This window comes from Castor canadensis, chromosome 6, assembly GCF_047511655.1.
Source record: "Castor canadensis chromosome 6, mCasCan1.hap1v2, whole genome shotgun sequence".
Classification (NCBI taxonomy): Eukaryota; Metazoa; Chordata; class Mammalia; order Rodentia; family Castoridae; genus Castor; species Castor canadensis.
Window position 1 is genome coordinate 21,565,542 of NC_133391.1, and position 140,738 is coordinate 21,706,279.

Here is a 140,738-nt window from a genome sequence, read left to right on the forward strand (position 1 = left end):
AATTCAAGGGCAGCCCAAGCAAAAATGCAAGACCCACCCTGAAAAAAATAACTGAAGAGAAAAGGGCTGGAGTGTGGGTCATGTGGCAGAGGGTGAGGGGCAAAGCCAGGAGTTCAAACCCTAGTACCACAAATTATATATATAAATTCTTTCTCCCTTAAGTTGTTATGTGAAGCATTTTGTCACAGTGACAAAGCCTGACTAATATACTGGATAAAAGGTCCACAGAAACTGCCCAGGTGGGTCACATAGCTCAGGAGTTTAAGGTCAGTCTGAGCAAGATAGTAAGACACCATTTCAAAAAGAGGGGAAGGGTGTCCATGAGATCTGTCTGTATTATTACCTATGACTGCATGTGGGGCTACAAATTTCACGTCAAAATTGGAATTTACAACTGTAATTCCAGCAGTAGGGATGATGAGGCAGAAAGATTGCACATTCAAGGACAATCTGGGCTGGGTGCTGGTGGCTCACGCCTGTAATCTTAGCTTCTTGGGAGGCAGAGATCAGAAGGATCACGGTTTGAGGCCAAACCAGGAAAATAGTTTCCTATCTCAAAAATATTCAAAACAATAAAGGGCTGGTGGAGTGGCTCAAGTGATAGAGCACCTATCAACGCAGTGTGAGGCCCTGAGTTCAAACCTCAGTACCACGAAAAAAAATTGTAATTTAATTTTAAAATATGCATCTGTTTGGTGGCACATTACATATAGGTGGTACATGTCAGATGTCTGGAATCTAGGCAATAGTTTTGTTCCTAAAAAAAAAACCATGGAGCTGGAGGTATAGTTCTGTGGTAGAGCACTTGCCTAGCATGCCCAAGGCCCTGGGTTTGATTCCTTAGCACTGCAAAAAAAAAAAACAACCCACAAACAAAAACAAACAAATCCATAAATGAAATCAGGAGAGAATTGAAATCTTAAGGGATATGGAGAGTGTTTGGAATACCCTAAGTGAGTAATTCCCTAAGAGCTCAATGAGAGGGGAGCAAAAACTCTAGAAAAGTTGTTACTGAGCTGATTTCATCTAGTGGGTGAACTGGCTATTTGTATGTTAGAATTTGTGCCTTGTTTAGAATCTCAGAAATCCAAAGCTTTTAAGAAGTTTCCATTATATTATGCAGAGACTATATGTTTTAAGAAAAAAGCACTGTGACTTTTGTAACCACTTAAAAGAGAATGATTACAATAGCTCCGAGGAGCAAGACATGTATTTCCGCTCCTGTGATTCCTGTCACCAGGGTGTGACTACAAAAGCCCATCAGTGTGAAGACAGGTGAGAAGAGAACTGAAACAAGCACTTGGTTCAGTTGATTGTGGCTTCGGCTACACAAAGTATTTAGGGCTGGTGATGGAATTCAGAGATAGAACACTCACTCGATTAGCAAGCATAAGGCCAGAGTTCAATCTCCATCCCTGAAAGAAAATTAAAGTAGTTATCATATTTCATCTTACCATATCATGAAATTTCTAACAAAAGCACCGTATTCTCATTGCTTGCTTACTTGTGTTTGACACCAAGTCAAAACTTTCTAGGCAGGGTCCAGATGCCATCTGTCAGCTATTTTTGCCTAGTCTTAGTTATTAAATATTCAGATCCTGTTAGTGTAAGACTGTAATAGTTGAGCTCATTGACAAAGATGTCCACATTCTCCTAATTACTGCATTTTTCAAAATCTTCAGGGAACATTTCAAACCATCATTTCTATTATGAGTCAGAAAAACAAAAGACAGGACAAGTTGTGGATGAGAGTTAAACTTGAGCATGTACAATGTGACAATCTCTCTTCCCCCTGGAAAGATTTGATGTGCTATCATTAGAACTCCAAGGCACCTCAAAGCTAGAACATTTTAATTTCTAATGCATAACTAAAACCTTTGGCTGGAGGTATAGCTCAGTGGTAGAATACTAGACTACCATGTGCAAGGCCCTGGGTTTGATCCGCAGCACCACCACACACACACACACACACACACACACACACACAAACACACAACTAGGGGGAAAAGAATGAAGGGCATCCTTGTCTTTTTATTTTACTTTATTCTATGAGATTTTTTGCATATGTATAATATTTCCATTAGAAATTAAAGAAAGCCTATCTTTTTTTTTTTGTGGTACTGGGGCTTGAACTCAGGGCCTCATGCTTACTAAGCAGGCACTCCATCACTTGAGCCACTCCACCAGCCCAAGCCTACCTCTTAAGGCCTGAAATAAACCATACAAAACATTTAATTGGAAGTTATTTTAGACACTGAGAAAGAAGGTGCTTTGCAAGGAAAAGAGTGACTAAGCCATGACTGTGAATCTTGACCATGGATGAACTTCTCAACTTTGTAAGCAATCAAGGCAAGAAATTTCACCAGCAGACAACCTTCCCTGTACTGAAATGCTGCCTGAGACCTTCATATATGAGTAAATCTGTCCCACCATATGTTGACAGGACATGCAGAGACCTGAAACCCCTAGTGACTGACAGGGCCAAAGCAGCAGACGTGTAAGGTAATCTTCCAGCCTGTTTAACCCTCTCCCTATACATGCAGTTACACAAATGGGCAAATACTGCAGAACCACTGCCCAACCAACCCACAGAACTGTAAGCATAAAAAATCCCCAGTCACTATGTTTTAGAGTGACCCAAATAGGTTAGAATAGTTGGGGAGGACTTTATGGAATTCAAGATGTACAAAATTAGGCTGGGAGTGGTGACTCATACTTGTAATTCCAGCTACTTGGGAGGCAGAGATCAGGAGGATAGTGGTTCAAAGCCATGCAGGCAAAACATTAGCAAGATTCCTATCTCAACCAATAAACCTACCGTGGGGGCACATGCCTGCCACACCAACTATTTGGTAGGATTTTTCTTGGTCCAGCCAGCCTGGGTAAAAATGTGAGACTCTATTTGAAAAGTAACTAAAGAAAAGAGGGCTGGGGGTGTGGCTCAAGTGAAAGCCCTGAGTTCAAATTCCAATACTGTCAAAAAAAAGATAAATATATGATTTTTTAAAGCCATGTACAAAACTAGGCTCGTTTTTTTGACAGTCAGATGTTTTCTAATAATGCCAGCATTTCTTCTTCAGTCTCTTTTGAGAGAGGCATGTGGTCTTCATCAGTTCCTCCTCAATGATTTCCTTCTTGATTCTCCTTTCCACAAACACTGCTACCACATTTGTGTTCACTGATTAACTAAAGTACAACAATCATTTTTTGCTTTCGGTTTTCAGTATTTCAAATTATGTTGAATTCTTGTGTAACTGTCATTCATTGCAGTGAGATATTGCTACAATTAGACTTCTTTCTACTGTGAAATCCTTCTATGGCTTCTTTTACTATACAATAATGTCTTCACTCTTCAGCCTTGGCTAGTGAAGTCACTTCCTTCCCACTTCTGGATGCCATTCCTATTTCTAGGCACAACCTGGATCACTTTCATCCAAGTGATCACTTTTCTTCACCAACTCCAACTCCAGCCAAATTAGATTTATTGTTTCTAGACTATGCCATAAATATTCATTTTAAAAATACTTTTTGCTATTGATTTTTTCCAGATAAACCCCCATTGTCCAGATTTTCCAAATCCCAAAGTGTCCAACTCAAGTTCTAACTCGTTTTCTCTTCCTCCTTCTTTTTCTCTTCCTCCTCTTCTTCTTCTCCTTCTCCTCCTCCTTTCTCCTCCTCCTCCTCTTCCTTCTTCCTTCTTCTCCTCTCCTCCTCCTCCTCCTTCTCATTCACCTTCTTCTTTTTCCAGTGCTGGAGATCAGAACTAAAGCCTCATGCATGCTAGGTGAGCATTCTACCACTAAGCAACACCTCTAGTTCTCAAATTTCATCTTCCGTGTGAGGCTTCTTCCCTGATAATTCCAGATTACTTCCTGAGGTTCTTTAGTATTTGTCATCCAAACAATTCAGTTGACCCTTACTCTATAGGCTTTTATTCTAGTTACCTTTTGCATGTGTAGATATTTTACCTATGCACCTAAATCACAACTTTCTGGAGAGAAAAGTGCGTATCTTATAGCTTACCTCTTGTAAAAAGGCTCTATCAGAAAATATTAATGTTGAGTATGTGAAAGAAGAAGCCCTCTAAACAGGAAAACAAGAACAATAATGAGAAAAATACAAGGTTTGTTCAGAGATGAGAAAGGTAATATCAAATAATATTTAATTCCTTAACAACAAGAACAAAAGAAGCATTCAGCTATCATTCTTCCTTTTACATATTTGTCTCCAAGACACAATCATACTCATTTTTTTGCCTCAGGACTTTTGCACTTGTAGAAATTATGATCACTGAAATAGGATTTTAAAATGAAACTTTATTTACATGCTACAGGAAGGAAGGAGGGGGGTGTTCACAAACTAGACAAATTAGTGGTATAACCTACTTTCTTAAAATATAAAATTAAAGGATCTATTTCATACATGAGGTCCTCCTGCTACAGTTGCTTTGTGGTTAGCAGAAGAGGAAATGCCTCAGAATACCCAGCAGTGTAGGTGTGGGGGAAGGCAGAGCCCTGTATTCAAACACTCTTAAAAGGTCTTTAAAAGCGGGTGAATGAGGGCATGTTGATGCATGCCTATAATCCCAACACTTGGTAGGCTGTGGAAGGAGGAGCTTGGGTTTGAGGACAGCCTGGGCTTCATAGTAAGACACTGTCTTACTATGGGTCAGGGGAAATGGCCCAAGTGGCAGAGTGCCTACCTAGCAAGCTCAAGATCCTGAGTTCAAATCCCAGTACTGCAAAAACAAACGAGCAAACAAAAATAAAACAAAAGGGGTGAGTGTATTAGAAAGTGTCAAAAGTTGGCTAAGAGAAGTGTGGAGAAATTACCATTTAGGTGACAATTTTCCTCTTCCTACCAACTGTTGTCTTCATTCACAGATTCATTTATTCAATAACATTGATTCCAATAAACAAAAATTATAAACACAAAAGTTGTAAAAAAGGATATGAAAAACACAAACCACAGGAATAATGCCCCAAAGAAAACTGATCTAGCTGTATGAATACAAATGAAACACACTAGCAGTTCACTTGATGATGTTGACCATTATTACCAGGTATAACCCTTCAAAGCACAACCCCAGTGACCTACTTCTTCCAGGTACACACCCCTTCTATATTTCCACCACCTCCCGACAGAGTGCCACCAGCTGGGAAACAAGAGCTCAAGCCTGTGGGGACGCTTCATATTTGAACCATAACAAGAACTTAATTTCTTCACCATTTCCTCCCTACATCTTTTCACTGCTTGTTCCTTTGTTTTTCCCCATGGCACTGGGGTTTGAACTCAGGACCTCACACTTGCTAGGCAGGCATTCTACCACTTGAACCACTCTGCCATTCCTTTTTGTATTGAGTATTTTTGAGATAGGGTCTTACAAACTATTGGCTTTGAACCAGCAATCTCCTGACCTCTGCCTCCTAAGCAGCTAGGATTACAGGTACCTGGTAGCTAGGAGCCACGAGGGCCTGATCTGTTTGTCCGCCTTTTTTAGGTTTCACCTCCTTAGAGAGTTGTTTTCAAGTGATTCTATTTAAAATAGTGTTTTTCTATTATTCTTTATAGGAGATATGTATGCACATATATGTATATTTACATATACCTATAGATACAATTGTTTATTTAATTTTTCTCCCTACTAAAATGCAACCCATGAGGGAATGGGTGTCATTTATCTCATACCCCAAGCAATCTCTGGATCCCTGACAATTTTCTGCCACATGAAAACATTTGATGAATAAATAACTAACAGTAAAGAATTATTGGACTTCCATGTGCCCAAAACTGAAAATTCATTATCTCAATCAAGTCTTCCAGCAATCCTTCATTTTACAGAAAGAAGTAAATAGCTTGTTTTATTTCACTTTACAATTGTGTAAATCATTTACATGGTTCCAGAGTTGATGCTGTAGAGTGAAGTACATTCAGAAAATTCTCCAAACTTTTGTGTGGCTCAACTGGTAGAGTACTTGCCTAGCAAGGTTGAGTTCAAACCCCAGCAGTGCAAAAACGAAACAAAGTAAAACAAGAACCGCCCCCCCCCCCCAAAAAAAGCCCAGAAAAGTTTACCTTCATTCCTAACTTACCCACTCTGTCTTCTTGATCTCCCCAATAGGTAATCATTTTTATTAGTTTTTGTTTATCCTTCATTCTATAACATGTGCTCATATATTTTGCTGTATTATTTTTCCCCTTTCTTAGATAAAAGATGCTTTCATTTTTTTTAAACATGCTTATTTTCTGAGCTTGCACAATGTCTTGAGTTCAATCCTAAGTATAATACACAAACAAAAAACTTGTTTCTAAAACATGCTTGGTTTTGAATGCTTAGCCAGTATATCCTGTGATTGCTCAACAGTTAGGTGTAAGTATTATCATTATTAATATTAAAGGTGCATATTAGTTGAAAATGCAAAATAGCAATTTATTCAAGCAGTCTTTTTGTGGTAGGCTTATGCATTGTTCCTAGTCCTTTGCCACTACAGTGTCGCCATGAAGAGCCTCTGCACACCACTTTCTGGGTTTTTGCTGGTAATTTTTGGATGTGGAATTGTGGGTGAAGTACAATTGTGTTAGATATTGTCAAATTCTCTGTCATGGGAGTTGTATCATTTTGCATTCCAGCAGTAATATATCAGGGTATTTATTTTCCCAGCACCTTGACAACAGAATCTGCCATCAAACCTTTAAAGTTTCTCCGAATACATAAGAAATGACAACTCATTATGGCATCAGTTTGCGTTTACCCTATTGTGTTATCTCCTTATGGAAGGCAAAAGGCTGTTTGATTTTCTTTTTCAGTGACCCATCTGTTTATATTTCTTGTCTATTTTTCTTTCTTTCTTTTCTTTTTCTTGTTTTATCGGGGAGCTGAAGATTAAGTCCACAGCCATGACAGACTGAAGCACACGCTCTACTGCTGAGCTATATTCCCAGCCCCTCCTTGTCTACTTTTTCAAAAAATATTTTAGCTCTTTAGAAGCTCTAGCCAAGAAATTCTTTTTATGTATAAGTTCCAAGGATTGCAAGGAATGCATTGTATTTTTGCATATGGCCATCCAGTTATCCTAACATCAATTACTAAGGAACATGGCATTTTTATGCAGTTGAAAGAACACCAAGGTAGCTGGAATATGGCAGTAGGAAAGCTGTGGAAATAAAGCTGAGAAAGAAGGTAGGGGCCAGGACATATAGAATTTTCTGGTGTACGTTAGAAATTTTAGTTTTGTCTTGGTAGCATTAGACAGACACTGGGAAGTTTTCTACCGGTAGTATGTATAAAGGAGGGGATGTGTGAGGAATATTCTCTTAGCTGGGGATAGTGATGGTGGTTTCTTGGCTCAAATGGGAAATAAGACACAAGTTCTGGTATAAGCTGAACTTTACATTTGGGATATTTATTCAAGCCTTAACATCTTTAGTATTAAAGACATGGAGCTGGGTGCCAGTGGTTCACACCTGTAATCCTAGCTACTCAGGAGGCAGAAATCAGGAAGATAGCGGCCAGCTCAGGCAAATAGTTCTCGAGATAGAAACCCATCACAAAAAAGGGTTGGTGGAGTGGCTTAACGACTTAAGGTGCAGGCCCTGGGTTCAAGCCCCAATATCAAACAAACAAACAAAAAAGAGACATGGAATTATCTTTTCTGATTCTAATATGGTCCCCATAAGTATTGCTCCTTAAGGCTAAAATTTCAGCCTTATCTGAAATGTAGCAGCTGCATGCATGGTACAAGTAATATGTGAAGCTACTTCTTCTCTGAGAAGTTTAGAAACCTCTTTTGTAGCTGTGTGGGACAGACTGAAAAGGAACTGTGTCACGTGTGCTGTGTAGAGGTGCTGACCATGGACAACCCTCACTCTGTTCTTCCCATTGCTTGCCGTGCATCTTCTCAGCACTTCTTTAACTAAAGCTAGTGCATAGTGAGTTCAGCTTGGCACCATAATTTCCTACTTATTATAAATTTAGCAAATGTATCTAGCTTTGCTTTCCTGGGACATTTGGTAGGTGATTAGACTGTTCCTCTAACAATAGGAACAGTTTGGAAGTTAACAAATGAATTGGGAAATGATGTGTCAATTTAATTAATCTAATTAATGTTGAAGTTAGTGCCTGTGTGAAGATAATGGCTACAGAACTATAAAAACTCTCATTATTAGTGCTACCTAATGGGCAAAGGAAAAATGGTGAGCAGAAGAGGAAATATAGTGTGGGTTAAAAAATTATTTTTGAGAGAGGGAAAGGAAAAGAGAATGATACAGCATCAGAAATATCACATACCTTAAGATGTGAAGGTAGAGGATATAAGGATGTGTACTGAAAACTGTTGAAAAACGGGGGGTAGGAGGTAAAGGGGTAAGGAAGAATAATGGAAGGGGTTGAACAGACCAAAGTAAAGCACACACACAATGAGCATACATTGAAACACCTTTTTGAATGTCAACTTAAATATTAATAACAAAAATCAGGACTGAAAAATAGGTACAGTGTGTGCATGGGAGGCACTAGTGGGAGGGGGAGGGTGAAGGAAGGGGATTAAGGTGACAGAATATGGTTGATGGACTTCTATGAAGTATACCTATAGGAAACTGAACTAAAAACCTCTTGCAATTGCTTTAAGTGGGGTGGGGAGGGGGCTGAGGAGAGAGATGGTGAGGGCAATGTAAATAATATACAATTTAAATCTAATTGGAATTGTCACTACAAATCTTCCCATAATGAATATATCCTAATAAAAATTTATAATAAAAAATAAAGCAAAAATTATTTTTGAGACAGCGTTCTGCTATATAGTCCAGGATAGACTTGAACGTGACTTTCTGCCTCTGTCTCCAGAGTGCTCAGATTATAGGTAGGCACCACTTGTCCAGCTTTGAAATTTTAAGAGCCAGGAATATCCATTGAAAACCATAAACTGAGGTGAACTGAGAACTATTCGGTTTATAGATGTTAAAATGAAATGGGACAATGTAGCACTAGGTGCCCAGTTCGCACAGGTAGAGAAGCCACAAATTGGGTTCAAACAAACCCCCAAAAAGCAAAGATAAAAAAAAAATCTACTTCTGTCTGATGTTTGGCTCCTGAAGTTCTCAATCTTCTTTTTGTATTTTCTTATAAGGAAAAGGTTTGAGAAGAAAAAAGGAAGTATCCCCTTGTCTTTTGCTGAAAAAATCTGAAAGTGAGTGATACACATTTGCTATTTAAAAAGATCCTAAACTGGGCATGGTGGTTGGTACCTATAATCCCAATACTCCGGAAGCGGGAGCAGGAGGATCATGAGCTCAAGGTGAACAGATAAGAGGAAAGCAACAGTTTTAGTGGGGTACCAGTCTTCTGGATGATAGATGATGGTGGAAAGTAGATGAATCTGAGAGGTCTTTAGGAATTTTAAACAGTTGTACTTGGTGATTAATTGGGTGTCAGGTGTGAGGAAGAGGAAAAATCCAACATAACTGTTACCATGCTTGGAGTTTTCCCAAAGACCTATGCAGACGTAAGTGGAAAACCTCTTCTATAATTTGACAGATGTGCGCCACCAGTGCCTGGCTAGCAATAATGACATTAATCATCTTTAATAATCCTCCAATCTGGAGTATATTTTTCTATGTGTTTCTTATGCCCATTGTACATTAGGCATGCCTTCAGGACATAGCTGTCTACTTACCTCATTTTAGGTTGATATGCTGCTTTAAGAGTAAATCAAAGCAAAAGTAACTGACATGGGGAGTGTGGCCCAGTGGTACAGTGCTTGCCTGTATGCACAATGCCCTGTGTTTGATTCCCAGCACCCCTGCCAAAAAAAAAAAAAAAACTGAACGGAGTTGAAGTTGCTGTTTGTTCCCACCATTAAACTACTGGCTGGAACAACTAACTAGCCAGATGACTTTGCTAGTGTTTGAGGTGGAGAATACAGAGCAAGACCAAGCCTGTTGTAGTTGAGGGGAAGGGTAGGTTCCTTCTAAACTTCTTGACTTTGAGGTCACTTTAGAGTGTCTAAAGGATCAAGATGCCTCAAGAGACCTTTACGCTAAAGATAAAAATTTGAGAGTCCTTAGCTAAGTGGACGGAAGTCATAATTATGTGCGTGGATGAGCTCACCTAGAGAGTCTATTTAGAAGAGAATAGGCCAGGAACCGAACCAGAGAAAAACATGTTCAACAGGTAAGGATAGTGAGTAGGTTGAAAAGACAGATGTGTATACCAGAATAAGTAAGAGGAGAGCATCTGAACACCAACAGAAAGAGTTATTTTAAGGAGAGCGTGGTTAACAGGGTGAAATACTACTGAGAGTTATGTAAAATGAAAACTGAAAAGTGTCCTTTGGATTTAGCAACTAGAGGTTATTGATGGCATTAGAGCTGTTTTGGTCAAGTGTGGGTGGTTAACCCTGAATACAAATAGTTTAGGTGTGTCTGAGAGGTGATGGAAGGGTGCCAAGTAAAGACAATTTTTGAGAAGTTCAACCTTGAAGGGATAGAGAGAGATTAAAAGCAACATTTTAGGAAGACAGAAAAGGGAACAAAAATATTACTAGTACGTGTGTTGTTAATTTAATTCCACCAGCATTTGCAGATTACATGAAGGATGCAGGGCAAAGAAGTGAGAGTTGAGATGAGTAAGAACTGTTCCTTGCCTTCAAGATGCTTGAAGTTTACTGGGGGGGGGAGGGTGGAGAGGAAGACAGATAACTGCTGTGTAGAAAGTGCCACAATCGATTCAGTAGTAGCACAGGTGAGGTAGAAAGTGTTTATCAGAAAGTCTGAGAAGTCGTAGAAATGACTATGAGAAAGTTACTCCAGGCAGAGGGAAAGCTGAATTTGTTGGTAACTCCACATAGCCCTGAGAGAGCATGGGTTCTTGGAATCATTGCCTGGATATAAATATTGCCTCCTTTATTAGCAGATCTGTGGTCATGGGTAATTAGTATAGCTTTGCAAAGCTACAATTTACTCATCTATAAAATGAAGCCTTGATCCCTAGCACTGAAAAAAAAAAAAAAGAAAAAAGGAAGAAAGACAAGGAGCGGGCAGTGGAGAAGGAGGCAGCGGATAATTGTCAGGATTTTATTGAAGCCTGGAATGCAAAATCTGGCACACAGTGAACACTCAATACATATTTACTTTCATTACTTTAAGATCTAAAATGCAAAAAGGACAAGATGTGAAGCCAAAGAAGGTAACCAGGAGTGAGATCATGATAGATTTGTCAGGAAAATCAGCACTGTTCCCAGCATTAATTAAAGTAAACTAGTGTAATTATTAGGAAACAGTTAAACTGAAGCCAGGCTTAATTCCACTTAAAAAAAAGTCTTCAGGAAGCATCTTAATTATAATCTCCGGTTGATGAGGCCTAGGGCAGCAGGTATGCACAAGTACCTGATAGTCTACTAATTAGGAGGCAGGGGTTACTAACCTCTAATTGTGCAATTTGCAAATAGTTTTTTACATTACAAAATCTTGTAATAGGATGAATTATTTTCCATTAAAGATTATTGCTAAATTTGGGTTTTCTAGAATTTTTTTTCTATATGTATGTATTTCTGATCTTTCTTTTTTTTCTTTTGCAGTGTTGGGGATGGAACCCAGGGCCCTGTGCATACTAGGCACATGCTCTTCTGAGACAGATCACAGGACCCCACCGCTCCCCTAGGGAACTGTTAAACACTGTTAATGATAGGCCTTTGTTGTAAGCACCCCTTTTAATGTTTATTTTTCCTTTAAATTTGCTAAGACTTTGGGGGTAGGGCAATTTGACTGTAATTGACAGCTATTAGACCCTTCCCTCCCGCCCCAGCTGCATGAATGGAGGACCATCAGCCAAGCAGCCAATTGAATGGCCCTCAATCCAGCCTGGCTGCTTTGAACTCTCCATGGACGCCTGGATGAAGCTACACTGAAACCACAGCTGCTTGCTGTTGAAGCACACCTTGGCCTCCCAGCCACAACAGCTTCTGCCAGACCATTTGGCATCACAAGCCTTGGTGAGCTCCAGCAGCCATTTTTACCCAGCGTAGAAGGGAGCACTCCCTGTCCTCTGGTGGCCCTGTAGAAGGCCTGTGATTGGTGCAAAACTGTTCTTTATTTGCATGAAGGACTATGCTATGATTGGTGCAAACATCTTTGCCATGCCCCTTTTTTGGCTATATAAGCAGACTGGCTCATTTGCCAGTAAGCCAGGAGCTACACTCCAGTGCTGCGCTGCCCCCTGGTGTTAAAACATTAGGCCCAAATAAAAGGCCTTTGGAGTTGGAGTGATCTTTTCTTGCTTACTTTTGATCTCTATCATTAGTACACCAGGTTGAGCTGGTAACAGGAAGCGATGGCAGAAGCAGCAGAGGAGCTGTAGAGGCAGTGAGGGTTACAGTGGCAGCAGCAGCAGCAACAGTACTGATGGGAGGTTGGCTGAACAGCTCCAGAAGGAGGGGAGACTATGGAAGCTATGCAGAGCTGAAGACAAACTATGGGCACTGGTTGCTAAAAAGTTCCAGGTTGCTGCCAAGTCTTAAGGGCTGAGGGTCCTGACACCTGAGACCCACTCAGGAGGTGTGATACTAGCAAGTGCTAACTGTTGTGGCCACCCATTCCTGCTAAAAGCCAACGATTACAATAGCTGCCAAGTGCCAGGGCCTCTGGTAGGTTAAATCCCAGAGCAACAAGCTTCTACTGAGTGCTTGGAGCCTTAACTCTCTGGCTTCTAAAGCCTGCAGCAATAGTTTTCTAGCTCTCAGGGCCTGGAGCAGTCAGCCTCTGGGCCTGTCAGTACAGCCCCCAAAGCACTTAAGGATCAGACATGGAAGTGCTGGAAAAAGGGCTTGTCTACTCACAATTTCTATCTGGGTAAAGCAAAAGGACCCCAGCTACTGGTTGACAGTAGTACCACTGAGCTATATCCCAGCCTGTTTCTGTATTTTAAAAAATAAACTGGTAAGCCGGGCCTGGTGGTTCATGCTTGTAACTCCAGCACTCAGGAGGCTGAGGCAGAAGGATCTGAAGTTCAAAGTCAGAGTGGACTACATGGTAAGACTTTGTTTCCAAAAATAAATAGATAAATAAATAAAATAAAAAAACCTCTGCTAATATGGTAATACTTTGATTTCATTAAAAAAGTTATTTCAATCCTAGCACCAAAACAACAGCAACACCCACTGATCACGTGGTGTAGCTGACTTTTAGAATTCTGCACAGGTACTTTGATGGCAGTTACACTCCAGAAACAATCTGCAGGTGGGCGTAAGGAAAATTGCATGGGAACTGTGGTCTTTATCTTTTCCTCATAGTTTGAATGGATAGAGTTCTCTGGTCCAAAAAGTCAGCCATTTGCCATTCAGATGTTTTTTTGAGCAAGTCCTTTCTTTTTCTCTTTGGAAGAGTTCAACTTCTCACAGAAACAGGACCTTTTCTGTAGGAGGAATTTTTGCTTTAAAAAGATATTTCTGGGTTGGAGTAATTATTACCCCCTGTTGAATATTTTTGAAACTCAAAAGATCATGCTGCTTGTCTTCATTTAGGAATTTTCCATTCCTGATGAATCCAGGGATATAATCTCTCCACTGGCGTTTGAAACACTGATTTTGATATTTGTTATGCAATATATTAAGGCTGGTTCTGATATTTGATATGGGGTGGCTTTTGTTATGTCCTGTGAGAGTGTGCCTCAATTTCCCTAAATCTTTTCCTGATTGTCTGACGCTATAGGCAATCTGTCTAAAGCTTGACTTTAGCAGGTTCATTCCTCCTGGTTGAATCTACTTTCCCGAGGTAGGAGGTCCCCAGCTTCTGCCAGCCCTGCGGATCTTCTCGCTGGGACTGTAAATGCTTAATAACCCCCACGCAAGAGGGAGTGCTCCATGCAAGCAGGGACTTCGGGTTTGAACGTATCCCTCCTCCCGCTACCCGCCCCAGTAAACGTGGTCCAGTCGGTGCACTGCACAAGTGCACAGGGCTGAACCAAATCTTTTAGGAAATGCCACTTACTCACTATCCGAGATGTCCCTGTTGTGTCTCAGTCTATTTCATAGAAAACTACATGCTCTGTACCCCTTCCTGGTAGAAGTCATCTAGATTAGCTTTGCGAACCACTAAGGGGCGCAGGAAGCAGACACCTCCAGCAGTCTGGGTTGCAAACAGGAGCGCTCGCAGCTCGGAAGGCCGGGCGGGGTGTCGCCTCCCTGCTGGAGCTCGAAGCGCTTTCCTCCGCTGAGCAGCGCAGCCCAACATACAGGGGCGAGGGGTGGATGATGCCGGACTCGACGCAGCTCCCTGAACTTCAGCTCGTGGACGGCAGCCCCGCCCCTTTCGAGAGCCGAATCGTCGATGCTACCTCCCGGTCCGGGAGCCGCCATGTTGGAGGGGTGGGTGGAGAAACACACATGGGGCAGCCAAGGCTGCATGAGATGGGGACTCGGCTTTCCTTCTCTTTCCAGCCCTCTATGGTTAGGCAAGACGAATTCGCCAAAACTCTTCCTCTGGCTGACTCTCCAAAATGAGGTACCGGTATTCGCGCGGGACAGCCCCCCCCCACCCCCCCGCGCTCGGAGCATGAGTGTGCCCGCCCGCGCGCGCGCGCCTCCGCGCCGTCAGTTGCCCGCGCGCCCGCGTCCGGCGCGCGCCGCACCCCGCGCGCTCCCGCCTAGCGCCCGGAGCGCGGCGGCGTAGACTCTCTGGTGTACCTGCAGGAGTCAAAACCTACACGATGCCGGGGAAGCTGAAGGTGAAAATCGTGGCCGGGCGCCATTTGCCTGTGATGGACCGCGCCAGTGACCTGACGGATGCCTTCGTGGAGGTGGGTGCAAGGGCCTGCCCTTCCCTCGAAGCGCCGTGAAGAGGTCTCCGCCTCGCGCCCGGGTTCCCGGTCCCCTGCACCGCGGGGCGACCCCGACCGAGTCTCAAGGTAGCGGGGCGCGGACGGCTCCGCACGCTGGGGACGCGGTGCCAGCAGGCGCCAGCCACCTGCCGGTCGCGCATCCCAGGCAGGGCCGCGCGCGCCTCACGCGCACGCGCGTCCCACGACGCGCGCAGAGCTTGAGGGGCGTCGCAGCCCCGAGGCCCGGGCGTCACCCGCTCCTGAGTCATGAGTGTTCCCTGCAAATGCTCTTCGTCTCTGCTGCTGCTGCTGTTGCTGCTGCTGCTGCTGCTCCTGCATAGTGCAGACCGCTGGTCTGCTGAGCTGCTTCCCTGTAATTTAGTGCCTGCAGCTAGGAAGTCAATTAAGTGCCACGGATTTAAATTGCAAAATTGCTTTTAAATCTTAATGATTAGTTGAAGAGTCATGCAAATTAGCACAGGCCTACGGGCTCCAGAAGGTAATAACTCAGAGTCTGAAAGAAGCCAAGGAAAAATTGTCATAAAAGTGGACCTGATGAGCCCAGCGCATCCTTTAATAATCGTTTGGGAGGTTAATGCTTTGGGTTGAGGGATACCCGGTGCTCTGTAGCCTGATTTCATTCATCTCGGTATCAATAATATTAGTTTCTCTAACTGAATAAATGCAGCTCACCTCATTGTTATGGTATTTCTCAATCCCAGCATCGTTTTCATTGAAAGAAATTCCTCCTGCTCATGGGCCACAAGTTAGGTAATAGTGAGCCACAGAAAACCCAAGCATAGTATTCACTTTTAGGTAGCTCAGAGAATGACCCGCACTGCTTATTTTAATAACCAATAGCTAATTTAGTTATTGCCATATCCGTGCTAGGTACTTTTTAATTCTTACGCCTCACATTCAGCCTGCTATGAAAGTATTGTAGAACCCCACATTACAGGCGATACCAGGGAGTTCTACCGGTGGTAATAATGTACCCGAGGTCTCTTAGTTGTAGATGTCCACAGCCTGGCAGTCTGTTTCCCCCAACCACTGTGCTAGGACTGCCCCTCCAGGCAGGTGATGAACATTAAATTGGAATGAGAAAGCTTAACTCTTGTCTCTAAAGGTTTAGAAAGACGTCTAAGAAGGTGACAGTTGAGTTGGGCCTTAAGGGAAAACCTTATTTTCTGCAGGGCGCCCCTGGCTCACACCTGTCATCTTAGCTACTTGGGAGCTGAGAGCAGGAGGATAACGGTTGAGGCCAGCCTGAGTAAATAGTTCCTGAGAGACCCCCATCTCCAATAAAATAACCAGAGGTTAATATTATTATTATTATTATGGACTGGAGGTGTGGCTCAAACAGTAGAGCACTTTGCAAGCACAAACCCTTGAGTTCAAACCCAAGTCCTGCCAAAAACAACAAAAAGAAACCAAACCACCTGATTATTATTGTTATTTTTTCTTTTAAGCAGGGTTTAGCCCGGGGAGGTTTCTGAGCAGAAATAAAATAAGAGCATATTTGTATTAGGTTGTTTCTTTACAGGGGGACTGGAGTGGGTGTGTTCTTGACATACTGCACAGATGAGGGGTGAGGTGGAGAGGTCAGTTAAGAAGGTGGTAAAATCATCTAGACTTCGTGTGGCAGTGGGAGTAGATCAGAAAGATTTGAGGAAGATTTCTTAGGTTAAAATAATTAGGCCTTGATAGCTAAGTGGATTTTGTTGGTGAGGTGAAGGCTGGGGTGGGTTCAAGAGTGACTCATTAATTCCTTTTTTTCTTTTTCAGATTTTTTTTTTTTCTATTTGAGATTGACATTTTACTAAGTTGTCCAGGCTGACCTCAAACTCACGATCCTCCTAACTTAGCCTCCTGAGTAGCCAATATTACAAGCATGTGCCCCCAAGCCTGGCCCTTGTTTCAACAACTAATTACTGAGTGCCTGTTATTGCCAGGCCTTGTACTAGTACTGGTGTAGCCAGTGTATAAATGATGTGTATATGGTGAACAGGAAAGACTTGGTTCCTGCTTTTAAGGAGCCTATATTTTGGTGACAGACACTGACATTTAAAGGGTAAAGAAAACAATAGAAAGAGAATAGTAGGGGACATCCACTTTAGGTTCAGTGACAATAGCAAAGACTTTTTAGGTGAGGAGCCAACAGCAGCTCAGGGAGGGTTTTAGTGTGTATGAGAGAAGGCGAAGGGCAGGAGGGAAGTGGGGGCTGGGAGGCTCAGCAGAGGGAAGATGCTGAGAAGACCCGTGTGTGTTTAGGAAGGGCAGGAACAGTGTGGCTGTCATGCAGAGAAGAGGGAGAGAGTGTGTGAGGAGAATTAGTTGAGTAGCCAGTTGTGGAAGGCTTTCTTTACAGGCCATGATTAAGAGCTGGAATTTTATTCTAAAGTCAGTGGCAAACAGTTGTCAAATGAGCGCTTCTGTTGCTGTGTGTAGAATCCATGTAAGAGGGGAGAATGGAAGTAGGCATCTAGTGCACACAGTGTGCTGGTTTTGGTAATGGAGAGAAGTGGGTTAATTCCTAATCTATTTTAAAAGAGCACTAGAGGAATTGGTAGAAAGTCTCCCAGGAAAGGGAGACTTCTGGAGTCAGCAGGGTGATTTTTATGAAACCCCGTAGGGATGTCTGAGGATCGACTGGGGAGGATCAGTTGCCATTGGGCCTGTTTGGCCTGAGATGTCTTTAGGACCATGGAGACAATTGGATTTGTGGTCGTGGTGTTCAAGAAAGAGGTCAGAGTTAAAAGTGGGTTCATACAGGACAGTGTTTCTCAACTCTTAGACTCAGAGTATCCTTTATTTTTTGATGGTGCTGGGGATTGAACTCAGGGCCTCACTCTTACTACTAGTATGCTTTTCATGTAACAGATACTCTGAAGTCTACTCTTTACTCTCTTGACATGATAGTCACTGTAAAAATAAATCAATACAATGATCTAAGGATAATATGATGGAGAAATGAAGATTTTTTTTTCATTTCTGTATGGAAGTACTTATTAATAACCACAGTAAAAATGGCAAGCTGTCAAACTGAGTCAGGGATATTAGTGAGCCCTGGTAGCTTCAGCCTGTAGTAGGCAGTGGGGTACAACCATGATAAAGCACACATTTCTTTAGTCATGGAATTTACCTTTTAGTGAGAGGAGGTAGTTCATTAAAAAGCTAAGTGAAAGATATAGTGTGCCAGCTGGCAAGCAGTGTCCCTTGTGGAGGACATAAAGCTGGGACATGGGTAGAGAGTGTCTCACCACTGTGTAAAGCCACATCACTGTCACGGCCCTTCATACAAAGTAGTCAGCTGTATAGTTTTGGCATTGGCTACCTGATTTTCCAAAATAGTCAGCTCATGGTAAAAAGCAGAGTTGCTTTTTGGTGTACACAATAGCTGTAGTTCTTGACATCTTGACACTCACTTGGATCTATAAAAGTGAGTTAGGTTCTAGTAAGTTGTTTTTTTTTTTTTGAGATAGGGTCTCATGTTGTAGCCTAGGCTATAGGAACTCATAATCCTCCTGGCTCGTCTTCCTGAGTGCTAGGATGAGGGGTGTGTACTTCCACACCCGGGTTTAGCTTTTTCACTTGTGATGACTATATGGTGAAATGTTTGAAAGTCATGACATGGGACAAATTTTAATTCTTGGGACTCTTGTATTGCAGGACACCTAGTATCTGGCCCTTCCTGACTAAATGTTGCTACTACTTCCCCCAAAAAACCCAGCTAGATGTTTCTCCCTAGGAGTAGGGTCCATTCCTTTTGCAAACCTCTAACTTAAGAGACAGAAGTGGAAGGGATCCTTGGAAAAGCTTGACATTAAGATACTGACATGGGAGGGAGGGGGCTAGAGGAAGAAACAGATTTCTGGCCAGTGGGTGGGGGAAAAATAAGCAAAGTAACATCTTAGAAGGCCAGAGAGGAAGTTTCTAGAAAGAGAAAACCCTCAGCTGTCCATGGAGTGGCACTGAGAGGAGAGGTGGAGTTAGGGACATGGAATCCCTGGGTTGGACGTTGAAAGTCATTACTGATCCTGACTAGAAGCTCGGTGAGGGAGCAGCCTGTCCTGTAGTGAGCTAGAGATTAAAGGGCTGTGCAGGGGAATGAGAAGTAGAACCAGAAGAAAAGGCCACTGTTTCTTTGAAGGGAGAGGGAAGAAAAGTGTGGAACTTGAAGAATATAGGGCTTTTAGTATTCAAAAGTGAAGTTAGCAGATAATAAAACTTATTTGTGTGCTAAAAGGAATAATCCAGCAGGAAGGGAAAACTAAAGTGGGCAAAGGAATAATGAAGCAGGCAAAGGGATTACAGTTAGGAAGGGCTCAGTGGCTCCCTATAGATATTGAGTTCACCAAGCTCACAGGCAGGACATGAAATAGGCTGTTTATGAGGAATCCCTTTAACTTTGTTCTTCTCCAAGGGAGGGGGCCCCTCTGTGTTCCCAGGCTGGTCTTGAACTCTTGGGCTCAAGTGAGAGTGGGCCTCAGCCTCCCAAGTGCTGGGACTACAGGGATGCAGCATGAGGCCTAGCTAGTTATGAGAACTTTTTTTGCTGGGCCTGGAGTATGGTAAAATTTTCACAGGTAGAAAGAAAAAGCATTTTTCAGGTAGATAGGACAAAGTTGGTAAAAGCAAAAGTAGGAAGGAAGCATATGTAATTGAAGGGTGCTTTCATGATGAATATAAGTAGAAAATAAGCCTGCCTAGGGAAGCGGGATACAGATTGCTGAAGTGTTTGAAAATTAGGGCAAGATGTCTGTCTAATAGGCTCCTCAGTCCATCCATAAAGCCCAGACCTCTCAGTCTGTCCACGGAGCCTGGGCCTCCTCAGGCTGTAAACTGAGCGTATTCTCCAGTGTGCCTGAGTCTTTCCTCACTTGCTGAGGCAGTTTACTAAGAGACAGTTCTGTTTATTTCTAAATCTGTTTTTCTCACCTGAATTTGCTACTGTAATTCACTTAACCTTTATATAAATTGGGGAAATGAATACGAAAAGATAATTGTTGCTATATGAAGATTTATGGAAATAGTCACTAAACATTGCTCTTGAATTAGAAGCAGAAAAGATTGTAAAAAAAATAGTAGGATCATTGGTTCACAGTTTTTTGAAGCAATTTTAGATCATGCTACCACATAAATCCAAGCCCCAAATCACAGATGATACATTATGAATGTGCTTGCTGCAAAGAAAAAAAATGATAATATCTAGCTCTAAACCGTGGACCTGTCCTCCAGGAAGAGGCCTTTGTCTTCCATTCAAAGGCAGGAGTGGATTTTCAAGTTTCATTTTTAAATGTGTGCAGCTGTGATATTTCTACTGCTTCTCTGATTTAGCCAAGTTGTTTAAATAACTGCTGAAGTGCTGACCAGGTTGTACTGGCTGTATGAGAGTGAGGTTGAGGGAGCCCTGAAGACCAAGCCTTACTCAAAGATGGTTCTCTTGCAGCGTCTCTGAGATGAGCAGCTGGGGCTCTGTGCAAAGGAAGAATTGAGGATCTATCCCAGTATTAATGTTCATGTTGCACACTGGCTAAACCATGTGGTCATTTTGTGTTTATCCAGGAACCTTTGAGGAAACAGACAGAGGAAAGAAATGAATGTTGTGCTTTCTTAGCTCTCTCTCCTTGCATAGCACCTCAGTTCTCAGAGGAACGATCAGGTTACACAACAGGTTCGGTAACTTTCTCAAGTGGACCAGGTCAGGAGTGGGGAAGTGGAATGCTGCTTCACTCTGCTGGGGGCTTGTCCTTAACATCCCTGGAGTTCTCTAATGAGGTGTAAGGCTGACATAAAGTCTCCTTGGAGCTAAATAAGGCTGAATGAGCTGCACTACTCCTTTGCTTGGAGGAGAATCGTCCCAAGATTGGCAGAATCCACACTAGCCTTTGTCCTTGTCTCTGAAATCTTGCTTTTTATTTGTTTAATACAGTTTGAGGACTTTGAGCTCTTTATTGTACCTAGCATGATCAGTTGGCCCTCCCTCCCTCTCTCCTTCCTTCTCTTCCTTCCTTGGAAATCTTTAGAAATTAGTCTTGAAGCTAAATTCTTAGATTCCTCTTCTTTGGGGCATTGCCACTCTGCTCCAAGGGGCATCTTGTGGATGCACCAGTGGTAGGAGGAGTCAAAAAGGCTCTCAGAGCCAGGCATGGTGGTGAATACCTGTAATCCCAGAGAACTGGAGGCTGAGGCAGAGGATTGCAAATTTGAGGCCAGCCTGGGCTGCATAACAAGACTCCATGTCTAAAAAAAGATAAAATAAAAAATACAAAAAAAGACTCAGAGACAAGGCACATGTACAATACTCCCAAGATTTCCCAGATAAAAGCAGTAATTGATTTTGAAATTTTCTGTATTTAGGATCAAAATAAGACAAAAGTCAGGTTTGCTTCTTCAGACACATACATCTGTGTAATTTAATGGAATGTCTCCCATATTTTGGGCTCTCTGTAACACATGATTTGTTCATAAAGGAGGTGTAAAAAATTAATTTTTTTTTTTTTTTGGAGATAGGATATCATTCTGTAGCTTAGGCAGGTCTCACATTCACTCTGTAGGTCAGGCTGGCCTTGACCCCTCAATCTTTCTGCCTCTGCCTCGCAAGTACCTGGGATTATGGGTTTGTGTCAACATACCCAACAACTGAATTTCTTTTCTTCGAAGTTGCTTATTCTCTACTAAAGAAAAGTCCTAAATGGATCAAGGACCTTCATATCAGACCCCAAACTCTAAAGTTGGTACAGGAAAGAGTAGGAAATACTCTGGAATTAATAGGTATAGGTTCAGTGGAACCCCAGCAGCACAGCAACTAAGAGATAGCATAGATAAATGGGACTTCATAAAACTAAAAAGCTTCTGCTCAACAAAAGAAATGGTCTCCAAACTGAAGAGAGCACCCACAGAGTGGGAGAAAATATTTGCCAGCTACACATCAGACAAAGGACTAATCACCAGAATATATCGGGAACTCAAAAAACTAAATTCTCCCAAAATTAATGAACCAATAAAGAAATGGGCAAATGAACTAAACAGAACTTTCTCAAAAGAAGAAATTCAAATGTCCAAAAAACACATGAAAAAATGCTCACTATCCCTACCAATAAAGGAAATGCAAATTAAAACCGCACTAAGATTCCACCTCACCCCTGTTAGAATAGCCATCATTAGCAACACCACTAACAACAGGTGTTGGCGAGGATGTAGGGAAAAAGGAACCCTCTTACACTGCTGGTGGGAGTGTAAACTAGTACAACCACTCTGGAAAAAAATTTGGAGGCTACTTAAAAAGCTAGACATTGATCTACCATTTGATCCAGTAATACCACTCTTGGAGATAAACCCAAAAGAAAGTGACACATGTTACTCCAGAGGCACCTGCACACCCATGTTTATTGCAGCACTATTCACAATAGCCAAGTTACGGAAACAGCTAAGATGCCCCACTACTGATGAATGGATTAAGAAAATGTGGTATCTATACACAATGGAATTTTATGTAGCCATGAAGAAGAATGAAATGTTATCATTCGCAGATAAATGGATGGAATTGGAGAACATCATTCTGAGTGAGGTTAGCCTGGCCCAAAAGACCAAAAATCATACGTTCTTCCTCATATGCAGACATTAGATCAAGGGCAAACACAACAAGGGAATTGGTCTTTGATTAGATGATAAAGCAAGAACACACAAGGAAGATAAGAGGATAGGTAAGACACCTAAAAAACTAGCTAGCATTTGTTGCCCTCAACGCAGAGAAACTAAAGCAGATACTTTAAAGCAACTGAGGCCAATAGGAGAAGGGGACCAGGAACTAGAGAAAAGATTAGTTTGAGAAGAATTAACTTAGAAGGTAATACACATGTACAGGAAATCAGTGCATGTCAACTCCCTGTATAACTATCCTTATCTCAACTAGCAAAAACCCTTGGTCCTTCCTATTATTGCTTATACTCTCTCTTCAACAAAATTAGAGATAAGGGCAGAATAGTTTCTGCCTGGTCTCGAGGGGAAAGGTGGGGGAAGGGAGGGGGTGGTCAGGGAGGGGTTGGGGGGGGGAAGAGGGGAGAAATGACCCAAACAATGTATGCGCATATGAATAAAATAAAAATTAAAAAAAAAGAATACTTAAAAAAAATAAATACTTTCAAATATTGAAACATTAAAAAAAAAAAAAAAAGAAGAAAAGTCCTGTCACTGTATTTAGATGCTGTTAGTAGAAAGGGAACCGACTGCTTTTCCTGGGCTGTTTTGACCAAAGCAAAGTAAAATAATCTAATATTTTGTTGGTAGCTACTTCAACAAATCTTATTTTGGACCTCCTTTTTTTGTATGTAAACATATTTATGGAAAAAGCAATTGGGGACTTAGTTCTGTATGACTTATTTGGCCAAGGCTTTTTCTCAGTTTCTTACTTATCTTTGACTTTATGATATTCTAGTACCATGCAAGAAGTTTCTGTTATGTAGTTTAAAATTTTTTTTAAATAAATTTTTTATTATGTATTTCACAGAGATAATTCTGTTTAGTTTTTCTTTTTTTGGTGGGGTTGGGGTTTGAACTCAGGGCTTTGTGCTTGCAAAGCAGGTGCTCTGTGACTTAAGCCACTCCTCCTGTCAAAAATCTTTTCTACTGTTTAATCTATCTCCTCTTAGGTACCAAAAGGTTGGTACCATACCTGATAATTCAAAGTGAATGGTGAGGTAGCTAGAAAAATATACAGAAGAGAAGAGTAATTGCAGTTTTGGAGATTTGCTTTTAGAAATTTCTTGGCCGGCCTAGTTAATAATATCAGCAGGTATCAGAGCTATTGCCTGATTGAACCGGTGTGTACCAGGCATCTGCAGAGGTATTGTGAGAAGTACGTGCAGAAACTGTGGTGCGTTTTGAGGTCCTTGACTGCTTGGTGGAGGTCACTGGAGGAACGGGGAAGAGTTCAAAGGTTAGGTGGATGTAGGAAAGGTGAGGCTGGTGAGGAGGCAGCCGGGCTGTTTTCCTCCTAGCCTGCTGACTACTGGACTTGCAGCCTGGGGCCTCACTGCTCCTTCTCCTTCTTTTCCTCAGTTATCTGTTTTTGGTCTTTGCGATGACTGCTAACCAAGACTGGCTGTGAAGTAAGGGGGTCCTTATGCAACTCCTGTCATTGTCCCTGGCCGTAGAACATGAAATATAATTACTGTGTGCACACAGATAAAGGATTAAAAACTAGTAAGTGTGAGGCAGTTGGAGCGTGCAGGGAAATATCACTAAGTCATAATAGCGGGCTGTGGCTCTAGATCTCATTGTGGAGACAGTAAGAGGACAGTTAGCTGGTCTTTTAAATTTCTTTTGCTTTTTTGAGAGAGGGTCTCCCTATGTAACCCTGGCTAGCCTCCTGCCTCAGCTTCCCAAGGCTGACATTACAGATGTGCACTACCACTCCCAGCCCAGCTGGTCTTCTTTGCCTTTTGATTTTGTTTCTGCTCTTCTACCCCCTCAAGATCGTTGCCTTTCATCTATGCTCACATCTACCTGCCTACTGTGATTCCCTTCCTCTGTGCTGAGACAAGGACCCACACAGGAAGCCTGCCTTGCTTGCAGATTTATTACACAGATTTATAACTGTGGCCAAAAGAATAACAAAAAAAATGAAAATCAATTTCAGAATCCAAATTTCTACGTTGACATGTTTCCGCAGTTCAGCTGATGTGGAGAGGCACTTAGTTAGCCCTGTGTTATCTTCAGTTATGTTCAGACTGTTGTGCAATCGGCTGTTTCCCCGCCCTTCATTTTGTGAAAATCTGCCTCCCAAAAAGCAAATGATGCCCCCAAAGCAAGGTCCAAGTGAATATGCTTAACTTAAGTGATAAAGTGAATATTTGAAATCTGTTGGAAGGCGCATGTCTCTAGTGGAAGTTGGGTGGCATTACGGAAAAATGACCCAAGGGTGCGCAGTGGAGCGCTGAGCTCTGCCCTCTGAGCAGGATGTTTCCTTGGAGTACATCCAATGCCCAGGCCTTGGGGAGCTGGTCAGCAAAGTGTGGGTGACCCCTGCACAGGGCCACACCTCTTCCTTTGTCTTTTCTACCCGTCTGGGGTTCCGCCGCCTCTCACTGCTTGGCTAACATGAACTTTTATTTATATTTTTGATATTTATATTTGAACAGTTTCTTACTTGTTTTTAGGTGAAATTTGGTAATACCACCTTTAAAACAGACGTGTTTCTCAAGTCACTCAATCCTCAGTGGAACTCAGAGTGGTTTAAATTTGAGGTAAGTTTTTAAATGTCAACATTTTTTGAGTGTGACTCCTCTTCTCCAGGAGTGATGAGTACCTTCTATTTCAAGAATAATAGTAGTTTTTCCACACCCTAAAATACCTCCTTCTTGGGGGATTGCATAGTGTCTCAAGTGGTAGAACACCTGTCTAGAAAGCATGAGGCCCTGAGTTCAAACCCAGTACCACTAAAAAAAAAAAGTTAAAAAAATTTTTTTTGCTTACCTGAGATTATTGAGTTATTAAAAAATTACATTAAGAAAATATAGTATATTGTAATGCAGCTAAGAATAGGAATCTGAATATATTACATCATTATTACAGTTTTCTTTGGGTGTTAGCATATGCCAGAGACCAGGCTTTTCCCACTGTCTGGGCTTGGCACCCTTGGCAGAAATCAATGGAAGGGACCATGTGGGAAGCACGGACCAGCCCTCTAGCCTGGGTGGCTGTGGGTTAGCAGTGATTGAGTTGGGGGGCTCGGTAGCGATGAGGGGTCAGAGCTGAGCAGAAGTGGGTAAGAGTTGGAGTGATGGTATGGAAAGTCTGGCTGGGCGGAGGGTGTTGAGGTGGGAGGTGGTTACGTTCAAATGACCTACCCTTGGAGATCTTCTCTGAGAGAGGGCTTTCCGTCTCCTCACCCAGGTCCAGTTTCCTTCTTCCCCTCCCACAGCTTGCATGCACTTCCTTCTCTGTCCATCAGTGATCTTCCTTCCAGACACAATGGTGTCCTTCCTGGTTACCTGGAGGATCCCTGCTACATCTCTCCCCCACCCCCATTCCATGCCTTTCCCAGTGATGGGGCCTTTCCAGCACCCTGGGTTCTCCCCAGCTGCATTCTGTTCCACTGATTTGTCTGTCCTCATGCTATTACTGTATCATTTTGATGAGTTTTGAAATCAGAAAGCTTGTTTCAAGTTGGCACTTTTTTTGTGTGTTCAATTGATTTTTTTTCATGAACTCTTTTGACTCTCAGTTTTGTTTTATGTGTATGTACTGATTTTAAAAAGCTATTTCCAAATACCATTGTATATTTTGCATATTTTCAATCTGTAGTGTTATTTTTAACTACATTATCAAGGTAAAAATATGGACCTAGTCAGAGAAAGCAGAATAGTTTGACTGAATGATTTCAGGTGAAATCAGATTGCATAGTACATCTTCATTGTCCTACAAAAACATTTGAATGCTTGTTTAGCTCTTTATTTAAATTTTTTTGGTTGCTTTTGAGGCAGGGACTCACTGTATTGCTTAGACTGTCCTCCAACTTTCAATCCTCTTCCCTCAGTTTCCCTAGTGCTGGGATTGAGGCAGGTACCACCACACCCAGCATAGCTTTGTTTTGATGGCTCCTCCTCCATAATCTAGAAATGGTTAAATAGTAATAATAATTGTTACTTGAGTGGAAGGAGGAGGCAGGCTTTGTGATAGACTAATTTTTATGATACTAAGGAAATGAATATTTTAGGAAATGACATGTCCTTTTTCTGATGATACAGTACTGATAATTTTTAAGGATAAGGAACACCCAAGCAACTAATTTTAAAAAACATAAAAAATTATATATTTGTACTTTTCTGAAGTAAGGGGTTTTATACTGTTAGTGAGTTTTAGAAACTAAAGTCTCCAGTCTTTTCCTTTAAGATGTTGTGAATCACTGTTTTGATTAGTGCTTCTGGTAATAGTATCAAGGGTATAAAAAGTGCTTAGACTTTGTGTTTATAGTTGGCATTACTTATCAAGTTCTTTTAAAACCATTTTCAGTTGTGAATTACATTCATATATGTTTGAACACTCAAATAGAGGTCTTAAACCAAATAGATGTTTTTCTCTCATGTAGAAGAAATGTTGTACCAGGCATGTCAAGTTACATGGTAGCTCCCGTACTACTTCTCTCTCTCTTCATCCTCCATACATGGGAAGAAAGTAACTCCAGGTGACTTTAGGTTCCAAGTTAGCAGCTGGAGTGCCAGGGATTACATCAGTGTCCAGCTGCAGAACAAGCTCGAATGAAGGGGCATACAGACGGGAGCAGTGTTAGCATACACTTCTCAGCCTAGCAAGCCTTCCTGAAGAAGGCTCTCCCCACCCCACCAAGCTCTCTGTAACGGTTATATTTACATCTTCCCAGTTGCAAGAAAGGCCAGGAAATGTAGTGTCTTACTGGGGCATTTTGCTATGCAGTTAAGAAATTTAAACATTTAAAACCTTTCTGAGAAAGTTTTCATTTTCCTCCGTGATAGGGATTGGAGCCGGGGCCTTGTGTATGCTAGGTGGGGTGCATCCTGAGCTGCAGACTCACCCTGCTCATGTTCTCATGGTGGTCATCTCTGCCTTTGTGCTCACAGATTAATCTGTCCATAGGATTTCTTTTTCAGTTCAGTTGTCTTTTTCATTTGTATATATGTACATTTAAGCAAGATTTTAAACGTGTAAGATTTAATTTCAGGTGGACGATGAAGATTTGCAAGATGAACCTCTACAGATCACTGTTCTTGATCATGACACTTACAGTGCCAATGATGCCATTGGCAAAGTCTACATCGACATCGACCCCCTGCTGTACAGTGAGGCTGCGACTGTCATCTCAGGGTGGTTCCCGATTTACGACACCATACATGGTAAGGAGTAATGTTTTAAGAAAATAGACTGATACTAGTAATGAATTGTGTGCTATACTTTATCTTTTTAAAATGTATGTATTTAAAAGATGCCTTTAAAAAAATAGATCTGTAGTAGTTAAAAATACTGCCTGAGTGATTTCTCTGAACATTAATTAAAATGCCTGCTAAATTTGTATAGTAGAGTTAATAAATCTTTATTTAAAAATTATACTGAGGGCCTACGATATAGCTCACCTAGCATTTGTGAGGTCCTGGCATTAATTCCCAGTAACACAAAAATACCGATTCTACAGCACATTTTTTTAGCTGATTGATACAGATGTTTGCTTGACAGTTCTTCAAAGCCTTTTTGTTATTTAAAGCAGGGTTCTTAGCCAGGCATGGTGCACCCCAGCACTCAGGAGGTTGAGGCAGGAGGAACATGAATTCCAAATTCACACTTTCGGTGGAAGAGCTTCTAAGAAAGTGATTTACTAATTCATCTACTGAAATAACAAGAGAGCATATTTCTAACAGAGACCCCCCATAGACACATTAAACTAAGTGTAAACAATGTTAGTATAAATGATGGGAAACCCTTTTATCCACATAGCTACTCCTTGCCTTTACCCTACACCCAGCTGAGTGCTCCAGCATCTTTTTTACTGTTGCTATTTCCTTTCTGAGCAAGGATGTCACCATCTCTTCCAGGCTGGCCTCAGGTGCCTGCCTACATCTCCTGAGGAGCTGGAACATAAACTTGTGCCACTGACCCTGGCAGTACATTTTTATAAAATTGGTAACATAACATTTGACTGAATTTTATTTCCTGAGTACAGAGATAATACGTGTACACTATAGAAAACAATGAAAAAGGCAAAGAAAAAAAATCAAGGTAGAAAAGCAATTATAATCCAGAAAAGAAACTATCCAAGGAGAAGCATCCTGTCACATGTTCTACCAGAATTTACCTTCTTGGTTGATGTGCTCACAGTGAGGTACTGCACAGTGTGTTTAGTACATTGTCTTGTCAGTCCACTACCATCGATGTCATCATCGATTTAAATGGAACTCCTTTCCAGTTGTTTTGGCCAGATAAGCGGAGGCTGTACTTCCCCAGTGCATCCATGTTCTGCTTCAGAATATGTAATGAGGAAACAAAGTTTATATTACTGTTGCAATTGTTACATTATTTTAAAATCATTAATTGTCATCTCTTTGCTTTATTATTTAATAGTATGTTATTTTCTTAAGGTAACATTTGATTCTTCCTTTTGAATATGTAGGTATCCGTGGAGAGATCAATGTAGTTGTCAAAGTAGACCTCTTCAATGATTTGAATCGATTTAGACAGTCATCTTGTGGAGTCAAATTTTTTTGCAGTAAGTAAATGCAGTGTCTTACTTAGTAGGAAATATAGAAAACCAAATTACTATTTCAAAAGATTAATAAAAAAGTATTATGCTTTGGTTTCAAAGCCAAAGAGAAAATTTTTAGTGTTTTAGAAACAGTTACTGTTTTCTGTGCTACTTACTTGATTTGACAGTCAGTGATGACTAATTTTTGTTAGAAACATCCAGTGGTATTTTACTGTAATATTGGGCACTGAAAGACAGGAACAGAACATTGTAACCAAGCTCTGTGGTACTGCCCTGTAATGCATAGACTTGTACAGAACTCTGGGATATGTGGGTGTGAGTTGGGCAGATTTGGGCAGTTGACGGCTGACCTGCATCAGTAGAGTTGAAAATCCTGAGTAGTAAAGCTGTCTTCAGTGCATGTAGCCTTGGGTGTTAGAAGGTGGTCTGGCGTAGATCTTCTCAAGTTCTCTCCTGTTTAAATCTGCCCAGTTCATTTAAATCCAGTGACATTTTGATTGAAGTGAGTCTTAAGTGAGCAAAATGGGTCTGTCAGACCTGTTGGCTGCATGGCCAGTTCAGTAGAGACTAAGACCTGTGTGACTCCAGCTTCTGTGAAAAAGTGGTGGTCTTTCTTCTGAGATGCAGTATGTGGTGGGCAGAAGAACTTTTCAAAGGGCTTTGAATAATTACAGATTTTAAAAGTTAGTATTGCTTTTTATTATGTAATAATTAGTTGGCTGACTTTAATTTTGATTTTTTAACTTAAATTTGTTACTTAACTGACACATAAAAGTGTAAAAAGTGTACACATTTATGGGGAATTATGTGATATTTTAATTTTGATTTTTTAAGCTTTGTATTGAATGCTATTTAAGGTGTATATCTATTTTCCTTAATTATAAAAAATACGATTTACTATGCTTACATAGAAAAGTGAGAGGCCTCATAAAAGAAAATTATTTGTAAGGATAAAATGAATCTTAGAAGACTTTGATAGATGTATTACAATTACATTGAGTTTATCACAGTAAAAGATGTTATTGTATTATGTATCCAAAAGGTAAGAACTTAGATATACATTTTTTAAAAATTGAATTCTATCTTGCAATAAGCAGAAGCATAATAGATAATTTGTTTTAATAGCAACATCTATTCCAAAGTGCTATAGAGCTGTAATAATTCATGGATTTGTAGAAGAACTTGTGGTCAATGAAGACCCAGAATATCAATGGATTGATCGAATTCGGACACCCAGGGCATCAAATGAGGCCAGACAGAGACTCATTTCTTTAATGTCAGGTATTTAAATAAAGTACTTTCATTATCACTTAACACTCTAAAATGTTTATTTTCTTTTGATATGCTACTTGGAATTTTACAGTGAAGGCTGTGAAGTATAGATTCCCCACCCCTGCTCATCTAGCTCAATACTGTAACCAAGAGGAAATACAAATCCAAAGCTAGAGTTTCCTTTTTCACTAGATAGTGCAGGACATGTTCACAAAGTGCTGTATGAGGAGAGCCTGAGTGACGAGGTCAGTAAAGATCCCTGAGCAGAAATTGTCCTGGTCATCCTCTCTGGTGTTTGTTGTCAGAACCACTTAGCTCTCGCTAACATTCGGTGCATGCGTTACTTTTGCAAAATTCTTTCCTGAGAACTGCCTCTCCTGCCACTTTCCTTGCTGTTCTTGCCCCATCGTCTTTCAAAATTTTTCTTTAGGGAATTTATTTACCACCTAAAATTTGAATTTGTGTATATGTGTGAATATACAGTCATGTAACACAAACAAGTCACATACACAAACAAGTAGAAATATGTTATGTTTACTAAATATGTATTAGATCTGTATTTTCATATTTGTGCTGTGTCATACAATATATATGTTTACATTATAATAGTATATCAGAATTCTATGTATTATATTACATGTACATATTCCCTCTGTGTGCAGTATTTATTAAGTTTCTTGTTTTATCGTCTTTGTATCCCACCAGTGTGTAGACTTAGATTAGAGCTGTGTCTTTCTTGGTCACCCATGTGTTTCCAGCACTTCATATGTATGTGGTAGAACCACAGTGTTTGTTGTCAGAGGTAAATGGGGTATATGGTGTGCTAGCCTTACTTGCCACATAATGAAATGCAGCTGGTGACCTCACTCCCTGAAAGCAGGAGGCTGGACGCATAATCCTTTAAATTCCAATTAAACTGTAAAAATCCAAGATTTTTAAAACTGTCTTTTGATCACTGCCATATCCAGCTTTGTAGTATGTGGAAACAAGAGACAAAGAATAAGTTTTCTTTTTTGTGTAGGTGAACTGCAGAGGAAGATTGGCTTGAAAGTACTTGAAATGAGGGGCAATGCGGTTGTGGGGTACCTGCAGTGCTTTGACCTGGAGGGCGAGTCTGGGCTGGTGGTGCGAGCCATCGGGACAGCATGCACTCTGGATAAACTAAGCAGCCCAGCAGCATTCCTTCCCGCATGCAGTTCCCCATCCAAAGAAATGAAGGAGTAAGTATGAGCTAGGAAAGTTGTTCTTTTGCATATTGCTACCTCTTCCCTGTACATTTTCATTTGATTTACAGCTTTTCAGTGGCAGTGTTCAACATATGTTTTTTTTTCTTTCTGTGATTTTTGCTATCAAATTACTGCCAATATTTAAAACTTAAAAATATTTAGATGTATTTTTTATTTGTATTTTCTTAATATGAAATGCAAATTAAGTAATATAATATTAAACTAGTCCAGATCTTTAGATATTATATATCTACAGCATAAAATGAATATTCGTGCACTGTGCATTTTAGTTATTTTCTAGGAATGCTTAAAACCCTGTGTGTGATAATGCAGTTGTGTTTATTATTGGTAGAATGTATGGAGGAGCAATGACAGACTTGTGTGAGTCTCAAACTCAAATGTCTACCAAGACCAGGCAGTTTATGAAAATAAAATAATTGGGTGTAATTAAATAGGAATATTTAATCCTTTGGAAAGCCAAGGCAGTTGACCTTCCTCTCTCCCTGTCTCCTTTCCTCCCTCAGTCCCCTGTCTCTCCTTTTTTTTTTTCTTGTTTTGAGGCAGGGTCTCGCTTTGTTGCTCCAGCTGGCCTGGAACTCCTGAGCTCAGTGATCCTCCTGAGCGTCTCAAGGGGCTGAGACTTCAGGCACACATCATTGCACCTGGCTTGGCAAACTTTTCTTTGAAAGGCCAGGTAGTAAGTTTTTCAGGCAATGGCCACATTAATCTCTGTACTTATTTACCAAAACAAACAAAAATGAACCAAACTAAACAACAAAAGCCCATATGCCTTCAGAAGAACTAATTTAGATTTGCACATTTTTTAAAAAAGTCTGGTGTGATCCAGCAGAACACTTCTGTTAGTGGATTTGGCCTGCATATCATTTGTGTCTAAGCAGAGATTCTCAGTATGGGTGGAGTTGCAGGTTGAGCTTTATTTTTTCCCCAGTAGTCTAGGGTTTGAACTCAGGGCTTCATTCTGCTAGGAAGGTGGTCTACCACTTGAGCTGCACCTCCAGCCTTTTTGTTTGTTTTTGCTCTGGTTATTTTGGACATACTATTCCACTTTTTTCCCTGGCTGGCCTAGACTCAATGCTTCCTGCCATAACTGGGATGACAGGGGCACACCACTATGCCCAGCTGTTTTTCCATTGAGATGGGGTCTGTGATGTAATTTTTGCTGATACTGCATAATCTTTGCCATTGTCATGTGAGCCATTGTCATGTGAGTGCAGTCATAGACAAGTATACAAACTACAAGTGTGGCTGTGTTCCAATAAAACTTTATTTACAGAGCAGATGGCACATGGATTTGGTCTATAGCTGTAGATTGCTGCCATCTGTTCTAGATCATGAGGGTGGGGTTAGAATTTTCTAGTTAAAGAGCCTGAAATACTTTCTAGTTCAGCAACAGTCAGAAGTTAGTGAAAAAGTGATAGCCATTAAAAGAAATTTTGAGGGGTATTTTTCTAAATGAAATTTTCCTTTTAAGCCTATTCTTTCTGTTAAACATTTCCTTTCTGCTTGCTGTTAGTTATTTGGATGAAATTTTATGTACAAGAAGAAGTACAGTGTTGCTTATTGCCTAATTTTATTTGGAAACACATTTACAAGTGAGTGATTTTAAAAAATAAATTATAAGTGGATTTGCTTTATAGTCCTTTGGAAATATGCCCTAGGAAATTATGAATTACCAGCTGAGAGGCAGGTGTAATTTTTTGAAGGATTCAGATTTTTTCTCCCATTTCCATACCAAATTTGATTAGAAATCTGCATTTTACAGCCAGCTGTGGTGGTATATGTGTGTTGTTCTAGCACTTGGGAACCTGAGGCAGGAGGAGCTGGAGTTTAAGTCCAGCCTGGGAGACTTGGTGAGCTCTTGTCACAAAAACAAATATATAAACAAACAAAACAAACTTGGGTCTCTCCACTTGCCACCCTCTTGTCTCACTGACACTGCCTTGAAGAGGCAGGCTTTTGCAGCTACGATGTCTGAATGTTGTCTTTACTTAGTAGAAAGGAAAAGCTGTGTTACCTGTTGCTGCTTTAGACTGAGATACGAATTCCAGGGTGTTAGGGTTCACGTGCATTCAGGAAGGGATTGTGTAAGTTTTCTTCTCTTATTCTTTTGTCGCAGCTTTTTGCTTTAAACTGTGAAGCTTTCTTACAATGAAGTACTATGTTGCTTCATTAGGATTTTCTGAAAGGCATCTTACTACATAGGTCATCTATGAAAACCCTTGGTACTCAGGCTACTTTATTTCAACTAGCTTCATTGTCTTTTTGATAATGAATTAGTAAGAGGGATATTCCAAAATTTAGTTTATGACTTGGCTGATTATAACTATTCTAATGTTTAATAATTATGTAATGTTGATTTTAGATAGGAATTGGAGAAATGGTAGTATAGATTGGATTAAACGGATTACCTGGATGGATTAGGTACTAGATTGGATGGACTGGATTTAGTACTGGAAATATCAGAAGGGTGATATTGTGAGACAGTTGTGTTACTGTTTTCATGCAAAGAGGCTGGTAGAATGTAGATTCCAAGAAAACATTATGGTAGTGCTCCGCTGCATTTGGATTTTTGTTTAATGTCATAATTTGAACATTTTACAATATTCATTTTATTTTACCTGTATTTATGTTGTGCTCTGCTTGGTAAGGTTCTTTTTTCCTTTTAGATGCTTAATGCACAGTGGAACTCCCCTGATGCTTCCTAGCAGAACTCTCCCAGTGGTAAAAGTGCATTAAGTGGGATTTATCATGTCTCTACTTTAAAATGCTTACCAAGAGCATTAGATGTAATTTCTGCTGTGCACAGTACTGCTTCTTAGACCTTTCAAGTCTAAATATTTTTAGACTTTTTCTTACTTTAGCAGAAGATAAAAAAGGAAAACAAAACCTCACTCAGTTGATTGTGTAAAACTAGGTTACCTAAGGTGTTTGACTTTTATCAGTTATGCTGAACATGTTTTTATTTTATATGAGCAACAGAGCAGAAACATTTGTCCTGTTGTACGTCAGTAGTATTTTCAGAAAGCAGTCAATAGGCCCTAGGAAAAAATTTCATGGGCATGGCCAATTAGTGATACCTCATGAACCTTGACCAATTGTGGGAGTATTCTCTGGGCAGTTAATAAAAGATCAGGAGAAGGTGGGCTCCAGCCTGTCTTTAATTTGAATTCTGCAATATGGGTATATTATAGTTTATACATATCACCACCCCTATTGTGCTAAGCAAAGGCATTGCACAATGAGATAATTGTTAATGTGAAGTCTAGGATTCTTATTTATGTAATATACCTTTTTATACCATTTGATGCAATTCTTTTAACCAAATTTCTTCTTGAAAAGTTTGAATGTTATATAAGAATATACATTTGCATGTCTGAATGTGTCTTCACACATGGAGGTCTTATCTACTGCAGGATTTAAGTTGGAATCTTACAAAAACTTTCAATTCAGCATTCAGTACGTGTAACACATTCTGTATAAGAGCTAGCCAATTATTTACACTGCTTTATGAGTGTATTTTATTTCCAGTGTAGTCTGGTTTTTAACTACATATTTGGTATGTTAAAATACTGGAATATGTACATCTGTTTATGTCTGTTCAGTTCAGTCACTTGTTATGCTATCATTTTTCATAATTGTAAATACCCCATCTTGAAATCTAGATAGTTGTTCAATTTTCTTCATACGAAATTATAATTACTTATATTAGCAATTCATACCTCAGTTTCAAAGATAATATGAGAACTTTATATTTGACTTTTCACTGTATAGATTCATTATATATACAGTGCAATGTAAGTATAGAACTTACACAGTATTTATGGAGCAAATACCCATAAACAAGCAGTATATTAAAGTAACTTAAAAATCTAGATCTCAGTATTTTTTCTTATTTAATTCCATTGGCTATTAGGCTTGCTATTTTTCTTATCCTTAGTTCTAATTTATTAATCTTATCCTTGAGACTGTAACTATACCCTAACAAATTAATACATGGCTATTCTTCTTGAATTTCACCTTACTTTTTGCATGCTAGGGATTAAAAAATAAGCTGTCTCCCTTAACTAAAACTCCTTCGAGGTTCTTTTAATGTAACTTTGCAATCTGTTGTATGTATTGTTTTCTTTTCTTCCACTTTGATCACAAATTCCTTCAGGTCTCCGCTGGTCCATCCTGCAAGCCATGGATGCCGCTCGACTCACAACAGCCCAATTCACACTGCTACTGGCTCACGACTTACTCAGAACTTCTCTGTGTCTGTTCCCACTCTCATCTACACTGGTACGAGACTGCTCAGACTCCAGAGCTGGGGAGAGAGGCAGGCCACGGGCAGAGTGGCTGCAGAGCAGGCAGGCAGGCAGCATAGGCAGGTACCCCAAGCCTTTGCTCTCTCCTTTTCTTACTCGAGGTCCAGCCACAGTGAAGAACTGTATTTAGCCACCACAGAGGCTCAAAGTATGTGAATGGAAGATGTCCATCCAGCTCCCGATATCTCTTCCACAGTCCTCTCATAACCCTGTCTTTTACATACATGTGTGCCCTGATTTGAAGGAGAGTCCGCCAGTGTGTTGTTGTGGCCGTTTCTTATATTTGTTCAGAAATAAAATTGATAAGATTCTAAATGAAATAGATGCCAAAGCCTCAAATTTGCTTATTTTGTTCATATATAAAACCTGTAGGGTTTTGAAACAGTAGAGTCTGTTTCGTTCTGTGGAAGAGAGTTGTTGGGAAACAGGTAAGCAGTTATTTTGCATTAAATGCAATGTTTCTGTGCAGCTAAACTTATTTCCCTCTTTGCTGAGTTTTTAGCTGTGGCACTCTTGATGCTATAGGATAAGGAAACACTTTTTTCTTTTGAAATACCTGTGTGTGTGCAAATATGAAAACAATTTAATGTATTTCCACACACCATTTGTGACCATCATTTTTCTTTTGTAACTTAAAAAATTTATTTAAATACTTTGTCATGTATTTATTCTTTTTGTTTATTTCTCCTTTTAATATTTTTTACCCTTTCGTCTTTCATTTCATGCTTTTTTGCTTTTTCACTTGGCTTATTAACTGTTTCAATGCAGATAATTTTTGTCTGGAGAATGGAGAATGGGTGAGCAGCAGTTGGTTGTCTGGCCTCACTCCCAGCTCCACACTAAGCAATGGCTGTGGCCGCCCCACTTCTTTCCTGGTGCTTGGACGGTGCTGCCCGCTGCCACGCCCCTCGGCACATGATGGCTTAATGTCTCTCCACCTTCTTCTGGCAGGATTCCCTTCAGTGAAGACCCCAACCCCAATCCTCACTCATCAGGACCCTCAACCCCTCTGAAAAACCAAACTTATTCCTTTTCACCTTCCAAGTCGTACAGTCGGCAGTCCTCCTCTTCTGACACAGACTTGAGTTTGACACCCAAAACTGGTAAGGCCTTCCACCCACCTTCCTGTTTTTCCTTTTTTTAAAATTTGTTTCTGTTTTTTATTAGCTTTTCATCCAGATTTTCCTTTCTGTTTTTGCATTTAAGTTGAGATAATAATGTATATACGAATCTTTTCAGTCACTACAACTAACTTGAAATTTTTTTTATTGTTTAGAAATTATCTTGTCTAGAGATTGACATAATTAATTTAATAATCATTGATATCAAATCCAAATTTTATTTTTGTGTGTTGACATTTTTCATTTCACGCTCAGATTTAGAGGAATAACATCTTAAAGTATTTGAATAAAAAGTAACTCTAGGAGCTTGCAGTCAGAGTCCTTGAAATATAAGCATTATTTAATTCCTTGTTTCTGTCTATTTCAGAATTTAGTTTTAGAAATTTATTATGAAAAAGAGTGTTCAGAACTGAAATGGTTACATTGGCGCACAGATAATCTGGTCATCTGTTTGTTGGACTGAAAGTTGAGCTCAGTGGTAGAGCGCCCGCTTGGCACTTGGGAAGCCCTGGCAGGGAGGAGAGGGGAATAATGATAACTACTTATTAACATACTTTTTGGTTTTGCTAGTCTTAACTATCTGGGTTAGAAAACAGCATTTTTACTTTATTTATTATCGAATATTTCTGTTTATTTAATTTCTGATTTTTCCCCTTTCCTATTTGAATAATCTCTAGTTTTTTATGAATCTGTTTTATAAAAAGTTGATAAAAGATTAAATAAGTTTCTTATGTCCTGAAATAGAATTAACTTATTTAAATCATTGAATTGTTATTTTTGGGAAAAGTTAAAAAAATAAAAATTTTAGAGTTTATGATTGACAGTATTTTAACTGTATTTTATATGCCAATTTTGCCAGTAGTGTGAGTAAAGCATAGTTCCTATTCATGCTAATTTCAGTTTCACATCCTTAATAAACTTTAGTGTTATTTTATTTTAGCATTAGAAAAGAAATTTAGGAAGTGATTCCAGATTTTGTGAAAGCAGTGAAAAAAAAAATGTAATACCAAACCAGTGCTAGTTCTAGAGAAGGGGCATTTAAAAGGCCTCTAGGTTTAATTTCTAGTCTCTATAAAATGTAGTCACAAAATGTAAGGAAGATAATTATGAATTATGAATTGTGTATAACTTTATTTTTACGTATATAATCAGCCCTCCATATTTGTGGGTTCTGCATTGGGACTTAACTAAACACATGCAGTTTTTTTCTTTTGAGGCATTAGTCCACTGACTGTGCCAGGTCACTTTTCAGTATTCTGTATATCTCTGTTTTTTCTCTTTTGAATGTACTGGGCTTTGAACTCAGGGCTTTAAGCTTGCAAGGCAAGTACTCTACCATTTGAGCCACCCTCAAGCCCTTCAGTACTCTTATCATTTTTTTTTTTTTTTGCCATACTGCAGATAAAGTTTTGAAAGTCTTTCCTTAGTGTTTCTGTTTCTTAATTCACCAAAAAGGCTAACCTGAAAGAAGATTGTCAAGTAATAAACAATGAACCCAGACCTCTCATCCCTTACCCCTCTATAGACAATCAATTGTATTAGTAATGAATTTTTTCATATTATCAGTCTTGCAAATTCATTTACAAATGATTATTATTATTCTCACATTTTTATTTAGAAGCTTCTTCTAAATACATTAATTTGTTTGACTATAGTTTATTTACCCCCTCAGTAGCTTCTTATAGGATATTAGCATTTTGGCCTTATCATGAGTCATTAGATAGATCTTTGAACAATCCTGAGGAACATTCCTACTTTATATGGAGATATAAAATGGCAAAATTAAGTTTTAAAATGTTCTGAAACTGTGATTCAGCATGTATGTCATGATTCTCTGCCTCCCGATTTACCCACGTGCAAAGTCAGCATCCTGATAGTTGTGGGGTGAGATAGGTCTGTTTTAATTAATTCATCATTTACAAATTGGGAGGTCAAAAATACAGTAAAGGTAATAAAACTTAGCCTGAGAATGTTCTTTTTTTCTGCTTATAGTTAATGCTATCGCCTGTTTTTCTGGTGGGTTTGCTGTTAAAATATTTCCCATTTCTGTAGCTTCTAATTTTTGACATTTTTTTCCAAGTACTAAACTAATAGGAGTGAGAGTTTTGAATATTAGTTTTGTGGTAGTGATTTGACACTTGAGCTCAATTTTTGTTTTTTAGTTAAGCTGTAGTTATATGTAGCTTTTGTGATCCAGAGTGTATGTCACCCTGTGCTCAAATATCTGCTTGTAAACAGCATTTGATAAGATTAAGTATGAAGAATCTTAGAGGAAAAAGAAAATACTGACATTTCTCAAACATGGACACACAGAAGTTATTATTACATTAAATTAATAATGAAAACTGTCTACCTAATTAATTTAGTTTTTTAAAAAACTTGCATTCAGTCAAAATACCAATATAGGGTCTTTTAGCTGGTAATGTTTGGCAGTTCAGTACTTTATCTCTTTAAATAAGAATTTGTATTTGAGGCAATGAGTTCCAGGCTGTAACACTTTAAAATGTGGTACATTTCAACCTTAAAATTACTAAGCAGAAAAAGGGAGATAATTTCAATATTTTGAAGTCATTTACAAATGATTAAAATGGCATAGGATGTAAGAAATCAGTGATTTAAGAAATTTTAATGATTACCGAGTTTGCAAGGTTTTTGTCAAGTTTTAGGCAAAGCCTTCGGTTTGCATTATGCTTGATGGATGGTCTTGCTGGTGACTTTCATATGCTTAGTGTAATTTGTCTGTACATTTACAGTTCATTTTGCTGTTATGTTTGCTTCATCATTGCATTCCTTACCTGCATTTTCTGATCATCTTCTGAACTGCATCTTTGCTACTTTCCTCCACAGCACCTTACCCACAGCACCTGTGTCCCAGCTCCCCCCTTCTTTCTTGTGGTTCCCTTCACCTTAAAAAGTCCTGTCTCCTCCTCCCGGAATCTAGCCTTAGCCCTCATCATTCTAGCCTTGTCAGCCCCGTTCTGAGGAAAAGTGTTTCTTTCAGTGAAGAGCTGTTCCTGGCGGCTGCTGGTAGGATCACATTACGTCAGCTTTTTAATCCCTTTATTTTAAGTCATCTTAGAAAAAATAATAATAATTTTACACTATAAGGAAATACTGCATATTTTACAAAGAATGTATTTCTATTAATTTTCTTGCTGGTAGAGAGAGTTAAACATATATCATACAGATGTAACTGAGCATTACTTGATGGATACATATGAATATTTATTAACTTGTTTTATATATTAAAATATCTAATATGTCTAAGGACATAGATTTGGATATTTTCAGTAATTATGCAGGTTCCTATTACTAGTGTTTCTGTTTTAGATACCTGACTTTCTTTCCCTTTATACCAACTCCATTCACATTAGACCTGTACCATCTTGTTGTGAAGCAAATTACTCTGTTTGAATCAGTTTAAGTCTCATTTTGATGGTATTCTTTGATTATCCATTTTTTTTTCTGTCCACTGCATTAATCAGATTATTCTGGTGTATTTTCTGGTTTTTTTTACTTCTCACTACAAATTCACATTTTATTTTGTGGCTTTTAAACTGCTTCATCTAAAGATCCTAGTTTTATTTCTGTTTAGCATTGTATAGTCTCCAAAATAACACTTAATTACTATAAGAAAATTGTCTTTTTTAAAGAATAGAATGGGACTATACACATGCTAACATTTGTTTCCTTATCCAAGAACAGCTAAAAATTTAAAGTTAAATTAGTTCCTTTTTAAGTCATTGTAGAAACTTGTCTGTATGCACTTTCAGTGTTGGATGGGTGGGATTCATTCTAGTTTGTAGAACACTGGTTTCTTACCCATTCCTGTTTTCTATAATTCTTGGTCATAGTTGGTCTAGGGATACTATCAAAAACAATAGAACAAGATAGGGAAATTTAAAAATTAAGTCTTAAAATACATCTAAGAGCATGGGAACTATAATGCTTTCATCCATAATTATGTACATTTGTGATGTGTCTGTTATTTCTGTGATTTTTAGTTTTTTTTAAATTTTTTTGTTGGTTAATGAGTGCTCACAAGTATGAAATTAATACTGCTTTTGTCATGATGTTATGTTTAAAAATTGGAAGTTATCAGAAAATAAATCTAGTATGTTTCAAAATTATATTCCAAATTTCATGCTCTTTAAAGAATTTTGGGATTTTTAAGTGAGCACAGTCAGGGCTTTTTTTTATATTTACTTTCAATGAAACATTTAATATTTCTCATTTCTGTTAGTGTTCTTAGACTTAGTATAATAATAGCTATTTTGATTAAGCTTAACATTTTAAAATGCAATGTTATACAAAGATTCATTATTTTACCATAATTTTTCTTACAATTCTTAGAACAAATTGATTCTAAAGCTAACTGTGATCAGTAGAACTTTGACATTGCTTCTGAAGAATACTAATATATTAGTGTAAAATATGTTCTTTCATTGCCATCTCAACTATGTTAGTGTGTGAATTACTTTATCACATGCTGACTCATGCTATTTATGAAGATGAATGCAAGTAAACTGTTCCAATAGTTTTGTTTTGGTTGTTATTTATGTGCTGTATTCTGTAGGAATGGGAAGTGGTAGTGCTGGAAAAGAAGGAGGGCCATTTAAAGCTCTCTTAAGACAACAGACTCAGTCGGCGTTGGAACAGAGGGTAAGATTCGCTTGACATTCTTTGTTCTTATGCACTTAATGTGACTTTATGGTCTATTCTTCTGAGTATTTAGCTGCCTTCATAAATTGATTTTGTTCCTATCTGGAATATTGCAGTTTTGAAGTCCAAGATGCATTGAAGATACCAAAGTAATTTGTTCATGAATATTTACTTTTGGCTTGGACTAATTCTCTGTTTTTGTTTTATCCTCTAATATTTTATGAGAGTTGTTCTTTTTGGAAATACCCATTGAATGCTGGCATCACTTAAAATTTTTTTATTAAAGTTATGAAGAAGAAAATGATTAATATTTTTGCAGGAAAAATACAAGTAACATTTTATTATATTAAAAACAGTTCTTCAATATATCAATGTATTTATTTACAGAGGTTATTTTTGTCAGTGCCATTCTCTTACACATAAGAAATGCACATATTCTGTACTCTACATATTAAATAGTGTGGTTCTTTATGTAATGCATCTGTTTTAATTATATGGCTAACATGTAGTTACATCTTGCATGGGAAACTGAGTGGTTATAGTTTTGGATGATTTTTCTTTCTTTCTTTCTTTTTTTTAACTTCATTGCTAAGGGAGGATCACCTCATAGGTTCTGTAGAAGGCGGGTATGTTTCTAAACCTGTGTGAGAGTATTTCTTGTATTAGAAGCTTTTGTAGTTTTAATCTTGGCCATTTAAGTTTTATTTAAGCTTTGAAAAAATGTTGCCAGCTTTTGTACTTTCACAATGCAATGTTTTTACTTTAACAGCACTATGAGGCTCGTGTTTTGTTTTTTCTGCTAATACAGTGCATGGTTTTATGTGTCCTGACATTTATTTTAAGATATAATTCTATACCTTTCCTTGTGTCTGATTTGAAAGCTATAAGCATTTAGAGAATTTTAGTATGTTCTGTTTTTGCACCAACATTTGGGAGGGGAGAAAAGGTGAAATTTTAAGTATGTTTGTATTTAAAATATAAAGGATACATTTTGGCTGGGCATAGTGACACACCTGAAATCCCAGCTACATGGCTGGAGTCCATAGGTAGGAAAGTCTCAGCATGAGGCCAGCCATGGGCAAAAAAATGCCACACTATCTGAAAAACAAGTAAAGCAAAGAAAGGGGAGGTGAGGCTGGGAATGTGGCTCAGTGTTAGAATGTGAGGCCAGCATTTAACACCAGTACTGCCAAAAAAAAAAAAAAAACCAAAAACAAACAAAAAAACCCCAGACCCAAAGGATGTATTTTTATAAAGCAAAGATATTTCTTTTCTTGAGTTTGGCTCTTGAGAACAGTTTTTTTTTTTTTTTAAAGATTTATTAGTACAATTAATACAATTTATTTTCCTTGGTTTCTTTTCCTTATGCTGCCAGTAGCAATGTGTGCACTGTTTACCTTTTAGACAAGGCTGTAGAGAGCAGAGCTGATGCAGGCAGGGCCATCAACAGGCTGTACCTTGCTTTTTGTTTTATGTCCTGTTGAGCACCTTTCAGCTACACTTTCACACTGTGAGCATACCTAGTCTTAACCCTAAATGGCTCCTATCTGTTAAACCAAAAATAGTCAAGGACCAAAAACATGGGTGAGAAGAAGGTCAGGGAAGGGCACGTGTGTTCCTTTATCATGTTTTAAACCAGAGTGAAGGCTCTGATATGTCACTCTTGTTTCTGTGTTCTCAGCAGAGTCCCTCACATTAGGAATATGATTTCCTGTGCCCTAATTACCATTCTAGAATTCACATCAACAGGAAAACTAGACGTGACTGGAAGTCGAACATAATGGAATTTTAGCTGTGTGATGTTCCTGTGACTTTACAGTCTGTACTAAGGACCTTTAAACCCATTTTACTTCATAGAAAAAAAATTAATGAAAATTATGTTTGATTGACTTTATTAGAAATTTGTGCTCTCAAATATGCTTTTAAACATTCTTAAAATCCTGGAAGGGCTGAAGTGGTAGAGCACCTTCCTAGCCAGCCCAAGACCCTTAGTTCAAGCCCCAGTACTACCTAAAACCAAACAACAAAAAATCCCCCCAAATCTCAGCTCTATTGGCACATTGGACATGCATTACAAGGCATTCTTCATGGAATTAAAAGCAAAAGTGTCACGAGAGATATTTTTCATTTGTAATTTTGTAAACCTGGGTTTGTTACTCTTACGTCAAAGGCCTACGTCAGCTGTCCGTGCAGTAGCAGTTACTTGAGTTTGTGACACTACTTCTGTGTCCTGTATTCATAACAGATAGCGAAGGTATTGTAACCTTTGCTTTTCCATTCAGCTTTGTTCAGGAAAAGTTCTTCCCATGTGGGTAGGATCTGCCCTAATCCTGCCAACCCCAACACTGATCATGTCACTGACACTAGCTACTTTTGTCATTTTTAATATATGTGTTTTATAAATACTCATTTCTATCCTTGGTTAAACCACTGTAAATAAATTGTGTGTGTGTGTGTTTCCTTTGAGGAAAGAGAAACTTTTAATTGTCTAAACTCTTATTCAATGGATTATTCAAGTTAGCAAGTAAAAGTGTTATTTTTTTTTCCTCTTTCACAGAAGCATTAAGAAATAAATCCACATGTTCTTGCTAATAGGTGCCAGATGATTGGGAGATGAAATGAGAAATAGCTTTGAAAGTTTTAAAGTTCAGAAAAGAAAAATTAAGTTACTTTTCAGATTCTGGAGTGTGTGCTTTTCTTCAGTAAAGAAACCTCATAGGGCTGGGTCACACAGTAGAACACCTGCCCTGGCAAGTGTGAAGCCCTGAGTTCAAACCCCAGCACCGTCACGAAAAAAGGAAGCCTAGTAAGCTTGATTTAGCCTAGTATTTCCCAAGTATATTGTACCTTCCCTCTGAAACACTTGCTCATGAGGAACATACTTCAGGAAACACTGACAAAAAAGCAAACTCTTGGTGATTATGATCTTTTTAGAAGTAGGTCAGAGGTTTACAATAAATCATTGCAGGAATTTGGCATGCAGTTTGTTTATATTCTCAGGATAATAGAGTGTTTCATTTGGAAATGAAACTATTTAAAATGCCTTAAAAATCCTACTTACATCTCTTGAAAATAAAGCTTCCTGTATACTGTATTATGTTTTCATTACGCCGTCTTTAAGGACACACATTAAATATTTTCATGCTTCATGTGTTTGGCTTATGTCAAGCATGCACAAGTAAAGCCCATCCAGGGAAGGATCCTTCCAGTGTAAGGCGTTTTAGAGAAATGCCTCCCACAGTTCCTACGTTCACATCCAGACATGGAGAGCAAGGTGTGCTTGGGATGTTCTCAGGGGAGACAAAAATGCACACATGAGGGGGACTTAGCATCCCATTGTCCGTAGCAGCAGACAGTACTACAAAGATGAAGTCTTGCTTAAGTAGCAGTGACATTTTTGTCTATTGTAGGTAAATTTTGTGTTTTAAAGTGAATTGGTGTGCTATATAGGTGATCTGGGGACGTGCAAGGGAGTCTCAGTCAGCAGAGTGAGCCTTTGTCTCTTGGGGCAGCCATTGCTGTTTATTCATTGTCTCTGTCTAAATATTTCAAAGACTCAAATACAGATGTGAAACGTAAAGTATTTTTTATTCTATGGGACCACCACATGCCTCAGACACTATGAGGAAGATTTCGAATTCAAAGTCTTCCTAAAATCGAGAAACAAAACTTCTTGGGCTGGAGTCATGGCTCAAGGCGTAGTGTGCCTGCCTAGCAAGTGTGAGGCCCTGAGTTCAAACCCCAGTACTGCAAACAAACAAACAAGAAAATAAAGTAAACTTAAAGACCCCACTTATTAGGTCTCCCATTTTTAATAATGTAAACATTTCTCTTTTGAAACATACATTTAGAAAGTTTGGGTGGAAATATGAGTACATTTTGATGAAATATTTTTAATATGTTTAAGTTAGGTATTTCCCTTACATCCTCTTCCTTCTCTGTTCCGTTTGCTACTTCTCAGCTGGGCCAACACTAGTGTTTTACTCTTTTCTTACATAGATCTTTCTTGCCCTTGCCACTTTAAAATTACTTCTAAATTTAACTGAGCTTATTTTAACCGTGTGTGTGTGTGTGTGTGTGTGTGTGTGTGTGTGTGCGCCGCACAGCAACACACATGCTTGTGCTCTGCCCTCGAGGGCCTGCAGTGGCAGAACACTCACTTTTCTGGGTGATTCTAGTCGCTGCGCTCTGAGAACCAAGCTTTCCTGTTTGTCTTTCCATGCTTCAAGCAGCCACTCAGCAATCTTGCTGCTTCACGTCTGCCTGTTTCTAGCAGTGTCTCTTTTGCTCCTAGCTTTTATTTGTTGCATTTGATCTGTTCTGGTCTAGAAAATAAGATAATGAAAAATTTGAGAACTGTATTAATATTTATAACTACTATATATCATGACATGCATATCCTCTGTGCAGATGTCTTCTGAATACAATGTATGAACTTTGGTATTTGCAGTCCTGCTAGGTTTTTGACCTTTGGGGTCTATTTACTTATTTTCCAGCTTTCAGTTATAGTCAGTAGTTGAGGGTACTTGTAAGTGGACTTCTGGTTAAGGGAACTACGTTAATCTTGTAGCCAGACAGGTAGCAAATTCCACTTCCTTGCATCCATTTCACATGCAGGGTCTGTTGGTTTGGGTAACCCCAGGTGTTCCCCTTTCTTCCTGCATGCTATTGCAATGAATTGCTTTTCTTTACTTTCTCATTTCTCTTTGAGTTCTTCTTGTCTCTTCAGTTGACAGGTTTTATGTCTTAAGAGAGAAGGGGAAAACAAAGCCTGGAAGAGCAGGTAGAAGAATTCTGTGGCTTCCTTGTCTCACTATGTATTTCCATGTCCTTGAATTTCTCCTGCTGCCCCGGTGTTGACAGAGAAGAGTACCTAGCCCCATGCAGTGCCCTCACCAGCCTCCCCTTGGTGTTTGCCCTTCTTCTCTCTTGATCACCTGCTCTTCCTTGTACTCCCTCCTGTGGTCCCACTTTGTGTCAGAGTTGTGCCCCAGCTTCTGGAGTCTTTACCAATAAATGGCTTGTATTGGGTGTGGGTGCGAGGGCTTCTATACCAAGGAGTACATGTGGGTAAGAGAGGCCGGCCATTCTCCCCTCACTGAGAAATTGCATCTAGTAGGGATTGACAGGAAGAAAGAGCGTGTTCCAGCTGTCTCAGATTAGAGCTCTTAACATTTTGTCTCAATAGAATTGATGAAACACTCCTGTGGATTTTGTATAACATTGTGTCTAGAGTAAGATACGTTTGGAGCTCTGATAAAGTATGGGTACTGTGTAATGAGTAGCCTTTCATTTCATGTGTAGAATAATTTCCTATGACAGGCTTTTCAAGGAGCAGGTTTTTCATAGTTATACACAGTCAGTTGTATTTTTCCCTTTCTGTCCACTAGGAATTTCCATTTTTCACCTTGACGGCATTTCCTCCTGGATTTCTTGTGCACGTTGGCGGTGTTGTCAGTGCACGCTCTGTGAAGCTTTTGGACCGTATCCACAATCCTGGTATGTTTCCTAAAAGTTTGGTTTTGCTGATTTCTCTTATTTAAATTATGATTATTAATGTTAATTTTTATAATTTTTTAAAGCCAAACCTGTCTAAAAAGAGAAATGAAAGTATAAACTGGCACATGTTACTTTAAAATATTTTCAGTAACCTCAGTTAAACATCTTAAATAGAAGCATATTTCAGTTATTTTCCTCTGCAAAACACAGAGACCTTGATTTCTTATTGGCTAAGGTATCACTTGGAGAGGATCCTTAAATAATTTGTGAGTCAGCAGTTTCTTTCAATCCAGGGAGATAAAAATTTTTACAATTTGACCATTATGCCACAAAATTAAGATGTTTGTTCTTTTCACTAGCAAACAGCTCTTTATAAATTACTTGATTTCCGTGCTCCTAAAAGAGGTATTCTTTTACATTATAATTGTGAACAAGTTTTTAAAAGCCCAACAAAGTAACAAGTGGTCCCTTGGTTTCTTGTCTGTAGTATTTGTTCTATAGGAGTAAACAAGTCATGGTAGCAGCTTGCTTCTTTAAAGCCTGGGCCACTGACATGAAAGAAGATAGGAATCAAGTCCCAGTAATTTTAAGCCCTTGGATTAGAAGTACACTGGTGACTTCCAAATCTAAAATCAGCAGGGTCAATGGTAGGAACTTTTTGCAAAGCTCATTGACTGAATAGATACTTAAAAATTTGCTCAGGTTACATATTTTGATGATAGGCCTTAAACTTGAAGTTATATTTTTATATAGTTTGGTTCCTATACATCTATATATTTAAATTTTTAATTCGTCACTTCCAGTAACCTCTTATATTGACAGTTATGAAGATTAGAATGCTTTGAAATTACTTGGTAGAAAACATGCAAGTAGTGATTTTGAGGACAGAGCATTACTATCTTTAAGATTTTTAAAAAAATCTTAAGATTTTAAAAAAATATTTAATCTGTGCTTTGTGGTTTGATTTCCATGTATTAATAACCAAGAAGCAGAATGGATTTTTCTCTGGACTCTGAATGAGACTCTAACTAACCCTGCTGTCCAGGGTTAGTTAACTCAAAAGCTTAGCAAATACAGCACCAGTTTTTTTCTCCTTTGTTTTGTTTTCCCTCATTTCTTATCTTCTGGTCAATTTAGGATCTTTTATTTTATGGTTCTTAGAGGAGAATCCAGACTGGTGTCAGTTTAATATATTAAGACCTTGAAGGCTATATCATCTTCTGTATCTTTGTGTTTAGAAATTCAAAGTGTAAGGAAATATTGAGTAAAGAAACCTGACATTAACATAGTGACTCAAGACCAGTTACCTGTGTTTCTGTGATTGACTCAAATGTTTTATTGGCTGGCAACCCCTGGCATGATACCTTCAAAAACGGTTTCAGAGTATGTTCAGTTGCTGGTGATATCTTGTGTTTACTGAAAACATTTTGGATTCATTTTATTGTTTCCACGTGCTCTGAGTAAGCTATAGAGTCTGGGAGAAGAAGAGAAGGTCAATTAGGAAGTTTAGGTGGGAGTTGTATTTATAATGTCACTTCTTTTTACAAAAACCTGCTTTTAGGACTTGAGCATGCCTGATAGTTGACGCTCGCTGTGTAAGAAATGTAAAGATCCAGGCCAGGGAAGAAAACAGGAATCCCCATATAGACTGTTTTGTGTGTTGTAATTACCAGCTCACCAATTTTCTCCTTTCATTCTCCTGTCTGGATAGTTTTTCAGTTCACATGTAGGCATTCTCAGTTATTCATGGACTGTTCCCAGACAGTTACAGGCATATATATATATATATGTGTGTGTGTGTGTGTGTGTGTGTGTGTCTATATATACACATACACACATATATATATTTACACAAATGCTTTTAATGACGCATGACTTGTATTTTAATTAGCTTTGTTTTCAGTTAAATCCACATCAATTACATATTTCTCGTGACTTTGATATCTTATTTTGATGGAAAGTGTCGTCACGTTTTCTGAACTGTTTTATGTGTATATTATATACTGAAAAGTGTATAATTCACTTAAGATTTGTTAATTCCAAACCCTAATTACACCTAAGTGTAAAATTTACCTAAGATTTGTTAATCTCCAAACCCAAATATCTTTTTGAGAAAACTGTAATTAATTGAGAAAAGCTGAATGCTAACACAGAATGAAACCTCTGGATTAGCATCTACCATAATGATGATGTGGTAATTTTGTAACACTGAGTTACTCTACTGAGAAAATTAATGATGGGTTGAGCGTGTTCCCGTGTTAAAATGCTGTTTGCACTCTGAAATTAATCTCGCAACTATTTTTGACTTGTGAATATGGGACATTTTATTTTCATCCTCAGTATAAAAGGAAAAGGTTTTCTTTTAAAACCACTACCACCTGCTATAACTACGGATTATTATTTTGGAGTTTTTATCTTTTAGAACTTCCTCTTCTGTTAAATATTAAGCAAACAGGAGCATAAACAAGGGAAAGAATGGGGTGGTTTTAAGAACCAAGGTAATTTAAACAACTAGACTAGTTAATATTAGATTACTGTAGCATGCTCCTTTCTGTTTCTACTTCTTATTAACTCTGCTGTCTGTGTCTTTCCAGTTCCTGTCAAGTGGTGTTGTCAATTGTGTCTTGTTTGTAGTTTTTTGTTTTATCTCTACTATTCTGCACCTAAAACTGATCTACTAATTTGCTGTTTTGAACTCAGCCTTTGTCGGAATTATGGGTAACACAAGATCTTACAAACTGCTAGACTGGAATAGTTTCAATTCAGGTATTTTAATGGTCATTCAGTACTACATACGCTGACAGAAATTATGGCAGCTCAGTGAAGATTTTAGAAATATTCTAGAATAAATAGGTTTAATCTCAATTCAGTTACACAGCTATATCTTCAATATGTATGTAGTAACTCATAATTTCCATGGAAATGCAAATATAAAAATGTAATAACTAAAATGAATCAAAACCATAGAAGTACCACAAATTATAATGACTTTTCTTAGATAATTAACTTTCAGGATGATGATTATACTTATACATTTTGGACAGTTTTTTCACTTCAGGTAAATGGCACAGGCATTAGCTTTATGATTAAGGAAATATTCATTAAATATAACTATTAAATGACTAGTTTGATAAATCTTAAAGTATATTTAAACTGCAATTTAGATTTGGATAAAATATATTAATGTTCTAAAAATACTATAAAATGTGACTGTTAGCATCTTTATTGATCATGGTAGAAGTGTTCCAAAACTTGGTAACCAAGACCAGATTCTGGGGAGATTCACTGCTCCATAGCTTTCTTCCTTTTCCTTCCATGAGAGTATACTTTTTAAGTAATGTAAAATTCACTTAGCTTGTAGCTTTTAAAGAAAGCAAACTAATAGACATTTACAGCTGATGATGTGGTTTAGAATCAATGCCAATTTTTGTTTTTGATAAAAGCATATTCTTTCACTAATATAAATTCTGTTTTTCATATTATCAGTTTTTTAGAATTAAATAATAGAACTATTTTATTTCAGTATCAAAGCTGGTATTTTACTTAAAGAAAAAATTCAGTTGGTTGTATCAGAAAGTGTGTCTTACAGAAAAGCAAACACACCTCAGAGGGCTGAGCATTTTAGGTAATATGACCTATTTTGTTCTGAAGAATCCAAAGTTAAGTTCTGATGTCAGGAGCTTCGTCTGAGCGCATGGCCTTTGTCCATCATGCAGACTGTCTAACTTCAGCCCGGTAGGCAGTCTTACTAGGTCCAACCTGTGCAGATACAGAGCGGTGTCAACTGGACCATGCTCAGGGATGTTACTTCTGTTTCCTACTCACGTTTTTCCCATTATGCTGACATTGGTGAGAATTAAAATGATCATTTATAGTGGGAAATTTAAAAATGCCCTTTTAAATATATTGCCTGAAAATAAGAATATATTTCTGAAATGTGGTCAGCTCAGTACAATGGTAAGAAAAAAGACTTTGTACAAAAAGATAACCAGAAAAAATGATCATTAATAATTTAAGGAGGTGAAATCTTGTCAGAGCAAAGGAATTTAGGGCAGGTGATACATCAGTCTTGGAAAGTGGACAGGATGACAGGTAGATGTTGCAGACATGAGGATGTTGTCCCATCTAAGCAGAGCTGCAGTTTGGCAAGGAGAAACGTGGTTGAGGAAGCAGTAAAAGGTGCCATCATTTCGTGTAATGTCAGGTGGGAGTGTGACGAGCAGACACGGGTCTGAAGCACTCCAGAGACTGAGGCCGGAGGACAGCGAAATCTAGGGCAGCCTAGACTGCCACGTGAGACCGTGTCTTAAATAAACAAACAAACAAAACCCAAAAGAAACCCAGGGTGGGAATGTCATACACGAGGAGTGAGGCTTACGGCTCAGCACTCTCGTTCTAATGTGCTTTGCTGGAGGCAAACAGTTCACCTTCAGAAAGAAGCCTGATTCTGATGTTAGCTTAGGGAAACTAACCTGATAATTCAGGTCATAGATTTGGTAAATTTACCCTGTGTAATGGGAATATTTAACCATTGCTACCTTATAATATCAGAGAAAGTGAAGAATTGCCCACCTTAGTAAGAAAAATAATTGTTGACATTGCTTTTATTAATTCTAGAATTGTTCATATTGTATTTCCTGGATTCTCTGACACCTTGTTTTGTGTGCTGCATCATCAATTTAGTAATAGCCTTAGAAGAGAGAGGAAAAAGAAAAAATACCATATTAAATACACTTATTAATTGCTGGACATTCTTATTTCAGAACTTTGGCAAGATATAAGAAGATAGATCACGCAACACTGTTTTGTAAAGTATAGATATCTCACACAAGCATGTGCATCGTGTGCTGTAGAGTCACTTTTTGGTCAATGGCAGATCATATCTATATGGTGGCAGTCCCATAAGCTGTGCTAGTTCTGTGAGTACATGATGTTTGCACAGTGATAAAAATGGGCCAGTGAGACATTTCTCAGAAAATACACGTCTCCAAATGGAGCGACACATGCCTATATTGGAATTTACTTTAAGCCATGCACTTTGCACTACAGGGCAAGGATTGCAATCGCCCTGCCTTCATGAAACTCATGCTTTTGGAGGCTAGACAAACATGAGATTGTGTACTGTGTGGTGTGGTGTGTGATTCAAGAGGCAGTTGAAGGAGGCTTGGTTAACTGTGTCAGGAGCCTATGGAGGTGGTACTTGAGCTCAGATTTGAAAGATCCATAGGAGACTCAGATTTTCCTTTCAGACATTGTATTTAAACCCATGCTAGTATATGCTTTGTGGTTCTAAAAGTTGCAGCATTTGCAAAACTGTGTCCTAGTCAGTGCTCCTTTGATGATGTTTACATAATTACTTTATACTGGCTACTTTGTTTGCCACAAATCAAAATGTCTTGGTTGATTTAGCTTTTGTTTTCCTATCTCCTTTCTCCTGCTTTGCTATCTTAGGTTTGATGTTAACTATAGTGATTGAACATTTTTTTAGAGCAGGAAGAAGTGAACCTTTCTCACATCTGAGAATTTATTCTGTTTTTCTCTATCTTGCTTATCTTTCTATCCTGATGAATTTTGCTGCTAGGAAAGAGGTTGAAGCATTTAGAAATCTTACATGTGACATGCCAGGACCAGGATTGCTTAGATAAAAGACAGGGTAGTCCACAGACAGGTTCGCTCATTGGTTCTCTGCAGTAAGACTATAAACAGGAGGCCCAGTGAGAGAGACTTGAAGCAGTCCTGTTGAGTAGTGGCTCACAGTTTGGTGGTGATGGAGCGCTAACTTTGTTGAACACTTGCACATCCAGGCACATCTTCATGCAAGTAGGCCATTTAATTCTCAAAACAGATCTCTGAGGCAGGTACTAATCCCATTTCGTGAGAGCAAAAAGAAACAGTTTTCTTAAGGTATACATATTAGGAAGTGGCTGAGGCACAATTTGAGCCTGAAGCCTACACTCTTAATCTCAAATTAGTAAAATATTTAGAGTGCACAGTCAGCAGGGCTTAGGAATTAGTGGAGTGTGGCAAGTGAAGCAGGCTCTTGTCAGCTTTCAGCTGGAGGGGGAGAGAGGGAGGCAGAGAGAGAGAGAGAGAGAGGAAGAGAGAGGGAGAGAGAGAAAGAAGAGATCCTGCATACTTACTACAGTTCTAAAATTGGAGTGAGCAATTGAGTCCTGCCCTTTGGAGACCCAAGCTTATTAGAAAGTTGCATTATAAAAATCTTTAAAGAGGCAATATTAATGGTTCTAGCTCATTGTTTCTGAAATGTGTGACCTTTCCATTTAATCACTTTGGTCATTATTAAGAATAATAGCTCTGAATAGCTCCAATACACTTTTTAGTCACTGGTGGTCTCAGTATAGTTGAGGAAAGTATGTTGGTCTTCCTCCATGTAGGATGCATGTCAGTTTAGGTATTTTTTTTTCAGAAAGTAGAAAAAGGAGATATACAATTGTTAGATAATGTGGTTAGAAAATAAAGTTGTATATTAGTTTAAAATAATTTCCAAACGTGTACATTTTTGTGTTGATGTATTATGTCTTGAATTAGTAAAGCAGATTGTCTAAAACTACGTAACTTCTTGTGTTTGTGAGGATATTTTTAAAGCTTTAAAAATATGTTTTAGAGAAATCATAGATTTTAGGACATTACACCTAGGATTTTTTTTTTCAATCATTATAATAAACTTTTAGTGCTGTCAAGGCAAACTTTAGATAAGTGGTTTGAAATTAGAAAATACTACTTTTTGTTAACTATCAGAATTATGTTTGTTTAGAATATTCATCTTATTTGGGGAGCAAAAATTAAGAAAAATAAGTGTAATTATTACTTTAGAAAATATTTAATTTTCACAAGATGTGAGTCAGCTGATATGTAAGGAAGTATTTATAGAACATACGTATTAGTCTGATCATTTAAACTTATTACTTACTTACTATTTTCTGTAAAAACCCTACGCTTACCCCAAAGCATTTGGTGGATGTCTGTGAAGGGGCCACCATGTGTGGAGTACTGTGTTAGGTCCTGGGAGTGCATTGTTAAGTACAGGCAGACATCTTGCTCACACACCAACTCAGAATAATTCTCTTACAGTTTTGGGGTGTGTGTGCACGTGTATGAGATAAATGGAGACAGGTGAATTCTAATGATGGTCTCAGCAGTGATTCCTTGTACTTTGTCTCAGAAGTAGTCCTAAGCAGATGTGCAAAAACTAAACCTAAAGTAGGTAAACAACTTTTGATTCTCAATTTTGATAAATTTTCAGAAAGTAGATAGATTTCAAGAAGGCATAAATACAGCATGTATGAAATGTATGCTTTTCTATGATACCAGTAATATGGAGTAATGGATATCCATGTATATTTCACAGTAGGAGTAGGTTACATATCTGACTTTTTCATTTCTTTATAAAAGAGACAAAGACTTCAGTTTGGTCTAAGGTGGATGTATGCCAGCTACTATCTCAGTGTTCCAAATTACTAGGTCTTGATGTTTGCTCTGTATTTGCACACACTTCCTCTACAATGGAACTCTTTTTTCTTAGTCTGGCATTAATCTCCAGCTAGTTTGAGAGTGTATACCCCCTTGAACTCTTTAATTTCTGTTTCATTATGAGAAATCTTTGAGTTATGGTTTGGAATATGACTTTTAGGAATTTGGGGTTATAGATTTTTATGCTCTCCTTAACAAGGTAGATTTTCATTGTATTGGCCTCTTACTTGGTCCAACCTAATGCACTGTTGCCTCTTCTTCGTTTAAAAATTAGGTTAAATCAGGCTTGGTGGACCATACCTGCAGTCCCAGCAGTTGGGAGGCTAAGACAGGAAGATAGTGAGTTAAGGCCAGCCTGGACTATGTAGTGAAACCCTGTCTCAAAAAAAAACCAAACAAACAAAAAATGAGATATATTAGCTGTTTGTTTCCTTTCTTTTTTCAAGAAGATTATTAAAAGATTCTCTAGGGCAGTCGTTCTCTACCAGAGCTATGTAAAAATAGAAATGAATTTAGCACAGGAGGTAGTCAGTGTTTCTTAGTTACAAGTTTGTTACAGCCTAAACTCTCCAAGGGATTCAGTTTAATAAAGGCATATTATGCTGAATTGACCCTGTCTGTACTTCCTGAGATATAAATCGCCATTTTAAGGATCCTTAACCAGTTTCACCTACATGTCCAACACATAAAATAACAAAAAGATGGCAGGATTCGAGGTATGGCCATTCTCTAGAAAAGTAACATAGTCAAGTGAACTAATCCCAATGTGTTCTATCTCTAAAAGAAGCATTGGCGAGGTATTTAAAACTCAGTTCAGCTAAAAGGATATATTCAATCAGACCCCAAACTCTTAAGTTGATACAGGAAAGAGTAGGAAATACTCTGGAGTTAGTAGGTATAGGTAAGAACTTTCTCAATGAAACCCCAGCAGCACAGCAACTAAGAGATAGCATAGATAAATGGGACCTCATAAAACTAAAAAGCTTCTGTTCATCAAAAGAAATGGTCTCTAAACTGAAGAGAACACCCGCAGAGTGGGAGAAAATATTTGCCAACTATACATCAGACAAAGGACTGATAACCAGAATATATAGGGAACTTAAAAAACTAAATTCTCCCAAAACTAATGAACCAATAAAGAAATGGGCAAGTGAACTAAACAGAACTTTCTCAAAAGAAGAAATTCAACTGGCCAGAAAACACATGAAAAAATGCTCACCATCTCTAGCAATAAAGGGAATGCAAATTAAAACCACGCTAAGATTCCACCTCACCCCTGTTAGAATAGCCATCATCAGCAACACCACCAACAACAGGTGTTGGCGAGGATGCGGGGAAAAAGGAACCCTCTTACACTGTTGGTGGGAATGTAGACTAGTACAACCACTCTGGAAAAAAATTTGGAGGCTACTTAAAAAGCTAGACATTGATCTACCATTTGATCCAGTAATACCCTGATATACCCAAAAGATTGTTACTCCAGAGGCATCTGCACACCCATGTTTATTGCAGCACTATTCACAATAGCCAAGTTATGGAAACAGCCAAGATGCCCCACCACTGACGAATGGATTAAGAAAATGTATCTATACACAATGGAATTCTATGCAGTCATGAAGAAGAACGAAATGTTATCATTCGCTGGTAAATGGATGGAATTGGAGAACATCATTCTGAGTGAGGTTAGCCTGGCCCAAAAGACCAAAAATCGTATGTTCTCCCTCATATGTGGACATTAGATCAAGGGTAAACACAACAAGGGGATTGGACTATGAGCACATGATAAAAGCGAGAGCACACAAGGGAGGGGTGAGGATAGGTAAGACACCTAAAAAATTAGCTAGCATTTGTTGCCCTCAACACAGAGAAACTAAAGCAGATACCTTAAAAGAACTGAGGCCAATAGGAATAGGGGAACAGGTACTAGAGAAAAGGTTAGTTCAAGAAGAATTAGCCTAGAAGGTAACACCCATGTACAGGAAATCAATGTGAGTCAATGCCCTATATAGCTATCCTTATCTCAACCAGCAAAACCCCTTGTTCCTTCCTATTATTGCTTATACTCTCTCTACAACAAAATTAGAAATAAGGGCAAAATAGTTTCTGCTGGGTATTGAGCGGGGAGTAGGGGGGAGGTGGAGTGGGTGGTAAGGGAGGGGATGGGGGCAGGGGGGAGAAATGAACCAAGCCTTGTATGCACATATGAATAATAAAAGAAAAAGGAACAAAAAACAAAACTTAAAATCTCCAAAAGAAAAAAATATATATATATATTCAGAGATTTGTGACATACCCATAGAAGAAAACCTAACAATAGTATGAAATACAATTTATATAATTAAATTTTAATTTTCCCTACAATGATATCTTTCTATAATTATAAATAATTGTACAGATTATTGGGAGCTGTGTGGTTTTGAAAGTGAAGAGAGTTCTTACTGTCTTTGAAATGTTTATTAAATCTGAGCTCACATCACAGCTGTAGTCAGGCACTCTACATCTTAAGCCCAGCCCCCAGCCGACATCACATCAAATAATGTAATCCAGGCTCGTATGTGGCATTGCCATAATTTTTTTAACTAGACTCTATTTTGCCTTTCATGTAAACATGGTAGAATCTCAATTTTTTATTTTTGTAGGGTGAATAAAGCAATTCAGATTCTTAGTGTTTCTTATAAAAATGTAATTAGTAGTTTCAAACCTTAAAAATTCTATTGCAGAGATTAAATACTATGAAATTTCTGAGTTTTTATTGGTGATAAATTAGTCTTAATCATAATTTCTCCTTGAAGATTCTATGGCTCATCTCTGGCCTGATTATAATGTCAGCTTTGAAGATAAACATAGATTTTCTTTAATAATAAATAACTTGATTAATCTTAATTTTATTGTAAGTAAATACCCCCTAAATTTATTAACCATAAAATCCATCTTTGGCTTTGTGCTTACAGTTGTAGATTATTACTGTAATACAATGACTAGTTTGTGATCAAGTGCTCCCTACTGTATGCCTGCCTTGCTTTCACCGAGAACCTAGGGCCATTACTTTCTGTCCCCATTTCAGTGAGCTGCCATAGTTTTTGGTCTGTACGTCACCTGATCCAAGCATGCGCCAAAATATCACTGTTTCTGGCTCCTGTATGCTGAATCTGCTTTGCAAACCCTTTGTTCCTTAAGCTTTTGCTTCAGCCCAAAACCAAATTAACAAACTCTTGGAGTATGGACATATGCTATTGCTGCCTTCGCTCCATGTTATGTAACTCCTTAGCTTTGTATTAACTTGTAAACACTATTAAATACAGTAATAGCATCTCGTGCAATTGTGTGGCTCATGTGTCATAATAAAGGCTGCTTGTGAACTTGTCAGAAGATTTGAATGCTCCACTTGCGCTGCATTCAGCTTTTTTGTTTTTATCAGTCACTTACTCCTTCATAGTGTTTGGTTTAATTATCTGATTATTTTATGTGTTATAACAAGGTAAGTTTGATGTAAAGTAACTTTGTATTCTATGTGATTACACATATCTCACAGGAATTGTTATCACATACTTTTCCATTTAGACACGCTGCCCATTTACAAATAAGTCTTCTTTGAACTCCAAATAAGTAGATTCCTCCACTTTTTCATTAATTTAAAAATTTATATTGTGGATTTTTCCTATAAAATTCATTTTTAAAACAGAAGAGATCATTATTACTTGGGTACAGATATAGGCAAACCTAATGTGAGAAAATCTATTCTTTAAAAATAGCATATGTAGCATTACTTGCTCAAGAGAATAATTTTTAAAACATCTAGAATGGTTTAGACAGTAAGTGGCAGATTACTAGTGGGTATAAGAAAAATCACTGGCTTTTCTGATGTGGTGTTTCAGACAAACGATCATTTGCTACAGTAGATCTGTCTCTATTACTACGGGTCCTGTTTTCTCAGAAACATAAATAATTTGGTAGATGGGACAGCTACTTGAATAATAGTTGTCTTATTAAATTCCTTCTAGGAAAGGAGGATGTTAGTGGATGTTCAGATTGGTACAAGCACATGCATCTTACGAGCAAAAGCAAGAATGGGGTTTACAGTGTGTCTGTGCTGGTAATGCAGACACTTCAGTTGGAATATGAAGAAGGCCTTGAGCACAGTGCTGAATATGCAAAGTAGGCCCAGGTTTTTCACACCATTCTCTGTTCCTAATGTTGATGTCTTCTATTTTTCTTCCTTTTTTATTTTATCTCGTACTTTGATCTTTTTCTGAGTTTCCTGAGTCTGCATTTCTTTCTTTTCTTCTGAAAGAAAGTTTTAGAGTAGCTGCATCTTGAATCCAAACTTTAATTCAAGAACTGGCTGGCATCATTTGTACTTCTGGCTTTTATCTCACTTCTCCCTTTTGCCCATTTCCTCCCTGTGGAGGAGATAAAATACATGGCAGGACTGTGAGCTGTCACAGCTCAGCCTTTCTCTACTTTGCTTCCTCATTATTTTACTAGTGAGTATAATTCTATTTTTTTCATTTATTTTGAAAAATATATTTTGAAAATTGAATGATACTGCAATTAAAGAATAGAAACTAGTGTTTGATTTTCAGTTTTAGTAGTATGTTTTATTAGGAGGATTTACAGTATGAGCTTAGCACCTTAGTTAGTTTCATGTTGTTCCCACATGGGAATGGGTCACAAAAAGAAACAAATCAGGACTGTTTCCATTTTTAACACCTTTGCACATAAAAAGCTTAGCTGCTGTTCCCCCGTAATTATGAAGAATGTGTGACTGTCACTCTGTTTATAATGCTCCATTACAAGCAACGGTAGACTTCCCTGTGGCCATGAAATACAATTCTATAATTCTAGGTCATTTTTGTTATTGATGTTACGGGGGATTGAACCCAAGCCCATGTGAGACAAACACTTTACCACTGAGATACATCCCCAGCCCCCAGCAGTATTTTGTTGTTCAGGCTGGTCTCAAACTGGTGGGCACAAGGGATGCTCCTGTCTCAGCTCCCAAGTAGCCAGGAACACAGTGCAGACCTCCATGCCATGTAAGCCACTTTCCGCCTTACACAGCCATATGTGGAGTTTATAATGTTCTGTCTGAACTTTGCCCTTCTACACATTAGCTGAACTACTTGTATTAATTTTTTTAATGTATTATGCCATGTTTTTCCTTTTTTTTTTGGATATGTTAGTCCCTTAATTTCTTTTAATTTGATTTTTTTTAGGGCCTGCATCACTAACTATAGAAAGATGGCTATGTATGGTTTTTTCTTTATTAAATTGCTAAATATTTGCCTTGGACAGAATCCAGAATGTGGTGGATTATAAAAAAAGTAGGTGCCAGGAAATGAACTTAGAATTTATTTTAAATTTATGTGTCTGACAGTAAAGGTGTTCATTCAGTGAGGTCACAGGGTATCCTCTCAGATGACAATAGAATCTAAAAAGTCTGGGTCTACATTTTAAGTCATAGATAATAAAGTTCATGTCTGTAGGTGTTCCTTAAAGTAAAAAGCAAAGAGAACTGAGTGGCTTCTTTTCTAGCAACCAAGTTTAAAATGTGAAATCTTACTCTTTTTGACAAGTAGCACTTTAAAGATGAGAAGTTTGAAAATCTGTTGTAGAGCACTGTTTCTTTACTTCCCATAGTTATGTTTATTTTAAATGGTTCTTGTTCATAAACATGTGCTATTGAGAAGTCAACTGATTTAAAATTTATTTTTCAGATGAACCAGAAACTCGAGATGCATGGTGGGCAGAAATCAGACAAGAAATAAAATCTCATGCTAAAGCATTAGGCTGTCATGCTGTAGTGGGCTACAGTGAATCCACCAGCATCTGGTAAATGATAATAACTTGGATTTCTAGATGCTAGTTTAGACTGTCATCTGAAAGGGGAGAACTTTATACAGATACAAAGAAGAGAGCATGGGCCTTGGACACCATCCTTCCACTTAATCTTGTGTGGGGAATGTTGCTGGGTTTTTCATTTCAATGGAAATGACACAGACTACCCATTAGGTCTTCAGGGTTGCAGGAGAATGTTAATGTCTGCTGTTTGTAAGTCTGTTTTACTCTGGTTGGTGACTTTGCTTATTCCTTCCACGTTTGTAAATGAATTGCTTAATGTCTTTAAAGTTTGTATACTCATTCTGCTTCCCTTTACTAACTGGAATGTAACTTTGTCCTGCTAACAAATCATCCCGCACAGCTCTGTCAGGTTAGGAAGGGTTTCCAGACTCTTGATTCTCAGCTGCTTTTTCTTGACCTTTCTATAGAGCCAGGGAGTGCCATTCTTCTCCCTCCACTCATCTTCTGCCTTTCTTACTTCTCTGCTGCCTCTCCAGCTGTGCATGGCTATCTCCCTTCTTGCAGCCTTGTTTCTTATTATCAAGTTGCTCTATTGCCACTGGACTGTCAACCATATTTTGGACTTCATTAGCTTTTGAAACTATTCTTTAAAAACTTGAAGCCATAAAATTTTACTCTCAGATTACAATTTAATATTTTCCCACCAGTCTCATTTGCTCCTTTTCACCTCGTTTGTTTTGACCCTTATTATGTTCAGTATTTTTCTTCCATTCTGGCTTTACTTGTTATTTTACATCTCTCAGCCCACTTTCAGCCCCTTCTAAAGTTTGTGATTGATTTTATGATTGACGTCATTTAGAAACTTTTGACCATCTTCTGTTCTATTTTTCCATCTTATGTTCTTAGATAATTCTTTTTTTTTTTGGGCCGTGCTGTGGGTTGAACTCAGGGCCTTGCATGTACACTACCATGTCTCACTATTCATTGAGATGGGATTCTTGTGAACTCCCCCACTCCACCCCCGGCTGGCCTTGATGTTCTATCCTCACAACCTCTACATGCCAAGTGTAGATTATAGGTGTGGACCACTGAGCCCTCCTTATTCTTGGATAATTCTTACATCCAGATTCTTTGCCTTTGTGGTGTTTTTTATCGTTAGAGAAAGATCATGAAAATGTAGTCGTGGTGGGCCATCTGATCTTCTGTGGGCTTTTCCTTGCTGTGTTGTAATTGTGAATTCTTCTATCCTACAGTAGCTGCTCTACTCTTGCTAGTACCAACTTTGTAGCAACACCTATTGTGCTTTATACTCTGCTAGGCAGTCTTGCCTCATTCATGGATTCAGTGTCATTTGCTTTCCAAGACATAGTTTCAAGGCATAGTTCTTGCCATCAGGTTTATATTTCATTGGAACATGTAACAAGTATGATGAATGCTGTGACTGACACATCTCAGGATGCTTCAGGGCTCTGGGGGCTAGAAGAGAGTGTCAGTGACTACCGTCACTTGATCTGAAACTTGGGGGGGGTACACATAAAGGAAGAGAAGAGGTGTGGGGGAATGCACATGGCTGAAGGAGTGCCGTGTGAAGAATGCCAGAAGGTGTAGCCTCAGCATGGCTAAAGATAGTCCACAAGCACAAGAGCCTACAACTTGTCCACCAAGTTTGAAGATGGGTCACAGACGCGAGTTTCTACACAAGTCCAATGAATTTATTGAAAGATTAATTCGTCTGTCAGAAACTCCTTTCCTTTTCCCTTCTATACCTCAAAATATATATTTAAATTCCATCTTTTTTTTACCGTGTTGGGGATGGAACCCAGGGCTTTGTGCATACTAGGCAAGCCCTCTACCAAGCTGCATGCCCAGCTCTTGCTGTTTTGAGACAGGCTGCCATTGTGTAGCTCAGGCTGGCCTTGAATTCTCCATCCTCTTGCCTCAGCAATCCAGGGCTGGCATTACAGACATGTTCCACCATGTGTAGCTTAAGTCTCATCTTTATTCACTTCTTCTGTTGCATCTCATCTTTCCTACTGTTACTAATAAATTCTTTGGAGTGCACTTCCACTTTTGAAACTCCTTGATTCAGAAATCTTCCGAGGCTCCATGTTCCTTCTGGCATCCTCAGTGCCCTCCTACCTGGTAAGCTTGGCATTCCTCTACTCACTTGGCGTTTGGGTGACTTTCTTCCATGTGCCTGTAGGAGTCTGCTCTGATTGCTCCTTGTTTCAGGTACTTTGTCCGTAGGCTGCTGCCTGTCTCCTTTGCTTTAGGTAGTATCATCCAGTGGCTATATTGATTATTTAATTATTTTAGCTTTCAAATTAGGTCATGTGTAATAAAGAACTTAATAATTTTGATGCAGTTTAAGCTCCATTTTAGTATATTTTAGATACTTTTATAATCTAATTCAGATTAAGCATAGCAGAATCAATATTTGCATAGTTATGCTTTTAGGATAATTTAAATAAAACTAAGCAATTGAGTATCTGAATACAATTTAATGAATTATCACTGAGTTCAGTAATATAGTTTGTCACTGTTTACAGCTTGAATGATTTTAATATTCAGGAAGCTGTTGTCATTAATATTGTACTTTATCTTCTCAATTTTTAGTTTATAAAGAATTGTTGCCCTCTCCATTTTAATAATCTTAATTCTATTTTCTGTCCTAGGTAGTGGTATTTAATCTGTAGTAGCGTCTGATTTGTCACTCTTTTAATCATTTTGGTATTTAGAATCTCACAAAGTATGTTGCCTGCTAATCCTAACTTGTGGCATCTTTTTTCTTCTAGTGAAGAGGTCTGTATTTTGTCTGCGTCTGGCACGGCAGCGGTACTGAACCCCCGCTTTCTGCAGGATGGCATCGTGGAGGGCTGTTTGGATCAGAGGTTGTCTTGGCAGCCTGGCTTATTTTCCATAAGGGCAGAGAAGGGAGAGATTGATTTTTTATTTTTTCTTCAGAGCTGGGATAGTTCTCTGTAAAGGTGGCTTACAGTGATGCAGTGTAGACCTTGGGGCCAAGCACTTCACTGGTTTTTAACTAACTTGAGGTAACAGAGAAGTACGTGATTCTACACTGTATCACACACATTGTTCCTCATGTCTTGGTGAATGACATGAAGACTGTCAGTGGAAGAATTTTACATATACTTTGTTGGCTTTGTTATTTGACTTTCCCTCTTTTCTGTTTGTCTCACCTTCCAAGAAAGAAAGAGGTTGTGAAGCAATTTTCATAAAGAAAAATCTTAATTCATAAAATAATCAAAGTGCAATATTACACAAAAGTATGCATAAAAATTTCATGGGAAGTTAAACTTTAATGCATGTGAAGCAGAAAGTGACAGCATTAGGTAAAATGAGTATTTTTTTTTTTAACTGAGTCGTCGGTCCCTTTAAACTTTTAAACTGTTAGCTTCCATCAATGTCAAAAATGCTTTCTATAAGCATATATATATATATATATATATACACATATACATATATGTATACACTAAATATGTACTTAAATTATATACAAAAATCAGAATTTAAGTATCTAAATCTATAAGTGTTTGTGTGTATGTGTGTGTGTGTGTGTGTGTGTGTGTGTGTGTGTGTGTGTGTGTGTATTAATATCAGAGTCTGCCTGGATCAAGTGAGCTTTCATTCCCCTTCATGCCACAGTACATGTGTTTGCTTTTCCCCCAGTAATAATGTATTAAGTATAAATTAAGGAACATGCTAGAAGCATTCATATCTGTCAGATTTCGTATACATCAAGTCTCTGTACAGTTAAGAGAGGTATTCTAGCTCTGGTAGTGGGGACCTTGGCCTGCTTCTTCTGGCAATACTAAAATGGGCGTTGACCATTCTGTATTCTGGGGCCTTTGAAGTTACAGATAGGGTACACTTTGAATCATATTCAACAATTGAATACTCTACTAAGAAAACTGCCTTTGCCAGTGACTTGTCCTTGTGCTGCAATATAGTTCTTAGGAGATGTTATTGATTGGTTGGTTGGTTGGTTAATTGCAGTGGTAACAGTACTCCCAGGGCTTTATGTGTGCTGGCAGGCTACACACAGCTACTACTGAGCTGCATTCCCAGTTCAGTTTCACTCCTAAGTAGCGGCTTCATTTAACAAATAATCTGTCCCATGCTGCGTGGATTTTTCTCTATTGTGGCTTAGACAGATAAAATGAATTCTCTAAATGGACATCCAGTACAACGGATGCTATCCCTAGTTGTTAAAGAGAAAAACATCTTTTTTTTTCTGCTATAAAATTACTAGTGCCTACTAGAAAAATATTGCAGAATGTAGGAGAGTAGAAAGAAAAATAAGTCCCTTGCTCTCACCATGTGGGGAAAGTTCCTCTGTGCATTCGTATTTCACATGCTTTCATCAGTGCTCTTGCCTTGTGCCTTATGATATTGCGCCACTAGCATTCCAGTTTGTGTGACGCTATTAGTTAAAACTTGCTCCAGTTTGTTCCCTACTGACACATGGGCTTTGGACTCAAATAAACTGGAATTCAGCTACTTATTGCTCAGAGTGACTTACTAAGTTAGTATCTCGGTTAATTTCAATCTCCGTGGACCTACTGCTTGTTTCTGTGCTGGCATTGTATTGGGGGAGGGGGGTGGGAATTATTTGTAGTTTCCTTAATCTCCAAAAATAAACTCTGCAAAACACTTGTAGGTAGATATTTTCTGTTTTGTAGAGTCTGAGAGGTTAAAATAACTTGTACAGGGTCACTCAGATCTGACTTCAGTCATGTTGATAACCTACCAGGATGCCATCTCCACAGTAAAAGGATAATATGGGAAAGTAATTTAATGTGAGTTAGAGGGTTATCATGAAAATTCAGTGAAAAAACATAGATAAGGAGTCTCAGAAAGCCTGCCTCCTAGTGCATGTCCTTCAGGTTTTCCTTCAGTTTAATTTCCAAGTTTCACCTTCTAGCTTTAGATTAGGGCAATCAAGACCCACTTCTTTCCTGGGCCCTGGAAGATGTGGCCATGTGAAGTCTAGTTTCTCCACAGAGCTTCCTGTGTTTCCATTCCGTGTGTCTTGACTTCCTCAGATGGAGTAACTGAAAAGTAATTAATTCTTCTAAAGTGAATTCACAGACCTGAAAAGTAATCATTCTAAACGAATTCACAGACAGTCCAGGCCAACAGAACAGTGCATGGAGGTTGTGAGTGCTTCGTTTGTGGCATACTGTGGCATGCATGTCTCTTATGAAACGTGTTGGTTTTTCAGAAACATTAAAATAAGTATTGGAAATAAGAAATCTCACAGTATGCCTATTTTTAACTTACTGGTTTTTCTTTTTAAATATACTTGTTTTTATGTAAATTTTGTTTTCACATTTTTAGATTAGTTTGGTTGAGCATTTTTCTCGCTTAGGAATTTTTTTTGTATTTATATTTGTTAACCAATAAGAAAATGTTACCATCTTTTTATATGTGCTATTCTCCTCCCTCCCCCCCACCCCCAAAAAAATCTTTGGGACAACAGTCATCTTTGTCAAGTAGTGAGTCATCAAGCATAGAACTGGCACAGAATGACTTTTCTCTCGTAGAAACAATGTATGGTTCTTATTTCATAGTCACTAGTTATTCTCATCAGTCATAGTGATAGTACTGCTCTCCTATGGTCTAAATTATACAGTCTGTATGTAAGTACTGTGTGTGTAATATTTGTTTTTGAAAAAAATTTGTATGTCTTTCAAGAATGCCCTGGGTTTTTATCTGTTTGTTGTTGACTGGGGGTTGTACCCAGGGTAGAATGCCTTTGTATGTCTTTCAAGAATGCCCTGGGTTTTTATCTGTTTGTTGTTGACTGGGGGTTGTACCCAGGGTAGAATGCCTTATTATTATCATCATCATTTTGTGCTACTGGGGTTTGAACTCAGGGCATTGCACTTGTTAGGAAGGCTTCTACCACTTGAGCCACACTTCCAGTGCACTTACTGTTATTTTTAATGTGTTTGTATAGGCTTGATGAAAACATGCCTGTGGGCTGTGGCTTTTGCCATATTCCTTATGATGAGCTGAACATGCCGTTTCCAGCCCATCTCACCTACTGCTACAACTGCAGAAAGCAAAAGGTCCCTGACGTGCTCTTCACAACTATAGATCTCCCAACTGATGCAGCAGTTGTTGGGAAGGGTTGTCTCATTCAAGCAAGGTGTGTTTGTGAAAACTGTGTTTGGTGTCCTTGAAAAATTGTGAGTCATAGCCCTGTTTGTAAATATTTGTGTTTTCTACCTGTTTGGGCCTGAATAAGCTGGAAGTTCTATTGGAACCTTGTATTTTAGTGCCTATCCCATTGGGAGGAAAAATACCCTCTAAACTCAAAACAGTTTATATGGGAGAGCATTTCTTAAACAGTTCAGTTCTGTACAAGTGTTTTTTATAGGCAAGGGATGTGACTGAATGTAGACTCTTTTAAAGACAATAAATATGTATTATGGAAGATGATATTTTTTTCTTTTAAAGAATAGTGCTGTGTAGTGTTTCTTTTACTTCTCAATTAAAGTGCTGTGGAGTAGGAGATCCTAAATTGTGACACACAGAGAGCAAACAGTTATAGCTGTGCAGATCACTACCAACTGCTGTGTTACCAGACTCATTGGCCATGTCTGTCCTCATTTGACTTGAAATCTCAGCAGTAGTGACACAGGTGATCATTTTCTCCTTGAAATTCCTGTGATGTCACATCTAGTGTTCTTCCTCCTTTGTGAAGTCTTCAGCTTCCACCTTGACTCCTCTTTGTTTCTTGATTTTTTTTTTTTTTTGTTGGGGGGATATTGGGGTTTGAACTCAGGGCCCCATGCTTTCTAGGCAGGGACTCTACCATTTGAGCCACTCCACCAGCCCTTTTTCATTGGTTATTTTTGAAATAGTCCCCCTTTATGCCAGGGCAGCCTGGACTACGATCCTCCTATTTGTGCTTCTCTTGTAGCTGGGATGACAAGCATGTACCACTGTGCCCAGCAACTAGTTGAGATGAGATCTCAAGAACTTTTTGCCTGGTCTGGCCTAAAACTGTGATCCTCCCAATCTTTGCCTCCAGAGTATCTAGGATTACAGGCGTGAGCATATGGATCAATGAATTGATAGAGGGTCCAAACATACAGCTCTCAAAAATCAAGAAATGGCCCAGACTCTACTACCTGTCTTCTTCACGCCCCATCTTGATGAATCACAGGTGTCACATACTTGTTCCAAGTTGAACTGCTGGCTTTTTCTACTTCTTTCTTACTAAATTTTCTTTTGTTAAGAAAAAATAGTATGTCTCCCCGGTTCTTCATAACAAATTTGGTGTTTTTTGATACAATCCTCTTTCTCAACTTCTTTTTTTTTTTTTTGGAAGTGATAATTGCTAACATTTATTGATCCTTTACTGTGCACCAGAATCTTCTGCATGGCTTTGCATACCTCAAATTGATTAATCAACTGAACTATCTTAAGAAGTACAAATGATAGTCATACTCATTTAACAAGTCAGTTAAGGAACCTGCTCAAGGTCACACAGCTAATAAATGGGAGAGATGAAACCAGAGTTTTGGACCCCAGGGCCAGACTCTTGGCTTCCACATACCAGGTACAGCCACTCAGCACCATAAACCAAATAAAGAGACATGGTGAAGACAGAGAAAGGAGATTTATTACATGGCCTGGAACACGCCATGGGAAGAAGCAGAGTAAGCACTCAGCCCATCTTTAGCCATCTTCTGGGTACATATATGATCTGTAGCTTTAAGCAGCAGACAAAGAATTAGGGCAGGGGTGAAAGGTCAAACAATCCCAGTCATAGGTGTGCTCCAGTGGGTCATTCTCAGTTCTCATTTTGGGAGAGGTTCCCAGCAATTGTTATCACTTGTCTTGGGGAGTCTGATATTCTTTTCCTTTGAGACAGTTTCCCCCTTGTTGGATTCCAAGTGACTGACTGTAAGGTGAACAGCTTAGACAAAAACAGGTGCAAGGGAGGGCTGCCACGCTTTTCTCCTATTTTTACTTAATTTGTGGGCCCAAGTAAGGGGTGTTATGTTTGAAGATACCTCACTTTTGAGGGAGTTAGGTTGTCACACTATCTGGCTTTGTAGATTTCTTGGTTAGTGTTGCAACCTTTTAATAGCAAATTAATTACAAAGTTAGATTGAGTTTTCTCTTGAAATATATTTCCAGTCCACTTACTTTTTTCTCTGTTGTATCTGAGACCTTCCATTTGTGACTTTTCTTTTGCTTTGCCTGGTGTATGCAATCTTCAGTATTTCTTTAGATGGCTCCTTTTGTGCTGTGCTGTCTGTTTGGTTTTAGGCTGCAATTGTTCTCTCACCACTGCCTTCGGCTTCCATTGCTGCTATTGAGAAGTCAGGTATTAGTCTTGAAGATAGTCTTTTCTTCCCATAGATACTTGAGAAGCTTTGCATTCTGTTAGTGAGCAAATTAACTTCCCTCTGCTCTTCATCCATCCTTTGGTCACATGCCGTTATGGAATCTGAGATTTTAAATTGCGTTGTCTAGTGATGTTGGTCAGTATTTATTTCATTTCTAGAGATTTTGAGGTTTTCATTTTTGTTTATTGAAATAATGACTTTAATAAAGGCTTACACAGTGACAAAAATGGCAAAAAAGATTGTTGGTATAGCTTAATAAGTTTGAGACAAGTGTCTTACTAAGCACACTTAGAAAATTTTAAAAATTGGACTTTCTTTTTGCAAGTGCTTAAGAGGGAACCCTTAGCTAAACATGTTGCTGTACCACTGTGTCACACCCCAGCCAGACATTTCTTAAGAGAATACGAGCAGAATTATTTTCCTTTACAGGTTATGTCGCTTAAAAAAGAAAGCACAGGCGGAAGCAAATGCCACAGCTGTCAGTAACCTCTTGCCATTTATGGAGTATGAAGTACACACTCAGCTAATGAACAAGCTAAAACTCAAAGGAATGAACGCTTTGTTTGGACTAAGAATTCAGATCACTGTGGGTGAAAATATGCTGATGGGCTTAGCGGTAAGTTTAGAAGCTTTTGATTTGGTTTGTGATTTCTGTATGTAGTAGATTCTGTTTTATGCAATTCTTTAGCTAAGAAAACTCAGCTAAGGAAGCTGACATTAAGACCTTTGAGGGCTGGAGACATTTTAGGAAGTGAATCTGGTGCGGGGCTTCACTTTCCCTCTTTTAAAGGGACTGTGGCCATCACCTCAGTAGTTAACCTTTTAAAAGTTATCATTTGTAGCTTATTTAGTAAGTTGGCCACCATTGATCTGGACTTTGTTATTGTTTATATATTACTAAAGCAGGGTTTCTCGTTGCTATTTGGGAAGGATGACTCTGTGTTGCAGGCTGGCATGTTCACTATAAGATATTTAGCCACCACTTCCAGCCTTCACAGTGGGTGCTAATGGCATGCACCGTTCTAGCTGTAGTACCCCTAAATGTCTTCAGACATTGCCAAATGTCTCTCGGGGCAGAATTGTCCCCTAGATGAAGACCATGTGACAACTAATCTTTCTTTTGAATGGTAAGAATAAAACAAAACATGAGACACTATCTACTGTTGGACAGAGAATTAGGCTTCATCACAAGTGTGTGCATATAGCCAACAGTAAAATATGAAATAAAATGTGTGTTCTTAAGTGCTGATAACATATGAGGCAGGAAAATCTCTCCCTTTACCTTTACTTTGGTTTGTTAGAAAGTGAGTTCTGACTGCAAAGATGTTGCTATCTCTGTAAGCAGTATGAGACCCAGAGAACTGTATCTGCAAAACATGTCACCATATGGAATCTGATCAGTATTTATGGAAGTCCTCTCATGTTTTAGGCACTTTACTAGCCAGGATTGTTGTCTTTGTACTGGCTTTTCAAATTGTAGTTCTCTCAGCATCTTTTTAAGACCTGCATAGATACTTAGTTTTAAGAAATTTATGGAACTTGAAATCTTTTTCTCAGTATGCACTTTTTTTTTTTTTTTGGGTGGGTAGGCTGGTGTTTGAATTCAGGACTTCACTATTGCAAAGCAGGTGCTCACAAAGCAGGCGCTGTACCTCTTGAGCCACACCTCTGGTCCATTTTTCTCTGGTTGTTTTGGAGATAGGGTCCTGCAAACTCTTTGCCTGTGCTGGCATTAAAACATGATCTTCCTGATTTCAGCCTCCCAAGTAGCTAGGATTGTAGGCATGAGCCACTGGCATGTGGCTTCGGTATACATTTGTAGGTAAAGTGCACACTTATTCTGTTTCATGTGTCATTTCTCTAAGAATGAACATGTGAACTTTAGTGTGTAGGGGATAATTGTGTGATAATGATTAGCTATCATTTTTTTTTTTTTTGTCAAGAGAAGATTATAAAAATGCAAGTAATCTGGGGGCTGGGCTATAGCTCAGTAGGAGAGTGCTGGCCTAGCAAGGCCCTGGGTTCAATCCCCACACCACCAAAAGGAAAAAAAAAAGTGTGATCTCGTTTATGTTAAAATACTTCATACTTAGATTAACTTGGGGGTAAAGTATTCATTTCAATTCAGTGGTCTAAAATTTTCCTACTTATCAGGGACCTTGCATAAATGTGTGATTCCGGCTGAATCCAAGCCTGCAGAGATTGGTGTGTGCTGATGGAGACTGAGACCTGGATTCAAACTCAGAAACTTACTTTGTTCCTGGGTGTGGTTAGACACACCTGCAATCCTAGCACTTGGGACACTGAGTCAAGAGGATTGTGAATTTGAGGCCATCCTGGGCTATACAGAGAGAGACCCAGTCTCAAACTGTGCTGCCCACTCCCCTGCCCCCACTAATATAATTTAAGGCCTATCTTACATACTGCTTTTCTAAAGCATACTTAATGTTTTCCTTTACCATGATCACTAGTGACACTGTTTTCAACTTTCTCATTGTGTTCCTTGTGCTACATTATGGCTCTGTAAGCAAGATCTTAGGTCGCTTGTATGATAGCTAATACTTTGAGTGCTGCCTGGGTGTTGGACACTGTGCTAATCTGGAAGAAATAGAATACTGTCTTCACTTTACAAAGGAGAATTCAAATGCTGTGCCAGGCAGAGACTCCCAAGTGATGTGATTGCGTGTGCTGGAGCTGGATTTTAAGCCCAGGTCTGTGTGGTTCTGCGTTCTTGGCCTCAGCCACTCAAGGATCTTGCCTCCTTAATGAATTGAGCTGGTTTTAAAAGGCCAGGGTGATGAGTAAGGGCTGCATGTGGCACAGTAGGTTCTGTGGTTGAATACCAAGAACTGGTCATGGTGGGGAAGGACTCCAGAGAGAACAGGCCTATGCTCAGTTTCTTCTGTTGTACAGATGCCATCATATTACACCCTCTGTAGGGTGAACTTTTACACAGTTGGCAATTGGCTACTTGAAAAAGTAATTTAAAAAAGTCCAAATGCACAAATATCCAAAGTTAAAAGTATTCTCTCTCCCATTCTGCCACTTTGATGTTAATAATTTTATGTTTACACTTAATTTTTGGTCTGTTTATGTTAGCATAAGTGTAAATGCACATACAGACTTTAGCTTGTTTTGTATTTCCCAATACTAATAGTATGTTTTAACTGCTACAGTCAGAAATATTTAAAATAAATGTATCAAGTCAGAGTTATTTCATGGTAATTATAGAGCTAGGGCAATAGTTTGAAAATGGGTTTTGGAATAAGAAACAGATACAAATCTCTTCCTGTTTATTTACTCGGGCATTGAGTAGATTTAATATCTTTTCTGGACTTCAGTTTCTTGAATTGCAAAAGTTTTCTTTTTATTTTTGCCACTACTAAAGGTTGATTACTCATTCACTAAAAAAAATTAGCAACTTTTAATTTAATTTTTTGCTAAGCTATTTTTGACTGTAATTCATTTTTTTTACAATTATAAGATAAAACCTAAGAAGTACAGTTGGGTATGTACTGAACAGTAAATTCCCCTTCCATGACTGTTGCCTGTCCACTTTTAAGATTAGTTCCTCCCCAGAGGAGCCCCTCCTGGTACCAGGGTGTTTCTCATGTCCTTCCAGAGATGACCTTGGCATCTCTTTTCCTTCAGCACAAGGACCACATTCCTAAATATGAAAACTTAAGCACCACTAAGGTACCTTGTCTGATTCTTTCCCATTACTTCACAAGTCGGCCACAGGTGTATATTTAGCAGCTCTACCGACACCTGGCGGCATTCAGATTGCCGGGAAGACCCCCAGTGACGGCTCCTATGAGCAGCATGTGTCCCATGTGCAGAAGAAGATCAACGACACCATCGCTAAGAACAAAGAGCTGTATGAAATCAGTCCCCCGGTAAGTGCAGAAGTCTACCCGTGATGCATTGAGTATGCTTGGATGTCAGGATGTCAGGATATTTTTAGATCACCCATCTTGTTTTGGATATAAGAGGTTTTGTTTTTCTTTTTCCTTTTCCACTGTTAAGGTTAGCTCTGTTTTTCTTTCAGCTCCTTTCCCATGTTTGCTCAAATGTCTTCTTTTGGGGGAGGCCTGCTCTGAGCGTATCTGCACAAATGTGCATGTGACACACATGTAGGTTTTTAAATTTTGTCTATTGCCTGCTATCACCAGTACATTGAAGCTCCATCACAGCTACGATGGAGTGGAAAACAGAGAGTATTTCAGTGACTGCTCCTTTTTTATAGTTTTCTTGCCACTTGTTTCCATAGTCAACCTGGCTAGCCAATTTGCACTCATAGTGGCGTTAAAATGAAGACATGTGGAGTTAGGATGAGCTATTAGTTTTTATGAGTCTGGTGATAGACACTTTCACAAAAGGATACTTTGTATCATCTTTATTATCCTGTTTTATATAATGTCCTATTTTGGCTGATCTTCTGAACCATGCTTCTGAATTCTCACTTCATAACTATAATTTTTGTCACATTACTGAAGCAAAGTTGTGATGCTGAGGGAGATTTTAAAGATTTGGTGTGGCACTGTTCAGTGCTGTTCAGTGTGGTAGCCATTGGCACTTGGTGTATAACTAATCCGAATTGAGATTTTCTGTAAGCATAAAATTTATACTGGACTTGGACAACTCAGTATGGAAAAAATGTAAAATATATTTTTATATTTATCATATGTTGAAAATTTAATGTTTTGAATATATTGAGTTAAAACCTTTATCAATACTGACTTCATCTGTTTCTTTTTGCTTTATTATCTTTTTGGCTCACTTTATATTTCTGTTAGCACTAAATGTACACCCTATTTTTTATTTATTAAGTTTTGGCAGTGCTGACATTTGAACTTAGGGTCACTCTTGTTTGGCACTCTGCCATTTGAAAATGCCCCAGTCCTTACAGCTTCTTTAAATTGAATAGAAGTTCTTATATGTTAGTAGATAAATGCTTGAAAAATAGCCTGTTCCATACTGAATGAATGCTTGTTTTCTGTGCACTATTTTATAATTGTATTTTGAGACTCAAATACCTACTCATAGAGGATTCTTGTGAAGCAACATGTTCATACTCCATTTATTCTTTCTGTGTTAGTTACCGTGATAAAAGCTGAACTCTTTTCCTCAATAGTGTTCGTCACCTCCTGCATCCACTCTGATCTCAGAGGAAGAATGACGCTTGTTCCCTGTGTTCCCAGTACACTTTGATGTTCTTCAGTCACCTACCTGTCACACACCACTGTACTTAGTTTACATGTCTGTCTTCCTCTATGATAGTACTGTCAGCCCTCTGTGTGGTGGTTCTGCATCTGTGGATTCAGCCAACCTTGAATCAAAAATGTGTGAAAAAAATTGTGTCTGTACTGAACATGTCCAGGCTTTTTCTCTTGTCATTATTCCCTCAACAACAGAGTGTAATGACCATTTGTATTACACTTACATCATCTTAGGTACTAAGTCGTATAGAAAGATTGGAAGCATAAAGGAAGGGGATAGGGAGGTGGCTTAGTGGTTAAATACTTGTCTAGCACGTGCACAGCCAATTGGATCCCAGTGTTGTGAGGATGTGGGTCAGTTTCGGGCCAGTACTATACCATTTCATAAAGAGCTTGAGCATCCATGATGGGTATCCTCAGGGGAGACCAGACTCCCATGAATACCAACAGATGACTACTAAGAAGGTGAATTAAGTCACTTCATCCAATAAATACTGAGCTGCTACTCATGTCACACAGCTTCCCATTTGGATTTCATGTGTTGAGGAAAATTTTCCATAAGAGGGTGCGTCAGTTTGCGACTCGTCTAATGTGTCTTAACTTTTTTCAGATACTGAGCACATGACAGTCCTTGAGCAGAATTTGCTTGACAAAGTTAGTGCACAAGATTAATTCTAAGATACCACATACATTATGGCTTTCTCTCTTTAATTTTGTACAGTGGTCAGTTTATGAAAATGTGGATCAGGGTGTTCCTTCTTTTAGGAAGACAGCCCCTGCTGAAGTGAATGCTGTTGATTGTTTTCTTGATACAATCAGGAAATTGAAAATGTGTTTCTAATGCAGAGGTATAGTGCCACTTAATCAAACATTATTAAGATAATCTAAGGTATCAAAGTTAAAGAGAGAAAACCATAATGTATGTGGTGGCTTAGAATTAATCTGTGCACTAACTAGTAGTAATGCAATTTCATAATGAATCTTTAGAATCTGTTAAGCAAGGTAACATTTATTATGTCAATGATAAAGTGAACAGAGGCATAACAACTCTAAACTCCTGTGAAATTAATTGTAAAGAGAAGTGTTTCTAGTGGGAACATTGCACTGAGAATCAAAAGACCTGTCATGCAGGTTTCCTGTGCATTTAGTTTTCAAACACAGCGATTGCTTTGCATGTGACTGCATAGTCACTATGGTGTGCATCTTGTTAGTACAGAGCAGGTTAATTTGAAGTACAAATAAGAGAAACAGATGAGCAAGTACCCCAGACTGTATGTTACCACACTGTGCAGGGGTAGTCTTCTTCCAGGGTATGCACTAGCAATGAATATTTAGAACTACACTTTAGAAAAACTTCTACTTGCAGTTTCCTCATGTTTGACAAAGATACCTCTGGTACTTTCTGTAGCCAACAGTGATTTAGAAGTTTAGTTAACTCAGGAAAGCTCGCTAGTCCATACAAGAAGACACCATATACTGAAAGATCATTACTGTAGCTAGTAAAGTTTATTATCATAATAATTGCATGGCAGATACATGCAAAGTATATGTATATATAAATCTACTCATATGCACACTTAGGTTTCTCATTCTTCACATTTTTACTGTGTGGAAAAAATTACTACAGGTAAGAAAGGATATAAAGGATTAGTATCCTATCTTGGAAAATAAATTTTAAATATTTTATAGCCAATTAGGACTTTAAATGATGACAGCAGTGCATGTGTATAGTTGAGTGCTGATTTTCTGAGTTCACTGCAATCTCTTTTCTGTATGCTAGATGTCAATTTTGCTTTGTTGTATCTGTGATAGTTACATATATTTCTAGATTAGTGCACCAATAAGACTGCCATTCTGCATAAAAGGAAATATCCGCATCTTCTACCAGTACTCAGAGAGGTTGTAATTGCATATAGTTCACTGAATGTATTTTACAAACTTTTTCTCCATCGGAAGTTGTCTATTAATACAAAAGTTTAAAACCAAACTGTCGAAAACAGACTCATGTAATATAAAACAATTGTATTTATTTTAGGAGATATCTGAAGAGATTATAGGATCACCCATTCCAGAACCTAGACAACGTTCAAGACTTTTAAGATCTCAATCAGAAAGCTCTGATGAAGTTACAGAATTAGATCTTTCACATGGGAAAAAAGATGCTTTTGTTTTGGAGGTAATATTGCACTGGGCTAATTTCTTAAGAATGTTTTAGAAGATACTGATTTTACAATCAGATCCTACATTGATGTGATATCTTTGTATTACAACTGTTATCAGAAAAGTTTTATTAGAGAAATCACACACATTTAAAAATGTCAGAACTTAGTGATTGATAGAACAATGCAGGTGGTTCTGAAACAGCTAGTGTATGGGTTTAAATAACACCAAAATACAGGTTGAGCATCCCTAATTCAAAACCCCAAATATGAAATGTTCTGAAATTCAGTTTTGTTCAAAAAGTTTTGGATTTAAGAGCATTGCAGATTTTGGAGTTGAGGCTGAGGATGCTGAACTCATGATGTCTGTGCAAATATTCCCAAATCTGAAAAACTCTGAAATCTGAAATGCTTTAGGTCTCAAGCATTTTGGATAAAGGATACTCAACCTGTAACATTAAAGACTTGGAGTTATTTTTGTGCACTTGAATGAATTTAAATAAGAATTTAATGTGCTATTCTTTAACCTACTCAATTACCTGGTTTTTATGATAATGTTACTCTGACAATAACATTGTCTCATGTGTTACATACACTATAATGTGTTGTTCACACTGCAAATACTGAGTGTACTGTTTTCTTGCTGAAAACAGAAGACAGAGCTGATCTTTCTTTATAAAAAGATGCCTAGGATATTTGAGTAACTCTATAGAGAATGAACATGTTGCCTTCTCCCTCACAAACCTGCTCCCCCATCCTTCTCTGTAGAATAGTTTTGAGAAAGAGAAGAAAACTTCCTTTTGATATTGAAGGAAAAGAAAGTCAAAGAAATGTCAGACAGTGAAAGATGAGATGAAAAAAACCCTGATATGCTGATGTCAGTAAATCAGGAAGCTGGTAGAGGATATGCGTTGGGGGTGAATGAAGGGTTATTAGAGTCTGGAACAGTACCAGTGACCATGATGAGATGTCAGCCATGAGAGAAGCACATGGCCTGAGGTGAAAGTGTTAGCTTCAGACAATCCATTTTCTCGCTTTATGCCTTTCTTTTCCATTTTTCTATAGTCTGAGAGTAGATAAAACAGAGCCGGGTGGTAAAGGCTCCAGACAGCTGTTTAGAGCTATGCTGTGCAAAACATAATGACTGCCTATAGCCTTAGTACTGCCTCGGAGCGTGCAAGATGTGGATTCCTGGATCCCTACCAGATCTCCTAAAAGAGAATTTCAAGGTGGGGCCCAGGAAATGTTGAACACTCTCCAGGTGTCTGAGCATTACCGGGTTAGATCTAGAGCATTTTTGGTATGTCTGGTCCCAGAGTTCTGTTTGAGCAAAGGCACACAAAGCAAAAGTGCTTCACATGTGGGCAAAGACTCAGCAGGAGAAGGGACAGAGGCAGGAGATTGGAGGTGAACAGTTCGAGGTCCTGCTTGGGGAGTGTTCAGGGAATAATGACCACTACTCTGGGTCGCTAAGCAAAGGAAAATGATCAAGTCCCTACCATCAGGGGAGAGGCAGTTCAGAGATCTGCCAAGTGGGGCTCAGGCCCCAAGCACAGGTGGCTGTCTGTGTCTGTCCAGCTGCAGGTTTTCACTGTTACTCACAATGGAATGTTGTGATGTAAGAACACCAGGGTCTAATTATGCCTTGACATTTTATCCCTACTTAATTCCATTGGAAAGCAGCTCTGTTTAATCAATGATTCTTTTAGTTACATTTTATTAGTTTAAATAAAGTGGGATAATGGTTGCTTGTGGTGTTTTTGTAAGTCTTGAAACATGTTCTTATAAAAGCTCGAGAAGTCTACGTTTGTTGTTAACTCAACATATTTTAATATGTAAAATACTCACTTAGAAGTATTTGTAATCATTACTGCGGAGAAATTTGCTGATAGAATTTTCCCAAGCTATATATTTTACATTAGGGAAAATGGCCCTGCTTTTTCTTCATTCTTAAGGTTTGCTCTTAATAAATGATGAAAGTAGTTTTTAGAAATTTGAACTAGTTACATATTTACTGCTAGTGTGTAATAGTTTTCATCCTTTTGCATTCAGATTGATGACACTGATGCCATGGAAGATGTCCATTCTCTCCTCACTGATGTTCCTCCTCCTTCAGGTGAGCAGAGAAGAATTACCTTCTAGATGAAGCAAGTCTTCTAGATCAGTATTTTGGTTCATACTTGTTCCATAGCTTACCTTATTTTTAAGGCTTCCTCAGTGTCACATTGTACCATGTGTTTGGCTGCTTCAATTGGAGGGGGTGAATTCAGCCATCATTATAAGGACCTTTGTAAATGTCACAATGTACCCTAGTACAACAATAATATAATAAAAAAAGTAAATTAAAAAAAGTCTTGGAACATATTGCTTAAAGATGTTTATGTTAGGGCCAGGGGCATGGCTCAAGTGGTAGAGTGATTGCCTAGAATGTGTGAGGCCCTGAGTTCAAACCTCAGTGCTAAAAAAAAAATTACATTAGGATTTAGGTGAATCTGAATTAAATTCTGTTAGGTTTTATACATGAAAAGAAAAACTATAATTTATTAGAATGTTTTAAAGTCTCCTGAAACTACAGTTTTATAAAAAAAATAAAAAGTTTTATAATTGAAATTTCATGTAATAATTTAAAAATGTTATTCCTTTACACAAAATCAATAAAATGTTGTGTATCTAATTTGTTTTGTCAGGCTTTTATAGTTGCAATACAGAAATTATGCCTGGTATAAATAATTGGACATCAGAAATACAGGTAAACCTTTGATTAATTCTAAGCAAACTGCATATGTTGTTTTAGTCGATACACTTAAATATCTCTTTTTCTTTTGGCCCTCCTAATGGCAGTTACAAAACCTTTTCTTTTTCACACCCCGTTGGTTACTTGTCATCCATTGTGTGTCCATTTACCAGTTGTTATGGTATTTAGTGATGGATGGTAAAATAGTCTGCTGTGTCTCCACACTTAGATGTTCACGTCAGTGAGAGTGATCAGACTGAGCAGCCTTAACCTGACCAACCAAGCACTGAATAAGAACTTCAATGACCTCTGTGAGAATTTGCTCAAGGTAAGAACCTCAAACAGGGCTTTAATGTGTAAAGGTCCTGAGAACCATGAAATGTTAAAAGAAAAGCATCTGTCTTGTCTGTACTACTGTAGACAGTTGCGGGCTACATTGTTGGAATACCTGTCAATCTCACCTGTGTTATTAGACAAGGCAAGATGCTAATGTACCTCGTCCTCGTAAGACATTCTATTATAAAGAAAAAAGCAGTTGAGTTAGATAATAGCTTGAAATTTCACAAAAGCATAGTATATAAGTGTGAATTTTTTAAAAGCCTATTGTTTTTGTGATTTACTGACAAATATGATTAAGTTGTACTGTCTGCTTCAATCCTAAAATGTATTCTTAATGTAAGAATAAACTGAAACTAGTGTTTCAGTCTTTTAAACTTCTCATTTATCATAATATAATGTACATTATGAAAATCAGCTTTCATGAATTTTAAAATTTATTTTTTAAATAGCTTTTTATTGCTAAAATATTTTGTTAGTAATACAATGCTAATATTTTTTTATTGTGTAGAGCCTGTATTTCAAACTACGGTCTATGATTCCCTGCTGCCTTTGCCATGTAAATTTTACAGTATCTCTGCCTGAAGATGAATTAATTCAGGTAATTACAGTTTCTCCTATTATAAAAGAAGGTTTCTAGCTTTTTTCTAATCTGTGTTAGTATTACAATTTTGCTATGATTAAATAACTTAAGTATATACTATTTTACCTCAAAATAGCTTAAAACATACATTTTAGTATGAGTTAGGCCACCTGTTTTGTTGTTTTGAGTTCTGGTTATTTGAAGACAGATTCCCCTTTGTTCCAGCATAATTTGATAGGGTAAGTGTGCATCACATAGGATTTTACCTGTTCCCAGGTTTTAGGGAAGCCCCCAACCTCTTTCTGAAATATGCAGGTTTAACTATACAGGCTGAGTATTTGAACTTAAATATAATTCTGATTGAGCATCTTAACCAGGAAAGGCATATTAGCCAATTGATTTAGATTGCCCCATGGTACAGAGAAAGATGTGTAAGAAATATTTTGGCAGTGATTACTTTGTTAATACTGTTTGTGTCTGTAATTCTAGGTTACAGTCACAGCTGTTGCAATAACTTTTGACAAAAATCAGGCTTTACAGACTGCAAAAACTCACGTTGAAAAGCCACTACAAAGAGGTGAGCATTTGGATGGACATAGCTCATGCTTGTCTGCATCATATTTCAGTAAAGTATTAAAGTATGGAGGGCAGGTAGAACACATAGTGACTTGTTTCTTGAAGAGGTATTTACCACTTTTTCTGCCCATCCTCATTGAGGTAACTGTGTGGCCAGATAAGGGCCAGCACATGAAACCCACTGATACAGCAAGACTCTGTGCTTCTGTGTTTTTCTCAGGAAAATTCCTATTGTTTTTAAAAGGTTCTTCAGAGGTGTCCTTAATCTAGTAGAATTTGGGAAGTACCACTGTTAATACATTACAAAGAAACACAAATTATCAGAAACTGTTCTCATCAAAAATCAGGGAAGTAATATAATACTTTATAAAGTTTAAGTGACCCATTGGCTAACTAAAGTATTCATGATTAGCATAAACGTTTTAAAGTTGATGACATCCTGCCTATATGATATTGGTATGATTGGAGCACTGAGCTAATGTTGAGCAGATGTATTAAATAATTACATATTTAGATATTTATCAAAGATAGATAAGAAGCTGTTTTAAGAATCTTAGAAACTAGTAGATATGAAGACAAGGATAATAGTAACTATATTACTGAGCGCTCACTGTGTAAAGGTTAAATAATGCTAGTGGCTTGCAGGTACTCTTTAGGTAGCACCTCTCCATGTCATGCAGAGGAGGTCACCAGAGAAGAAACCAGGAAGAAAATTGCCAGAATAAATTGGGGCACGGGAGGGAGAACACACACAGACACACACACACACACACACACACACACACACACACAGACACAGACACACACGTGCACGCGTGGGCGTGCACACACACACACACAGAGACAATGTTATCACAGGTTCTTAATTTGAAAGAATTAACCATAGATTGTCACTAAATCACTGGTGTCCTCCTCGCCTCTCAAGCTTCCACAGATAATGAAGAACTTCTGCAGTTTCCGTTGGAGCTCTGTTCAGACTCACTTCCTCCTCATCCTTTTCCACCAGTTAAAGGTTGGTCAGTAGAAAACTGCATCTTCTAGTTCCTTCCTTTACCTCTTTCTTATAGACGCCTTTCCTAATCTCAAGAAGATTTACCCTTCATTCCTTCATTGTATGCTTCTCCATGTTCATAAATGGGAGGAAGTAGTGTTCTTGTTTTGGTTCCTCAAGAAACTTCAAATTATGAAGGTAATTTTCATGTTGTTCCATTCTCAAACCTCAAACGCATTGAAGTTTTATTCTTAAAGACATGGGTTTCACAGTGTCACTATTCACACATAGTGCATTTGGTAAGGCTTTTTCCAGTGACAATCTAAACCTTTTAAAAATTTTTGGATTTTCCAGACTCCAGATGCTCATTTTCTTCAGAAGATGCTTGGGAAGGTTTAGGGGTAGCGGCGCAGTGAGCCGGGGCTATCCTTGAAGAGCTTTGCCGTGTATTGATGAGAAAGTGCTATTTTTTCAAAGATGAAATAATTTTATCTTAGAGCAGTAAATCTCCTTTAATCTGTGCAGTCTGTGGAGGAGAATCGGAGAAAGTATTTTTAATTTCCTTCTCATTTCAGTGTCATTTTCATTATAAAACTTTCAAAGCTGCTATACCTAATCTTATAATATGTAAATTCAGTAAGTATTGCTTATATTTTTCCTAAAGTGTTTAATCCAAGAAATGATGTATTTTTTATTTAAAAATCAAACCAACTATTCTAATTTTTATGTTTTATAATACAAGTGAAATTATTTTGTTATTCCTCTTTGCTAATTATTTTATGTGATAGCAGATTGAGTATAAAACAGAATAGTTTTATATTCACTCTGTCTACATCAATAGAATTCTTTGCTACATCAGTGCCAAGGCCTGTCTCTGTAAGAAAATACATTTGTTTCATATTTTAAAGATGAAAAGGTAACATATTTTCTCAACTGGTGAATGTGGCCATTTTTCCTTCCAGTCATCACCCAAAGAACTCCATAGAGAGTTTTAGCATCCTTTAACTTCCTTGAGTGAATAGAGGGGGAGAATCAGAGAATCAAATTCAAAGGTAATTTCTGAATTAAATATAACACCTAGAATAGAAAACATTACTGTTAAGAATCTTCCTTGAACTCACTAGATAGCTGTTTGTTTTCAATACCTACTTTATAGAGAAACTTGTATTTCTACAGCATTACTTCCGAATCACTTATGGGACCACTTTTCTTTACCTGAAATGGGAACAACAAAACCTTCCCTAAAACCTAACCAACAAAAGTACTAGTGGAGTAGGTTCTCTGTATTTACCATGTTGTTAATACCACTGAGTAGACCTGAGCTCTTTAGTTTGTGCCTTTTCCATTCTGAGAACTTTCAAAATGTTTCAAGGTAATTTTAATGCTTATGTGGTCATTAGTATAAAATGGTATTTTCTGAACTAAAGAACAAGCTAGAAAACATTTGAGTAGAATGAATCACATTTGAACAAGCTAGGAAAATACTCAGAGCTCATTTTAGGCATCCTGGGAGGCGTCTGAGGTAGCGTGAAAAGCCACAGCTGTGGCTCTCTCAGCCCTTCTGCCATGTGGTATGAGACTGGGAGCCAGCAACCTTACCTTGCTAAGCCTTAGTTTCTCATGTGTAAAAGGTAGAAGGGTTAAGCTTTCCTCTAGCCTTTTAAATTTTGTAATTCCTTGGGCTTTTTTATTTTGTGGTTCAATTCTTAACATGATCATATGATTAAGAAAGTAAATCAAGGGCTGGGATGTAGCTCGGTGGTGCAGCGCTTGCCTAGCATGCGTGAGGCCCTGGGTTCGATCCCAGCACCAAAAAAGAAAAGACAAAAAAAAAAAAAAAAAAGAAGAAAGTAAATCAAAGTCTGAATTAGTGCCCAAGGTCACCTTGATCTTATAATTGTTGAATATTTTCAAGGGGCTTCTAATCTATTAAATCAATAACTCTTAAGCTCTGCCCTTCTAGCCCATAGATGTTTCGCAGGGGGGCCTCAGGGAGGGGAGCCCAGGAGGGTGGGAGCAGCTCCAGTTCAGTGCCTTTTTCACATTGGTTTTCTGTGTATTTTTTTGAGGAAAGGCTTCAGAAGTTTGGAGGCTGCTGAATTGGAGCGTTGTCACCCTTATCATCATCATCATCATCATCAGTATCAAATGCTAACATATATGCAAACCTTTATGCGAGTGCTTAACTGCAAAACTTCCCTTGAATGTTATATTTTAAAATCCTCAGTAGACACTTTAAAGTGTGTCTGTACTTTCTCATAAACAGTTTTGTAAATTGCGTTTGTGTTGCATGCTTACTCACTGTCTTTACTTCCTCAAGTCTTTTAGGAAGTGGGTTAATGTATCTCAAAAGGTTATTTCAAATTATCTTGGAAGGGTTTGAGGGTAAGATGGGTTTTGAACGATCTGAAGAATGTAGAAATGGTGTTTAAAGTGAGTGGAGTAACTGTGTGCTGTAACATGACAGAAAGTGTTTAATAGAGAGAGAAGTGTCTGTAAAAATCCAAACTTCCATTCACAGGAAGTAGGCAGGAAAGGAAAATGAGAGTGTCAGGAGTGAGTCTGGAGACTTGTCTGCTTTCTTGTGTGAACCTTAAGAGGCTTAAGAGTCAGTTACTCACACCTGACAAATAAATATACACTACACTTTTGTTAAGTTGGTTATCCAACTGATAGTTTTTTCCTTCTTAAAATATTCTAAGAACTTTGAATTCTAGTTTCCACTCATGATCTTATCAGAAGTAGGATGATTTATTTCCTTTTCTGTTGGACAGGGTGAGTAGTTTAAAGGGCTGAGCACAGTCTGTTCATTAACAGTTTTCTCTTGTAGATAAACCCTTCATTACCTTTTTCTTGTGGAAAATATGTCAGTGTCACATGAAATGACGCTTCAATTCCACGTTTCTTAACTCCCTGGGTGGAGCAAGCCTGGGTGGAATTGTCCATCCGTGTTCACTGTTTCTTCCATCATTTATTATATCCTGATTTATCTTTCAAGGTAACAACGATATATCAACTCTGTGGTTGATTTGGTGTTACCTTGCTAGTTATCTTGATTTTTTAATTTGAAGTATGAAAAGGTGCTGAGCTTCAGTAATTTCTTAAAGATTGCCTATCACCTGAGGGCCATCAAAGCTCCTTGGTGAATACTGTGAGGATCATAGATGGTGTGCTCCCAGTGAGGCTGTGCCACGAGAAAAGAACATGGTGACAGCAAGTTTTATACCACTTTCATAATGTTTTTTCCTTATTAATATCCACACTTAGGTTTTTCTGAACGCAATTTCTTGACACTTTAATGCATACAGAAAAGAGAGATAGTAGAGTAAAAGCAGAAAATCTGAGCAGAGACGGTCAGGGTGAGCAGCAGCATCAGAAGATTTTCTCAGACGGTGCACCCAATCTCAGGAATTTTGTGCATGTCAGTTTTGTAAAAGAATAGCATATTACTTTAAAAGTCTGAAGTCATAAATCTGGACATAGTAGTTACCATGTTATGGAGCTTATAAACTGAAATTAGACAATTGTGTGTAAATCATAGACTATAAACTGTTTTCATTAAAATACTGGTAGTTTGAAGTTTTCAAAAAGTTTAATTAGGAAGTTAGGTTCCTTTTTTTCTTTTTTTCTGCATGGCTGTTAAACCCAGAGCTGTACCACTCTAGCCATATGTTGTTTCAGAGGCAGGGTGTCCCTAACTCGGCCTGGTCTGGCCTCTAGCTTGTCAGCTTTCTGGCTTTGCCTCCTGAGTATCTGGGAGTGCACCACTGCGCCTGACCAAGAATTCAGTTTTTATATACTGTTGAATAAAATGATACTGAAGAGCATTCCTTACATCCATCTGGTCACCTGCTTTCGTTTTGTTTTGTGCTGGTGACTCCCTCACATTCAGAGGAAGTGTAGGCTGACAGGAGCCTCTTGTAACATCAGCTCTGACTAATTAGTCAAGTCAGTTACATTAATATCTGGCTTTTGATAGAAAAGAAAGCAAGTTGATGTTTACTTACAATGTGTTGTATTCTTTAACTAGTTATCCACAGCAAAAGGTTTTTATTTTCATTTTAGGCTATAAGCATTACTTTTTCTTTTTTGTTAAACCAAATCTGAATTTAAAAGACAATTTGTTCCACTTTAATGACTTATCTAACATTATTATAAACTAGCAATTCAAAATATAAACCTATTAAAAACTATGAAAGTTAGCTTTTATTTTTCCTTCTAATGATTCTGAATTCTTAACAACGAGATGTAATTCTTTATACTAACTAGAAATATCTTTATATAGTAACAGGCTATTTGTTTTATAAAAAGACTGTATATTTTGTCATTATGACCAAATGGTAGCAGCAATAAAGAAAACTGTCAATGCTCTTCACATTAGTGGATGCCCAAAACAGTGGCAGGCTTTGAAAGGAGAGAGATGCTAACAAGGCACAGAATGAAGGAAGCAGAAGGTAAGGAGAGGAAAACATGCAGAAACTTCACCCTCGTTGGAGACATGGGAAGGCAGGAAGGGGAGGGATGGAGACTTGGGGAAGAGCCTGCACCTTCCAGCACTCCTTGGACAGCTGGAGGATAGCATAGTCCAGAGAAGGAGAGGCTGTAAACAGCAAAGGAAGATAAATTGGATTCTGGACAGAAGACAGTAGTGAGAGGACAAGTGTATGCTGGATAGGGAAGCAGGAACAGATAAGAAGGGGCCTGAAAAGGAATAGACGAGTGGTTTAGGGTGTTGCATATCTCCACTTGGAAGTCTGTCACCCAGATAATTGTCTGCTATCTAATGTGTGCATTTCCTGTTTGTGGTTGGATTTTCCCATGTGAACTGTGAAGCTATTTTCTATTTTTCTCTATTCCTTAATAATTTATAATATGGCAATTTCATTATCAATCCATTTGAGTACCATTATGGATAGTTTTTACTGAATGTTCCCATTGATCATTTGTTTAACTTTGGAATTAAGCCAGATAAGACATAGCCCATCAGTGCATTGTAGATTGATAGAAATACGTCCATCATAAATCACAGTTTTGGTTATAGGAACTTAAAAATGAGAATGTTTAAATGTGAAAATGAAACAGAATTGAAAGACTTAGGTTGCATATATTTTAATCTGTAAGAGAATCTTACTTGTAGGAATTTTTCCAGTTTTCGTAATTTTTAAAAGATGCTCAGGTAAGATTGCTTCAGTTTTTAAAAATTATTCAGAACAAAGATGGTCTGTAAATTCTAATGATAAAAAGTGGATAGTCAAAAGTTAGCAGACTGTGACAGCTGTCTTAGTCCACCTTGTGATGCTAAAACAGAAAACCCAAGGCTGGGAAAGTTATGAAGAACAGAAGTCCATAGGCTTAGATTTGGAGACTGGGACGTCCTAAATTGAAGTTTTCTTGCTGCATCATCACCTGGAGGAAGGGCAGAAAGAGAGTGAAGGGACCCAACTTGCTCTTTGCCATGGTACCAGATGGAGCCCTTAATCACCTCTTAAAGGTCCCATCCCTTAATACTGTTAACAAGGCAATTAAGTTTTAACACAAGTGTTAGAGTAGATAAACATCCAAACCAGGGAAACCCTAGCTACAGTGAACCCATACCCTTGTCATTGATTATGACAAATTATTCAGAAGAGTAGAGAAGTCTCAGACTTTATCAGTATTGGAGCATATGAAGTTGAAGGAGGAAGAACCCTGGCCATGTTACATTTCTACTAAAAGGCTCTTGAACTGGGTTAGTTTCCCTCTCTGCACCGTTAGACCCAGGGCTTGCTAAATGTTGCTGAAGTAAATAATCCTATTTGCTTTGATAAGTTTCTAGGGCTGTTTATTTGGGAAAGACAGGGTTATCACTTAATGGTGACTTTCTTAACAAAACCACCAATCCACCTGTTGCTTGTGTTACATGTAAAAGGAAATTATAAGGGAGTTGACGTTTGTGTAGCTTGATAGAGGTTCTCTTTGTAGATGGAATGAGGCTCTAATGTGAGAAGCATTTGTTTCAAACTCTTCCACCTAGATATATAAAAGGAACACACTGCGTATTAACTCCAAGCCCAAATGACTTCCAGTGACATTTCTATCTTTTGAATAATGAAATCTATGTCTTTTATTTAGTTTTGGCCTACAGATTGCATGTTCTTTAGTTCATTTCTTTTTCTTTTTTTTTTTTTTCTTTGCGGTACTGAGGTTTGAAGGCTCCACCACTTGAGTCTTACTTCCAGCCTTATTTTTTTTGAAGTGGGGGTCTCAGTACATAGCCCAGGCTGACCTGGCCTCACGATGCAGTTCAGACTGGCCTCAGACTCAATGTTCTTCTGCCTTAGCCTCCTGAGTGCTTGGATTTCAGGCATGTGCCACCACACCCAGCTTGTTTATTTCTTTGAATCACAGTTACCATTTTGTCAGTAAGCCAGACTACTTATAGCTGCAGTCCCTTATCTTTTGAAAGATTTATTACCTAGGACACCAAACTATAAGGAGAAGGAACAAGAGGGGCTGAGAGTCCAAGGTCCTTAGCTATTTCATTTAAGGTTTGTAAACCAGCCTGTGGTACCAGTGTTCATCAGCTGCCTGGATCACCTCATTTTGAGCATTTTTTGTAAGGGAAAGTAAAGTTAGGCTCATAGCAAGTATGTTAAGTGGTAACCACTCTTCAACACGATGAAAACAAATCTTCCTCAACCCTTCTGAAGTTATCTCCAGTTTCTCAGATTTTAACTTAAAAGCGTTTTCTATTTGAAGTCGGGGAATAAGCATCCTCTGGTCCTTGTCCTCATCCTTTATACAGATTTGAGGAAAAAAGTTGTAATTGCACAGTGAACAATTCAAATCCCATAAAAATCATGTAGTGCAAAATCAAGCTCCCTTCATTTTCCTTCCATACCAAGAGGTGGCTACTCCTAATAGCTTGTTGCCTGTGTGGCAAAGATAGTTTTTAGAACACAAGCACTGCATATTGTTTTGTACCTTGTTTTTCCACTTGGCTTAGAGAAGGGGATGAATACTCCATATTTAAGGGAGCGCTTTCCCTGTGCCTTTGCCATTAAATCACATGCAGTTGCTACTGGGGACCATCATGACCCTGATAGCACTGTGTTATGGAAGAGAATTGCATTCTGGTGGTTTTCAAAATTAGTTTACCCATTGCCCCAACACTGCACTTCAAAAAAATACAGAATTCCTAATCTCTCCCTCCTTCCCTCCCTGACACCTTTTTATTGTTATTGTTACATCCTCAGCCCTTGTTTTTTTCAGAGAGGGTATCTCTGTGTAGCCCAGGATGTCCTCAAACTTGAGATCCTCATGCCCTGCCTCTAAAGTGCTGGGCTTAGAGGCATGCACCACCACATCTGGCTTCATTGTATACCTGCTGAGTCTGTACTGCCCTAGACAGTCACCTGTTAGAACCCTGGAACTGTTCCAGCATTCATAACTCTGGAGTAGGCTAGTTGATGTCCAGTCTCTGCATTGAGACTCTCCTGTCCTTAGCTGTCCCTAGAGACTTGGTGAGCCTCTGAGTGTCCTGTCTGTTTAGATCTTCTGAAGCCTCCATCTCCTCCTGGACTTCCAGATTTCCTCAAGTTTCTGAGTCAGGAGGACTACGTCCGGTTAAATCTGTAGCCTGCAGACATAATGGTCAGGGCATGTCCACAGCATGTATCCTTACAGACATTTCAGGGACCCCATCCAGCAGTCCTCTTCCTAGTGAGCTCTGTGCTCAGAGGACTCTCAGCGGTCATTTCCACTTAGGAGAACCAACCATTCTATAGGAATCATTATTTTGAATAGTTAACTTCTTAATTTAAAAATAGCACCAAACGATCAACAACTAAGTAGACATGGAAAAATGTGCTTATTTAGTTTACAGTTTTTAAAAACTGGACCAAATTATCTTCCATGTTTTTCATGAGTTGTTTCTAAATTGGCAGCACTGTTCTTTCAGTTGTAAAAATCTTTGAAATAAAAACTCAGATATGCTAGTATGAGTAGAGCATCTGTATAAAAATATATTATGACTTTTTGTAGTACTGTTTAGATTTGTACAGTGCCTTAGATGTAGATACTAAATACATAAAACATCTGGGAAGAGTTCAGGTGCCAGTCTCATGAGGTAACTGAAAAGGCAGTGATTCTACTTAAGGATTCCTGGTTGTTTCTCTGGAGACCACAAAGCCTCTTACCATCAGAGAGTGCTGTTGACATTTAAGTCAGAGGGCCAGGTTGGTGGCCAGGAGAAAGGTTAGGCTGGGGAAGCAGCTGGTGCTGATCAGCCAAGCAGGTCATTACCTTGTTTATAACTTTTAGCCTTACTGGCTCTTACCCACGAACATGTCCCTTCCATGTTTCATTTCAGATATTCTACCCAGCACATTTTCTCTGTCCAGTCTTACATTTTGCTGTTATCCTACTAACATTTGTTACTATTTTATATTTTCTTGTGACTAAAGTTTCTGAAACTCGTTTTCTGTTATAGTAAGGAAGCAGTCTTCCTTGGCATGGTGTTTATTAACTGGACTAGTTTCAAATCATTAGAAACTGCCTTTTGAACCTAAATGCTTCTATTTGGTTTCTTTTATAATGAAGCCATAAGGGTTACTCCTATTCTTCTGGCTGATAGAAGACATTAACAAACAGCAAGAAGAGGTGCTGGCTTGCACCCAGCCCCAAGCTAATGTTGTTCATGTTGTCTTATTAGAACACCTGGAGAGTGCAAGTGCTAACTCAGGTGTCCCAGCTGCACAGAGAGGTGAGTCTGTCTCATTAAGCAAATAGTCGCCAAGGTCTGAAATTCTAGTTCAGGGCTGCATGAGGTTACAGACATGGGATGCACTGCACAGTGGAGTAGAGGCCAAGGTGTGGCTGTGTTGTGGTTAGAAGGTATTTTTTTAATTCATTAAATATTTAAATTTTTTAGCATTTTAATTTCCCAGTTTCTAAACATAACATTTTAGCTCTTTAATGTGATTTTTTTTTTAGTCTAGCAGTATAGAAGTTATTGTTTATAATAGGAGGACTTGTTAGGCTCATGCCTGCCTCCCACCACAGATTGTGAGAGGGCTGGTTGTGAAAATGTAGACATGGAAACAGAGTAGTGACAAAAGTGACCCTTTGGTTTTTCTGTTTAATAAGAGACAAGTCAGCTAGTGAGGTTTTTTTCAAGTGTCATTTGTAAATACAGAGAAGAGATTATTCATAATGCTTGGATTAGTTAAAGTGCTTTAATAGAAGCAACTAAAGTAGTATAATTTAACGGAACAGAAGGTAGATCGACACAGTCTGCAGTCCTCTGTTGGTATTTATGGTAGACTGCTTAGGTCTCCCTGAGGGATCATGCAACCATGACATCGCAAAAATGCTCAGCCAGCCAACTAAGAACCTGGTTTTGGACAAATCGGTGTCTAAAGCTCGACTCTGTGCCAGCTTTGTTACCTGACTTGAAAAGGACCATTCTTTTTCTAAGTTACAGTTATATTGCATCATCAGAAGGAGTGTTATGACCAGTAAGAGACGTCATCCACATTTTTCTTTGTTTTTTCTTTTGTTTTCTGTCTGTGTTTCCAGCAACGTCAGTTGATTACAGTTCCTTTGCAGACAGATGCAGCAGCTGGATAGAGCTCATTAAACTGAAAGCTCAGACCATAAGGCGCGGATCAATTAAGACAAGTAGGCGGCTGTTTCTACCCCATTCCAATGACCTGAGAAGCATTTCCTGATTTCCCAGTGGTGAAGGCTAGACCTTACTGCCTAGTAATAACCTTGCCAATCAGTCATGTGCTGGAGTGTGAAAGCTGCAGACTCTAGTGGTCACCTAAGAAGAATTATTAGAGGAAGGGCCTTAGATTGGTTGTTTTTTCAATATAAAATTGTTTTTGAAGGTATTCCTAAAGTATATAAATAGATATTAGATCCTTCTAGATGGAAGGAAATTACCAGCTCGCTATGGAAGAGACACTTTTCCAGGACCCAGTGCGTGGTATCTGTCAGCTTATGAAGCGTGACAGCCTGAAGGCTGAAAGAACAAAGGTGCCTGGAAAGAAAGTGGCTGGCTCTTATGTTACTGCTAGACTCAGGGTCACTACCTTCATGTTCTTTATCTGCACCCCATGAGTTTTAGAAGATTTTGAGGTAACCATGTTTGAGTGAAAGAGTTTACAGCACATTAAAAGGGAAGGAAGTACATTTTTTAAAGAAAGAACACAGGAAGTGGAACCAGCCAGATTTGTTTTGAATCTGAGAAGTGACAGTTTAACAGCTGGGTGACCTTGGGCAAATTTCCCTGGCTTCAGTGTCCTCACATGTTCAGTGGGGATGATGACAAGCTATGTTGCTGGGCTGTTGTACACTCACATGTATGTAGTATGTTCATATGCTACAACATTAAGGATAGCTTAATGACTTTTAGGCAGCCAAGGTCATTTACATTTCTAAAATTAGGAGTTGTTTAATCAAAAAGGTTTGGAAAAGAAATCTATTACAACTGTTTAGCAAGGTTTGTCTCCAACTAGATAAAGTCTTCTGAGAAAGATGGAAAGACCTGTAGTGGGGCCGTAACAACTTTCACACTCTCCTTGTAATAATTCGTTCCTACAGTAGATAATTGTAATGCTGTGCGCTTCTTCTCTTCCTCCACTCTGTAACCGATCATTGTGTCTGTGGCTACTCTGCATCAACATTTTCTTTTGCAGGAATGCCATTTTTCTTCCAAAAGAGTTCCATTCCAGCACTTCCTCCTCATGTGTCCTCTCTCCTCTGTTCTTGCATGCCGTGCATGATGGTTCTTCCCTTTCATGACATGGCTTAGCCTCTCACAGCTGAGTGTTGTCACCACTCACTTGGAAACCTTGGGGATAATCCATTTGCCAGTGTATTTTCCTTAATGTCTTTTCTTCTTTCTCCAATTTTAGCTGTGACTGTTGAAAAAGCAAGTCCAGCGGCTGACGGAAATTTCCGGAATCGTTCTGCTCCATCTTGTGCAAATTCCACAGTTGGGGTTGTAAAGATGACACCTCTTTCTTTCATTCCTGGAGCAAAAATAACTAAATATCTTGGGATAATTAACATGTTTTTTATTCGGGAAACTACTTCTCTCCGTGAGGTAATTTTATGAAGTTACTTCATTTTTAAAAACTTCTTCTCTGATTGAATATTTGGTAATAAGACCAAGTTTCAAATTATTTTTTCCCCAAGATCTCACACACACACACACTCATTCTATTTATTTATCTATTTGTGTATTAATAACTTGTCTGGATTGATTATGGATTAGATTTACCAAATTCAATGCAGCAACTCCTATTATTCTAAGATTTGTGGTAGGTTTAAACCATTTATTGTTTGTTAGAAGTTCTAGATGTTTATCTTGTAGTAAATAAATATATTTATCAGTGTTTGATCAGAGTTTTGAAATACCCTGAACAATCACCCTTGTTTTCTCAGTAATTATTGTCTGAGACATATTTAAATAGCAACCTTCATGGGCTCACATTTAGAAATAGTAACGGGTCATGCTATGGATTGGTCAGTGGTGATATTTTATTACAGTTCAGATCTCTGGTTTCTTCCCTCTGAAAAGAGACTGAAGCTGTTCATTTTCACTCTTTCCAGCACAGCTAGTTCTTCAAATTCTTACTTTACACTGGATCTCATTAAACTTTAATCTGTTTTTAAGTAATAGTGGTTGTAAAGTTTAACATGATGTAATATGATTAAAGTTCAAAATCAAAGCCTATTAGATCTTTTATAACAGGAATTTAGACTCCAGAAAAAAGGAAATTTATAGTATCTCTTATATTGTGGAACAGGGCTGCTAAGCAAATTCATTTTGTAAGTAAGAAAATTTTAGATTACTGAGGCATGAAACTTAGAAGTCTTATATTTTAACTTTAGCAGCAACTACACATGCGCACACACACACACACACACACACACACGCACACTGGGGTTTGAACTCAGAGTGTTGAGCCTGCTAGGCAGGTGCTCTGCCACTTGAACCACACTTCCCAGCCCTTTTTTGCTTTCATTATTTCTCGGGTAGGGTCTTGAGTTCTAGCTCCAGGGCTATGCCTTCCGTATGGCTGCGACGACAGGTGCATGCAGCATGCCCAGCTTGTTGTTGAGATGAGGTGTTCCTAACCTTTTGCCTGGGCTGGACTTGAACCTCAGTCTTCCTGGTGTTCTCTGCCTCCCAAGCAGGCATGAGCCATTGTGCCTAGGCAGCAGTTTATATTTTTAGTAAGTATGTTTGTTATAAAGATGACTTAGCTTTCCTTTTCCTGCTGTGTTGTGCTGGAAATGTCTCTGTACTTAAAGATCATAGCGTCTTAGTTGTCATACCCACTGTTGTGCACCTCACACAGCTCCTGGTCCAGCATAAATGCAGTATGTTTTATGTAAATTAATGAATAGCTTTTGACATTAATTTGGAGAATAATTCCTTAAAGATAAATTATTTTAAGTCATTTTCTGATTATGTTGAGATGGAGAATAAACAACTCAATATACTCCTGTTGATTCACAACCATTTTAATGGAGAATGGAAATGCATGGGACTTCTAAGTTCATTTCTTTTGACAAAGAAGGCAAGGCATCAGAAGCTGTATAGCTGGTGAGCCCACACTCTCCAGTTGTCCACTTGCATATGGCTGTCACACTTTTGAGTCCTTAATTTTATCCCATTTCATTTCAAGACAGGGTCTCACCATGGTGCCCAGGATGGTGTCAAGCTCCTGGGCTCGAGCCATCTGCCACCTCAGCCCCCTCGTGTTGATTTCAGGTGGAAGGCCCACTTGAATCCATAAAGTTTTCTACTGCCTAACTCTCTGTACCCTAAAGTGTTGCTTCATGATGGATCTCCCTTCAGCAGAGACTTATAATATGAACTTTGTGGCTCAGTATCCCAAATGTATTCATTGATGAGTTATTTTCTTGTAATCATTTAATTGTTTTAAAATTAACTTTGGTAGCCATTTTGCCTCCAGAATGTCTTGATTTAATAGGAAACTGGTAAAAGAAAAAAAGAAAGTACTGAGCTCTGATGAAGTTGGAAGCAGTCCAAAATATCTCAGTTCCTTGATTTCAAAAAGAGATGGCATTACATGGCGATCTGTAGGCCGTCCTGGTCTTTCAGAAGTATGGCTCAATCAGTTGGCTTTGTACTTGGTGCACTCAGCTCTTCCTTTAACTTCCAAGTTAAAGGTGGAAATTTCCTCCATAAATAGCCTCCCTCAGGGTCATGGAAAACTTGGGTTGAAAAGCATTTAAACTGTTGACCAGCCTTTCAATTCTGCTTTTGCTTATTTTTGAACAGAAAAAATTCCCTGAACTGCTGGGTTTTATTTCCTAGCAGATATGTATGTAACCCTTATTTTGTGCACCTATTCAATTAGGGTTAATATGTAATGTGAAAACAGAAGCAGCAAGTACCACCTATGTGATCATAGCCAGTTATGGACAAATTACAGAGTCTCTGAGCTTTAGTTAAAGAAGTTTAATGTAAGGATAGTACATCCCTGTATATGTTCATTAGTGGTTTGTTTGTTTGTTTGTTCTTGTAAAAAAAAATCTTTTTGGGCCTCGTGCGGTGGCTCACATCCATAATCCCAGCTACTTGTGTGGTTAAGATCAAGAGAATTACAGTTTGAGCCCAGCTCCAGGCAAAAGTGCAAGACCCTGCCTGAAAAATAACTAAAGCAAAACAGGGCTGGAGGTGTGTTTCAAGCAGTAAAAAGCAAGTAAAAAGCAGTAAAGCACTTGTCTAGCAAGCAGGCCCCAGTGGCACCAGACAACAACAAATCCTCCCCTTATGAAAGAAATTCATATTATTGCCTTTTGTGTTAAGATGACTTAGGATGATGTAATGTGTGTTCTCTGACCTTTGTGTACACATCTCCATGCATGTAAATACGATGGCCCCACACGTTCCTGTTCAGGAAGGAGGCGTCAGTGGATTTCTCCATGCTTTCATTGCTGAGGTGTTTGCGATGGTGAGAGCTCACGTGGCCGCACTGGGAGGGAATGCTGTTGTCTCCTACATTATGAAACAGTGTGTCTTCATGGAGAACCCCAATAAAAACCAGGTGAGATGCAGTGGAAAGTTGGATTTAAGGAACCCAGTAACTCCCTAACTCATGTCTGCCTACTCCATTTCCTACCAAAAGAAAGTGGCTTTTCAGAGCCCTTTGATTCTAGATGCCTGACACATTCTAACAAGTTTTTTAATAGCCATGCTAATGCATAGCTCAGATTCTGTTTTCCCATCTCAAGTGAGTATTATTTTCAACTGTTTCTGGGATTTCTGCTCCCGAGTTACTGGTCCCACCATTTTCTTGGTTGGCGTTGAATCCAGTGATGGCTGACCAAAGAGATCAAAAGGCAGCTTTAGTTTGCTCTGTGATGCTGTCCAGTTTTAACTGCCATGCTGGGGAAGAGTATATCATGGTGGGAATAGACTGCTTATTGATTTCTACTTAGTCATGTAGTTCTCTTTAACCAGGGAGGTATTAAATTTTAGAATAACATGTTTTATGAGTTTTGATTTAAGATAATAACTCAAAATTGTTATTAAAACTATTTATACTAAATAACTGTATAATACAAGCTGTCACAAAGACAGTGCTCTATACTCTGCTCCTCTTGGCACACATCAGAAATCTTATCATTTGTCTGACATACACCGACAAATGGTGAAAGTGCTGGTGGCTGGTGGTAATTGGCCCAGGGGATGGCCCTGAGTGCAGAGGGGATTGATATCTTGGCAGCAGAGCCCTTGGGAAGCTGTAATATGGGTTAATTATTCATCATTCATCAGGGGTACGAATGAATAGATATATGTGTGTTACATGTATGGACATGTTTTGCTCCCTGTTTTACATTTAGATAACTGTAACCAAAAACATATCTTTAGTTACAATTCTTAGTAAATTCTTAATACCCTTGTCTTTTCCTGGATAAAATTATCTTCTAGTGACAGTGAGATGCTCTCATAAATATGTAAGCAATTGAAAAGACATTATAGAAATTCAAAATGTACTTTCAAACCACTACTTTCAGTCAGAAATTGACTTCGCTTACTGAGCTGTTTTTAGTTTTTGTGCTAATTCATTCATTTTTGTCATTTAGAGTGTGTTATGCTTTATTAATAGATATTGAAGAAAAAATGTTGGTGTCATGCAGCTAGACCACAACTTTCTAGTTGTCTAGACGATGGGTAAGACAAGTTAGTGAGGAAGAGAGCTGCGGGAGGGTTTGGCGGACACTGTAGCATAGTCAGAGCTTGGTGAGATTTCCAATTAGAGTTTTACATTCAGGACCAGCTTATTGATAAGTTTTGGAGCCAAGGAGATTTTGTAGAGCAGACAAAAAGGGTATATGGAGGAGTAGAAAGAGCCAGAAATGAAAAATCAGAGGTGGGAACACCAGGAGAGGCTGAGAGCTTCCTTACTATAGGGCATTTGAAAGTAGTACGAAGTAGAAACCAGTGAGAACACATCCCAGTTAGGATTTGCTGTTAGACAGTTGACATCATTAGTCACAAAGAAAGCACTTGTCGGATCTTGGAATTAACTTCTTCAACTGGACACTTGTTTGCAATAATTCTATTTAGTATAATGGGATTTTTCAGTTCTGTTAAAAACATCCTTTTTGCTTACTTATTTTGTATTTAGATTTAGATTTAGTTTTAGGTTTTTCCTGGTGTTAGATTTATGCAGTTTGTTTACTAACTTAGCTAGCACTTTGACAAGTGCCTCAAAATTAACATACCCAGAACAACCTTTCTCTGTGCCTTTGCTTCCTCATTGGCAAAAAAATTGGAGAAATCATGAGTTAACATGTTCACTGCCTGTTAGATAGTAAGTTGTTACTAAAACCTTGTAATACTAAAAAAATCACTTTTAATGACTTGGTTCAGGATAAAGTTTAAGCTTCTTAGTTCTACTTTTCTGAATCATCTCTTGCCCTTTTCCTTTCCCAATAAGCATATATCCTATCCTCCAAGTATATTGAATTATTTAGTTTTCTCTTTTTCAGCCCTTTGTAACATGTCAACATTATTAACACCCTGAAAACTGAGGCTCACACAACCTAAGTAAGTGTTCTGTATGAGGTCTTTGTTTCCAACTGGTACAGGCCTTTCCACTACCAATCTTCCCTCTCCGTGCCCAAGTAAGTATGGTCTATTACTGATGGCCACTTGGGCACACTTCATATTAGGTGCTATACTTCATGTCATTTAGCTTTCTTATTTTATTGTGGGATCTTGCATGTGCTCAAACATGTAGAAAGTTTAATGTAAACACTCTTAGACTCATGCTGAACCTCAGAAGTGAAATGCTAAAAATATGGTGGAGGTCTCTGTGGACCCATTTGTTCCTCCCACTGAGCCACCTAGATTTTGTTGTCATTTCTATGCGTGCTTTTATATTTAAAAATTACATGTTAATATGAATATATACTAAGTATAATGTATAGTTATAAGACTATAGTGAGATATATTCTTGTTTTATATTAAAATGTTTTAAATAAGTAGTACAAATTCAAAATTCAAAAGGATATAAATAAGAAAGGCTCTCCATGACTGCCATTCAGTTGCTGCCCTACACACAACCATGATTTTTGGTGGTTCTTTATGTCATTTGCTGAGATATAACTCCAGAGGATGTACTGTGCCAGAGAGATTTTAGATGCCCTATGAATAAGTGTATTGCATGTTACACTTACACCCATTTTTCATCTGTGGTAGTGTTATTGTACAACCTGTTCCACAGCTTGCTCTTTTACTTCATTTTTCTTAGTTGATTGTTCCATTTCAGGGCAAAAAAGATTATGGCTCATTGTTTGTTACAATCACATGGTTCCATGGTATGGATTAACCAGAATTTCTTTAACGAGTTCCCCACTGATGAACACTTAGGTTGTTTGTAATGAATGTTTTGCTAATACATACAGTACACAAAGGGAAGGAACACTGCCAAAATCGTTCTATGAAGCCAGTATTACATGCATCCCAAAACAGGACAGGTACACAACACAAAAAGAAAATTATGGGCCAATCTCCTTAATGAACTTAGATGCAAAAATCCTCAGTAAAATATTAAACTCAACACACCAAAAAGATCATACGCCATAATCAAGTGGGTTTCATCCCAGGGATACAGGGATGGTTCAGTATATGCAAGTCATCAAATGTAATGCAGCATATTAACAAAAGCAAAGACAAAAACACATGATCATCTCAATAGATACAGAAAAAGCCTTTGACAAAATTCAGAATCCTTTCATTGTAAAAGCTCTGATGACACTAAGAATAGAAGGAATATACCTCAACATAATAAAGGTGCAATCCTATAACCAAAATCATACTAAATGGGGAAAAAACTGAAACTATTTCCTCTAAAGTCAGAAACAAGACAAGGGTGTCCACTCTTTTCACTCTTACTCAACATAATCTTGGAATTCCTAGCCAGAACAATAAGACGGGAAGAAGAAATAAAAGGAATACAAATAGGAAAGGAAGAAATCAAACTATCCCTATTTGTAGATGACATGCTCTTTATACCTAAAATTTGACCTGGAAAATTCCACCAAAAAACTCCTGCACATAATAAACATGTATAGAAAGTAGCAGAATACAAAATAAATTTACAAAAATCAGGAGCCTTTCTATCTACCAACAATGAAAAGACTGAGAAAGAATATAGGAAAACAATTCCATTTATAATAGCCTCAAAAAAAAAAAGTAGTAATAAACTTAACAGAGGAAGTGAAAGACCGCTACAGTGAAAACTATAAACAGTTGAAGAAAGAAATTAAAGAAGACTACAGAAGATGGCTTGTGAAATATTGTGAAAATGACAATATTAACAAAAGGAATCTGCATGTTCAGTGCAGTTCCCGTCAAAATTCCAAAGACATCCATTACAGAGATTGAAAAATCTACCCCAAAGTTCATTTGAAAGCACAAAAGACTGTAAATAGCCAAGGCAATACTGAGCAAAAAGAGCAATGCTGGAGGTATCACAATACCTGACTTCAAACTATACTACAGAGCCATAGCAATAAAAACTGCATGGTACTGACACAAAGATAGATATGAAGACCAGTGGAACACAATAGAGGACCCGGATATGAATCCACACAACTATGACCGCCTGATTTTTGACAAAGGCACCACAAACATACAATGAAGAAAAGACAGCCTCTTCAACAAATGTTTCTGGGAAAACTAGATATCTACATGCAGGAAATGGAAACTAAATCCATGCCTATCACCCTGCACTAGTATCAACTCAAAGTGGATTAAGGACCCTAATATTAGACCTGAAACCTTGAAACTAGTGCAGGAAAGAGTAGGAATGAATACATTGGAATTAATAGGCATAGGCAAGGACTTCCTAAATAGAACTCAAGTGGCTTAACAACTAAGACAAAGGATTGACAAATGGGACCACATGAAACTAAAAAGCTTCTGCATGACAAATGGTCACCAGATTTAAGAGGCAGTCCACAGAACGGGAAAAAATCTTTGCCAGCTATACATCTGACAGGATTAATAACCAGAATATACAGGGAGTTCAAAAAACTAAACTCCCAAAAAATCAGTGACCAAATGAAAAAGTGGACAGATCAAGTGAACAGAGCTTTTTCAAAGGAAGAAGTCCAAATGACCAAAAAACGTGTGAAGAAATGTTCAATATCCCTAGCTTATAAAAGAAATGCAAATCAAAACCACCTTAAGATTCCACCTTATTCCTGTTAGAATGCCTGTCATGAAGAACACAGTAACAAATGTTGGTGAAGTTGTAGGGTATAAAGAACCCTCATACACTGTTGATGGGAATGTAAACTGGTACAACCACTATGGAAAACATTATGAAGTCCTCTAAAAACTAAAAGTAGTACTGTCATATGATCCAGCAATACCTCTTCTAGGGATATACCCAAAGGAATATAAGTCAGGTTACAACAAAGGCACTTGCATGCCCATGTTTATTGCAGCACTATTCACAATAAACAAACTATGGAAACAGCCCACATGCCCCACAACTGATGAATGGATTAAGAAAATGTGGTATGTATATACAATGGAATTTTATTCAGCCATAAAGAAGAATGAAATTTTGTCATTTGCAGGTAAATGGGTGGAACTGGAGAACATCTTAATGAAGTTAACTAGTTTCAGAAAGCCAAAAACCACGTTTTCTCTCATGTGGAATATAGACCCAATATAAATACAAGCAATATTATATATACATATAATATGTACAAAACATGTATCCAAAAGTGGGACAGGTAGAGACCAAGGGAGGAAGAAAAGAATGAAAGAAATAGCAAATAAATGAAGTATGTCACATCTGTGTAGAAACAAGACACAAGGGAACACACTGAGAATGGTATAAACAATACTAGCTAATTTTTTAGGTGTCTTACTTATCCTCACACCTCCCTTGTGTGCTCTTGCTTTTATCATGTGCTCAAAGTCCAATCCCCTTGTTGTGTTTGCCCTTGATCTAATGTCCACATATGAGGGAGAACATACGATTTTTGGTCTTTTGGGCCAGGCTAACCTCACTCAGAATGATGTTCTCCAATTCCATTCATTTACCAGCGAATGATAACATTTCATTCTTCTTTCATGGCTGCATAAAATTCCATTGTGTATAGATACCACATTTTCTTAATCCATTCATCAGTGCTGGGGCATCTTGGCTGTTTCCATAACTTGGCTATTGTGAATAGTGCTGCAATAAACATGGGTGTGCAGGTGCCTCTGGAGTAACCTGTGTCACAGTCTTTTGGGTATATCCCCAAGAGTGGTATTGCTGGATCAAATGGTAGATCAACGTTTAGCTTTTTAAGTAGCCTCCAAATTTTTTTCCAGAGTGGTTGTACTAGTTTACATTCCCACCAACAGTGTAAGAGGGTTCCTTTTTCCCCACATCCTCGCCAACACCTGTTGTTGGTGGTGTTGCTGATGATGGCTATTTTAACAGGGGTGAGGTGGAATCTTAGCGTGGTTTTAATTTGCATTTCCTTTATTGCTAGAGATGGTGAGCATTTTTTCATGTGTTTTTTGGCCAGTTGAATTTCTTCTTTTGAGAAAGTTCTGTTTAGTTCACTTGCCCATTTCTTTATTGGTTCATTAGTTTTTTAAGTTCCCTATATATTCTGGTTATCAGTATAAGGAAGTATCTTCAGCAGGTTATGCAAATAAGCAGCTGTTAGAATAAAATAGCAAAGCACTATGAATCCAGAACAGCTCTGAGAAAGTGAATGCCATCTTTCTCAAAGTGTGAGCACAAATACAATCAAGAGGATGAGATGGTAGCTACTATGCCAGTGTGTTAGGTTTATCCCTGCTCAGTCTAAGAAAATCATTCTACTTAGAAGCTTACCTCATATTTGTACATCATACCCAGAGGCAAATTCTCCCTGTTTTTCTGATCTAGAACACTTTATGAAGAACACAGAATAGAAAAATAATGAAAGAAAGCAAGAATGTAGCTGTAAGCCTCAACAACAAGGCTCCTGTGCAGAAGGTCTAAAGGGAGCTGGGGAAGGAGGGAAAGTGAACCCTAAGTGGTTTGCACAAGCATGAGTATATCTGTAGGGAAAATTCCCTAGCGTAGGGTTCCCAGTCAAAGCATAGACTTCTGTGTTTCAGAGATACTGCCAGAGTTTCCTTCTGTTGAGATTATTTTCTTATTCTAATTATTTTTCCCTTGAGTATCATGACATTAATGAGATTTAGCCAGACTGATAGAGCTTTGTGTAATTTATTTTTACTTCTGTTTAGTATTTCAGTCATCATTATTCTGTAACTTATTTTCTTGATGGTATTTAGGTCTTCAGTATTTTTCTGTTACAGTTATACTGCTATGAAAAGTCATGTATTCTTTTTCACATACATAGCCAGGATTTTTCTCTAGGGAAAGTATGTATGTATGTATACCCACCAGCACATTGTGTGTGTATGTGTGTGTGTGTGATGAGTCATGCTCCTTTCCTGCTTTAGGAAATGTCCCCAAATTGTTTCTCAAAAGTTTGCATGTCCCCAACAATGTTAAGTGTGTTACGAGCGCCTACATCTTTGCCCTCACTTAGTAATGTCCAATTTTTACTTCAGTTTCTTTATTTTTGCTGGTATATGTTCTCCTTTTAATTTATATATTTCTGATAAACAACGGGCTTCAATATTTGGCCATGTGTTCCTGGGTCTTTTGGAATTTCTTTTTCTGTGACTTGTCCTCTTGTCCTTGGGTTATCTTTCTCTATACTCGTTATTCATTAGCTGGGCTTTTCTTGGCTTGTTCTCGCAGGCACAGTGTCTTATAAATGTCAGCGGGGATGCGGTGGTTTTTGTCCGTGAGTCCGACTTGGAAGTGGTTTCCACTCAGCAGCCCACTGCCCTCTGCCAGCCTCTGTGTACCGGGGGAGATGTTACCACCTGAGGAGGGAAGGCGCTCAGCCAGCCCAGCGGAATCCCAGCATCTCCTTTGCTTCTCATTGTCTTCAGGCACAAAACAGAACTTCATTTGAGATAATTAAGAAAGGACAATGCATCCTGGGTAGATTTCATTTGTTGAATCTCTTGAAGGCATGGGAGTTCTGACCTGGACGCTCCTTTGCCTACTCTGGACAGATGGCCCCATGGATTCTTCATGGGAATGGAAGAATGGAAGTTACTTATGTTGATTTTAATAAAATCATAATTTAAGAAGAAATGGGGAAGGTTATCAGGAAACTATGACAGCTAATTGTATAATTTAGAAAAGCTAAGCAAGCAATACAGGATCGCCTATGAGTAAATATTGATTTGCAAAGTAGTGGGGATGGGAAAGGTTTTGAGAAGACCAGCAGGCATTCCTTAGTCTTTTTCAAGGAGGAACTTGGTAAGAACTGAGGGGAAAGTGCTTCAGCCATCTTAAAAAGAAGTTAAAAACATACAGAGTGTATCTGAAATATATCCTAGTTACTGTATGAAAGCTTTCATTGGAAGTTTTAATATCTCTTAAGGAGGGAGGGGAAAATTACATAGTTTCACAGCTGGCCACATTTGAGTTAATATTTGTCCAGAAGAGGCTTGGTGTCAATGGGGAAGAAACCATCAGTGAATTTTGTTGAAGTAGTAAAAATACAATTGACCTGGTAGCAACATAAAATTATTTTCTAATAAAATTATATTGTACTCCTATCAGATAAACAGAATTCTAGTACTATCTTAGGGAGTTTTGATGGTGCATTAGACTGTATTTGGCATAGAATTTGAAATGTAACTTGAAGTAAATAGGCTTCAGAATGTTGATGTATATACAGAAATACTTTTTTGTCAATGCCAAATTCCCATTCTAAATGAATCTTAAATACTACATTCCTCCTGTCTCCAATAAAATTTATTTATAAAACTCCTGATTTTGTTCTCCCAGAACAACCAATTTCCCTAAAGATGAAAAGTTAATTCCTTGTTATCACAGTTGTCAGTATTTTTCTGTATTTTGTTTATAATTTTATTTTTTAAATAAAAAGCTTATAAACTGGAATATTCCTAAATCTCTCTCTTGCCTCTTCAATGCAGTGCTGTTTGTTTCCTGAGTCATCTGTGGTCTACTCATCTCCCTTCATTCCTCCAGTCAATAACTGTTGCAGTTGCAATGAGTTGCAATGACACCGTGCAGGAACCTGGCCTCTATTTTGGAGGGTGTGATGTGTGCGATCTTGGCACTTTTGCTGTCTGTGAGTAGTAGAAATTTATCCAACAGCTAGACTGCAGAGCACAGTTTTAGGCAGTGCACAAAACTGGTAAGTTCTTGCTCAGAAAGAACTTACAGTTCAGTGACTATAACACCTAAATAATTTATAAAATGTCATATATAGTATTTTAAACAATTGCTAATATTTCATACTTACACTTTGCCAGCCTAATAGATTTTTGTATATACCCTTTTTTAAAAAAATGAAAGCTTTTATTGTCTTAATAAAAAATAACTCACATACCATAAATAAAAAATAATAACTCATATACCATAAAATTTGACATTTCATTTCTGTTTTGTTTGCTCTTTTTTTTGTGAACACACCAAGATTGCAAGTATTGCATTGCAGGCAAAAGCTTATTTATTTATTTATTTTATTTTATTTTATTCATATGTGCATACAATGTTTGGGTCATTTCTCCCCCCTTCCCCTCACCCCCTCCCTCACCCCCCCCACCTCCTCGCTACCAGGCAGAAACTATTTTGACCTTATCTCTAATTTTATTGAAGAGAGAATATAAGCAGTAATAGGAAGGACCAAGGGTTTTTGCTGGTTGAGATAAGGATAGCTATACAGGGAGTTTACTCTCATTGCTTTCCTGTACATGTGTGTTACCTTCTAAGTTAATTCTTCTCGAACTAACCTTTTCTCTAGTTCCTGGTTCCCTTCTCCTATTGGCCTCAGTCACTTTAAAGTATCTGCATTAGTTTCTCTGCGTTGAGGGCAACACATGCTATCTAGTTTTTTGGGTGTCTTACCTATCCTTATACCTCCCTTGTGTGCTCTCGCTTTATCATGTGATCAAAGTCCAGTCCCCTTGTTGTGTTTGCCCTTAATCTAATGTCCGCATATGAGGGAGAACATATGATTTTTGGTCTTTTGGGCCAGGCTAACCTCACTCAGAATGATGTTCTCCAGTTCCATCCAAATTTACCTGCGAATGATAACATTTCATTCTTCTTCCTGGCTGCATAAAATTCCATTGTGTATAAGTAGCACATCTTCTTAATCTATTCATCGGTAGTGGGGCATAACTTGGCTATTGTGAATAGTGCTGCAATAAACATGTGCAGGTACCTCTGGAGTAACCTGCGTCACATTCTTTTGGGTATATCCTCAAGAGTAGTATTGCTGGATCATATAGTAGATCTATGTTTAGATTTTTAAGAAGCCTCCAAATTTTTTTCCAGAGTGGCTGTACTAGTTTGCATTCTCACCAGCAGTGTAAGAATTTCCTTTTTCCCCCGCATCCTTGCCAACACCTGTTGTTAGTGGTGTTGCTAATGATGGCTATTCTAACAGGGGTGAGGTGGAATCTTAGTGTGGTTTTAATTTGCATTTGCTTTATTGGTAGGGATAGTGAGCATTCTTTCATGTGTGTTTTGGCCATTTGAATTTCTTCTTTTGAGAAAGTTCTGTTTAGTTCACTTGCCCATTTCTTTATTGGTTCATTAATTTTGGGAGAATTTAGTTTTTTGAGTTCCCTATATATTCTGGTTATCAGTCCCTTTCTGATGTGTAGCTGGCAAATATTTTCTCCCACTCTGTGGATGTTCTCTTCAGTTTAGAGACCATTTCTTTTGATGAACAGAAGCTTTTTAGTTTTATGAAGTTCCATTTATCTATGCTGTCTCTTAGTTGCTGTGCTGCTGGGGTTCCATTGAGAAAGTTCTTGCCTGTACCTATGAGTTCCAAAGTATTTCCTACTCTTTTCTGTACCAACTTTAGAGTTTGGGGTCTGATATTAAGATCCTTGATCCATTTTGAGTTAATATTGGTATAAAGTCATAAACATGGATCTAGTTTCAGTTTTTTGCAGACTGCTAACCAGTTTTCCCAGCAGTTTTTGTTGAAGAGGCTGTCTTTTCTCCATTGTATATTTTTAGTGCCTTTGTCAAAGGTAAGTTGGTTATAGTTGTGTGGCTTCATATCCGGGTCCTCTGTTCTGTTCCACTGGTCTTCATGTCTGTTTTTGTGCCAGTACCATGCTGTTTCTATTGCTATTGCTTTGTAATACAGTTTGAAGTCGGGTATTGTGCTATCTCCAGCGTTGTTCTTTTGACTGAGTATTGCCTTGGCTATTCGTGGCTTCTTGTGTTTCCATATAAATTTAATGGTAGATTTTTCAATCTCTTTGATGAATGTCATTGGGATTTTGATGGGAATAGACAAAAGCTTTTTTAATGCGAGCCAGCATCAGTGGCTCATGCCTGTAATCCTAGCTACTCAGGAGGCAGAGATCAGGAGGATCACAGTTCAAAGCCAGCCTGGGCAAATAGATCTCAAGACCATATTTTGAAAATACCTAACAGAGAAAGGGCTGGTGGAGTGGCTCAAGTGGTGTAGCACCTGCCTAGCAAGCACTCTACCACCACCAAAAAAAAAGAAAAAAAAAGGTTTTTTTTGATGCACACACATAGAATTTTTCATAAATGCACAATTTTTAATTAGAGTGGTTTTATTTGTTACCTTTAGCCTCGCTTTCCACTTTTTTCCCATCCCATTCCCTGGTAATAACCTTGTGTATATCCTTAAATGTTTCTTAGAAATCCGTGAGGTATAATTTACATACAGTTAAGTTCTTCTAGTTTATATATACATTTGGAGGCTTCACAAACATTGTGAGCCAAGATCTAGAGCATTCCATCATCAAGAAAGTCTTCAAATGTTCCCTCACAGTCAGTCACTCCACTCCCCTTTCCATGCAAGTGGATTCTTGTACTTGGCAATTTTCATTTCATGCCTTTGGGACATCCTTGCAGAGAAAACTTATGGCTAGCATGGATACAGCCATCTTTCAAAAGAGTTTGCATTTTTCTCTGAAAATTGAAATTTCTGTTCTGTGGTGTTGACTTTCTCTTGTTGGTAGGTAATCTGCCATGTCTTTGAAAAATTTCCCCTTTATTTTGTCTGTTCACACACTTGTGGTAGCTCTTCCCATATTATGGATAAGTGACTATCTTTTTCTTTTTTGGGTTCCCTTAGTGACCGTGGTCTTCCCTCTCACCTGAGGCTTTGGGCCATCTTGAAGTTTTATCAAATGAAACATATCCAGAATTTCTCTCACCTCTGTGGTTCCCTACCAATTTTTCTCTCGTTCACTATTTCTTTCTTTGGTAAGTGACATAACGACTTGGCAGTTTTAGTTTAGGTCAGAGATGTAGGCAATCCAAAGCCTGTCCTCTGCTCTACACCATGGAACCAGGTGCATAAAGATGTGGCAGTAAGAAAGTATGCATTGTGTGAGAGCAGCACAGTCCTGCACCATTCAGTGATGGGGTGCATCCTTAACACACCGGGAGTTTTCATTATCATTTGCACACAGGGGAACTCAGCAAACCTACATGGTACAGGTCCATCAAGAGATGGGGTAAACACAAGGTCAGTGTGGCTGCTACTGGCATGACATGGCATACAATACACTTCAAAAAAATGAAAAACAGGAAGGTACAATAGGTCCTTTCTGGGAGTGGATGGGGAGAGGAAGAGGGCATAAGGAGAAAGTGAAGAACAAATATGGTGGGTGTGTTTTGTATTCATATATGAAAATAGAAGATTGAAATTGTTCTAAGAAGGGGAGAGGAGGGTGAGAGAAAAGGGTGGAAGGGGTGAATCTAATTAAAATACATTTTAAGCACATATGTAAATGTCACAATGTATCCCCATGTACAACTATTATATGCTAATAAGAACTCAGTGTGCACATGAAATTCTTTATTCTACTTTTAGGAAGTTTATTGAAACTGCTTCACTGACCCCAGATTGAATTAGGAAATGGGCTGAAAGGCTATGTTAGAATGATTGAGTAAAGGCTATTCTAAAAAATTTGGCTTTTTTCCTGGCAAGAATGCCAAGCCAATTTAAAGAATATATATTTACATGTAGTAAATTTAATAAAGGCATTAAATTTATGTATTTGTGGAAAATTTTAATTCACAAAAGTATATTTAAGGTATAAGACATTCTGAAATGGATAGATTGAGCTAATTAACCTCCCGTATTTTTTGTTAGGGAGACCTATCTATAGTAGGCAGAGTAATGGGTCCCCAAAGCTAACCATGTCATATTTTCCTGTGGCTATATTATATGACATGACAAAAGGGACTTTGCAGGTATGGTTAAGGGTAAGGACCTTGACATGGGGAAACTTATCATGCCTTATCACAGAGGGTCACAGAATCTAATCTCATGAATCTTTTTCCGTTTTCCCCTAATACTGGGGTTTGAATTTAGGGCCTCGTATTTGCTAGGTAGGTGCTCTGCCACTTGAGCCATGCCCCTAGCTCTTTTTTGCTGTAATTATTTTTCAGATAGTCTCTTATTTATGCATGGGGCTGATCTCAGGCTGTGTTCCTCCTATCTGTGCCTCCTGTGTAGCCGCGATCGCAGGCACATGCCATCATGCCTGGCTTATTGGTTGAGATGGAGGTTTTATTTGCCCAGGCTGGCCTTGAATGGCAATCGTCCCAATCTCTGCCTCCTGAGTAGCTGGAATTACAGATATGAGCCATGGTGACTGCCTAAACACAAGTCTTTAAAAGTGGAAAATGGAGGCAGAGGTGGCGGTATAGTCTTGTTATCATAGTACTTGAGAGGCTGAGTAAGAGGGTCATGAGTTCAAGGCCAAACTGGACTTCATAGGAAGATTGTGGCCTGGGCCACAATGGAGACCATGTTTCAAAACACAAAGCAAAAGTGGAAAAAGGGCAGTAAAAGAGTAGGTCAGAGAGAGTCTATGTTAGGAGAACTTAATCTGCCATTACTGGTTTTAAAGAAGTAAGAGGGGAACTATCAGCTGAGAAATGCTGGTAGCTTCCAGACATTGGGAACCACCCTCAGCTGACAGCCAAAAATGAAAAGGAATCTCAGAAAAGGAACTGAATTCTTGCAACAACTCAAATGAACAAGGCAGTGGGTTCTCCTTAGTGTCTCCCGAAAGGAACACAGCGACATCACGTTCCATGGTAAGACCCATGTTAATTCCCGCCTACTGAAATAATAAATTGGTATTACTTAAGCCACTAAGATTGTGGTAATTATGGCATCAATGGAAAATGAATACAAGTTCTTATAAAAATTAAAACTACAGCGATATAAAGAAAATAAAATTACCTTACAGTTTTGGTGACATCTAATAGGAAACAGTTCTCTCTTATTTTTCCAAATAATTTTTGCATACACACCTGACTAATTAGCGGAAGAGCAGACTCTCCTGCCCTTGAGCCTGTGTCCACTTCTGAAATTGTCCAAGAACTCCAGGGGCTCAGAGCAGTCCTCAAATTCCAGCTTACACACCTGACTGTGGAGTCCAGGAGCCTCTTTTGTCCACGGTTGCCTTTCTTCTCACTACCACATGGTGTCACTGTTGTTGTAATGGCACCATCCACACGGTGCTCTGAGAAGATGCTGAGCTCAGGCAATGATGGCATTTCAGCCAAGATTAGACCATGGTTGCTTTCTCCTTCCAAGGAAGCCTGCCTGTGATTCAGCTGCCACTGCTTGACCATCTTAGTTCTCAGTCCCAGCTGGCTCCCAAAGGGACAGGAAGCCCAGGAGCTCCATATCTGACTGGTCTGGAGTCAGCCACTTAGCCTTGTCCTGAAGTGCTTCCAGGGGTCTTTCCTTGCTTTCCACCAGGAGCCTTTCACACTCACCCTTCTAACTGGAGCTTAGCAACATCAAGATGATTTATGGTAGGACAGAGGGCTTGCTGTTACCCTTCATTAAACTTAATCTTTCAAAGCATAGTTCCATTTTTAAAAAGTCATGCTGTGGTAAAATGTATTAATCTTTTTAAGTATTTAATTTCAGATATATTTTGACTTTTGTTTTAACAAACCCTTTCCTACCCCAATGGTAAATTTTATTGGTTTATACAAAGGTTGAGCTTACATATAAAATTTTTTAATCTTTTTTGAAAATTACCAGAAATCACTTATTTAATAATGACCATCCATAAGAGAATAGTCATGAAGTAAGGTTATATCTAAAACCAGAAGTATAATCCTAGAACATTCAAATGTATAGGATCAACTCAATTGTCCACAGAAATAGAAAAAGCATAATAAAATACTTTATGGAGAAATGATAAATATTTGGAATGTTTTTAGGTGGCTTAGAACACTATGTATATGATACTTAACCAGGACATCATAGAATTTGGAGGAATTTTCTGACTTTAAGTTTTTTTTGTAAGTAAAATTCTATGAATTTTGAAAAATGATTGTGATTGTGTATCACCCCAAGCAATACATTTCCTTCACACCCCACCCCAAGTTCCTTCCATGAACCCATACCCTATAGCAACTAGTGATCTGCTTTTTCTTCCCAAAGTTTTACCTTTTTTTTCAAGAATTCGTATCAATGGAATCACACAGCAGGTAGCCTTTTGAATCTAGTTTCTTTCACCTTGCACAATGGACTTGGGGTTTACCTGTATGGTTGCATGTATTAGGGGCTCGTTCTTCTCCTTCTTTTCTGAGTAGTGTTCCATTGTATATACGTACCACAATTTATCTGATCATGAATTGCTGTACATTGGATTACTTCCAGTGTTTAGAGATTATTAATGCAACTGTAAACATTACACCCAGGTCTTTCAGTGAGCCTAAGTTTTCATCTTTTTCTTTTTTTGATCAATTCCTAAAGGAGGATTTATTATGTCATGTACTAAATATATGTTCAACTTGATGGGAAACTGCCAAGCTATTTCCCAAAGTAGCTGGATCATTGTGTACCCTATTACAATGCCTGAGGTTCTTACTGCTTTGCTTCATCAATAGTACTTAGGATTCTTAATTTGTTTTTAACCATTTTGGTAGGTGTATGGGATTGTGGTTTACTTTGTGTTTCCAAATGACTGCTGTTATCATCAGTATCTCTTTATGTGTTCTTTGGTGAAATGTCTGTTTAAATCTTCTGCACATTTTTTTTTAGTAATATTCCATACCATAAGATGTGAAGTAGAGGATATAAGAATGTGTACTGAAAGCTGTTGAAAAATGGGAGGTGGGAGGTAAAGGGGTAAGGGGGAGTGATGGAAGGGGTTGAACAGACCAAGCACACCCACAGTGGGCACACATTGAGACACCCCTTTGAACATCAACTTAAGTATTAATAGAGAAAAACAGGACTGTAAAATAGACACAGTGTGTGGGGGGCTACTATTGGGAAGGGGGAAGGTAAAGGAAAGTGACAGTATATGGCAGATGGACTTCATATACCTATATGAGACAGAACTAAGAAACCTCTTGCAATTGCTCTAAGTGGGGTGGGGAGGGGGTTGAGGGGGACAGGCGATAGGGACAATGTAAATAATGTACAATATAAGTCTAATCAGAATTGTCACTATGAATCCCCCCCCATATAATGAATATATTGTAATAAAGATTTTATTTTAAAAAATGGCACATTTTTATTTTTTAATTGAGTGATTCAATTGATTGCAAGAGTTCCTTATGAATTCTAGACATCAGCCTGTTTTTTAAAAAAATAAGATGTGTTAGTCTGATTTTTGTTACTGTACAAAATACCTGCAATAACAAACTTAAAAAGAAGAAAGGTTTATTTTGGAACACAGTCTGGAGGTTTCAGTCCATGGTCAGTCAATCCAGTAGCTTTTGGGCCCATAGCATCTCAATACACAATGGGGTGAGTGTGTAGGAAACCTGTTCACCTTGTGGTCAAGAACGAGAGAAAGCAGAAAGACTGAGGTCCCATAATAAAGAGCTTGCCCTAGTAACCTAAAACCTCCCACCAGGCACCACCTTTCAATAATGCACCCTGGAGATAAGCCTTTAACACCTGGGCCTCTGGGAAACATTCCTGACCCAAGCTACAGCATAAGACAAGCCCTTTGTAACCATTTCTTTCAGTCTGTGGCTGTCTTCCCACTCTTTTAACATTGCCTTCTGAGGAGAAGAAGGTTTTAATGTTGATAGAATCCAAGTCATCATTATTTTTCTTGTGTGGTTCATGCTTTTTTGTGTTCTAAGAATGCAGGATTGCAAAGATTATGTAGAAGTTTTAGAGTTTTTGGCTTTACATGTAGGTGTTTGATCACTTCAAGTTTTAGTTTGTTTATAAGTGTGTGGTCTGGTTAAAGCTTGTTTCTTGATACACACATGTCTAATTGCTCTGGCAAAATCAGGTTTTTGAAAAGTCTAAGCTCTCTGTGGACATTTTATTGGTCATTGTTTGGCCACATATATATGGTTCTGTGTCTGGGCTTGGTCATGTGTTCTGTTGATCTTTGAGTCTATCCCTTTTAAAACACAACACATTCTTAATTCTTGTAAACCTGCATTAAGTCTGGAAAGTTCTCCAACTTTGTCCAGGGTTTTAAAAAAAATTGTTTGGCTACTCTAGTTTCTTTGTTTTCTTTTCTTCATATAAATTTCAGAATAGGTTTGAAAATTTTAATAAGACCCTGCTGGTATTTTGGATTGTGCTTGTGTTGAATCTGTTGACCAGTTTAGAGAACATTGACAGCTTAGTAACATTGAATCTTCCAATTCATGAACATGGTATTTCTTTCTGTTTATTTAGTGCTTGCTTATTTCCCTTATTAATGTTCTGTAGTATTTAGTACACAAATCTTATACATTTCTTTGTTGCTGGTTAATATCTAAGTATTTCAGATTTGGGGGAGAGTACTATAATAAATGATAATATTTTTGTTTTAATTTACTTTTCAGTAGTTGTTCAAAGATAATTGATTGATCTTATATCCTGTACACATTTTTGCAGAACTATGGGAGTTTTCAATGCAAATAACCATTGTCATGGCTGTAGAAAGGGACACCCTCATTTCTTCCTTTCAAATCTGGGTGGTTTTTATTTTATTTTTCTTGTTTCTTATTAAATTAGCCTTATTGATAATTATGTCACTGAATCATAGGTATAATGTGTAGTGGTGAGAGTGAACATCCCCACCCTATTCAAGATCTTTATTCTTTCACTGTTAAGAATCATGTGATCTGAGGGTTTTTTTTTTTTTTCTGAGATGCTGTTTGTGTTTTTCAATGCTTATTCTGCATCTGTTGAGACAGTCACATGGACTTTCTTCTTTCATTTGATGACATGGTGAACTATGCATTAATTTTCAAATGCTGCATCAAATGTTCCCTGTTCTACTTTATGGAAGAATTTGTCTACAGCTTATGCCATTTGATCTACAAACATGGTAGAATTTGCCAGTAAAGCCATTTGAGTCTTGAGCTTTCTTTATTGTAGGATCTTTAATTATGAATTCGTCTTATTCATAGTTTAGTGCTATTCAGGTTACTCTTCTTAGGTACTTTGTGCCTTTCAAAGAATTTGTCCACTTTTTTCTAAATTTCGCTGAATTTATTGGTAGAGAGTTAATAATATTTTCTTATTTTTTGAGTATCTGTAGACCCTACAAGGGTATTCATGGTCTTTCTTGATACTGACAATTTATATCTTCTCTCTTTTCACCTCCATCAGTTTGGCTAGAAGCTTATCTCTTCCATTGATATTTTCAAAGAAACTATTTTTCTGGTTTTTTTTTTTTTTAAATCTGTTTTAACATCGTTTCTTCTCTTGTCATTATTATTTCCTTCCTTATGCTTTTAGCTTAATTTGCCCCTACTTTTCCAGTTTCATAAAGTGGAAGCTGAGATCATCGCTTTGAGGTTTTTCCTTTTTTGTTAACATAAACACTTCATACAATATATTCCTCTCTGCATGTTAACTAGATCCACATATTTTGATATTCTGCTTTCACTTTTATTCAGTTCAAACTATTTTGTAATTTCCTTTTTAATGTACTATTTAATATAAGATTCACTTAACAGTTATTTTGTGGGTGTTTAATTTCCAGATACTCAGGGATTTTCTAGATATTTTTCTGTTGAGTTTTAGTTTCAATTTTTCCAGAGAACATACTTTTTAATTTTAAAGTGCTTATTTGTTTTGAGACAGGAATCTCTCCTAAGTTCCTAAGGCTGGCCTCAAATTCCTGGACGTGAGCGACCCCTCTGCCTCAGCCTCCTGAGTACCTAGGACTACAGGCGAATGCCCGCAATCTTGCCGAGAGGAACATGCTTTTTATGACTCCAGCTTTTAAAATATCTGCTGAGACTTCTTTTCCTTGCAGTACTGGGATTAGAGCCCCACTCCCCAGCCTCCCCAGGCCATGCACATGCTGGGCAAGCAAGTAGCCACTGAGCTACACCTTCATTCCAAGACTTATTTTATGACCCGGGACATGACCTATTGTGTTACATTTTCCATGTGCACTTGAAAAAAAAAGTTTATCCCTCCTTTTGTTGGGTGGTATTTTCTGTAAGTGATAATTTGGTCAAGTCAGTTGATAGGTGTTTTTAGGTCTTTTATGTCCTTATTTTCTTTGCCTTCTACTTGTCCTATTGATTACTAAGAGAAGAGTATCAGAGTCTAAAATAGTGGTGGATTATCTTTTACTGGCTTTGGTTTTTTTTTTTTTTTTTTGCTTCATTGATTTTGAAGCTCTGCTGCTAGATTTATATACATTTAGGATTATAATATCTCCTTATTGAATTGAGCATTTTATTATTATCATTGCTCTAGACTTCTCAATACATACTTTTAACTTATTTTACCTATCTTCAAATAGGATACAGTACATTATATATCAAATTCACTGGCATAATTACTTTACAGTTGGAAAATGTACCCTGAATTATTTCAACCAATTCTATTATTAGTATTTTCATTCTTCTTCCATTGGGTGTATCAGTTTTTGATTATACCTTCCTGGGTTGAATGCTTAGCTTATTTATTGTCAGTCTCTCCTAGTTTTTAAATAAGACTATCTACAGTTATAAATTCCCCTTGTAGAATCCCATAAATTTTATGTAGTGCTGTTATTTCTCTTAACTCTGAATATTTCTAATTACCATGTGATTTCTTTATTAACTATGAATCACTTAGGAATATAGTTCTAGTCTCCAAACATATGGTTTATTTGTTTTTCACTTTGCTGTTTCCTAATCAAGTTGCATAGTCTTAAAATATTGTGATCAAATTGACAAGTTCTTTGGAAACTGTTGAAAAGTTCCTGGTTGCTTATTCAATTTACTGTTTCATGTGTGGCTTGAAAAGAAATTTCTTTGTTCACTTGCTGGACAAAATGTTATGCATCTCTCTGGCACCTATCAATCATCTGTTACCATATAGCTATAAAATCAAGACAGTTAATGATATCACAAATCTTCTATGTACTTACCAATATTTTTGTCAACTTGATCTATCAGTCTCTTAGCCAGATGAATATAGTATATCAATTACATTGATGATCTGTGGGAGGAAAGACCATTTTCCTTTTTCTTCTTAGGTTCAGTGGTTTTGGGACCCTGATAATTACACATACAAAATTCATTAACATGAGCTAAGGTTTTGTTATTGCATGTACATGTAGAGGACGTATAGAAAAGTAAGGACATCAGTGAGGGCTTATATACCTTTTAAACAAAAAATCATAAGTTGTGGAGATGTGACAAAAAAAAAGGAGAAGTAGTTTGGGCTAAGGGACAAAACCATGGGGAAGCGATTAGATATATGGAGGAAACTATGGAAGGAAAGGATTATTTTATTAGGGTTTCTTTTCAGACTCACCTTGGTATGGACTTTCCCTCTTCCTCATAGCTATGACTCCCCCAGGAGAGGGGATTTAGGGGAGTCCTGATTTCTCAGAAGTTGCTTCTTTTAGTCAGATATGGGAAACTCCAAGAAGGTTTCTTTCTGCATCTGTTGATTCTCATTTGCTTCCAACTCAAAGTAATCTTCATGCCAAAATGGCATATTTTGGGGGTGAGATATTTGGATCCACTTCCATGGCCTCTGTGCTTAGCAAAATGATTTGAAGCTCCTGCCATTAGGAGGTGGTATTTACCTTCCCATGTCTTGAGTTCAAGTTGGCCTTCTGCGTTGCACTGACCAAAAGAATGCATAGAAATATGATGTGCCAGCTCTGAGCCTGGATCACAGAAGTATTGCGTACTTCTGCGTTCTTTCTGGAACTACACATGCCATGCCAATAAGCCCTGGCTAGTCTACCTGAAGACAAGAGTTTATGGAGAAGAACTAAGTCATCTCAACTGTGCCTGTCCTGCACTTCAACTAGCTAGCTGATGAGGCCTCACACTTGCTAGGCAACCACCCTACTACTTGAACTCCATCCCCAGTCCTTTTAGCTTTAGTTTATTTTTCAGATAGGGTCTTGTATTTTTGCTCAAAGCTGGCCATGGACCATGATGCTTAGTTTCTTGAGTAGCTAAGGTTACATGTTATGTGTCAACACAACTGACCTCTATAGTGATTATTTTTAGTGGAGCACCATCTAGCTGAGACATAGCACTAAAAATTTCCACTGTAAGACAGGTGCTGGTGGTTCACACCTGTAATCCAAGATACTTAGGAGACAGAGATTGGGAGTATCTCTGTTCAAGGCCAGTCCAGGTAAATAGTTAATGAGAGCCCAGTTCAACCAGTAGTACACCTGTCATCCCAAGCTATGTGGGAAGCTGAGATAGGAAGAATTGCGGTTCCAGCTCAGCCCAGGCAAAAAACATTTGAGACACCATCTCAACACAAAAAACTGGGTGTGGTGGTGTTGGTGCATACTACAGTGGAAAATGTAAAACAGGAAAGTCGTAGTCCAAGCTGGCCTGGACAAAAACCAAGACCCTATCTCCAGAATCACCAGAGCAAAGAAGGTGGGGGAGCATGACTCAAGTAGTAGATCACCTGCCTGGCAAGCATGAAGCTTTGAGTTCAAACCCCAATATCATCCAAAAAAAAAAAAAACCCACTGTAATCATACATTTGTCAGTTTTTCTTCATAATTCTAGTAGTTTTAATTTCTATATTTTGATGCATGTAACTATGATTTTGTACCTTCTTTCTTGCTTATTTCTTTTTCCACTGTATATGTGTTTCTCGTTAATGTGACATGTGTTCCCATTCATGTATTTTCTAGGAGTTTCATGTGTTTTGAGAGATAGGAACATTGGCACACAGACTTTGGGGTCAGCTTTTACCTGCTGTACTTTCCCCAGTCCATTATATTTAAACTCTCTATGGCTTTTTGTTTCTGTTATGACTTTTATATAAACATAAATACATGTATATATTATCATTTCTTTGCCTCTTTTGTTTTTCCTTCTCTGTTTTCTATGTAATTGATCAAGTCTTTCCACTTTTTTCCTTTGCCAGATTGGAAATTGAGGTTTCTAGGTACTATCCAGCATTTCCCCTAAGGTTCTGAAGCAAATGCAGAGAGAGATCAAATACCACTTTTTTAACTAAGAAAGGCTTTGGAGCATGTGACTTCAGTCTATGATCCTTGAATTAGACAGACTTACATAGTCACGAGCAGTGTTGGGTAGCCACAGGACTCTAGGGAATTGCTGAACAGAGTAGAATTTGTGTTCTCTGCTGACCAACAGATCCAAGGAGGTGAAGGAAATTAGAAGGAGTTGATCTGTTTAGCCAGTTCTCCCCAAGCACCATTTAGAGATACCATTTTGTCTCCATCAGGGAAAAGTGAGAAGGGGTGGCCTGATAACCTGAGTATTATATTATTGTAGGAAAAATTCCACTTAGAAACATGAGAATGGGACATAATCAGGCCCTAAAAATGTCACGTGTTCTACATCCCCTACATTTAAAACTCTATTGTATTAGTTTCTTGTGGCCAAAGTGACAAACGACCACATATTTGGACATTTAAACCAACACACACTTAGTCTTTCATAGTTCTGGAGGGTAGAAATTCTGCAAGCAGTCACCACTGAGTTGAGGTCAAGGTCAATGTACTGACCTCCCAAAGCTCGAGGAGGGTGAATCTGCTTCCTTTTCCAACTGGTAGAGCTGCACGCCTGCATTCCTTGGTTTGTAGTCTTGGCCAAAGCCAGAAACTTAGTATCTTGCTTCAGATGTAGGATGACATTGCTTGTCTTTGCTGCCATCAAATCTCCCTCCAGCTCTGTCTCCTGTGTAGTCCTGTGATTTCATTTACCTGGATAGTTCAGGAAAATCTCTCAATTTCAAAGTCCTTAGCCACATCTGCAAAGTCTTTGCATATAAGGTAGCATTCACAGTGTTTGGAGATGAGTACATAAATGTCTTGGGGAGCATTATTCAGCTCTAGACGGTGTGCTGCGTGGTGTCTCATGTTCTTATCTCGATGCACATGGGCAGGCAGGTCTCATAGACATTTCCACTTACTGTAATAAAGGCTTCCCAGTGCATATAAAAGTTAGGTTTACACTATATTGTAGTTTGTTAAATGCACAAAAGCATTATATCTAGATAAACAACGTATCTGGTTTAATTCTAAAATACATATTGCTAAAAATGTCTTCAGCAAATCATAATCTCTTCGCTGGGATGGGAGCCAGGCTTTGATGCTGATTGCTGCTGACTGGTCAGGGTGGTGGTTGCTGAAGGTTGGGTGGCCATAGAAATTTCTTAACATAACACTTCAATGAAGTTTGCTACACTGAGTGACTCATCCTTTCACAAAGTGCCATATGATTCTGTTTGACACCATTTTGCCCACAGTAGAACTTCCTTCAAAACTGGAGTCAATCCTCTCAAACCTTGCTGCTGCTTTGTAAACTAAATTTATGCAATGTTACAAATCCTTCGTTGTTGATTCAGCAGTGTTCACAGCATCTTTTCAAGAGTACTTCCATCTCAAGAAACCACTTATTGCTGAGTATGGTGGGGCATGCCTATAAACCCAGCTATGGGGGGCATAGGTAGGAGGATTGTCATCTAAGGCCAGCCCTGGGTTAAAAAACATGAAACCCTATCTGAAAAACAACTAAAGCAAAAAGGGCTGGAGACATGGCTCAGGTGGTAGAGCTCCTGCATAGCAGGTCCAAGGCTCTAAGTTCAAATCCCACTATCACCAACCCCTCCCCCCATAAGAATTGCCTCTTCATTGGATGCAGTTTTATCATGAGGTGGTAGCAAGTCAGTCACACCAGTCTTTGAATCCCCCAAAGCCATCCAGGAGGACTGGAATCAGCTCGCTCCAACTCCTGTTGGTGCTGATATGTTAACCTCCCCACCCCCATGAGCCACAGATGTTCTCAACACCATCTGGAAATGGTGAGTCCTTTCTAGAAGATTTTCGATTTACTTTGCCCACATCCATCAGAGGAATCTTTGGCAGCTTACAGACTCATGGAACATATTTCTTTAGCAACATGACTTCCAAGTCAAAATTCCTCTTTGATGGATGGCTGTGGAATGGATGCTGTGCAAACTGACAGGAAAACAATATTAATCTCTGTACATCCCCAGAGGAGCTCTTACGTGACCGGGTGCACTGAAATGAGCAGTACTGTTTGGAAAAGAACATTGTTTTTGTCTGAGCACTAGGTCTCAAAATCTTAAAATATGCAGTAAACCATGTTGCAAATAGTCATGCCGTCACCCAGGTTTTGTTGTTCCATTGATTCAGCGCAGATTTCCAAATGGCAAGTGAGCATGGGCCTCTACTGAAAGTCGCCAGCTGCATTAACTTCAACTTAAAATCATCAGTAGCATCAGTCCGTCACAAGAGTGTCAGCCTGTGACTTCCATGCTTCAGCCAGGCACGGCCTGCTCCTCTCCAGCTGTGAATGCCGTTGCTGGAGTCTTCTTACAGAAAGCTCTTCCATCTACACTTCACAGCTACTTGCATCTGTCACTTGGGCCATGTGTGCTGGATCACTGGCAGCCTCCACGTCCACACCTGCTGCTCTACCTGACTTTCAAGTTGTGCAGCCGGCTTCCTTCCTGAGCCCTCGTGGACCAGCCTCCCCTGCTTTCAGACTCTCTTCTGCACCTTCCTCATCCCTTCAGCCTCTGCACAACTGAAGACAGGTGGGGCCTTGCTTTGGATTAGGCACTGGTGTAAGGGAGAGTAGTGAGTAGTTTTATCTCCTGTGCTGACCAATGACACTTTCTCCCTGTCAGCAATAAGGCAGGTTCTGATTTCTTATCAACCCTGTGTTCACTGTGCAGCACTTTTGATTTCCTTTGAGAACTTCTTCCTCGCTTTTACAACTTGACTGTTTTGCACAGGCGGCCTAGCTCTTTGACCTAAGCTTCTGACACACTTTCCTCTCCAAGCTCAGTCATCTCTAGCTTTCATCTTAAAGTGAGAGATGTGTGATTCTTCCTTTCACTTAACACTACATGCCACGGTAGGATTATGAACTGGCCTTATTTCAATATTGCATTTTAGGGAATATAGAAACCTAAGAGGAGGAGAGAGAGGCAGAGAAGAGCTGGTGTGTGGAGCAGTCAGAACACATACAGGTATCAATTAACTTTGTCATCACGTGAGTGTGGTTGGTTGATGGTACCCCCAAGCAACTGCAGTCATAACATCAAAGATCACTGATGACAGATCACCAGACAGACAGAATGATAAGTTTGAAACATTTTTGAGAATTGCCAAACTCTGCTGCAGAGACATGAAGTGAGTGCATACTGCTGAGCAATGGTGCTGAGAGATTTCTGGATGCAGGGTTGCCACAGACCTTTGCTTTTTAGCAAACATAATGTTACTTGGGAGGTAGAGGTGGGAGGATCACAAATCCAAGGCTACACAGTGAAGCCCTGTCTAAAAAGAAATGTGAAGTAAAGAAAAGAAAAAGTAGCAAACACGAAGTGAAGTATGGCTATACACAGTGAAATGATTAATACTGTCAAGCAAATTAACAAACACATCGTCTCAGATAGATACTGTTTTCTTGCTTGCTTGTGGTAAGAATAGTTAAAATCTATTTTCTTGGCAAATTACTGGCATATAATAATACAATATTGTTGCTTCCAGTCATCGTGATCTTTAGACTTACCCTCTGTAACAGCCATTTCTTACTCTTTTACCTACATTCTTCCCAATTACTTTTAGAGTTTTATTTCCCTATCAAATCTAAGCTTAGATTGTCTCTGTCCTCCTCCCAATAAGCAAGGATGTAATGCTGTTGTCTGTGACTTTTAATTCTAACATTTTGAAATTCACAATACTATTTCCTCAGAACTATACCGCATGTCCTGGCAGAACAGACCTGAGGACTGCATGAATGAACTTCACAGGTATTAGGGCATCTGAATAGTGAAAGTAATACTGGGCTAGGGCTCAGAAGAACAATGGAACTGCAATGCCAGATCTATGAATTATAATTCGGCTTTGATAAAAATCCTTTTAATACAAATTTTCTCCTTTGAAAATGAGAAAAATTCTGTACCAGAAATCACAATGTCCTTGTGGGTTCTAAAATTAAAAGATAATTTCTGGGCAATCATTTAAGTATTGTAAAATAGTTAATATCAATTGAGAAAAATTTCTAAAATACTGAGTTAGAGCTACACCTGCTTGTTGAGTTTGATAAGTGTGTTTTGCCTGTGATACAGAATATTTGATAAGGTCAGGTCATTTCTCTTTGTCAAACAATAGAACCATCTTATGTTCCACAAGCTTAAGTCTTGTCCTTGGAATTTAATATATCAATTATATAAAAATTATATAAAAATACACTTGTATATCTGAGGTCTTTCCTCCATTATATCAATATAGTGCTTTGTTTGTGATGGTCTTTGAAGTAGGTTCGAGTATTAAATGGTTAATTAGAAAACTTGATATTTCTAGCTGTAAGGTTTTCTTGACAGGAAATCATTTATTTGAGATTGTTTAGGGGAATTGATTTAATCCCTAGAGAAGAAGACAGACTAAGCTGAGAATGAATAATGACCCAACATCCATAATGGCTCAAAAAGCTTTTCTCTTCTTTGTGTGCTATAGCCAGTCACACAGAATTTTATTCTCTCAGGGAAGATTTTTGGACTCTGCTAGATGGTCAGGTTAAGGGAAGGGAAGGGACTCCTTATGGCATAAAGGTGAAGTAACTGCTCTATGCTCCACAAGATACAAAGCCACACACATATGTTTTCATAGCCGAGTGACCTATTTAGGTTATTCTTGTGTATCTGGGGTGGTATTTGCAGCACTTATGTAGATAAACTGGCTTATCCACAGATGTCATTTTTATCCTTTTCTTACGGTCTGGAATTAAGGAAAAATTATTTCTGTTTTTGCCTTGCCACCCTCACTTGTATATGATGGAACTGCTCAGAATTTAAATTGGTCAGTGTCCTAATCCTCCACTCTGAAGTGAGGTACTGAGTCAAGATTGATGCCCAGGAGAGATACCAAAATTCCTTATTAGTCTGTAAGGTTTTCCTCCATACAGAGGCACAAACCCCTCATCTACTGAAGTGGTTATAATGATGGAAATGAAAGGTGAAGCATTAATTTATAATGGTTAGATGGAGGCGGGGACCACTGGGCTCCGTAGATTGATTGCTGGTATCCTCTTGGGAATTTTCCAGAAAGCCCTTTCATATTCTTATCATGTTCCAGAGGCATGAATATAAGGATTTCCACTTAATGGGTCCCAATGAGAGACCAGTTTTCTTTGATAGTCAACAGAGTAGAGATTAGCACCACTTTATCTCTCAGAGTTTAGGTATTAAACTATTAAACTGTTTACAGTTGCTTTTCAGTATTGCTTCAGTGGATCTCAGTGTATTAAGAGTGCTACCATTACCAGTTCAGAAGTTAATACTTAATATGGGCATAGTTAATAATTATTGCATGTGAAAATGAATGAAATGAAGCTATTTTCTTTTTAAAAATTAAAATGCTACTATTTAGTTCAAGAAAGGCTTTAAGAATAAAAGTGTTAATTCTGTTAAGGCTTATGGTTAAAAACCAGTTTATGCTATTACTATTTGTGTGTCTCTGAGAGCTTTGTACCATTTAAGGTCATGCTACTTGAATTTCAATGTATTCTAGGTATTACCGTGTGTGTGTGTGTGTGTGTGTGTGTGTGTGTGCGCGCGCGCGCGCGCACGCATGCGTATATTTTAACATTTTATTATTCTTTGCTCCCAATGTTAGGATTTTTAAATTTTTAACATGTTTCTTGTAGGCTTGTTTTTATTTTTATATATTTTTTATTCATTCATATGTGGATACATTGTTTGGGTTATTTCTCCCCCCTGCACCCCACCCTCCCCCTCTTCCTCCCCACCCCCTCGCTTCCAGGCAGAACCTGTTCGGCCCTCTTATCCAATTTTGTTAAAGAGAAGACATAAGCAATAATAAGAAAGACAAAGCGTTTTTGCTAGTTGATATAAGGAAGCAATACCGAGAGATTCCTAGCATTGCTTCCACGTACATGTGTATTACAACCCGAGTTGATTCATCTGTACCTGAGCTCTTCACTATTTCCTGGTCACCTTCCCATAGTGGCTGCTGTCATTTTGAGGTTACTATATTAGCTCCTCTAATATAGTGGGCACATCAAATACTTTCAAGTTTTAGGTTTCCTTCCCTTTCCCCATTCCTCCTGTGCATGTTCTCCCCTTAGCGTGTGACCCATGTGCAATAATATTACCACATTTGTTTTAGGTCTAAAGTCCACATGTGAGGGAGAACATACAATTTTTTGCCTTCTGAGCCTGGCTAACTTCACTTAAGATGATGTTCTCCAGTTCCATCCATTTACTTGCGAATGACAAGATTTCATTCTTCTTCCTGGTTGAGTAAAATTCCATTGTGTACAGATACCACATTTTCTTAATCCATTCGTCAGTGGTGGGGCATCTTGGCTGTTTCCATAACTTGGCTATTGTGAATAGTGCCGCAATAAACATGGGTGTGCAGGGGCCTCTGGAGTAACCTGAGTCACATTCTTTCGGGTATATCCCTAGCAGTGGGATTGCTGGATCATATGGCAGAACTATGTTTAATTTTTTTAAGAAGCCTCCATATTGTTTTCCAGAGCGGTTGTACTAGCTTGCATTCCTACCAGCAGTATATGAAGGTTCCTTTTTCCCCATATCTCACCAACATTTGTTGGTGGTGGTATTTTTGATGGTAGCTATTCTAACAGGGATGAGGTGGAATGTTAGTGTGATTTTGGTTTGCACTTCCTTTATGGCCAGAGATGGTGAGTGTTTTTTCATGTGGTTTTTGGCCATTTGGATTTTTTCTTTTGAAAAAGTTCTGTTTAGTTCAGTTGCCCATTTCTTTATTGGTTCATTGATTTTGGAGGGGGGGGTTAGTTTTATGAGCCCCCTGTATATTCTGGTTATCAGTCTTTATCTGATGTATAGCTAGCAAATATTTTCTCCCATTCTGTGGATGGTCTCTTCAGTTTAGAGACCATTTCTTTTGTTGTGTAGAAGCTTTTTAATTTCATGTAGTCGATCCTTTCTCTTAGTTGCTGAGCTGCTGGGGTTCTATTGAGGAAGTCTTTGCCTATACCCATTGCTTCCAGAGTATTCCCTGCTCTTTTTCTGTACTGACTTCAGAGTTTCGGATCTGATATTAAGGTCCTTGATCCATTTTGAATTGATACTAGTACAGGGTGATAAACACGGTTCTAGTTTCAGTTTTCTGCGGGCAGATAACCCCTTTTCCCAGCAACATTTGTTGAAGAGGCTATCTATTTTCCATTGTATGCTTTTGATGCCTTTGTCAAAAATAAGGTGGGCATAGCTGTGCAGATTCATATATGGGTCCTCTATTCTGTTCCACTGGTCTTCATATATGTTTTTGTGCCAGCACCATGTTGTTTTTATTGCTATTGCTCTGTAATATAGTTTGAAGTTGGGTATTATGATACCTGTTGTGCTTTCAAATGAACTTTTGGGTAGAATTTTCAATCTCTGTGATGAATGTCATTGGGATTTTAATGGGAATTGCTTTGAACCTGTACATTGCTTTTGGTAATATAGCCATTTTTACTATCTTGATTCTACCCATCCATGAACACGGAAGATCTTTCCACCTTCTGTAGTCTTCTCCTCCATCTCTTTCTTCAGAGGTTTGTAGTTTTTCTTGTAGAGCTCATCCATATCCTTTGTTACATTTACTCCTAGGTATTTGATATTTTTTTGAGGTTATTGTAAATGGAATTGTTTTCCTATATGTCATCTGCAAATAGGGAAATTTCGACAGTTTCTTTACTTATTTGTATTCCTTTTATTTCTTCTTCTTGCCTAATTGCTCTGGCTAAGAATTCCAGGACTATGTTGAATAGGAGTGGGGAGAGTGGGCACCTTTGTGTCATTCCTGATTTTAGGGGAAATGGTTTCAGTTTTTCTCCATTAAGTATGATGTTGGCTATAGGTTTGTTGTATATAACCTTTATAATGTTGAAGTACATTCCTTCTATTGGTAATTTTCTTAGACTTTTATCATGAAATGGTGTTGAATCTTATCAAAAGCTTTTCCTGCATCTATTAACATGATAAAGTGGGTTTTGTCTTTGCTTCTATTGATGTGCTGTATTACATTTATAGATTTGCATATGTTGAACCACCCCTGCATCCCTGAGATGAAGCCTACTTGGTCATGGTGAATGATCTTTCTGATATGTTGTTGGATTTGGTTTGCCATTATTTTATTGAGGATTTTTGCATCAATGTTTATTAAGGAGATTGGCCTATAGTTCTCCTTTTTGGATGTGTCTTTGTCTGGTTTTGGGATAAGTGTAATACTGGCTTCATAGAATAAGTTAGGCAGTATTCCTTCCTTTTCTATTTCGTGGAAAAGTTTAAGGAGGGTTGGTATTAGTTCTTTAAAGATCTGATAGAATTCAGCAGAGAATCCATCAGGTCCTGGACTTCTCTTTTTTGGGAGACTCTTGATTGCTGCTTCAATTTCATTTCATGTTATAGATCTATTTAAGTGGTTAATATACTCTTGGTTCAGTTTTGGATGACCATAAGTGTCTAGAAATCTGTCCATTCCTTAAAGATTTTCAAATTTATTGGAGTACATGTTCTCAAAATAGTCTCTGATGATTCCCTGGATTTCCATGGTGCTGTTGTTATCTCACCTTTGCATTTCTGATTTTACTGATTTGGGTTTTTTCTCTCCTCATTTTAGTCAGGTTTGCCAGGGGTCCGTCAATCTTGTTTGTTTTTTCAAAGAACCAGCTTTGTTGAGTCTTTGGTCTCTATTTCTTAATTTGACCCTCATTTTTATTATTTCTCTCCTTCTGCTTGTTTTGAGTTTTTCTTGTTCTTTTTCTTCTTGGAGTTTGAGATGTAGCATTAGGTCATTGATTTGATATCTTTCTGTCCTTTTAATATATGCACTAATGGCTATATACTTTCCTCTTAGGACTGCCTTTGCTGTGTCCCATAGGTTCTGGTAGGTCGTATTTTCATCTTCATTAATTTCCAGGAATCTTTTAATTTCATCTTTTTTTTTCATCAGTGACCCACTGATCATTGAGCAATGTGTTGTTTGGCTTCCAATTGTTTGCGTATTTTCTGCTGTTGTTTTTGTTGTTGAGTTCTAGTTTTAATGCATTGTGATCAGATAGAATAAACAGGATTATTTCTATTTTCTTATATTTGCTGAGGCTTACTTTGTGCCCTAAGATATGATCAATTTTGGAGAAGGTTCCATGAGCTGCTGAGAAGAATGTATATTTTGCAGAAGTTGGATGAAATATTCTGTAGACATCAGCTAGGTGCAATTGATCCATGGAGTGATTTAGTTCTAGAATTTCCTTACTGATTTTTTGTTTGGATGACCTATCTATTGGTGATGGGTGGTATTATAGTCTCCCACTACCACTGTATTAGAGTCTATATGTGCTTTTAAGTGCTTTAAATTATGTTTGATGAAATTGGGTGCACTGAGATTGGGTGCATATATGTTGATAATTGTCATTTCCTTTTGGTGTATTTCTCCTTTTATTAGTATGGCATGTCCTTCTTTATCTTGTTTGATCAATGTAAGTTTAAAGTCTACTTTGCCTGAGATGAGTATTACTACTCCTGCCTGTTTTCAGGGGCCATTGGCTTGGTAAATATTCTTCCAGTCTTTCACCCTAAGGCAGTATTTGTTTCTGTCAATGAAATGGGTCTCCTGCAAACAACAGATTGTTGGAGATTCCTTTTTAATCCATTTTGCCAAACAGTGTCTTTTGATGGGGGAGTTAACTCCATTAACATTCAGTGTTAATATTGATAGGTATGTGGTGATTCCTGTTGTGTAGTTGTTTTTGTTGTTTAAGAGTTTGATTGGGTGTAGCTGAATCAATATTACTGTCTGATTCCTTGTCTTTCCTTCTCCTGTGGTTTGGTACTGCCTGTCCTCTCATGGTTTTGTTTGCTTTCATTTTCTGTGTGCAGAATTCCTTGAAGAATCTTTTGTATTGGTGGCTTGGTGGTCATATATTGTTTTAGTTCCTGCTTATCATGAAGACTTTTATTGCTCCATCTATGTTGAATGATAGTTTTGCTGGGAAGAGTATCCTAGGGCTGAAGTTATTTTCATTCAGTGCTCGGAAGACTTCACTCCATGTTCTTCTTGCTTTTAAGGTTTCTGTTGAGAAATCTGCTGTATATGTTGTTTTTTCTATCTTACTGCCTTCAATATTCTTTCTCTGTTCTCTGTGCTTGTTATTTTATTGATAATATGTCATGGTGAAGTTCTATTTTGGTCAAGTCTGTTTGGTGTCCTGGAGGTTTCCTGTACCTGAATGGGCATAACTTTATCCAAATTTGGAAAATTTTTTGTTACCATTTTATTGAATATATTATGAATTCCTTTTGCTTGCACCTCTTCTCCTTCTTCAATGCCCATGATTCTCACGTTTGGTCTTTTGATGGAGTCAGCGAGTTCTTGCATTTTCCTTTCATAGGTGTTAAGTTGTTTCACTAATAATTCTTCAATTTTTCCTTTAATTTCTATTTTATCTTGAAGTTCTCAGATTCTGTCTTCCACTTTTTCTAGTCTGCTAGAGTGGCCTTCCACTGTGTTTTGTGTTTCTGTTTCATTCTTTTTTCTGAGGTTTACCATGTCATGGGTCACTTCCTCTTTAATATTGTCTATTTTCATCTTTAATTCATTTATCTCTCTATGGTGTTCTCTGTTTCACTTTGGTGTTTATTTAGGGCTCCTATGAGTTCATTTATTTGTTTCTGTGTCTTCTCATATTCTTTATTTTTGGTATCTTGAAATTTCTTGAGTGCATCTTGTATGTTTTGGTTAACCATGTCTAGTATCATCTCCGTGAAATTCTCAGTGATTACTAGGAGGATTTCTTCTTTCAGAGTGTTCTTGTGGGCTTTGTTGGGTTCCTTGGCATAGTTTATCTTTGTTTTGTTGGAGTCTGAAACTGGGTATCTGTTTTCTTCATTTCCCTCTGAATCATGTATTAAATTATTTTGGGGGGAGAATGGTTTCCATCCCTTTTTCTTCTTCCCATCTCTCCACTTGGTACCATGAAAGTATGTTCTTGATCGGCTAGTTGTTGTTTTCAGTCACCTGTTTTCTTTAACTTGATTTACCTTCAGTTTTGTGGCTATCTTGGGTTTTTAGTTAAGGTGGTATTTCTGACCCTGATCTGGGTATAATTTAGTAATAACTAATTCACAGGTTTAATTCCTGACCAGTAATTTGCATGTTATGTAGGAGACTCCATGGTGGTAATATCTATAAGCAGTGGGAGTTGGATGGTTAACATTTGTAAGGCTAGCTATAAAAATTTGTGGAGTTGGATAGGGTGGCACTAAAGGGGGAGGTGGGAAGTGGGGTGGGTGAGTGGGGGAAGCAGTGTGGGGGCTGCTGGTTTTTGTGGTCCTTCTTGTGTTTGTGTGTATTTCTGTTGTTGTAATAGAGGGTGCTTGTGTTAAAGATTGCAGGGGTTTGGGGTTGTGTAAAGTTGGTACAGTAGGTTGGTCAGCAGGTGATGAGTGTGTAGAAGGGAAGGATAGTCTTGTGACAGGTTGGGGGGGAATGGGAGAGGAGGGGGAGGGATGGGGGAAGAGAGTGGGTGAGAAGGGGCAGAATGAGTTGTTGGGGAGGAGAGCAATGGATTTTAGCACAGGAGAAGGAGGGAGAGTGAAGGGGTGAGAGTAGGAATGAGAGTAGGGATGAGAAGATGATGATAAAGTTGATAGTATAGAAAGAAAAGATAATAGGAATAAAAATTAAAATAGAAAACCCACAATAACAAAACAAACAACCAAAAATCCTAAAGAAATCAACAGGAAAAAATGAACAAATAAGAAATAAAAACAAACAAACAAACAAAAAAAACAAGCAAAAAAAAGGAAAAACACCATGTTCAGGAATAGAATTTCAGTCTTAGTTAATTTCTGGAGATAATTCTCCAGCATCCAGTCCTGGTATTGGCATATAAGCAGAAACTCTGATGTGGTCTCACCAAGTGATTGGCTTGTGAGTAGTGTTTTGTTCTTCTGTCTACCAGTGTAATTGAAATTGTGAGGTGAGGTAGCTTTGCCAGATCCTGCAGGGTGGTCCAGGATATTGATTTCCTCAGCTGATAGCTGTGTTACCTTTCAGCTGCAGCTGCTTGATCAGCTCCTCCCCAGAGAGGTGGGGCTGTTTAAGTTTGAAATCTGCCCTCAAGTTCAGGAGATCATCTCTGTAGTCCACTAGTTGTCCTGCTTTGGAGGTGACTTTTCGTTGTGCTTGTTTATTGGGATTTCTGGGCTGGGGGCTTATTTCTTTACCTCGCCCCCTTTCTCTGGGGCAGGGTCAGTGTTCTGTCAGCCTTGCCCCACCATTATTGTCAGTGTGTTATGATAGTTTGCTGTTTGTTTTTCAATTTTGCAGGGCAGTTTGACTTTGGGTGCTGCTAACTGGCTCAGGAGATGATTTCTGTGATCTGCTACCTGCCCTGCTTTGGGTAGTGGCTTATTGCCCACCTGCTCTCAGCCTTCCTACCTTTCCTGTGTTTGTTTACTGATAGTTTGCACTAAGATTAGTGCCTTGCCCCTCCCTCCTTCTCCTTTCCTGCCCCCTCTGCTGTTGTACTAGATTACAGTTCACTGTTTATTGTTCAGTTTTGTTTTATTGTTGGGGGAGGTGGTCAGTCTGCCCAGGGTCTGTGTGGGTTTATCCTGAGGGTGGCTGGGGAATTCCACGTGATATGTGGTGCTCACCAGTTTGGTCTGTAGAATGTCTCGCAGGCAGGTTTAGAACCAGCTGCGGCCCTGGCTCAAGTTTTCTCAGCATACGTGTTGTATGGAATCCTTCCACAGGCTAGGGGTTCAGGGTTTTCAAAATTTGACTCTTGTTTTGCTTTACTTCCACAAGTGTGGCTCCAGTGTTTCAGTGAGAATTTGGAGTCAGAGCTCAGGTAATCTGCTTCCGTACTGTAGTCACCATCTTGGATCTCCATAGGCTTGCTTTTAGACTCTCAGACTCATACTTTAAAACTGAGGTCCCTGGCCAAGAACCTTTTAGTTCATCCTTTTGTAAACAACCTTGTTTTAAAAACCTGTTATTTAAATAGCAATTAATCTGGAAAAGAATAAATGCCAGTGTGGTCAAATTATTCTTTGGTCCAAATCCCAATTGAGACACTCTTTTAACTTTAATCTTGGTTTTGTCTAATTACTTACAGCTTTGGCAAAAGTTTTGAAAAATAAGAAAGTTGACACCAAGTGTTAAGTATTTCTGCTTTTCTTCATGTTTTTTTCACTTCATAGGAAATTTCATGATTCATTCTCCTTGTGTTGTTGATTGCACCACAAGTTGGATATGTTTTGTGGCATAAATCAGGACTCCTCTAAGACAGTCATATTTCCACATAACATGAAGAGACAGGTGGTTTCATTCACTCTAGAGTCACAATTTTACTATGAGTGAAAGAATCTGAAAATGGGCTATGGCACAACAATCCTACCATTAGCCTGGCCAGCTTGGTTGGCACAAGTGTTGATACTGAAGAGATTTAATCTAGAGCTCTGGCTTTCCCACTCATTTGCTGTTTTTACTTCCTTACCTGAAATTCACCTTCCCCACAAGGTGAGAACCTACATCATCCAAAGAAGCCATCCAGTGTCTTTCACATCATGTAATTTTAATTCTCTGGGATTCACTTATTGTTCTCTTCTCGATATCTTTCTCATTTGCTTCTTTTGGTTACTCTCTTAGAATTTAAACTTCAGATACCATGTCCATCTTTTCCATTGCAGCATTTGGAAGAGAGCCAGGAATATACTATGCCTCATTGAATCTAAGACTATGTCAACTATAAGACGCACCTTCATTTTAGACATTTGAGAAATAAAAATTGCCATCAGTTAAACTGTAGGGCAATGTTATTTGTCACTTTAGAGTTTTTATTTTAATTTATTGAAGAGATCTCTTTTAGGTTTATTTAGAAATACTGTAGACTTAGCATATAACTTACTAGACAAAATGAAAAGATAAGCAAAAAAAATTGGTTAAGCTATTCCGTAAATAACTTCTCTCTCAGAATCCAACTCTTCAATCTTTCATTTCAATTAAAATCTCCCAATATGTTATTTTCCATGCAATATCATTTTCTGTGTGATCAAGAATGTTGGCAAAGCTGCACTACTTTTCCAAAAATGTTCAGTTTATTTCTTTTTATTAGTGGATATTAATTGTACAGAGACGTCTCATAGTGGCATTTCCACATTTGTATATAATGTACTTGGATCAGATTCACCTCCTTTATTACTCTTTCATGTCCCCTCTACTCCCTTTGAAAACTATTTAAATGAGTTTCATCATTCTATTTTCATACATATCTACATACATAAGTACTTCAATCATATGCACCCCTTCCACACTCTCCTTCCACCCTCCTCCTTCCTGCTGGCTCCTGAGTCCAAAGAGTCCCCCCATTTTACACTTGTGTTTTAGGTCTTGAGTCCACATGCGAGGGAGAATATGCAATACCTGTCTTTCTCATGTGGCTGATTTCACTGACCGTGATGATCTCCAATTCCATCCGTTTTCCTGCAAATGACATCATTTCATTCTTCTTTGTGGTTGACTACTTCATAGTGTATATATGCTACTTTTTCTTTTTCCACTCATTGGTTGATGGGCACCTATGCTGTTTCCATAGTTTGGCTTTTGTGAATAGTGCTGTTATAAACATGGCTCTGCAGGTATCTCTAGTGTATGAACACTTACATTCCTTTGCTGTCTTTGAAATTGTTTTCCTCAGATGGTAACATTCATTTCTTAGGACTTAGGTCAGAAGCAGGTGATGGCTAGCAGACAGCAACTGTAATTCTCTGGTTTCAGAGATGTCAAAGTGAGTGCAATTGTACAGTGTACAATTGTAATAATAGGGCACTGGGTAGATTATAGATGAGTTTTGAATATTTGAATAAATGGATGTTATCAAATCTATGATACTTGGGCAAGTCAGTTAACTTCTTAAGTCTTATTTTTCTCATTTTGAAAATGAAGATGTTGAGCTAGGAGCCCTCTTAGTTCCCTTTTTGGTTTAAAAAAATTAGATGCTTTGTAAGTGGCTGAAGCTGTATAAGAACATATAATTTTAGTGAACTTAAAAAAAATACTCTGTCCAACCTAGCTTCCAAGTCAAACAGGAATCTCACCCAGATTCCTGTTTTCCAGATCATTGTAAGAGGTTCAAGAACTCAGCTCAGGCAGGAAATTAAGTGCTGTGAAGTACAGGGATATTTGACTGGCTCCTTTCTCTCTCCCTAGCTGTAGTTGTAGCATATAGTACACAGGAGCATTGCCATCAGGGAAAAACAAACTAAAAATGAGAGAATTTATAAACCAGAAAAAATGTATTCATAGCTTCTATATGGTCCAGTGTACAGGATGCGGGAAAGGGAGGACCTTTGAACTCTTTGCCTATTTGAAAAAGCACTTGGATTCTCCAAGTGACACCAGGCCACTGGTTGTAGCCATGGTGGACTCTAGTCCCCATGAGAATAGATGTCCTGGCAGAAGGTGACAGAATGGGCAGAAGTTGAAATTTTTGGTTGTCAACTTGGATCTATCTGTTCTTAGCCCCAGGGTCTTACGTCTCCAGATACAGCTGAACCTGCCCTTTCTAAATGCAGAATGTCTGCTTCATAAGCCCTCATCAATGTCTAAAATCTTGGGAGCACTGATTTACAGATAACCCATCTATGTTTCCACCATCCAGCTAAAACTGTCAACAGGCTTTGGCCAACATGACTACCACACCAATTGAGCTCTATGGCCTTTAAGTTGCTGTGTATCTACTATGATTCAGGAGGCTCTATTCTTGTATACAGTGATTTCCTGGTCATAAATGAGAGCACTGAAAATAGAATAAGGAAAATCATTCTATTTCTTTCCTGTATAGTCTGCTGTTACCTCACGGATCAGACAGATTCTCTTGTAATTAATTTCTTCCTGACCATTTCTTTCCCTGAGTGAGAATGATGGAGTGCATTATTAACTAAAATCAGCACAATACTTAATTTTTTGGTTTGTTTTCTAACCAGCCTGGAATAGATAATTTGTTGGAGTTTGTTTCAGGAAACCTTCCATTTTGGGGACATGACATAAAGAGAAGCTATCTTGAACTTCCCTTAGGTCCTTTGTATATAGATATGATGCTAAGATGTCATACTGGTGTGGGAGTCTTTTTTCCCCAGCATAATTTGAATTTCTGTTTCTAAGTTGGAATTGAAGATTTATTAGAAAAGAGTTGATTTCAATATTTAAAGACCACTTCAGGGGCTGGGATGTAGCTCGGTGGTATAGCACTTGCCTAGCATGCGTGAGGCCCTGGGTTCAATCTCAGCACCAAAAAAAGAAAAGACAAAAAAAAAAAAAAAAAAACAGACCACTTCAGGAATACTTACTCTATTCTGCCAGTTCTGAATATATTATATTTACTAAAGATTTCTAAGTACCCTGCCAAGATTTTTGTAATATTATAATTAAAGGTACATAGTTATTGGTATTTCTTCAGTCACTAAAAATGACATGCAATTATACATAGAATGTATTTTCTTCTTTGAAACTACAAAGCCCCAGAGGTTCAGACTAACAGCCACCCTCTTCCAGATACATTATTCATTGTAAACCCAGTTTTCAGAAGTCTAGGTTATGGGAAATTAATTACCTGTCACATTTCAAACCACATGTATACTAATTTATATAATGATAACTTCAAGCAGTCTTTCACTCCTATCAACTGTTTTTGGTTTATTTATTTATTGACTTAATTTTGTGGTGCTGGGAATTCGACATGAGGCCTGGTATGTGCTAGAAGCATGCGCTGAGCTATAGCCCTGGTTGGTTTTTTTCTTTTAAACAATAAAGGCACTATGGGGAAAGGGTATAGGAGGGTGAATATGATGCAAATACTGTGTACACATGTATGTAAATGGAGAAATGAGACCTGTTGAAACTATTCCAAGAATGGGGGTAGGGGGCATAAAGGAGAATGGTGGAGGGGGTGAATTCAAATATGATATATTTGATATATTGTAAACATTTTTGTAGATGCCACAATGTATCCTTAGGACAAAAATTAAAAGGTAGATGAATAAATAAATAAAATAATAAATGCCCTAAACATTTCTTGGAGTAAAGCATACAAAGTAAGAAAAACATCAAATTAGGGAAACGACTAACAAAGATGGTAACACAATTTATTATTAGATGATTGACAAATAATTAAAATGGAAGATAAGTAAGAAATGTATTTACTGTGTCAACTGTTGAAATGCAGCTTTTTATTGCTTCAGATTCTGTATAGAGGCCAGGCTAAAGTAGAAATGCTGAGTTGTATTTCCAGATTAAGCACATGGAAAACACCCCTATCAGTTATAGAGAACAGTCCTGAGGGATTGGGTGGAATGCTTTTGCTAGTGCACTGCATGGCACCATATGAAAGCTTCTTGAAGGTCAATACATGGAATTACATGTGGTGCAGAGGGGCTTTGAGGCCACCCAGACCAGTCTTCTATTCCTTCCATATAATTTTTAGGGAAGGCTATTCCAAAACTAGTCTGAGATGCAAATGCTCAGACCCTGGAACGTCTTAAAAATATTACCAAATTCAGAACAAATGTAGAGCAAAGCATCAATAGCAAAGCAGACACAATTATATTGAGGGATCTACATCATAAACTCCCCAGACTGAGTTTCCTCCATTAAGCCCACCATCTTGCCATGACCTGTCATAGCATTTAGCATGAGATTAAGACACTGCAAAAATTCAATATGAATTGTGTCTATGACATCAGTTCCAGCCACTGTTCCCAGATGGCCACTGCTTCCTCTCTTCCCACAGGAAACATTATTGTGGCTACCTGAAAGTAGTGACAATGTGTCTCTTGCTCATTATTGCATCAGCCACATAGCAAGTGTTTAATAAATGTTTTTTATGAAACTATAAAAGATTGATAAGTTTTATGTGTATGTAAGAACATGTTTGCATGGAGATATATGCTTATAATTATTTTAACAGTGGTGTTTTATAACTTTCAAAAATCCTTCACATGCCTTCCTCCTCTCTTTGATCTCTTACTTCCTAGCTCCCCAGCATTCTTATATTCTTGACATGAGATCACCAGGACACTGGTAATTAGAACTAATAGAAGTAGAAGTAATTGATAAAGTAAATGAGTCCCTTAATGTGGCTTGGTACTGGTCTTCAAAAAATAGATTAGCACAGCAAAGGATGGGGGAAATACATTATTGGTCTCAAAAATTGCATGGAAAAAAATCAGTGTCTCTGGTCAGAGAAGTCAGGCTGCAAGTGGGCATGTTAGCTGTTCTTCTGGACACAAGGTACCCATTGTGAAGTGCAAAGCTGAGTGACTTAGCAGGTTGAGATTCTATTAGTATGAAGTGGAGAGGCTGTGTTTCCCCTACAGGGAAAGCGTGTGGACCATAGACAACAGCCCCACCACAGCTGGAACCACATTGGGAAGTTTGTGGCATCCTGAGTCCTTCCTGTGTGAAGTTGGACAGCACTTTCCATCACATCTCCTTTAATGAGCTAGAACCCTGGACCAGCCCAGGAAGAATAAGTACCATGTCATTCAGATTCTCTTTATGTTCTGTCATGAATAGAAGTCATTTTCTAGGCTGAATGACAACAACTTGTTCCACCTGTCCTAGCTCAAATTCCAGCACAAATGGGTGTTTGGGCTGGCCATCCTGGCTGTGTCACTGCTCAGCTGTGAGCCTCGCTTCCCTGTGTGTGCTGTGACACAACATCCATTCTGGTGACTGTTTCTTTTGCTGTGCAGGAGCTGATCCTTTCTCTTATTTGCTGAGCTATGGAGTTCTATTTAGGAAGTCATTGCCTGTGCCCATATGTTCCAGTGTTTTCCATACTCTTTCCTGTGGTGATTTCAAAATTTCAGGCCTTACATTAAGATCTTTTATTCATTTGAATTGATATTAGTACAGGGTGAAAGATACTGATCTAGTTTCAGGCTTCTACATGAAGATATCCAGTTTTCCCACCAGCATTTGTCGAAGAGGCTGTCTTTTCCACACTGTATATTTTGGGCTCCTTTGTAAAAAAATCAGGTGGCTGTAGCTGTGTGGATTTGTATCTGGGTCTTCTATGCTGTTCCACCAGTCTTCATGTCTGTTTTTGTGCCAGTACCATGCTGTTTTTATTGCTCTGACTCTGCACTATAGTTTGAAGTCAGGGAACTACAGCGTTGCTGTTTTTGCTCAGTATTGCCTTGGCTATTTGAGGTCTTTTATACTTCCATCTGAACTTTAGGGTTGATTTTTCAATCTCTATGAAGAATGTCATTGGAATTTTGATGTGGATTACATTGAACATGGAGACTGCTTTTGGTAGTATAGCCATTTTCATGATATTAATTCTGCTGATCAACAAGCATGGGAGATCTTTCTGTCTTCTAATGTCTTCTTCAGTTTCTTTCTTCAGTGATTTATATTTTTGTTGTAGAAGTCTTTCACTTCCTTAGTTAAATTTCTTTGTAGGTTTTATGTAAAATCCCAGGTCACTGTTTGAAGAAGCTCAGTGGAGGGATGAGCAAGGGGGTGGTACTCTTCCTTCCCCACCCAGTTCTCTCTCTCTCTCTCTCTCTCTCTCTCTCTCTCTCTCTCTCTCTCTCTCTCTCTCTCTCCCCACCCCACCCACCTTGAGGTCCCAGTGCCTCAGTATTGCTGCCAAGGGGGATATGAGGCTTCAGTGGCTTTAGCTCTCGGTTTCCTATGCTACAGACATAGAGTTCTCATGCCTTTCCCTCCCTCAGTAGCTTTCACTCTGGCAGCAAGAGCCAAGTTCTCACCCCTCACTTTGGGCTTCTATGTGTGCAAATGCCCGCTCTTCATTTCCATTCTCCAGCCTAACTGAAAATGTCTTTCATAAGACTGAAGCTATTCTCTGTAGCTTGCACACACACTGAACTCCTTTATATTGTATGTATTTTCATTTCCCTGAGTTTTTCCTTCTTCTCTTTGCTTTTTCCCACAGGGCTACATCCTAAGTTTTCAATTAGATTGCTACTGACTGGAATTCATATGCAGGGTGGTATAAGGTGATGGGCTGAGGGCTTGGTTCATGTCCAGGTTAGTGTTCTGGATCTATCATTTGTCAGCAGTGAGCACCTTTGAGTGAGCTGAGTCATTCACAAGCTGCTGTCTCACTCAGTCATGATTCTACAAGGGAACAGAACCATGGGATGTATGTGTGGAACACAAACACACACACACACATATGCATAGGAACAAAGTTATTTCAAGGAATTGGCTAATATGATTATGCAGTGTGACTGGGCAAGTCTGAAATCTATAGGACAGGCTGGCAAACCTGATAATGTGACTTACAGGCAGAATTTTTTCTTCCTCACAGAAACCTCAACTGATTGGATGAGGCCCACCCACATAGAGAGAGTAATCTCCTTTACTTAAAGTCAGTTGATTAGAGGTTAAACACATCCACAAAATACCTTCACTGAAACACCTAGTTTTTGATTGAATAATATGCTGTACACATAAAGCTAACCATCATAATAATCTGTGGCTGTCACCTCATCTATAAAATGGAGATAATTCTTGTAATACTCTATGTATTAGGTGCTTGCAACAGTGCCTGCCCTTATACTAGTGGTTTTATAAGTGTAATTATGACTATAACTTCCTTGCATGAGTACAGAGCACTTTCTTTGAAAATTAAGCCATATCATGACTATGGCTGTAAAAAAATACTACTTACATTTTTCTTGTAAGAATCTTGGCTGACAAGTGCATAGAACCCTGGCTTCTAAAAGCCATTTGTCATTGAAGACAATCTAGAAATGATCTCCCTTGAGTCCCAAGAATAAAGGTTAAATGAATTACATGAGTTACATGGAAGCAACTAAGATGTTATTTAAGAAGAAGTAAATAATATGAAAGTCCCATCCAACTGTAGCTTCTAAAAGTCATGATGCTTTTTTCTTTTATGTTGGATTTTTTTAAAAATGATTAAGATAAAAAGAAAACTTCTGGGTACAGCAGTGGAATCTTAACTTTTATGCTAGACAATCACTTGTAAAGCACATGGAGTGTCATCATGATAGACAGTTGGTCACAAGCGATACAGACAGAGTTTAGTGATATGAGTTCCCTGCCCGTCCTCATTACCTAGCTGCTCGGGACCCTACTTGACAAGCAGGGAACTGATTCTGATCTGGTCTGTGCTCTTCTGGTTCACAACTTCCTGACAAATGTCTCATGGTAATTTGGGCAGCTACCTCTCGAATCAAAGCTCCATTACCAAGCCCTAATCTGTACTTAAAATACAAACAGAACTACTGAGGCTTGTCGGGTATTTCTGTGAGGGCCTTACTTCTGTAACTTGCTCCTAAAAGCCATAAATCTAGACTTCTCACTGCCTAGGGTGAAGATGGATATAGGATGTCATGCTTCTTTCTTATCCTTGAACAATTTGTCTTATGTGTGTCCTTTCAGACTGCCATGTCTGAATGCAAGGATGAGGTGAAGTCCTACCATTCAACTGTTGCAAAAAGAACAATTTCCAAACTCTGAAGGATTGGGGCATGGCTTAAGTGGTAGAGTGTTGTCTAGCAAGTGCCAGACCCTGAACTCATCTCTAGTACAGAGAGAGAGAGAGAGAGAGAGAAGAAGGAAAGTTATAAAGTATATGCTTTTTATTAAGAAAAAAGGAAAAATCATATTGTTTTATTTTGGATGTTATTTAAAGGTTATAAAATGAAAAAGAGGAAGATAAAGGATAAAAATGAAATGGGTATAGTGCTATGTTTTCTATGATTTTCTTTTTAACAGTATTATTAGGTGGGACCTGTGTTAGTACTCTGTTGCTATAACAAATCCCAGAGAGACACCATCTTAAAGGAGGAAAGGTTTCTTTTGGTTGATGGTTTCAGTATATGAGTTGACTCTGTTGTTCTGGGGCTCATGGTGAGACAGCCCCTCATGGGGGAGTACACATGGCAGAGCAAAGCTGCTCACCTCAAAGCAGCCAGGACACAAAGGGAGATACAGGGAGGGACTGAGTCCTAGTATCTCCATCAGTAGCCCATTCCCAGTGATCTAGCTTCTTCCAGCGAGGCACCACTTCTTGAATGTTCCACCACTTCCCAATAGCATCACAGGCTGGTGACCAAGCCTTTAACACACAGACCTACAGAACATTTAAGATCCAAACTGTAATAGGATCTTTCAGATGTATTTACATCATGAGTGCTCTGCCATTATGAATGGATAAATACCATCTCAAGGTAATGAGTTAACATCAAAGGGGTGAGTTCCAGGTAAAAAGGGATATTTAACTCAACATCCTCCTTCAATTCCAAGTGTGTTCCCTTGCCCTTTCCATGTTGTAAGGCAGCAAGGAGGCCCACAATCTTGGACTTCTCAGCCTCCAGAACTATAATGCAAATAATCCTGTATGTTTAAAATTATCCAGCTTGTGTTATTCTGCTATAGCAACAGAAAATGGACCACAACCCATGGTTAAGCTGTCTAAAAATTTTTTAAAGTTTATTAAAAGGATTTTAAAATGAGCCTTAGTATTAGAGGCACACTGATACAAAGCTAGAATTTGGTCTTCTCTCTGTTAAAAGGGCAAACTTTTCTTAGATTATTGATCTGGTCTTTTTTTTTTTCCACAAGAACGCCAAACATACTTTATTAACACAAAAAGTTGCCATAACAAGGCACAGCAAGCAGAAACATACATTTGCAATCAAAGGGTTATTAGTGTTGCATACAAATACAGCTTTTCTTTTTTGTAGCCTTGGTAATAACCATAGGGATATAAAATAACCTTCTGTAGCAGCTGGTATGGAAACTAAGGAGCACTCTCCAGCAGTACAGAGCACATTAACAAAAAGACACAAGAATAGAGTTGGTTACTATAGCGCAAATATCTAGGACAGAACTGAAAATTCAGTTCAATACTAAGAAGCAACATTAGAACTTGATAATACTTCCCAAAGCGCTCACTCAAGTTGTATTACATACTATTCTAAGTGACAAAAAAGGTGCTAAGTAAAGTACCTTTGAAATCTGCAATTTAGGTTTCAGATTTTTCATTAACTGCATTGAAGTTCTATAAATTATACTTAAGCAATTCAGCTATGAGAGCTTACAACAAAGATAAATACTGCCATCCAAATTATTAATTATAGTTTAACAATAATCTTAACATTAGCAACTATTGCAGTTACTGTTAGCTGACTTGTCTGGACATC

General features: G+C 38.4%; 1 protein-coding gene across 20 annotated transcripts; it reads left to right on the forward strand.

Annotated features, from left to right (window-relative positions):
• The first annotated feature begins 14,329 nt into the window (after window positions 1-14,329).
• C2cd5 (C2 calcium dependent domain containing 5) lies at window positions 14,330-103,963 on the forward strand. Of its 20 annotated transcripts, XM_074075872.1 has the most exons (29): window positions 14,330-14,493; window positions 14,682-14,788; window positions 24,970-25,056; window positions 27,510-27,681; window positions 28,950-29,045; window positions 30,168-30,323; window positions 31,336-31,534; window positions 36,820-36,971; window positions 41,566-41,651; window positions 42,245-42,277; window positions 47,042-47,150; window positions 49,851-49,916; window positions 60,359-60,473; window positions 63,239-63,334; window positions 66,427-66,618; window positions 69,263-69,449; window positions 72,565-72,729; window positions 76,088-76,228; window positions 78,264-78,327; window positions 78,899-78,960; window positions 79,175-79,273; window positions 79,793-79,882; window positions 80,354-80,441; window positions 81,366-81,452; window positions 90,124-90,174; window positions 90,990-91,091; window positions 92,333-92,523; window positions 95,357-95,503; window positions 102,743-103,963. In XM_074075872.1, exons 2-29 carry the CDS (start codon window positions 14,699-14,701, stop codon window positions 102,872-102,874), a joined length of 3,255 nt encoding a protein of 1,084 aa, XP_073931973.1. In that variant the 5' UTR covers window positions 14,330-14,493; window positions 14,682-14,698; the 3' UTR covers window positions 102,875-103,963. The 20 variants fall into 20 exon arrangements, 18 of the variants coding, with proteins under 18 accessions (XP_073931973.1, XP_073931974.1, XP_073931972.1 ...); XM_074075873.1 differs by lacking the exons at window positions 14,330-14,493; window positions 36,820-36,971 and adding an exon at window positions 35,718-35,842 and having other exon boundaries at window positions 14,603-14,788; XM_074075871.1 differs by lacking the exon at window positions 14,330-14,493 and having other exon boundaries at window positions 14,603-14,788.
• Window positions 103,964-140,738: the final 36,775 nt, after the last annotated feature.

Coding starts and splice junctions, on each gene's coding strand:
- C2cd5 (XM_074075885.1), top strand. CDS start 14,699: ATGCCGGGGAAGCTGAAGGTGAAAATCGTGGCCGGGCGCCATTTGCCT. Junction 25,057..27,509: donor CAGAGTGGTTTAAATTTGAG/GTAAGTTTTTAA, acceptor ATTTAATTTCAG/GTGGACGATGAAGATTTGCA. Junction 79,274..79,792: donor TCTGTGAGAATTTGCTCAAG/GTAAGAACCTCA, acceptor TTTATTGTGTAG/AGCCTGTATTTCAAACTACG.